Below are 144,179 nucleotides of genomic sequence, written 5' to 3' on the forward strand. Positions count from 1 at the left end.
CAGTATGCTTGAAGTCTCATTATGGAATGGTTTATTTTTTTTGTAAAGAGATCTGTTTTCCGAACCTGCAGTCTTGCTTTTCTTCCTTGTTTTGGAATCCTTCTCTCGACATTTTTGTTTTTCTTTCCTTATCTGATTGTCTTTAGTGGTTGGATTCCTTCTTCCCCTGCCTGGCCTTTTGGTGTTTTTTGTTCACCTCACAATGTAACCTCTCCCTCTTTCGAATCACCCCTTCGTTATGTTCCTTTCTTTACTTTGTCACATTTTTTATTTACTCTTATAATTCCCTCCACTTGTCTACTCAAATAAATGAATGCCACACCGCAAATAGACACCTTACCACCATGTGTGGGGGTTGGCGTTATTACCGCTGCACACAGCAGACATGGCGTCTTACATATACTGTTTGGTGCATCTTAAAGAGACACTACTGCTATAAAAAAAGAGCTGCTGAACCCTTCAGGATTTACCATCAAAAAGAAGGGAACAATCTGCTGATAACATTCTTCACTGAAGTGAAGAGACAAAAAGGCTAGGTTAATTGGCGACTCCAAATTGTCCATAGGTATGAATGTGATTGGCTGGCCACCAGTCCAGTCTCTTGCCTGAAGACAGCTGGGATAGGCTCCAGCACCCCCGCAACCCTCATGAGGATAAGCGGTAGAAAATGAATGAATGAATGAATGGAACAAATGCCAGTACTTATTTTAATTACAGTACCATGGACAGCAATGATCGTATCTGTGTTTTGTGTTTAAACGTTTAGAAAGAATTTTGTTTTCAGACGGTATGCTGGAGCCTATCCCAGCTGGCTTCTGGCAAGAGGCAGGGTATACCCTGGACTGGTCGCCAGCCAATCACAGGGCACATATAGACAAACAACCATTCACACTCACATTCATACCTATGGACAATTTGGAGTCGCCAATTAACCTAGCATGTTTTTGGAATGTGGGAGGAAACCGGAGTACCTGTAGGAAACCCATACACGCACGGAAAGAACATGCAAACTTCACACAGAGATGCCAGAGGGTGGAATCGCACACTAACCACTAGGTCACCGTGCAGCCAACTAATAAATTTATATTGAAAATTCCTTAACATAGCCCGAAAGGTGGGAACATTGCTAGTTAGAAACATATGGCTGGCCCTCGTCCACCTCGGGAGCTTGAGCAAAATTCTGAATGAGTCATTGAAAATTGCAGGAGGTCATTACTCAATATAACAGTCTGACTCACGGTGTCATTTTACAAAGAACGCAAAACACATCACACAGCAACTTAACTATAAGACATATGTATTCCCTTGGAAATACAGTATAAAATAAAAAAACAACTATTTTAATGGGCTGCACAGATACGAGTGGTTAGCGTGCAGGCCTCACAGCTAGAAGACCGGAGTTCAATTCCACTTTCAGCCATCTGTGTGGAGTTTGCATGTTCTCCCCGTGCATGTGTGGGTTTTCTCCGGGTACTCCGGTTTCCTCCCACATTCCAAAAACATGCTAGGTTAATTGGCGACTCCAAATTGTCCATAGGTATGAATGTGAGTGTGAATGGTTGTTTGTCTATATGTGCCCTGTGATTGGCTGGCGACCAAGGATAAGCGGTAGAAAATGAACGAATGAACTATTTTAATGTTATCCCATAATAAATTTCAGCCATGATGACTGAAGTAAAGTGGGGATGGTAAATGTAGAAAAAATGGAAAATGTTTGGTCATGACCGCATACAGTACATTTTACTTGTATTAACACATACTTAGTGAATGAGAAGTGTTTTGCCTATTTTTAAAGCAAAAAAACAATGAAAAAACATTTTTTGCAAGGCTGTGAATGGTGAATTGTGAGTTTTTTTGGGATCCGTTCTATTTTGTCGAAAATTTAAGTGGTTGATCTTTACTAACTAGCTTGCTGTTGGAGGGTTAACAATGTGTTTCCATGTTCCTTCTCCTCCAGAGAATCAGACCCGCAGCCGTTTGACACAAGCTGTTTTTCCAGCACATGGCTAATTTTGTCCTTGACACATTGAAAAGCCAAGACAAATATTCTCTTTTTCTCTCCTGTGTGAGTTTGGATTTGTGATCAAACATTTGACGGAACACTATGGAAAGAGCTGACTGGAACGTTTTGCCTCTGTGGAGCAGTGCTGAAACTCTAAAAGGAAAAAAAAATCATTATATTGGACAAAAAGTTTACTTTTCTTGGCAACAAAGACAAATGTGTCCAAGAATCAATGCAAAGACACTTGCTAACATGTTGGGAATCATTATTACTATCCATCTAAACTTGAAGGGTACATTTCTTCCTACTTTAATTCATGTATGCAAGAATCCTGAAACTGCAGCGTACTGTGATCCTCATCTTGTTAAGTCATTTTCTGCCTTGCATGTTTTTATATGGAGGGACAGAGAGCAGTCATTTTTGCTGTATATTATGTTTTATGCTCTATAAACTTTCCCAAGTATCCGAGTCAATTCCACCCCTTGTGAAGGAGACCTAGACAAAAGCACATTTTGGGTTTCAGACCTGGAGTATCAGCTGTATAAACTAACATCAATTTCTACCATGAAGCTGCAGTAAAGGCAGTGCTCAGTCAATGTCTGTTTGGTAATAATAATGGTAATGGTAATGGTAATGGTAATGGTAATGGTTTTCTTTCATTTGAACATGCATCAGATTACAATTGAGTGCATCCCATAATCAGTTCACAGTTCCACATGTCCAAAAGGAGTAGGAAGAAGCAAAGCTTATTAAATCCTACCCCTCCATCTGGTACTTTTACAATCAGTAACTGTTACATTTGTTCACTTCCTGCTTTCCTAATATAGCTTAAGGGTTTTTTTTGTAATTTTTAATTTGTTACGAGGTGATATGAGCATCCAATGTAATAATGTGTACCATAGTAAGTGTCAACATAGTGATATATATAGCACATCATGACTGGTTCAAGACTCTTCATCCTTGTATTTAGCAAACATCAACTGCTTGTATTGTTTCTTGAATTGGCTCATCGTTGTGCATTGTTTGAGGTCCTTACTCAATCCATTCCATAGTTTGATTCCACATACTGAAATGCTATGGCTAGCATAACGTAGTCCTAGCATAGAAGTGTTTCAAATGTACTTCTTCCCTGAGATCATATTTCTCCTCTCTTGTAGAGAAGTATTGGATGACATTTTTAGCTAATTGGTTGTTTTTAGCCTTATGCATTATTTTAGCTGTTTGAAGATGAACTATGTCAGCAAGTTGAAGTATTTGTGATTTTAGAAATAAGGAGTTAGTATGTTCTCTGTAGGCGACATTATGAATTATCCTTACTGACCTTTTTTGCAGTACATTTAGCGAGTGAAGATTGCTTTTATAGTTATTAGCCCATATTTCCACACAATAAGTAAGATATGGTAGAACCACAGAGCAATAAAGAGTGTGGAGTGATTTCTGATTGAGAACAAATTTTGCTTTGTTCAATACTGAAATATTTCTGGCCACCTTATGTTGTATATTTGTAATATGAGGTTTCCAGCTCATATTTTCATCTATTGTGATCCCCAGAAATGTATTTTCGTTCACCCTTTCAATGTCCACACCGTCTATTTGTATTTGCTGGTGAGTGTACTTTCTGCTGTTACCAAACAGCACGATTTTAGTTTTACTTAAGTTCAAGGACAACCTTTCCCAGGACAACCGACAAGTCATAACCAAACTGTTATTTATTATATTATATCATATTATTATATATGCCGTTTGGGAGTGGAACCCATTGTGAACCCACTTTTAATGCAAGTCATGCATTAATGGTGGAAAATAATTTCTTTCACTAATTACGTTAAAATTTGTAACCTCATGCGCATCATGAGAAGCCATGCCTGTCTGACAGCTTTTATAACTTTATTCTCACCTGAACACGTAACATGTTTCTAGTCTGTTCGCCCTGGGAAAAACACATCCTCATTCTCAAGGTGCATTCACGGACACCCCGAATTCCAAAAATAACAACATCTTATGTGTGTATGTGTGGCCTAAATAAACGGCACACACCAATCCACAATTCGACCCTGGCCATCATGTGACTGTGGAATGTCCTGGTTGCCAGGTTGTTGTTGCTTCTCACCTTATTGACATGCTCCCCACGCCTCTGGTTTCATGTTGTGTTTCTGTCTGGTCTATTATCTGCTTTTTGCCCCGAGTGTGGAGGCTTTGGTTAATCTAATGAACAAACCCTGTATAGGTGTCCACATGCAGGGAAATTGTCCTGTCCTGTAGTGTGGGAAACACACAGGTGTCGTATCACTTGGAGCTATGCTAATTGGCCAGGCAATAAAGACGTTTGACAAAGAAAGGCTTCAAAAAAGGAAAGAATGTCAAACACAGAGGATGAGGGTAATTCAAACTGCTGCTCACAAAGAAAGGAATGTAAAAGACCAAACACCCGCTAGTGTGTGTCGGTTGGCGTGTGTGTGTATGTGCGGTTGCATTGTCCTGTTCAGGCATAGTTACATGAATAATTGTTTAGGGGTAGCCTGACGGAAGCTATCAATCTCTGACCACCACCAAACATACACCATGAATCGCCATGAACGAAAAAACTGATGTCTACTGTATCTAACCAGCAATAATCCTAACACGTGCCCATGAAGCATTATGCACACTATAAACCTTGCAAATAAATAATTCCAACGTTGCCAGTGTCATTCGGTCATTTAGCTCTGATGAAGAAACGGGATTTTTTTTTCTCAACATCTGCCAAGCAGTTCAAACAGAAGCCATAATAATTATACACTTGATCAAACTTACTTAAGGTTTTTCAGATGAAAACACGATTGCTGTGTAAGATTACAAAGCTTACAATTCACTGCAGAAGTGTAGTTCTTTTAACCACAAATCCCTGAATAAACCGCAGGGTTCAAAGCATGAGAAAAAAGTGGTTGCGGAACATAACCCGACGGAAAAACTGATGTCTACAGTATCTAACCAGCAATAATCCTAACACATGCCCATGAAGCATTAGATTGATGAAACACCTCAAAGGGTGCGGCTTGGACACATCCTCAGTGAAGGACCTACGGTCATTGGGTGTTTCGGGTCTTTGATCTTCAGACACCCTCACCTAGGCGACCCAACCGGGGGTGATCAGGCCCCGGTTTGTGTCCAAGCAGCGTGCTACTCCATGCGTCTCCCCTCTTGATCCACAGCCACCTCGAGGCTTTTTCGGCTGCCTCGCTGATGTTTTTGGTGGCCCTTCTTTCTTGCAGCCCTCTGATGCCAAGGAGCTTGAGTGCTCGATGTAACGACTGCCCTGGAAAGCCTCTGCAGCCCACTTCTACGGGCTCACAGCGGGCCCTCCAGCCTCTCTCTCTACACAACTCCACCAGCTCCAGGTATTTGGCCTTCTTCCGCTCGTGGGCCTCCTCCATCCGGTCTTCCCAGGGGACTGTAAGTTCCAGCAGCACCGCTTGTTTCGTTGCGTCCGATGTTAAGACCAGGTCTGGCCTCAGTGACGTCCTGGCTATGTGCTCTGGAAACTTCAGTTGCCTCCCGAGGTCCACGAGCAACCTCCAGTCACGGGCTGTGGCTAGCAGCCCGGTCGGTACTTTATGTCCTGCCGGGTGTTTCTCCCCAGCCCTGACGAAGGTGATCTTCTGCCTACTCTGGGGCTGGTGCTTGCTCTGCTGGATCCCGGTGCAGATGGTGTCTGCTACTGCCTTCAGCACCTGGTCATGGCGCCATGTGTATCTCCCCTCTCCCAGGGCTTTCGGGCAGCAGCTCAGGATATGCTCCAGGGAACCCCGTGCCGAGCACAGTGGGCATGCTGGGGTTTCTGCTAGCCCCCAGCTATGAAGGTTTGATGGACTTGGGAGCACATCGTACACTGCCTGAATCAGGAACTTGAGTCTGGCTGGTTCTGACTTCCAAAGTTCTGACCAGGTGATCTTCCGTGCCGATGCCTGGTCCCAATTAGTCCATGCTCCTTGCTGGCGCATGGCCACTGTCCTGGTTCGGCGTTCCTCTTCCACCTCTGCACGGATCTCTCCCTGCACCATCTGACGTCTCTCTCGTCCCTGGGCCTCGTCGTAGCGTGGTCTTATGTGGCAACCAAGACCAGCTCGTCCAACTGCCACTGAGCCTACTAAGACGCCATGCCTTAGTCTTGCTTCAGCCTGGTCGACTGCCTCTTGCGCCCGCCACTTCCTCCCCGTTCTGACCGTGATGCCTGCGGAGGAGACTCTGGTGTCGGCTGAGTCCCTGTACAGCAGCACCTCTCTGGCTCTGGTGACTTTGAACTCCTCGGTCAGGCCAGTAAAGGGGAGTTGCAGCTTGTTGGTATTCCCATACAGAGCGATGCTGCTTAGACTCTTTGGCAAGCCTAGCCACCTGCGCAGGTACTGGCTGATGTTGCGTTCGAAGCCCTCCACCGTGGATACTGGGACTTCATAGATCAGTAGTGGCCACAGGAGTCTCGGCAGGATACCATGCTGGTATATCCATGCTTTGAACTTCCCCGGGAGGCCCGACCTGTCCACTACTGATAGCCAGGTCTTCAACTCTGCGTTGGCTGACTGCACCGCTGCCTTGTCTTTCAGCGTGCTGTCGAAGATCTTCCCCAGGCTCTTCACAGGCTTCTCCGACACTGATGGAATGGGGACTCCATTCAAGTTGAAGCGGTGTTTATCCTCAACTTTCCCCTTCCTCAGGACCAGGGACCTGGACTTGGCTGGTTTGAACATCATCCTCGCCCAAGTGATGCTCCTTTCCAGTCCACGGAGAAGCCACCTGCACCCTGTCACTGATGTTGCTGTGACCGTCAGATCGTCCATGAAGGCTCGGATCGGAGGTTGGCGAACGCCAGATTTGGACAGGGGGCCCCTACACTCCACTTCTGCTGCCTTGACAAGCATATTCATCGCCAGTGAAAAGAGCGTCACTGATATGGTGCAACCAGTGATGATGCCCTTCTCAAGGCGGTGCCATGCCGATGTTGCTGTCCCAGAGGTGAACCTCAGACTGAAGCTGCTGTAGTAGTCCTGTATGAGTTCAGTGATCTTCGCTGGAACGTGATGTGTTGTCAAAGCTGTTGTTACCAGTTTGTGTGGAATGGATCCGTAGGCATTGGCAAGGTCAAGCCAAAGGACTGCCAGATTTCCTCTGCTTTCTCTTGCCTCCCGGATCAGCTGGGTGACCACCCCTGTATGTTCCAAACAGCCTGGCATGCCTGGAACTCCTCCCTTCTGCACCGTGGTGTCTATGTAAGAATTCCTCAGGAGGTACTCAGTTAGCCGGTTGGCGAGAATCTTGAAAAAGACTTTGCCCTCCACGCTGAGCAGGGAGATGGTGCGGAACTGCGTGATGTTGCTTGCATTTTCCTCCTTTGGTATCCAGACGCCCTCTGCATGTCGCCACTGCTTGGCGACCTTCCCTCTCCGCCATACCACCTTGATGAGTCTCCACAACCTCTCCAGGAGTCTTGGGCAGTGCTTGTACACTTTATACGGCACTCCACTTGGGCCTGGGGCTGCGCTTGTCCGTGCTGCTCGGACGGTGTTCCTGACTTCTACCAAGGAGGGCTCTTTGATGTTGAACTGGAAGGAGGGTTCTGGTGGTGTGGTTATTTCTCTGCAGGGGGGCAGATCCTCCTCTCTCCTGTTGTCACTGTATGTGTCACTGAGGTGTTGGTTTATCTCCTTTTCTGGGCAAGTAAGGGTCCCACTCCGTTTTTGCCCCAGCAGCTGCTTGGTAAATCCGAAGGGATTAGCTATGAAGGCAGTGCGCTTGCGCGCCCTCTCTCTGCCCCTTCTCCTGTGCCACTCAGCTCGTCGGAGGGAGATGAGCTTCTGCCTCAGGATGTCCCTGAGTTCTGCCAGGGCTGGTCTTCTCTCCTCACTTGCCCTCTTGTACTGATGTCTTAGGGCCTTCAGTTCTTTCCTGAGCTGTGACATCTTAGTCTCGCGCCGGTTTGGCCTGGCGATGTTCTGAGCCTTTGGTTGTTTGGTACCAAATCTCTCAGCACCAATGCTGATGATCACTGTGCTCATTAACTGCAGTCGTTGGTCTACTTCCCCTCTGCATGATGACTCGAGAGTAGCATCCACATCCTCGTCAAACTGGCGCCACTCTGTCTCCTTGTTTGCGGATGGCCATAAGACCCGGCGATGTTCAGATGGTTTGCTTGGTGCAGCATGTTGAGCTTGGAGGTTCTGGACACTGTGGGGTGACTCCGGTTCCTGCTCCTCCTCCGTCTCACCAGAGTCAGTACTGGGTGCTGGCTCTGTGCGTTGCTCGACTTGCTTCCTCCTCGTGCAGCCCATCCTGGCCTGGTGGATCCTCAGGCCTCTCAGGTTCTTACAGACCTTGCCGCAAAAACAGGTTGCTGTCGTAGTCGATAATCCGTCGCGTATGTCTGCTGCCGGGAGATCCATCCGTTTGGGGTGCTCATCCTCCCCCCCTCTCGGGCACCCCTGGGGGTATCTTTCTTTAGGGCTTTCCGTAGCAAAGTGTGGGTGCTCCCTCACGGGGGCTGCAGCTCAGGATGCTAGCCTTCACTGCCCCGGTAGCCGTCTCTCCGTGCTGTCCACTGGCTCTCCAGTTGTCACCATGCTTTCACGGTTGTCATCCAGTCTTTCCTGGAAGTCACTGGCTAGGCCAGTCAGGTTAGATTGATGAAACACCTCAAAGGGTGCGGCTTGGACACATCCTCAGTGAAGGACCTACGGTCATTGGGTGTTTCGGGTCTTTGATCTTCAGACACCCTCACCTAGGCGACCCAACCGGGGGTGATCAGGCCCCGGTTTGTGTCCAAGCAGCGTGCTACTCCATGCGTCTCCCCTCTTGATCCACAGCCACCTCGAGGCTTTTTCGGCTGCCTCGCTGATGTTTTTGGTGGCCCTTCTTTCTTGCAGCCCTCTGATGCCAAGGAGCTTGAGTGCTCGATGTAACGACTGCCCTGGAAAGCCTCTGCAGCCCACTTCTACGGGCTCACAGCGGGCCCTCCAGCCTCTCTCTCTACACAACTCCACCAGCTCCAGGTATTTGGCCTTCTTCCGCTCGTGGGCCTCCTCCATCCGGTCTTCCCAGGGGACTGTAAGTTCCAGCAGCACCGCTTGTTTCGTTGCGTCCGATGTTAAGACCAGGTCTGGCCTCAGTGACGTCCTGGCTATGTGCTCTGGAAACTTCAGTTGCCTCCCGAGGTCCACGAGCAACCTCCAGTCACGGGCTGTGGCTAGCAGCCCGGTCGGTACTTTATGTCCTGCCGGGTGTTTCTCCCCAGCCCTGACGAAGGTGATCTTCTGCCTACTCTGGGGCTGGTGCTTGCTCTGCTGGATCCCGGTGCAGATGGTGTCTGCTACTGCCTTCAGCACCTGGTCATGGCGCCATGTGTATCTCCCCTCTCCCAGGGCTTTCGGGCAGCAGCTCAGGATATGCTCCAGGGAACCCCGTGCCGAGCACAGTGGGCATGCTGGGGTTTCTGCTAGCCCCCAGCTATGAAGGTTTGATGGACTTGGGAGCACATCGTACACTGCCTGAATCAGGAACTTGAGTCTGGCTGGTTCTGACTTCCAAAGTTCTGACCAGGTGATCTTCCGTGCCGATGCCTGGTCCCAATTAGTCCATGCTCCTTGCTGGCGCATGGCCACTGTCCTGGTTCGGCGTTCCTCTTCCACCTCTGCACGGATCTCTCCCTGCACCATCTGACGTCTCTCTCGTCCCTGGGCCTCGTCGTAGCGTGGTCTTATGTGGCAACCAAGACCAGCTCGTCCAACTGCCACTGAGCCTACTAAGACGCCATGCCTTAGTCTTGCTTCAGCCTGGTCGACTGCCTCTTGCGCCCGCCACTTCCTCCCCGTTCTGACCGTGATGCCTGCGGAGGAGACTCTGGTGTCGGCTGAGTCCCTGTACAGCAGCACCTCTCTGGCTCTATAAACCTGCACACCTGCACACTATAAACCTTGCAAATAAATAATTCCAACGTTGCCAGTGTCATTCAGTCATTTAGCTCTGATGATGAGATGGGAATTTTTTTTCTCAACATCTGCCAAGCAGTTCAAACAGAAGCCATAATAATTATACACTTGATCAAACTTACTTAAGTTTTTTCAGATGAAAACTCGATTGCTGTGTAAGATTACAAAGCTTACAATTCACTGCAGAAGTGTAGTTCTTTTAACCACAAATCCCTGAATAAACCGCAGGGTTCAAAGCGTGAGAAAAAAGTGGTTGCGGAACATAACCCGACGGAAAAACTGATGTCTACAGTATCTAACCAGCAATAATCCTAACACGTGCCCATGAAGCATTATGCACACTATAAACCTTGCAAATAAATAAATCCAATGTTGCCAGTGTCATTCGGTCATTTAGCTGTGATGAAGAAACTGTTTTTTTTTTCTCAACATCTGCCAAGCAGTTCAAACAGAAACCATAATAATTATACACTTGATCAAACTTACTTAAGGTTTTTCAGATGAAAACACGATTGCTGTATAAGTTTACAAAGCTTACAATTCACTGCAGAAGTGTAGTTCTTTTAACCACAAATCACTGAATAAACCGCAGGGTTCAAAGTGTGAGAAAAAAGTGGTTGCAGAACATAACCTGACATAAAAACTGATGTCTACTGTATCAAACCAGCAATAATCCTAACACGTGCCCATGAAGCACACAAATTAGTCCCATCAGCAAGAAGCTTGGTGACCACTGTTTGCATGATAATTACAAAATGGAACAAACACAAGACAAAAGTCAATCCTCACTCTGGAGCTCTGGAACCGCATACTTACTACTACATACTTCCATGCCCATACTATCCACACTCCATACTGCATACCCAATCCATCAGACAGTATGCAAAGCATTTACACTACAGCGTATTACATGATAACCCACAATGCATTGTGCTCCTACCCGAGCCGAAATTGACAAGCTGAAGCTGATTTCACTTTAGCTCGAAATTCTTTAAATACATTTTCTTCATTGAGATTTTTTAAAAATCAGGCAAGAAAGTGGCCGTTTAGATTGCGAGTGTACCATTTATTTGTCCAACCAATTTTGTTTGTACAAACTCGGCAAAATTTAAGCTAGCCAAAGTGAGCAACGTACTTCTGGTTATTTTCACAAAATAAAAACAACCCCTTACTTTTCTCATACAAAAAACCGTAGTGATAAATCACTGCTTTTACTTTGAAAACAAGAAGCGAACCAACTCGCAATATATCCTGCTTGACGCCGCCGTTTGGTCGATCCTGCTGCTAAGTGTTCAGCCAACGTTTATTTTTTTTGTGGTGACATCACGTCGCGTTGCATAAGCTAATGATACATACTCAACATTTCTAGCGAATGCATACTCGCATACTCAAAAATCGCATACTGCCAGTGTAGACACACTGCATACTCAAAGCGTTAATATGAGGAGTAGGTAAGTATGCGGTTTCGAACACAGCCCCAGTCTTCCAGCATGACAATGACCTAAAACATGCAAAAAAAAAATGCACATATAGCGTCACGACTGGTGCCATTTATATTGCAATAATAACCAACAGTTGCATTTACCAGCACTCCCGTGACACTTCATTTGTTTTACTTTGTTATAATTCCACTGAGGCAGAAGTTGACAGGTTGTGTATATGCATGTTTACGTGTGTTGAGTCGCTCTGTCAGTGAGTTGGCTCCAAGGATCTCATGAGGTTACGTGTGTGTGTGTGTGTGTGTAACAATGTGTGTGTACTTGTGTACCAGGTGGCCTCCTGAGGGCCTGGGTGGAGAGAACACCTGCAACTCCCCGAAATCCCTTGTGTTTTGCTTTTATGTTGTTGTTGTGTTACAGTTACTGTAACATGTTGTCGGAGTGATGATGCTATGACGCTGACATGACAGTATTGATTAATTTCCCCCCAAAAAAACAATATAGATGATTTTACCTGCCTTGAGGGTGGTTGTCCGTTTCTTTGGCTCACCCTTTCACAGATCACATCATCATCGACAGTGAGAGGAAAGAAAAAATGAAAATATTCTCCTTTATATTTAGTCTTGAGTGGAATTACAGATGGCCTACATAAAAGTGAATAGAGCTTCATTATAGCAATGGGGCAGAACTGCTCAGCAAGCCATTGTGTGGTCTCCATTATGTGAATACGTGGGAGGCGGCTAATACTTCTGCTCCTGACGACAGCCGGCTTCATTTTTTATGATGATTTCTAAAATGGGTTTACATCTACGTTGCCACAGGGTCAAAAGTCACTGCTACTAAAGGTACAATTGCTAGGGTGCTGATATTACCCCTCATTCTCCCCCCAAAATGCTTCATTTAGAAAAGGCCCTAACTGAATTCCATGTGTTTGAGCATTCAACTAAATTGAAGCAGACAAGGAAAAAAAAAGTGTAGTCGAAGCATTGAGAATTGAAGTGGCGACATTACAGGGAGGGCTGGGGAGGTTCACCCGGTGAGATCAAATTAACACAAGCCACAGGAGATTTTCTTGGAAACAACATGACAGGAAAATGAATCGTGTAAAATGAAGGATTATAAATGAGAAAGTGTCAAATTGGGAACATACCAGTCTGTAAAATGCATTCCAGCACAGTGCCACATCACATTTTCATCCCACTGACCGACCAGCCAATGTGTGTTTTTCTAATCTCATTTAACTTTAAAGAACATTATTACCTGCTAAACAAATGCACAGCTACAAATACTTTTCACGTTTTTTTTTCTTTTTGTTTCTCCTTCATCGATGAGCATGTTGTAGAAATGATCAATAATATAAATATGCTTGGTGGTGAACCTTTTTACGGTGCTACTGAGGAAAAGACAGGAAGCAGAACTGGAGGTAGCAGAGATGAGGATGCTGAGGTCCACATTGGGAGTGACCAGGATAGATAGGATCAGGAACGAGTACATCAGAGGGACACTACATGTTAGAGGCCTTGGAGATAAAGTCAGAGAGGCCAGACTGAGATAGTGAATATATTGGTAGAAGGATGTTGCCAGGTAGGAGGCGTAGATGAAGACCAAAGAGGAGGTTTATGGATGTAGTGAAGGAGGACATGAGGGTAGTTGGTGTCAGAGAGACAGAAGACAGGGTTGGATGGAGGAGATTAATTTGCTGTGGCGACCCCTGAAAGGAAAAGCCCAAAGACAAAGAAGAAGAAGAAGTTGCCACTTCTCCTTGTTATGTTTCCTTAAGGTGACGTGGCCATTGACACGGGCCGCAACAATGAGGCACGACGGGAAAATGCGTGGCATCCAAGCCAGGCTTTAGATTTTTCATTTGTGCTCCATTTTTTCCTGTACTGTTGTTAGCCTGATGGCAAGATTGTGACGTGTCGCACAAGGACTTGAACCCCAGATTCGGAGATAATGCATCTAATAGTTCATTCAGGTACCAAAAGGTGGTAGTGCGTGGAGAACAAGTAGAAACAATCACCACAGGAACAATCCAAAAATAAATAAATATATAAAACACAGGCAAGAAGAGAAGAGCAAGGAAAAGCAAACAAAAGGGGAACAAGGCAGGACATGGTAAAGATATCAGATATGTTTTTTTGAATTAAGGTAACTATTATTGTTTTGTTTGCTACTTTGTATTGTTGGTGTCTTTCTGGTTTGCCGCATTGCTCTTTTGTTCGTGGTGTGTCCACCATGCCAAATGCTGTTTTTGAATTGCTTTAGTTTTTATTATGCTGTTTATTACGCTTTTTTGTCATAACACAATGATAATAATAATAATAATAATAATAATAATAATAATAATAATAATAATAATAATAATAATAATAATAATAATAATAATAATAATAATAATAATAATAATTATTATTATTATTATTATACATTGCCATGTATAAACCAATAATTATTCTACATAATACATATAGTATTTCTATATCTAATAATACAGAATTTTGTTTATTATAATAATAATGCAACAATTATAATAATGTACTTATATTAATATACAGTATGTGTATTATAATAAGATGATGATAATAATAATAATAATAATAATTATTATTATTATTATTATTATTATTATTATTATTAATAATAGTAATAATTGCTACTGATAATAATTATTATTACTAATTATAATAATTATTATTATTGCTGACCTTCCTTGGCATCCCCCTGTGAAGTGGTTACTGTTTTTTATTAATATAATTACCACTAATAATAATAATTATAGTAATTATTACTAATTATAATAATTATTGCTAGTATTATTTTTTATTATACACAGTACTATGTTATTAATACACATACTGCATATTAATATAAGTACATTATTATAATTGTTGCATTATTATTATAATAAACATAATTCTGTATTATTAGATATATAAATACTATATGTATTATGTAGAATAATGATTGTTTTATGCATGGCCAAGTATAATATAATAATTACTATACATAAGATAACTTTGTCTGCCCTTAATCTTAATCCTTCAGTTTATCAAAACATTCTTGGCAGTCTACCCTTCAAGCTGACATACATGTAAATATTAAGTTTCCCATGCTACCCAACTGTGTCGGCTTGAGGAGGCTTTTTTTCATTTTTACTTTCATAACGTGATCTGTTTTGCATTCCGTTGCAGTTTGAACGAGCGTTCCTTTGCGGTTGCTTTGCCAGTCTACCCTCCATCGACTCTCTCAGCCCTTGAGACTGCTGACCTTCCGTGGCATCCCCCCTGTGAAGTGGTTGCTGACAAGGGAGCTCAGTTCCTCATTGTCAGGCCCTGGGAGACTGACTCGACTAATCAAGACTTGGAGGTGAGAGAACAGAGTTTTAAACCCTTTATCACTTTAATGTGAGGCAGAAATGTTCATGTCTATTCCATCGCACAGCCCCTACATTTTTCCCAAAGTCATCTTCAATAGTAACATTTTTTGGAGAAAACTTGAGTGCCTGCAGAGAACCCACAAAAAACACAGTGAGAACCTGCAAACTCACGCAGAAAGGCCTCATCTGTGATTTGAACCGAGAGCATCCATGCTGGGCAAAACATCCCTCCACTGTGCCATAGGACAAATGTTTTTCATTTTGACTTTCATAATCCAACGTATGTTACACGGTATTGCAGTTTTGCAGGGGTGTTTCTTTGTCAGTCGACACTTGGTGTCCTCTCTCAGACCAAACAACAGCAGACACACTTCTTGCTGTTGACATTCTCTCAAGGTTTCATCGCAGCTGACTTAATGAAAGTGACGTGCCTTCAACATCGTCTACTGCCTGGGGTCCATTGCACTGACAGAAAACAGTTTCTTGGCGTTTACTTTTAGTCTTCCATCCCATTGCAGTGAGATCATTGCAGAATTCCATCCAGGTTGAAGCAAACTGAGGATATCCTTGAGAGCTACTACTGATTCATTCATTCATTTTCAACCCTTGTCCTCACGAGGGTCGCAGGGAGGCGGGGTACACCCTGGACTGGTCGCCAGCCAATCACAGGGCACATATAGACAAACAACCATTCACACTCACATTCATACCTATGGACAATTTGGAGTCGCTAATTAACCTAGCATGTTTTTGGAATGTGGGAGGAAACCGGAGTACCCGGAGAAAACCCACGCATGCACGGGGAGAACATGTAAACTCCACACAGAGATGGCCGAAGGGTGGAATTGAACTTGGGTCTCCTAGTTGTGAGTTGCAGTTTAGTAGTATAGAGTTGAAATATTAAAGTCGTAATATTCTGAGATATGATGGAGTATTACTGCCATATTGATTGTACACATTGAAGATTTCGGAGAATACTGTTGTAAAGTTACGAGAATTTTTTTTAATAATAAAATTTACAAGACAAAAGTTGTATATTTCTGAGAATAATAACAATATCAGTAGCCACGTATACATGGACCCAAATATTCCAGTTGCATTCGGTATATTTTCTCAAACGGAAATCACAGGGCACATATAGACAAACAACCATTCACACTCACATTCATACCTATGGACAATTTGGAGTCGCTAATTAACCTAGCATGTTTTTGGAATGTGGGAGGAAACCGGAGTACCTGGAGAAAACCCACGCATGCATGGGGAGAACATGCAAACTCCACACAGAGATGACTGAGGGTGAAAATGAACCCTGGTCTGCACGCTAACCACTCGACCTCCGTGCAGCCCGCTACTACTGATATAATGTTTAATTCCTGACACTTTATGACATCAAATTCTGAGAATCACACACTCATAACCCCCCCATAGGGATTCAATCCAGTCCATTTCATATCCAGGTACAAAAAAAAAAAAATCACTCATTCAGTGATTGTAGAGCAGTGAGCAGGAAGTGTCTGCCTAATATGTTTCTTTCAGACCCAATACTCAGATAACAGGGGAACGGTTATCAGTGGGAAGTCCAGGTCAAGACATTCCCACAATCCACCATGTGTCAACATGAAACTCATACAGGATGTAGCCAAAATAATTGAAACAATTCAGGTTGAGTGAGCTTCCACTTTAAGGTGTTATAATTAAGGACTACTTGATCTCAGGGAAGAAGTACATTTGAAACACTTCTATGCTAGGACTACGTTAAAAAGCCATAGCATTTCAGTATGTGGAATCAAACTATGGAATGGATTGAGTAAGGACCTCAAACAATGCACAACGATGAGCCAATTCAAGAAACAATACAAGCAGTTGATGTTTGCTAAATACAAGGGTGGCGGGGAGGCGGGGTACACCCTGGACTGGTCGCCAGCCAATCACAGGGCACATTTAGACAAACAACCATTCACACTCACATTCATACCTATGGACAATTTGGAGTCGCCAATTAACCTAGCATGTTTTTGGAATGTGGGAGGAAACCGGAGTACCCGGAGAAAACCCACGCATGCACAGGGAGAACATGCAAACTCCACACAGAGATGGCCGAGGGTGGAATTGAACCCTGGTCTCCTCGCTGTGAGGTCTGCGCGCTAACCACTCGATCACCGTGCCGCCCTATGAAGGACATGATTGCAATTGTGCACGCAGGTTCAAAACCAGCGATGCACTGCAATAAATAGACAGATAGGTGGCAGCAGAGTCGCTCCAGCAGAACATGACAGAGTTCATCCAAGAAGTCCAAGCGGTCAAAGCGGAAAACTGTACTACTTCTACACTTCATCAAACTTACTGAAGATTTGTCAGATCGCTGCATAAGACTTCAAAACGTGATGTTCGCATCCACTTCACAACTTTCTGAATCTGCACCATAAGCATCATGAAAACTGCGGTTATGTTAGCCGTAAATTAGCCACATAATTTTTTTCAACTGGAGGGTTCAAAGCGTGGGAAAAGAGTAAGAGTGTGTGTGTGTGTTTTATTTGTTCATAGAATGAATTCTAATAAGGAACAGTGCACCCTGCACTGTTAGATGTTCAAGCGCACTACGTATTCCTAACGTGTACAGCGTTTTGGTTTTGGTTTGTGGCGGATTAATGAGGAAAATCAAACTTTCATTGTTTTTACAGTTTTGTTGGAAAGAAAAAGCCGAAAACTGAACTGTACTTGGTGAAAATGCGGAATCGGTGACAGGAGTTGCATGTTAAAAATGACAAATAGCTAAAGTCTTTCAATAAAGTTGACATATTTGGCCTTGGGATGATTGGCATTCCCACTCAAGCCAGAAAAGTCTGCTTAATATTGTTTTCCCCACGTCTTTTACAAGGACAAAACAGTCATTTAAACAGTCGTCTCGCATTTGATGATCACCGAAGTACCGTTTGAGAGCAACCTTCAGACAAGATGTGCAAACAGACGGAGGGCGATGGAGGGCTTATGTGTCATAAAATGGATTTGGACTACTATCGGAGAAAACGTTCACTAAATATTGGAAAGAAACTCCATAATGTTTCTCTTAGGGACCGGGTAGGTGGATCTCAAAATACTTGTGATTCTGAAGTTGCTATAAAGGATGCATGTTGTCAATCATCAATATTACTCACAGCTGTATTTCATTATGATATGACATATAATTATACTGGTTCACGGTGACTGGGAATTGAAGTCTGTAATTAGGAATTCATTGTATAATGCACACCAACATATCAATACTATATTTATAAGTCATTTAGCACCTGGTGTCATAATTTGCACATTTTTATGTTAATTCCAGGTGGCTTGGTGCAGCTTTGGTGCGGCGCAATGAGGCACACGTGGATGTAATTAGTTATCAAAAGCATTAATAAGCGCTGCGTCCATGGCAGGAAGAGACCTTTGGCCTGCTTTCTTTGCTGCTTGTGAGTATTTTTTTTTTACTTTTTGGTCATCTGTGTCTTCTCACTTTTGACGTCTTTCTGGTAGCAACTGGTCTTTCTCGGCAATATGTGCTGAGCAACCAGAGTACTTTGTATTAGTAACTTCTCCCTTTCTAGCGTTCCGTTTCCTTTTGCTCGGCTGACAATAGCCACTCATGGACATAATGGATGTTGTCATTTTAATAACTCAGCTTCAGGAAATATCACTGTGATACATGCTGTTTTTAATATGACGGCACAGAGAGAAGGACAACTCATTTTTTTGGATATCCTCGATTGAATCTCTGATGGTGTACGGAAACGAATAATTACAGTAATACTTGTTTATCATGGTTAATTGGTTGCAGACCCAACTGTGATAAGTGGATTTCCGCCAAGAAAGATTCCTTATTATCAATTGAATATTTACATGGGCTGCACGGTGGTTGAGTGGTTAGCGTGCAGACCTCACAACTAGGAGACCAGGGTTCAATCCCACCCTCGGCCATCTCTGTGTGGAGTTTGCATGTTCTACCCGTGCATGCTAGGTTAATTGGCCACTCCAAATTGTCCATAGGTATGAATGTGAGTGTGAATGGTTGTTTGTCTATATGTGTGCTGTGATTGGCTGGCGACCAGTCCAGGGTGTACCCCGCCTCTAGCCCCAAGACAGCTGGGATAGGCTCCAGCACCCCCGCGACCCTTGTGAGGATAAGCGCTAGAAAATGAATGAATGAATGAATATTTACATGACTATAACATAGAAAACTAAGAGAAAATAAGTTTTAGAGCTCTCAACACATAAAATAGCACCCCTATAGTCCTGTTCACAGTTATGTTAAGCTATATAGTAGACATAAAAACATAAACTGAGACATATAAGACATAATATACACTCATGCAGTCAGCTCTCCCCCACAATACTAGTATATATTATATTCATTCATTTTCTACCGCTTATCCTCACGAGGGTCGCGGGGATGCTGGAGCCTATCCCAATCGTCTTCGGGTGAGAGGCGGGGTACACCCTGGACTGGTCGCCAGCCAATCACAGGGCACATATAGACAAACAACCATTCACACTCACATTCATACCTATGGACAATTTGGAGTCGCCAATTAACCTAGCATGTTTTTGGAATGTGGGAGGAAACCGGAGTACCCGGAGAAAACCCACGCATGCACGGGGAGAACATGCAAACTCCACACAGAGATGGCCGAGAGTGGAATTGAACCTGGGTCTCCTAACTGTGAGGCATGCACACTAACCACTCGCCCACCATGCAGTCCCGAGTGTATATTCATTTAACATTGAATGCATGTCTGAAATAAATGAACAAAAAAAGGAAGCAAGCATCCCTACTCCAAACAATTATCTCAGGCATCACATGACATCAAGTATGCATCGTTATTAGAAATCACACACCATCGTGACAATGACCAAGAAATATTTATTATTTTTTCTCCATGATTGTTTTCATTAGTTATAGCTGCTCCAACACGTGTATTTACAAACAAATGTATTTTCTATAGAAAAAAAATCTAGTGATGAATTCAGCAGGGAATCAGAGACTTTACTAGAAATCAGGAGATGTACAAGGTACACTCACTACAATGTTACAACAAATGTGCAGTTTGGGGAATACAGTTTTTGCAAAGTAACATAAATCTTTCCACAGACACAGTGGCCTTTGTAGATATACAAAGGATGGGAAACTGATTCTGCAAACCAGGAACACAAATGGCATTGAGTTGCAGGCTGGATGGAGAATCCAGGTAAAAATGAAACAAAAACTATCCTAGTGGTAACATTACTTCAAAGGGCTACCGGGATGTAGTACATGAAACACCTGCATCGACAGGGGTGTAGATTTTGTAGCTTTTAACCCTCCTCTTGTGTTAGGGTTGGGGCCGACCCGTTTTATATTTTAATGCATAAAAAGAATCATATAACATTTGTTTATTGCATCAAGACTTTGTCAGGAAACTCTATTTCAACAAAATATAACCAAAAAAATTATTTGTACTAAATTTTAAAATGGTCTGGTTGAAATTATGACAACTGTATTGTTAGGGTCGGTTATAATGATATGACTATAAAGCAATATTTTGAGCCAAAACTGAAATAATAAGTGTACAATTAGCCAACACAATGACAACCAGCTCCTCTTCTCATCATGTAAGCTTCAGGGGATTCTCATTTTGACCGCTTTTCCAATATTTTTTTTCCATAAAATAAATAAAATTGATTTAAGAGATATGTTCTATATCCCTCAGTAATAGCCAGGTAACAAAAGAACCTTCAATTTATTAATATGATTCTTTTGAGGTTCATTTTACCATTTTTGGAAATTAAAATGGAGGGGTATAGTGACAAAAAAAGGCCTACAAGCCCACACCAAAAGTATTAAAATTAACGTTTTCATGTATGAGGAAACCTAAGAAGGTAACCAAGACATGAGAAGCAAATTTGATGGTAACTTATTGTTTTTTATAGCAGATTTAATACATGGGTCAAAACCGATGATACCAGAAAGCTAACACAAGAGGAAGGTTAAAGATCCATCTGGTCTTCATTTTAGGTTCCATTCCATGATTCATGAGTGTAAGACGATCGCTCTGCGTGTCAAATGCTCCACATTTATACAAAATCCACGTGTCAAGAGTGTTGACGATTTCTATGTGTCATATAAAATACATATAAAATAAAACAGATTTCTAATATCAAACGTTATTACTAAGCGCCCTTCAAGAGGGCTGTGGACAAAATATCTAACACTGTATGTTACATCAGACTCATTGTTGGATACACAGTATCCAGGAAACTGGTTGTTTTGTTTTGTGGTGGCGTGGCTGAGGGTGAAGCAGGACATTTCAGGTGGTCCTCAGGTTATGAACACACTTGCAAAATTCATTAGAAACGACACTTTGGTCCTTAAGAACTCAAATCCGTCGAGAACTAGCCTTGTCTTGGACCATATACAATACTGTAATCCCTCGTTTATTGCTGTCAATCACTTCCGAACCTGATCATGATAACCTGATCATTTCTTAGCTAGCTTCGAAATACAATTTTTACGCTTGTATCATGCAATATATTAGACATAATAAGCTTGGGGTCGACCTCACAGCTATGATACCAGGGTTCAATTCCGCCCTTGGGCATCTCTGTGTGGAGTTTGCATGTTCTCCCCGGGTTTTCTCCGGGTACTCCGGTTTTCCTCCCACATTCCAAAAACATGCTAGGTTAATTAGCGACTCCAAATTGTCCATAGGTATGAATGTGAGTGTGAATGGTTGTTTGTCTATATGTGCCCTGTGATTGGCTGGCGACCAATCCAGGGTGCACCCCGCCTCTCGCCCAAAGACAGCTGAGATAGGCTCCAGCACCCCCGCGACCCTCGTGAGAAAAAAGCGGTAGAAAATGAATGAATTAATGAATAATAAGCTTTGTTCTGAGTTGGGGGGGCTGACAGGAAGTGACATCAGGGCTTTAAAGTTACGTTGTAGTTGGGTTACGGCCACAACAGTAGCTCATGTAAGGGATTATTGTATCAGACATAAATAAGACTTGTGCTAGAAACTGACGTCAGGGTTCAGAGTTGAGTTTTAGCATTCCGAGCGCAGAAGTAGCTTTTGTTTTTATTAGGGATTATTGTGATTTTATTGTGTATTTTATTAGGCTTATTGTGAGACAATTCAAGTTTGTTGCTTGTCGGTCTCACCAAACATTACTGACACCTAGTGACCAGTATAGATACTACATAACATAATGTCTTTGAATGCGTATTCTGAATGCCTTATATATTTTTCCGGTGGAAGTGCGCCAAGGAAAAGACAAGCCATAAAAAAAAAACCTCCCATACTGGCACCAATTTTTCATGACCATTATGAATGATAAAAAAAAACACATCCTTAAACATGTTAAAGGATGCAAGCTTATTAAAAAGTGACCGCGATAACCAAGTATTATTATTAAGATGGAAAGATTCCTTAGTGCTCTGGCTGGAAGAGCAGAATCAATATCCCATTACATCACGGTCTCGGAACACAACTCGTTCGTAACCCGAGGACCACCGGCATTGTTAGCTGAAGTCAGATGTACAGAGGCTGGTGGTAGATGAGAGAGAGAGAGAGAGAGAAAATGAATCAGGTAAATCCTTCTTTTGTTACAGTTTGCCGAGATGCAGAGATACAAGCACCACCAAAAAAAAAAAAAAAAAAAAAAAAAAAAAAAACCTCCACAAAAGACGAGGATGGGGGAGTTAAGTGAGGTCATGCAATGCAAATGCAAGGTAGTTAATGAATGCGGTGTTGCGACACATCAAATCTGCACGTGCGTGTAACTTGTGAACATTTTTAGCACCCACACTGATAGCACATATGCTCCTGAGAGGGGAAAAAAAGTTAAACTATAAAATTAGAATTTTATTGTAATAGTGTTCTTTTTTTTTTAAGTAGTTACACACTCCAATATATTTTTCTTGTAAAAATCTTGTGACTCTGATATATTTGAAATTACTGCCATGGCTATTTTAAAGTAGTTTTCATTTACTTACTTTCAAAGCTGACATCTAGGTACTACATATGTTTACTTTCTATTCTGCAAGAAAAATGAGCTTGGCAGTGAGTGGATGTGAGGGCCTCGGTGCTGAAAGCATATGTTTGCCCTTTTTTTTTTTTTTTTCGTTAGGCACAAAGTCGAAAAAAGAAAGAGAACAGAAGGCATTGATCCTAGCTCGTCTTGTTCTCCTTCTCAGGCCGTCAGGTTACAGTTTACCCCCAAGAGAACACAACGCTGCCTCTTTCTTGTCGATTTTTCATACTATGTACTACTCTACTGTATGGACAAAAGTATCCGGACATGCACAAAATTAATAACACATGGCCAAAGATGCAATTACTTTATATGGACATAAAAGTGAGGTGTTCGTAAAAGTTGGATTTTGGATCAAAATTTTGCAAGGTATCGCTTGCGTCTTGCCATGATAAAGTATTTAGATCCTGGAGAAGCTAAGGTCTCTAGACCTGGGGTCGGGAACCTATGGCTCGCAAGACAGAAGTAGCTCATCAGGGTCTCACACATTTCTTAACGTCAAACTTAAAGTCAAACTTACAGAGATCAATGTCAAAATTTACAATTTTCTGATTCATTTTAATACAATTTCAATGGTAACGTGGTTGGCCAGAAGCAATGCCAGCCGTCCTTGCCTGGTCAGACACCAAAACTCGATAATCGTCATTTGTCATTTACGATTGTTGTTGTTGACATTTGGGAAAAACTGGTCAGGATACCCTTTGGGCGCCCATTGGGGAGGTATTCAGGGCAGGTTTAACTGGTAGGGGAAGACCGAGGACAAGTTGGAGAGACTATGTCTCTCAATTGGACTCAATTGGCTTTGGTGTCCGCTGGAAGGGCTGCTACCCCTTTGACCCCCACCGATCCCCTTCTAAAGGACAGAAAAATGGATGGGCATTTTACATTGTAAAATGGATTAAATGCACGTTTTTAAGTTGTATTACATGGCTCTCGTGGAAATACATTTAAAAATATGTGGCTTTCATGGGTCTCATAGACCAGGGGTCGGCAACCTTTACGATAAAAACAGCCATACGTTTAAAACGCCTTCTAAACTCTAAGAAAGGCAAATAGAAGTGTAGTGGGTGTGCATGTGGAAGGGATGCCAACTAGTAGGGTCATCATGGTATCATTTTGGTTAAACCTCACTACCTGTCTCCCACGGTTTTGGCCGTCAAATTCCGAGGGAATTTTGGGGTGTCAAAGTAGTTCAGATAATTAAAAAAAAAAAATGATTTCTAATTTATTACCGACTGACTGGACGAGTGTTTAGGGCGCAGGTCTTACAGCTAGGAGACTCGGATTCAATTCCACCACGTATAGAAAATGAATGAATGATGTCTAATTTATGACCTCCATGTTTAACCGTGGGCAGCACGGCGATTGAGTGGTTAGCGCGCAGACCTCACAGCTAGGAGACCAGGGTTCAATTCCACCCTTGGCCATCTCTGTGTGGAGTTTGCATGTTCTCACCATGGTTTTCTCCGGGTACTCCGGTTTCCTCCCACATTCCAAAAACATGCTAGGTTAATTAGCGACTCCAAATTGTCCATAGGTATGAATGTGAGTGTGAATGGTTGTTTGTCTATATGTGATCTATATGTGATTGGCTGGCGACCAGTCCAGGATGTACCCCGCCTCTCGCCCGATGACAGCTGGGATAGGCTCCAGCACTACTGCGACCCTTGTGAGGATTAGCGGTATAGAAAATAAATGGATGAATGAATGTTTACAAGTGTGAGAAAGAACTGAATAGCATCCTGTCTGCTCATCCTCGTCCAATCACCAATCAGAACTCGAGTATTGCAAAGGGAGCCACAACAAAGAGGTTGAAGAGCCACATACGGGTTTCTGACCCCTGGTCTAGATCAATACCTGACTATTACTTCATCAATTTAACGCTGTCTCTCAATACAATTGTCCATACAAGGCCGTTTTTTTTATATTAGAGGAAGACTAAACTCACCATTTCTATATTTGTGTACCCTCATTTAAAGTTACGGAAACATCCCTGAACTCCCGCGGACATGTGTCGCTATTTACAATAATTGTGTCATGACAGTGATACACAAAAGGAATAATGGATAGAGGAAAATTACATTAGTGACAATAACACATTAGAAATACATGTTCCACTATGTCTATACCCTGATAGCACATCAGACTTTTTTTTCTTCATTCCTGGACTTTTTTCTTTTCAAGCAATAAAAAAAACCATATAAATCTATACTTAGGATTTTTGTATGATTGATGTTGGATGCGTTAGATTTAACCTGATGAGTTACTGTGCATGTGTGTTTATTGCCTTATTACCAAAGCTACAGACTGAAAAGAGCAGACATAAAAGCACAAGAATTCACAATAAATAAAATTTAAAAAAAAATGTTGCCAGGACCCCCCTACCCCACCCCCCAAAAAAGAAACATATCACCGTGTCATTGAAATATCTTACTGTACACCCGTGTTGGCTGCTACACTTGAAGTATGTGATCCGTTTAAAAACAAAAGAATAAAACACCATTAAATCGTTTCAATCCACACACTACAAATGAGTGCTTCTTTAAATGTTACAATATATTTTTTAACAAAGATCTTCATAGTCCTTTCTTCACCTGAGAGGCTCGCTCAAGCCCGAACAGCCGCGTCCGAGTGTTGCGCTTCGATCTTCAGACGTGAGATGTAATCATGTTTCATGTCGGGGCTCTTATGTGATTACTGCAAGACTCAAAAACAATGTTTGTAAACTTTGAGGACTCCGGCGCCGCTTCTCAAAAGAATGTGCACACTGATGTTTTATGTGTGTGTTTGTGTGTGTGTGTGTTTTCTGCAACACAAATCATTGTCTAATATTTGTGAGTAGTATCGAGACTCTCCAACCGGTCCTGTAGGCCATCAGTACCCGCCAATCACATGATCTGGCAAAATGAGTACTTTCAAGGTCCTTTCTTTTTTCACTGAGAAAGATTGTCAGTGTTTATTTTGTTTCTTTTTTTGTGTGTGTGTTTTTTTTTTTTCATTTCATTAAAAAAAAGTGCTCCTTTTGCGGGAAGAGGTTGCAGCCTCTGGTCCGATGAGGACAGTCCATTCCTCAGAATGAGCGCTATAAGGACAAGATAGCAGCCAGGAATATGAGGGCGGAGCTAAGCAGGAGAAGAGAATTGCGGCAACGAGGAGTGGAGTTCACGTCCGTTCGAGAAGGCTCGGGCGACTCGTGACTGATGTCATCTAAGAAGAAAAAAAAAACATTAATATACATTTAAGACAGTAAATATGAATAAAGCAGTTGCAGTTCATTCATTCATTCATTCATTCATTTTCTACCGCTTATCCTCACAAGGGTCGCGGGGGTGCTGGAGCCTATCCCAGCTGTCTTTGTGCGAGAGGCGGGGTACACCCTGGACTGGTCCCCAGCCAATCACAGGGCACATATAGACAAACAACCATTCACACTCACATTCATACCTATGGACAATTTGGAGTCGCCAATTAACCTAGCATGTTTTTGGAATGTGGGAGGAAACCGGAGTACCCGGAGAAAACCCACGCATGCACGGGGAGAACATGCAAACTCCACACAGAGATGGTAGAGGGTGGAATTGAACTCGGGGTGATTGAATTTGATCTTTTCCTGTTTAAATTTATCCCGGGTGCGTTCTTTCAGCGCATGCTCAGATATGACGTAACACGCGGATCAAGACGTTCTTCGGTTTTAAAAATGGAGGCGAGTAATCGGCACTGGACTGCTGCTGAAAGTATGTTTTTGATCCAAACTAAATTTCAAGACTGGACCAATGAAAAACTTACAAAGCTATTCTAACAAGTAAAGAAAAACTCGGGGAAGCCGGTATCACGTGATGTTGATGTTTACGTTTTATTGGGTATGCCCTATTGACTATTCTGTTTGATTATAGCGGCACATGTAGACCGGAGATTGGAATATTCCTTTCCATGTGTTCTCGGAAAAGTCATTTGGAAAGAGGAAAAACTCCTCATGTAAACGTGGTTATTGAGTCAGAGCGGAAAATAGAACATTTTCAGGCAAGCTTTTATTGATAACGTGGCAGCAAAACAGAGCAGTCGAACACAGATTAGCATTAGCAATGATTCAAGAATAAATGATTTTCTATCCTAAATCCAAGCTAATGTGTGAATACTTTGTGTTAGCTAAAACACCAAAGATAATAAGTCGGCTTCCATGGATGACTAAAGAAATACTCACATTTCAGAGGCTGAAATCAAAGCATCTTAACATCTTTCAATCAAAAAACGATTAATCGTTGACCAAAATATTGTTGATTAATTGGGCAGCTGGTTAACCATGGATTAATCGCTATTTTGTGAAAAGTTTGTCCCTGCAAAGGGGAAAGTTTGTTCTGAGGAGGATATGTTGCCCTAACCTAACTAACCCCGGCTCCTACTAGCTCTATTTGTACGCTAACTTCCTGTCTAACTCAACATCTTTAGGAGCGCTTCACTGCAGGGTTTTGAAGTGAATGATTTCCTTCCAAATTCTCATGAGAACACATTGAAAACACACACACACACACACATTTCTGTATAATCTCACCAACCTCTGGGTTCTAGACTGTTGTGACTATTTTCGTCAAAGTCGACCCCTTCCTGTACGCTCCCGGAGTTTCGCGCACAATTGTCTTTAAAAACAAAGAGGAGACAAGCAGATGTGTGATTAGCCAAATCCCACGTCACTCATCTAAAGCCAGTGTACGGTAAAATGGAAAAACAGGCAGAACGGCAGCAACAATGTGTGACTTACTTTGTGGTCGGACAAAGACTTTGAGGCGAAGGCAGCTCCTTCTTCCTTTGGCGTCAGTGAGGGAAGCTGTGAAGAAATAAACCACAATTAAGCCTTGTTTTGTTTTGTAAATATAAATTCCATTGCAAAGCTTTGCGTCAAAATCCAATTCATTTTGCACCACAGTCACATTTCAATTGTCATATTATTGTCATACAGTAAAAAAAAAACAGTATTCTGACACACATGAGAGGTTAAAATAGTCATTATTTTAACGCTGTTCCAAAAACATTGATTCATTTATTCATTCATTTTCTACCACTTATTCTCACGAGGGTCGTGGGGGTGCTGGAACCTATCCCAGCTGTCTTTGGGTGAGAGGCGGGGTACACCCTGGACTGGTCGCCAGCCAATCACAGGGCACATATAGACAAACAACCATTCACACTCACATTCATACCTATGGACAATTTGGAGTCGCTAATTAACCTAGCATGTTTTTGGAATGTGGGGGAAACCCACATAGAAGACCCATGCAAAACATGCAAACTCCACACAGAGTGGAATTGAACTCGGGTCTCCAAGCTGTGAGGCCTGCGGCTAACCACTTACCGCCGTGCAGCTAAATAATTAATGACATTGAACAAAATAACAATGAAACAGCAGGGTAGAGTTATAGAGACATGGTTTTATCATATCAATATTACATTGATGAGACATAGAAAAATGTTCTCCCATGTCGTGTGGAAGTGGTACGGTTTTGGGCTTCTTAGTTTTTATTCCCCACTCTATTTGAAATGGTTCACTAAGTCTAGAACAAATAAATAGGCTAACTAGTTAGCTGGGTAGAAATTCTACTTAGTGGAAAGTGCTGGAGCCTATCCCGTTCGGGTTGTTCGGGTGAGAGGCGGGGTACACCCTGGACTGGTTGCCAGCCAATCACAGGGCACATATAGACAAACGCTCATACCTATTTGGAGTCGCTAATTAACCTAGCATGTTTTCGGAATGTGGGAGGAAACCGGAGTACCCAGAGAAGACCCACGCAGAACATGCAAACTCCACACAGAGATCGCCGAGGGTGGAATTGAACTCTGGTCTCCAAGCTGTGAGGCTTGCGCGCTAACCACTTTTCGCCATGCAGCTAAATAATTAACAATGACATCGAAAAAAAAAAAAAACAATGAAACAGCAGGGTAGAGTTATAGAGACATGGTTTTATCATATCAATATTACATTGATGAGACATAGAAAAATGTTCTCCCATGTCGTGTGGAAGTGGTACGGTTTTGGGCTTCTTAGTTTGTATTTATTCCCCGTGCATGCGTGGGTTTTCTCCGGGTATTCTGGTTTCCTCCCACATTCCAAAAACATGCTAGGTTAATTGGCGACTCCAAATTGTCCATAGGTATGAATGTGAGTGTGAATGGTTGTTTGTCTATATGTGCCCTGTGATTGGCTGGCGACCAGTCCAGGGTGTACCCCGCCTTTCGCCCGAAGACAGCTGGGATAGGCTCCAGCACCCCCCGCGACCCTCGTGAGGAAAAAGCGGTAGAAAATGAATGAATGTAAAGCTGGTATCTCCGCATTTGTGGTGAAAGGTCGACGACGTGGTTACAATTCCGCAGGCTTGAAGCTATAATGAGGCCGTGCAAATGTCCAACCTTGCGAAATGCCACTTAGCTCAGCAGCTGTGTTTGTGCCTTAGCCGGTGATAACTGCATCAACAGTAACCGAATCTGCACTCGTGTTTTTTGAATGCTGAAAAGGCCAAAGCACCTAAGAAATGAGGACAAACTTCAACAGAAACACAGCTGCTCTTGTTCTTTTCAACAAGTATGACTATGTGTACAATTATCCACCCTGAGGTGTCATATGTCGCGGACCTTGACCTCAACATGCAGAAGTTCTTTCGGCACATGAAGCCAATTATTGTTCTGCGACTACATTTACATTTGTCATGCAACTTTTCTCAGTCGTTTGCTCATTCGGAGTTTTGCCACTCAGTGGATCAGGATTGTCACTCCCGTTTTATTCCTATCTTCTCGGACTCATCGTCTTTCTCAGCCAGTACCAACAATTACACTCGTGTCTTTCTTGCTTTGCTTCATGTCTGCCACTGAGGTCAGAGTCTGGCTTTTTCTATCCCCCAGCGAGCTACGCGGCCCAGCGGGAACGCCGCTCAGTGAAACGCAGACACTACCTACGACTTCACCTCCGCTTCCCACTCAGATGTAGTGTACATGTTCAGTCATGCGTTTGAAATGATTTCAACACATACAACTTTTTTTCAGTATGTCTCTCATTCACGCACAATATAATACAAAATAATATCATACATGCTATTCACCTATTCTGCCTGTTGTTAGTAAAAAAAAAATCTAAATTGAGCATTTCCCCAGCATAAAAATGCCAAAAATAGCACTGACTGGCTGACGACCAGTCCAGGGTGTACCCCGCCTCTCGCCTGAAGACAGCTGGGATAGGCTCCAGCACCCCCATGACCCTCATGAGGAAAAAGCGGTAGAAAATGAATGAATTAATGAATCATAGTCGTTGCACACTGTAAGGGACGTTACAAAGGAGAGGGAAAAAGGTTCAATAATGACACTGCTATGATGCTTAATTGTCACTGTCCATTTCATAGGAGCAGATCAACTGCAACTGCACTGCGGACAAGTGGTTAGCATGCAGGCCTCACAGCTTGGAGACCCAAGTTCAATTCCACCCTCGGCCAGTTTTCGTGTTCTCCCCGTCCATGCGTGGGTTTTCTCCGGGTACTCCGCTTTCCTCCCACATTGGCGACTCCAAATTGTCCATAGGTATGAATGTGAGTGTGAATGGTTGTTTGTCTATATGTGCCCTGTGATTGGCTGGCGACCAGTCCAGGGTGTACCCAGGGTCGCCCGAAGACAGCTGGCATAGGCTCCGGCACCCCCGCGACCCATGAATTAATGAATGTAAGTATTATTCTGCCACATTGTAGTTTTCTGCAGCACACATGGAAATAGCTCTTGTTTTGTATCGTATTAATAATTTCTGGGGGTTTGTATATCGCCATAGTAACATACATTTGCAGACCCCAAACACGCAAAAACAGAATTTCAGTGAAAAAAAAACATTTGTTTTGATGTCATGACACAATTACCCGACCAGTCCAGGGTGTACTGCGCCTCTCACCCGAAGACAGCTGGGATAGGCTCCAGCATACCCGCGAGCCTCGAGAGTATAAACAGTGCAGAAAATTCCTTCATTCATTTTCTACCGGTTTTCCTCACGAGGGTCGCGGGGGTGCTGAAGCCTATCCCAACTGTCTTCGGGCGAGAGGCGGGGTACACCCTGGACTGGTCGCCAGCCAATCACAGGGCACATATAGACAAACAACCATTCACACTCACATTCATACCTTTGGACAATTTGGAGTTGTTTTTGGAATGTGGGAGGAAACCGGAGTACCCGGAGAAAACCCACGCATGCACGGGGAGAACATGCAAACGCCACACAGAGATGGCCAAGGGTGGAATTGAGCCCTGGTCTCCTCGCTGTGAGGTCTTTGCGCTAACCACTAGACCACTGTGCAGCCGGTGCAGAAAATGGATGGATATAATTACCAGCAATAATGGGAATAACTGGAATATTATATTTCGGTTAACACAGGGATAGCAGCCACTGCATCAAACAAAATAAATGGTGATGGCGGCATCAAACATCAGACAAACAAGACTAAGTACATGACAAAAGAAATAATTGTGTGTCTACATGCAAACCCTGGAAAATTCATCCCCTGCTGGGAGTTTCATTTTGCAAAATGTCCTCAGCCTCACGTTGGCTGGTATTTCAGGTTGGGTCCAACAAGGCCTAGCAGTAATAAGGCTTAGAACCCATGTAAGTCCCTTCAGTCATGTGAATTATCTAGAACCTGATATAAATACTGTGGGATCAGACATGCAAGGATTGGTTTATCTTGGGGCACAGAGCCTTTTGTCCTGGTTTTGCTGTGAGAAGCTAAAGGGAAAGATGCAGGGGCCTTGCGCTGTCTAAGCCCACGTCATTATCAATGTAGATCTGTGCTGGGTGTACACAAGCGCGAGCCCGGGTGTTTGAAGCATTGGGGGGCTTTACAAGGAGTCAGTCATCTCTCTCACACGGGGAGAGCCAGACTCTCAACTGTCTCCTCTGAAAATTGGATTTCTATCCCGAGATTAGGATCAGGCTTCCCCTGCTCTACTACAGCTCCAGAAGAAAAACATGCCGCCCTCTGAGGCCTTGAGAAGCCAACAGGCTGACTTCATAGTCATAGTTGGTGAACTTTGACCTCACTGGGCCAGCCGGCAATACCGCTCTGCTTTTATTCGGGTGTCTGCCAGACGGCTTGGCCAGTAGCCAACTGCAGGTGTCATCTATTTGACGTGGTTCCGCCTCCACTTCCCCCCCGCCTGAGGGTAGTGACAATCACCGTGGAGTAGGATAAAGGGGTATCTGTCTCACTGAGGCAGGCCGACATGACCCCCCCCCTCCTTCAGTATGTCACTTTCAGAATCCCAAACCGAACCTGATGTACAATGCGTCAATGGGCTACCATCTATTGTTACAATAACACAGTTTGGAATGGGACACTAAGACATAATAATACCAGCGACTGCTAAAATATTGTTTACTGTGAACACAATCAGCATTAAGGAAAGGAGAAAATCCATTTTAAATAAAACAACATGCCAAAAACATTAATTATAAGTGACCACTAACCAAATAAATAAATAATGATGTATTTCTCAAAAAAAAATCCTACCACAAGTGAATGCCGCACACAATCATTCATTCATTCATTCATTCATTTTCTACTGCTTTTCCTCCCGAGGGTCGTGGGGGTGCTGGAGCCTATCCCAGCTGTCTTCGGGCGAGAGGCGGGGTACACCCTGGACTGGTCGCCAGCCAATCACAGGGCACATATAGACAAACAACCATTCACACTCACATTCATACCTATGGACAATTTGGAGTCGCCAATTAACCTAGCATGTTTTTGGAATGTGGGAGGAAACCGGAGTACCTGGAGAAAAACTCCATGCAAACTCCACACAGAGATGGCCGAGGGTGGAATTGAACCCTGGTCTCCTAGCTGTGAGGTCTGCGCACTAACCACTAGACCGCCGTGCCGCCCCGCACACAATCATCATGAGTAATAATTTATAAATGTCTGATAATACAGGTAAATTGTACCCGTCCATCCATTTTCTATGCCGCTTATACTCACGACGATCGTGGGCATGCTGGATCCACTTCGGGAGTCTTCGGGGTACACCCTGGACTGGCCGCCAGCCAATCACAGGACACATATAGACAAACAACCATTCACACTCACATTCATACCTATGGACAATATGGAGTGGCCAATTAACCTAGCATGTTTTTGGAATGTGGGAGGAAACCGGAGTACCCGGAGAAAACCCACGCATGCACAGGGAGAACATGCAAACATCAAGATGCCTGAGTGGGGAATCGAAGTTTTTAAGTCATAATTTGGACATGTTTCTGTCCCTTATTTTGTCAAGTATTGAAATCCTGAACTTTGTTCAGAGGTCCTTGAATGGACCATAACTGTGTGCTGTGACTAACTGGTAAATTTTGCGATACATTTCATCCTGCACGTGCAAGGTCGTGATGTCATTTAGTAATTTAGACGCATTATCAGTGAGTACCTTTTCACTTTTATTGCAAATGTTGATCAGAAATCTAAGGATGACGTCAAACAAGTAAGAGGGTTTGGATTGTCAATCATTAATCAATACAACCACACTGTTCCATATATAGGACAGTCGATTTCATTCATATTATAGGCTATAAGGGAGCCAAATTTAACCGATTTGCTGCAAATTAAATAAAAAATAAAAATATCATCACACAAAAGCATGTGTTTTGTTCCTTGTACCTGTCTTTGACAAGAAGTGTTAGCAAAATACCTAACCGGGAGCCACTGTATCTGGTTTAGTCCTTCTTCTCTACCCCCCCCCCCCCCCCCCCCCCACGGCAATGACATCACCTATGAAAACATGAGTTCCCAGCTGCTTATTTTGGTGAGGAAAAAACTGAGCTCAGCCAGTCAGCAACTCCAAACAATTCCAGACAAAACCTACAAAGTGAAGGTAATTTGCTCCTTGTGATTTGTGTTTTGGGTTGTTTGTCACTGAACCGGAACAAAATAGTTACATTTGGAAGATCTTGTTCCAGGCTTGTTGATACTTACAGTGTATGCACTTCGCTAAAAGCTAACAGTTTCCCATTACGGAGGAAACCCTGAAGTCCAACACCTTTCAGGTTGTGCCGGATGGAATGTGAAAAAGGTTTTTTGGGGGGGGAACACAAAATGTAGGTTCTGACACTTTGGCCCAAATTATTTTCCAGGATGTTTCCAGACACCACAGAAAGAAGTTGTAACGTAAATACTAGTGACATTTTCCAACTTGGTCTCTGTTTTGTTTCTAGGTTCTAAGTCCTTAACGGGGTCAAAAAATGTAGTGACAAAGTAAAGCAGAAATGCAAATGTTCAGGAAATGTGTTCAGAAATGTTCAAATGTCCAGTTCAGGAAACAGAACAGGAGGTAGCAGAGATGAGGATGCTGAGGTTCTCATTGGGAGTGACTAGGATAGATAGGATCAGGAACGAGTACATCAGAGGGACATTACATGTTAGAGGCCTTGGAGATAAAGTCAGAGAGGCCAGACTGAGATGGATGGGACATGTCCAGAGGAGAGATAGTGAATATATTGGTAGAAGGATGAAATTTGTGTAAATATCAATTTTTTGGAATAATCAACAAGACGTCCTGGCACGGAGTCGCAAAATCTAGTGACAAAGTAAAGCGGAAATGCAAATGTTCAGGAAATTTGTTCAGAAATGTTCAAATGTCCAGTTCAGGAAACAGAACTGGATGTAGCAAAGATGAGGATTCTGAGGTTCTCATTGGGAGTGACCAGGATAGATAGGATCAGGAGCGAGTACATGAGAGGGACATTACATGTTAGAGGCCTTGGAGATAAAGTCAGAGAGGCCAGACTGAGATGGTTCGAGATAGTGAATATATTGGTAGAAGGATGCTGCCAGGTAGGAGGCGTAGAAGAAGACCAAAGAAGAGGTTTATGGATGTAGTGGAGGAGGACATGAGGGTAGTTGGTGTGAAGACAGGGTTGGATGGAGGAGATTGATTTGCTGTGGCGACCCCTGATGGGAAAAGCCCAAAGAGAAAGAAGAAGAACCATAGACACAAAATAATACCATTTCACTCTTGGCCAATATAGTAGATATAGTCAGACAAAATAAAGACATAAATAAGACTTGTAATAATGATAAAATAATAAAAGCCTGTTGTTGGTATTCAAGTCTGGTGCATGCTACATGTGACACCATGCAGCCAGTGAAGACTACAAATCAACGTCTTGTATTTTTACATTTTTGTGCTTGAAAATGCTTAATTTAGGTCAATTATACATGAAATTTGCGTAAATATCAATTTTTTGAACTAATCAACGGAGTCGCAAATCTAGTGACAAAGTAAAGTGGAAATGCAAATGTATTTTGTCTGGTGGCGTGACATGGGGCGAGAAGCGCTGTGCCTTAGTGTTGCCCAGAAGACATTGTGACAACAGACATGAATGGGCATAACTTTTAACTCATTTGCATTCACAAAGAGTGGGAGGATACATCATTTCCAAGACAAATTCGCCGTTTTCTTTTATTGTCCATATGTTTTCCATGACTAGAAAATTGGTCAATCATTTTCCAGGTTTTCCAGGACATGTAAAAACCCTCAAAGGAATGGTTTTGCTAAGACACCATCATAATCGGTCTTTTATCTAAGTGACAAAGGACGTACTAAGTTTATTGTTGGTATGTCTAGCTGTTAATCTGGGTTGTGTCTGTGTTTCCGTGGTAATTGCTGAATATCACTGATTTGAAGACAACACAAGACTGTTGAAATCGCAATCCATTGAATAGGGAAATGTGGAAAAACAGTCTGAGACCAGCAAATGAAACCATATGAACGGTAAAAGTATCATATGTCTAGCCCTGAAATTCACTGAGCAAGCAGCTTTTATGCTTCATATATTTGTTTCCCTTTGGCTTTGATGCCAAGATCATCCATGTAGACCTTGTAGATGCAGAGAAATACTGTACTGTATATCAGAGTGTTCAATGGATCACAACTGGACTGTTCAGGTTGTCTTAGAAGACGTTTCGCCGCTCATCTGAGCAAAAAAAATCTCTGGTTAGTTTCCGGGCCTTTCATATTTCTGCACCGTTGTGAGGGTATCAAACCCAAATGTGAATATTCTCAATCATCATTATAACAAAAAAGCATTCCTTTTGCAGATTTCGTCAACACAAATACCAAGGTACAATAACGGTTATACTCACAGATGTAGTAGTACTCTCTGCCAGGACGAAACTCAAAGCCTAACGAAAACGGTGTGAACAGCTGGAACTTTTCCGAAAACTTCAGTGGCCCGTTTGAGGACAAAGGCCTGTTGCACTCCCAGCGTTTGAAGCCCTTGGCGGTGTGGTCACATGAGCTGTAGCCATCGTAGTTCACCATGTAAAGGACGTAGCGCTCGGCCCGCTCATCCGACACCGGGCTGATGTAATGCGGACAGTAGACATCAAGGTAATCGTTTATGCAGACATCAATGTGGTAATCCCCACGGTAAAACCTGAAGAAAAAAAACAAAAAAAAAGAAATGTTAGTATACTTAGAAAGAACAGTACACTAAAGTAAAGCTGATTGAAACATATTAAGTCTCTGTATCAAATCGGCATTAAACCAAAACAGTTCAAAGTGAACCGAGACATTATGCATGCCGGAAGAGCTTACACTATTTTGATAAGACTTCACATCATCACGTTTATCGGGTTCCAGACACGACCGTGAGTTGGATTTCTTATTCATAAATTGAATATTTTCCTAGTTAGATCATACAAAACCTGTTTATGACTTTCGAAATTACTGTGGTGAGACCAGCGATGTTGTTTGGCCTAGAGACACCGCCACTGAGGAATAAACAGGAAACAGAACTGGAGGTAGCAGAGATGAGGATGCTGAGGTTCTCATTGGGAGTGACCAGGATAGATAGGATCAGGAACGAGTACATCAGAGGGACATTACAAAAATTTTTTTTTATTGTCACTGGCCCTGCGGCCAGTAAAGTCTACAAATCAAGGTCTTGTATTTTTACATTTTTGTGCTTTAAAATGCTTAATTTAGGTCAATTATAAATGAAATTTGCGTAAATATCAATTTAGTTGCAAAATCTAGTGACAAAGTAAAGCGGAAATGCAAATGTTCAAGAAATGTGTTCAGAAATGTTCAAATGTCCAGTTCAGGAAACAGAACTGGGGGTAGCAGAGATGAGGATGCTGAGGTTCTCATTGGGAGTGACCAGGATAGATAGGATCAGGATCGAGTACATCAGAGGGACATTACATGTTAGAGGCCTTGGAGATAAAGTCAGAGAGGCCAGACTGAGATGGTTCGAGATAGTGAAAATGTTGGTAGAAGGATGCTGCCAGGTAGGAGGCGTAGAGGAAGACCAAAGAAGAGGTTTATGGATGTAGTGGAGGAGGACGGAGGTTGGATGGAGGAGATTGATTTGCTGAGACCCCTGAACGGAAAAGCCCAAAGAACAAATAACTTTGTACCATTAGAGCCCTCTAGACACACAATAATACCATTTCACTCATATTGGCCAATATAGTAGATATAGTCAGAAAAAATAAAGACATAAATAAGACTTGTAATAATGATAAAATAATAAAAGCCTGTCGTTGGTATTCAAGTCTGGTGCATGCTACATGTGACACCATGCGGCCAGTGAAGACTACAATTCAACGCCTTGTATTTTTACATTTTTGGGCTTGAAAATACTTAATTTAAGTCAATTATACATAAAATTTGCGTTGACTAATCAACAATATGTCCTGGCACGGAGATTTTCATTTTCGATGATGACTTTCTGTGCAAGCCATAACACTAAATGCAACACAATATTGCATGCCATTTATTGTGGGATTTATTTTGCAGAAATTTGGCATCATAAAGCCATCATAAAGCCTGAAGAATTCCAGTCTACGCACTAGCTATTTTGTCTCCAGAATTTCATGATGCCACGCTTAATCAACCTAAACCACTGAGTTGTATCCGTGCATATCAGTCCAAACATATACAGTATATCACTGTCTGAGTAGTGATGACTGATGCTTGTGGAGAAATTAGGGTCCCATAGTGATTACAGGGCTAATTGTCCAGTTCGCATGAGCCTTTAAGAGGATCCCTTTTTAGAATGTGATTTTCCCTAACCTAATATGACAGCTTGAATCGGGCGTTTGTGAAACAGACTCCACACCTATACTGTAAATTGTGTGGAAAAAGAGACGTGAAGAAAAAGCTGAGCAAGGTATTCATTCCGGAGGAAAACGCTTGTAAACATATATTCCCAGAGGTGCCGTATAAGGTTGCATATGCAAGGCTTTTAGCGTATGCGATTAAAGCCATAACGGCAGGCTGGTTGTGTCACTATAGCTGCTAATGGGCTTTGGATCAGTATCAATGACATGCTACGGATGTCTTGAATACTCCACCTCTGTTCATTGACACAAAAGTCATGACGCGGGGTGGTGACCGTGTTCAAGGAGCAGCCGACCAGCTTGCCAAACAACACAATCGGTTTATTTATTTAAATAGTAATTGTCTGGGATAATGAGTGAAATACTGATTCATGTTCTCGGTAGCAGAAGAATCAGTCAGCTGATCTGTAACCGAGTGAAAACTGAACAAAAAAGTTTGATGCACAGCTGTTGCAGTTGACCTGTTGGGGCTAAGGGAGACGTGAGTAGCATAAAGGGAGGTGCTGGGGGGTATCAGGTTGTAAATGTGCTGCAGGATTAGTCCATCTTCGAGTTCTTTGCAGAGGACCACAGATGAGCGGATGTGTGTCTTGTGGCAACATCTTCACTCTAATCTTTTTCTCTCTATAATTACAAACAAGTCAAATGTGAAACCAAAGACCTTGTTTTCTTCACCACACCCCCACCCCTTCGAGGGTTAGAGTTCCAGGGAGGCACAGCATGTCCTCCCATAGCCTTTAGTGTCAGAGCAGGGAGATGATATTATGACAAGGAGGGGTCAAGCAGCTTCACGGCATCACAACCTCAACCAACAGCAGTGGATGGTCTGGGTTTGTCCGGCCATGACTTCAATGAACCGTCTTTGTCGCTGTCCATCAAACCCTGACCCATATTGGTAAGAACTTTCAATGAGGAAGGTGGAAACACGTTGTCATTGTGTTTGGAATGGGGCCAGTGTTTACTGACTGATTTTAACGGGCTTCACAAATCAGTCTCCAGTGAACAATTCGGCCTTCCCCGATGAATACAAATGCATTCGGCACCGCCTAATGAGAAGTCAAATAGTCAGAGGCCATCTTTGCCTCTAGCAGTCAAGCATGGAATTAAGTTGTTCTGACTCAAATGTCCAGAGCTTTTATATTATTGTTTTTTTTTTTGCCATTGGGAATACTTCGGTAAGCAGACATTTGACAACTTAAGTCAAATTCCATTGCGAGGCAGAAAATATCTCACAACCACAACAAAGAGTCGGATGCCTCAGAGGAAACAGAGACAATGGAAAGATATGACAAGGAAATGGCTGAACAGGGAAGTAACATGTTGGATCATTCTAGTTATTACTTTCTTATTCACTCAGGGCAGAGTGATGCATGATGGACAGTCTTTAAAAAAAATCCAAAAGGGTTGCAGAGACTTGTATGTCCATTCAGATCAAGGTCTGAATGATCAACAAAGATCTTTTACCGCAAATTTCCTTCACTTCACTTTTCTAAGGATCATAGGTAACAATCTGGTCCAGTTATGATCCATTTTAGCTTACTGTCCCCTAAGTCTGTGCTCCAAGTTTGGTATAAGTTTAAAGTCAAAATTTATTATAAACGTGTCTTCTGGTTTTGATTGAAGAGGAAGCTAATCACAGTTTTTTCTTCTGGTGGATCTACTTTGATCCGGGCTATCTTTGCCCAAAGAACATCCGCTACCCCCAACCCCCGCTGTGTCCAGTTTTCCTCCCGGGTCATCAAATACAGATGTAAAAGTGAATCACTGCCAGTTCCACAGACACACCAGACGTTCAATGGGTTCTAATGTAAAACCATAAGCGACAAAGGGAGACCCTGTCTACACAGAAACTAAATGTATCAGCAATATATGGATTAGATCTCAGCTCTCCACAAAAAAAAAACAACAACACACAAAACAATTAAAAACTGTGTAGTTCAGTCTGGTTTATCACAGTTACCTGGTTTGAGCCCCGGCCTCAATAGTAGGATTCAATAATAATATATTGAATATTTTCATAGTTATAGTAAAGAAAACCTGTTTATGAGCTTCTAAAAACATTCATTCATTTTCTACTGCTTTTTCCTCATAAGGGTCGCTGGAGCCTATCCCAGCTGTCTTGGGGCGAGAGGCGGGGTACACCCTGGACTGATCGCCAGCCAATCACAGGGCACATATAGACAAACAACCATTCACACTCACATTCATACCTATGGACAATTTGGAGTGGCCAATTAACCTAGCATGTTTTTGGAATGTGGGAGGAAACCGGAGTACCCGGAGAAAACGAGGAGAACATGCAAACTCCACACAGAGATGGCCAAGGGTGGAATTGAACCCTGGTCTCCTAGCTGTGAGGTCTGCGCGCTAACAACTCGACCGCCGTGCCGCCCTTCTAAAAACATGAAAAAGTTCAAAACATCATTATGATATAACCCCCGATATAGTCATCCTTATACACAATCATGTGGGTCGATCGCATGATGTTAAGAGAAAAAAAAATTGTCCATAATCTCACTCGACAGTACTCCCAAATTTGTTTACACTGCATTGCACACCGCTTATCCGCAAGCTCCGGGATCTCTGAAGCGACACTTTTACAATCGCAAGCTACAGAGCTAACTAGCCAACCTAGTTATAAATAATAATAATAATCAATTTTATTTATATTGCACTTTACATTACAGAAATCTCAAAGTGCTACAAAGAAAGCATAAAACCTACAGTGAAGCGATAAAACAACACAACAAAAGGTACATATACTGCATATATATATATATATATATATATATATATATATATTTATATATAAAAAAAATAGAGAATATGCTGAATAGGTGTAAAAATAATCAAAAAATAAACAAAACAGAAAAGGTGTCCAGTGTTTATGTAACATAAACAGTTTTTTCATTTATAAGTCGCTCTGGAGTATAAGTCACAGGAACAGCCAACCTATGAAAAAAAGTGTGACTTATATTCCGGAAAATACGGTAATAGGTCGGTAATAATAGGACATAGTCAACGGCAACCATCACCAAAGTTGAGCACTTTAGCACTGCTTTATATGATAATAAGCCTTTGGTAAATAAAAAATAACCTATAATCCTAAATCCATTTGTTGCAGGGATTAATGATCCATACTTGGTTGAATGACCCTCAGCTAGTAAGAGGGGCTTATCAATAAATCTGTAACCGGAGCTTTTAGCAAAGCACATATCTATGGGTAATCCCTCTTTTCAGTCACCCCCCCGCCCCCCTTGTTTGCTTTCTTTATCCCCTTCTGCTGTGTTGGCCTGGCACCTTTAAGGTATGGCGGAGCCAGTAAGGAGAGACGCGAACAGTCTTTGGTTTGTGTGCATTCGGGGAGGGAGATGCTGTAGGAAGTGATAAAAAAAAAAAAGAGCAGGAAAAGAGAGACGGAGTGAGAAAAAGAAAATACAAGGAACTGGAAAGTTATGGAAAAAGTAAACAATAAAGTGAATTGGAGGAAAGGCAATATTTAGCTGTTATTTACCATGCATTAAATGCGCCCTGCTGGGAAGCATTCTGGTGTAAAAGGCTGATTTGATCCAGAGATAGGGGACAAAGGGAAAAGGAGAAAAACGATAACTCTCATGCTTTTTTTCTCATCCAAGAAATAAAGGAAGAGATACTAAACTCCGTCTAAAAAGACACACAAAGAAAGTGCTCATAGATGATTTACTCCAGGGCTCTACATTAAAAACAAAAATTACTTGCCCATGGGGAATCCTTAAGGTAAGAACTACTTGCCCCATGTAAAATGAAAAGACTGCCATAATGATATCATATATCAATATATACTGATAATTTTGGAGATGTATGTTAACATGGCATGCCATACTACCTTACACATCGTAGTCGTAGTAAGCAGTGATATTTATAAGTTGTGCACCACAATGAAACATTATTGAATAGACACATTTGTGTACTAGTAAAGTGTTTTTAATCCAGAAATATCCGGTTTTCCACACCAAAATATCTGATAAAACATTCCACTGTTCCCAAATATCTTAATTTTTATTTTTCTATACACAAAATAAGATTAAAAAAAATAAACAAATTAAGAATAAAGACAATAAATCAATCAATCAGTAATAAATAAGTAAAATAATAATAAAACAGCAAATAAGAAAAACGTAAGAAACCACATACAGTTGGTAGAGAAAATTTTTTTCAGATTCAAATGCACAGTACTAACAGTTATTTAACCCTTAACATGAACATTAATGAAACTTAATAATTTGACCCAATTAGCAAGTTAGCATCATACTCAGTTCCATCTGGGAGCAGCGTGGTAACTTTAACAACATGTTTGATGAGATGCTTTATCTTGACTTTTTTCCGTTTTATTCCAAATCATTTCCTGCATTTATTTGTACCCAGCGTCATAAGCCTTTAGCTTCATTGCTAATCCAAAGCAAAACAGGGCGGGGTAACAGGGTAGGGTAACAGTATGGGCGGGGGGCAAAATCATGTTAATTGTGTCCGGTGTGCACACAGCTTTAAGCTGTTGTTTCAACATTAAACTTTGGTATCAAGGTGGGGGCCTCGAACTAGCGTCTCGCGGGCCACATTTGGCCCGCGGGCCGCACGTTTGAGACCCCTGTTTTATAAACTATTTATAATGCATAGATTTCACGCATGGGCACTTTATAAACAATACATTGTAGAATAAGTAATTTTAAACAATAATAATTATCCAAGGGATCGTTTGTGATGTGTTGTATATACTTTTGCTATAAGCTGTACCGTCTGTACAGGGAAGAAATATTTGATACAAATTTTGAGTCAATTATTGCCACAATTTCACAAGTGAGCTCCCTGGCTTTCCCACTAAGGGGCACCCTGTACAAAAAGGGAACGGAAGCAAAGGTTGTGACATGAAGTCACTAAATGAGGTCTGGCCATCTGCCCTTAGGGGTCAGGAGCCTCCATCACCCTCCCTCCTCTTCTTGCATGTCCCATCATTCGTAGCATTGCTGCAGGGAATTTAAAGTCATTATTACGGAGTTAGCTAATTACATACACACATCTGTTTGTGGGCTCTCATTTATGCGGGCGCACACACACAGTTTTTAAACACAATGTGCCTGTCAAGGGACTCAGTCCGATGGGGAGCTGACAGCAGAAAGATGGGAAAATTGAGCCGGTTTTGTTTTGTTTTTTTTTTCTCTCGCTCTGCTGGGAACAAAGCCAGAGGAGGTGAATAATTGGTCTCAGATTGAAAGCACATTTCTGCTTATGGGAAGGCACCTAAGGTACTTAAAAAATACAACAGAGTGAAAGGAAACAGACAGGAAGAATGTCAAAGTACTGTCTGTTTATATGGAAGCCGGTGGTCCTCTCTGTGCAAAATCGCTACTCTTTCAATACAGCTGGAGCCACGCTGTGTTATATGCTATGTAAAGCTTTGTATATAGACTAATCTCCATCTGTTTGCACATGCTTCATCCTATTGTCTGTGTATCAAAGTGATTGTATAATTACAGTTTGCAAAATCATTTTCATGTCAATCACCGACTGCATAATCTACATGGCATCGTACAGTGTTCCACGTGAATATGCAACGATGGCGATGAAGTCAGTTGGACATCATTTAATATAATTTTTTTATCTTATCATTTACATAATTGGCCCAAATCTTGATACATGAATGAAATGATTATATGAATTTCCGCTATTTCTGATTTATAAATGGAATGGATTGAGTAAGGACCTCAAACAATGCACAACGATGAGCCAATTCAAGAAACAATACAAGCAGTTGATGTTTGCTAAATACAAGGATGAAGAGTCTTGAACCAGTCATGATGTGCTATATATATCACTATATTGACACTTACTATGGTACACATTATGTCATTGGATGGTCATATCACCCCGTACTTCGGTACGAGGTACATTATTTTAAAAAAAAAACTTAAACTGTATTATAGAAAGCAGGAAGTGAACAAATGTAAGTTACTGATTGTAAAAGTACCAGATGGAGGGGTAGGATTTAATAAGCTTTGCTTCTTCCTACTCCTTTTGGACATGTGGAACTGTGAACTGATTATGTGATGCATTCAATTGTAATCTGATGCATGTTCAAATGAAATAAAACCATTACCATTACCATAAATGGAATATTTTCATAGTCAGAGCGTAGAAAATCTGCTAATGGTATTATTAGAGACCTCTAGCCATGAAATAACACCCCTATAGTAACCTTTACACTCATATTACACAATATAGTAGGCATGATACAGGATGATAAGCCATTTAAGTGTGTTGTTGTAAATGTGTTCTGGTTATGAATTATTGCGCCTGTTGTGAGAGGGAGGGGTCCGACTGAAAGTGACGTCAGTTTTAGTTTGGTGTGGGTTATGGCCGCGACAGTGCCCCATGTTAGGGGTACTGTTGCGAGATAATTCAAACCGGCAATAAAAGCCTGTTGCTTTGGCCATCAAGTCTCATTCTTGTGTGTTTCACAGAACATCGCGGTGACATTACTGACACCTAGTGACCAGTGTAGAATACTACCATGATATCATCACGTCATTGAATGCCTTATATTAGTATTACAGTTTATGTAGCCATTTTTAATGTATGAAAATGCTTAATTGAGCTTGAATATCCATTGTGCTTGTATAAGGTGTGTATGAGGTGTGTTAAGAAACTGAGTTACACGGATTGTTCTATTATAATGTGTTTATGAGGGTGAACAGGCAGCACAGACTCTAATTTATTTGAGGCAGGTCACCACCAGTTTTTGGTGGTGTATGAATGAATGGGAAACCTGATAGCTGGTTACAGATGATAGCGGGTAAAAATCAACTTGCATGTAAAATAAACCAAAAAAAAAAAAGCATTTTCAAACCCAAAATTAAACAAGTGTGTCCCTGTCACGCAGGTTCATTACTGACAACGCTATTCCGGTGTCAGGGAGGTCAAGGCCGCAACAGCAGCATGGGGTTTGTGTCACTCAACACACACACACACACACACACACAGCAGGGTGCCGTCATTCAATTGGTGTAAAACCTCAAGGGGGCTAGAAGCCAGAGTCATAAACTCCCCCACCACTTTCGTACCAAAGATGCTTGCTGTGGTTGCTATAACAGCAGTTTACAGCAATGCAATGTTCAGACCAAAGGGAGCCGCTGCTTTGGACCAGCAGTGTTCATACCAGAAAGTGTTTACATGCAGAAAAGCATGAACTTGGACACACGAGGACGTTTCCTAAGTATCTTTCTACTGCTTTTTCCTCACAGGGGTTGCGGGGGTTGCTGGAGCCTATCCCAGCTGTCTCGGGGCGAGAGGTGGGGTACACCCTGGACTGGTCGCCAGCCAATCACAGGGCACATATAGACAAACAACCATTCACACTCACATTCATACCTATGGACAATTTGGAGTCGCCAATTAACCTAGCATGTTTTTGGAATGTGGGAGGAAACCGGAGTACCTGGAGAAAACCCACGCTTGCACGAGGAGAACATGCAAACTCCACACAGAGATGTCCGAGGGTGGAATCGAACTTGGGTCTACTAGCTGTGAGGCCTGCACGCTAAACACTTGGCGCAGATTAGTAACATTTTATTCATTCATTCATTTTCTACCGCTTATCCTCACGAGGGTCGTGGGGGTGCTGGAGCCTATCCCAGCTGTTTTCGGGCGAGAGGCGGGGTACACCCTGGACTGGTCGCCAGCCAATCACAGGGCACATATAGACAAACAACCATTCACACTCACATTCAAACCTATGGACAATTAACCTAGCATGTTTTTGGAATGTGGGAGGAAACCATGCAATGCACGGGGAGAACATGCAAACTCCACACAGAGATGTCCCAGTGTGGAATTGAACCCTGGTCTCCTAGCTGTGAGGTCTGCGCGCTAACCACTCATCCGCCGTGCCGCCCAGGAAAAAATACATCAATCTTTATTTTAATATTCTTGACCCATTGTCAGGAATAATTTCCCGATACGATCCCGTGAGGACAGATAACTTTTCAAAAATTGTCATAAGACTGAACATCCCATGCTGCCGCTCAGCATGCTGGTATCGATCTGACACCTAAGACTGCGAGCTGAGGTCAAAGGTTAGTGACAGTCCATTATTCAGCTTGAGAGGCAGTCTTTGAATGAAGGTGATGGACTGACCTTAACGTCCTACATCATATCTGAAGGATGGAAGGTGAATTTTAAAAGTCAAAACGCGACTGAAAAATGTAAATATCACATAAAATGAAACCAAACGAGATTAAAACAGTGAGTCAACTGTGGTGAAAACAAGGACTACTTTGAGACACACTAGTTCACACCTGAAGTGTGTTTGACTAGCATGGTCCTGATCACCACGCTGCACACTCAGACCCCTGACCTTCCTCCCCAGGGGCGATCCAAGCTCCCTGGCCTCTGCTATCACTTTACTGCACCCCAGGGAGCACCCGGCCCGGCCTGGCCCGCCCCTCCTGCTGCTGCTGTTCCCTTGCACACTCTGAACCCGCAAACCAGGGGAAGGAGGGGACGGCGGCAATGAGAGGAACCCGCAAGGTCTGGAGTCAATCACCCACCCATGACAAGCCTGCAAAGCTGCCACAGACACACACACACACACACACACACACATATACCACCAGCACTTATCCACGAGTGAGGTCTCATACACTTCAAAGTGTGGTAGTGCTGACTGCTTGAGTAATAGGTGCTCTATGGGGAGATGTGGGAAAAAAAAAAAAAAACTAAAAATTGTTGCGCCTGAGATTTGTACAAAAGATGACAACATCTGAGGTCTGATTCGGAAGAATCGAGAAGCAAAGTGGCAAATGAAGCATTGAGAAGTGAGAGGGATATGCAATAAGAAGCCTAATTGTGTGTAGCGATGCTTGCCATTGACTTTCAACCAAAACGCAAACATAAGTTCTGCAGACGAGCTGTCACTCCTCAGAATTTTCAGTCAATGAACAAGGGTCTCCTGAAAACGTTGCTTGGGGGTGTTTAAACAGGCAAGGAGTTGTGTTGCTTTCCCTACAATATAAGTGCGTTATGTGCGGTACTGAAAATGTCCGTGGGAATGTTTATCCATTCTTTCAGAAGAACCATTGTCATGTTGAACGGAAAAACACAGTCTGGTTCATCCCAAAAGGTGTTTGATTCAGGATTCTGTGCAGGTTCTTCCACACAATAACTCATTTATGTACGTATAAACCTTGGAACAGATTCATTCATTAAAATAAATACCGTACATAAAAGCATGTCCACAGAGTACCACTTAGTAGCCGCAACGTCTTCCCTTTCACCTCCCACAGCAGGCTCAGAAAAACAGCACATGTAACATCGTGTAAGCGCTAAACATAGAAGTGCCCCGCATGCCACTACCCAAGCTCAAACGCCACCTGGTCCCCTCAATCTGCCCCAGCAGGGCCCCCACAACATCACATAGCTCGTTCCCTTGACACAGGGGGGGGCGTCTGTCAAAGTCTTGTCCATCAGTCGGCAAATCAGAGTCTGTCTCTGATCTGCGCATAGTGTTAAAAGTTGAGGCCCCGGCTCAGATTCATACATAAGAGTCTTTAAAAGTCCTCAGCTTGGATACGTAACGGAGTGTATTTAATATTCACACCCGCTGAGGCATTCGAGTTCACCGTTGGTGGAGGTTCCTCATTCACATATTCCCCAATGTGCACAGCAGTCAGTAACAGAGCAAGTCCTTGGCTTTTTTGGGGGGCAAATTTCAATGCATATGAAATGAATTCCCACTGTTACTGAACATAAATGGGCCTGAGAGCCTCGCCATAATATGTGATTATGTAGCTACAAATGTATATACACGCCAACATAAAGGCAGCAGGGGTTCAAGAAGTTTGCGTGCCATGAATCCTTATTTATAGGCGAGGACGAGGCAATTGGTGTTATATTATCACTAGTTTTCATAAACTGATTTTAAAGATAATGTACACGTTATTGCCCATGTAATATCTCACGACAGTAATCCCTTATTTATCATGGTTAATTGGTTCCTGACCCAACTGTTATAAGTGAATTTCCAATAAGTAGGATTCCTTCTTTGTAAAATCAAATATCTTATGGTTCAAGCACAAAGCATACCACAAGTTTATTCATTCATTCATTCATTTTCTACCGCTTATCCTCACAAGGGTCGCGGGGGTGCTGGAGCCTATCCCAGCTGTCTTTGGGCGAGAGGCGGGGTACACCCTGGACTGGTCGCCAGCCAATTACAGGGCACATATAGACAAACAACCATTCACACTCACATTCATATCTATGGACAATTTGGAGTCACCAATTAACGTAGCGAACGTAGATCCCCACAGAGATGAGAGGCTGCAAAGCGGAAGTGAACAGCAAAAAAGACGGTATAAAGGTTGCTGTATAAAGACGGAATCAACCATGTAGCATGTTTTTGGAATGTGGGAGGAAACCGGAGTACCTGGAGAAAACCCACACATGCACGGGGAGAACATGCAAACTCCGCACAGAGATGGCCGAGGGTGGAATTGAACCATGGTCTCTTAGCTGTGAGGTCTGCGCACTAACCACTCGACCGCTGTGCAGCCTTAGCACAAGTTTACAACCTTCTAAATAATTTTTGCAACATTATTAGAGATGTCTAGACATGAAATAATACCCTTTACACGGATATTACCCAATATCGAATAAAACATATGACATAATATACAGTAAGACATCTTAACATTGGGAAAGTTCTTTGTTGTTATTGTTACTGTGTTCATGTTGTGTTGCTGTAAATGTTTTTCAACACAAAGGGGGGCTGAGTGGGAGTCTAACAGAAAGTGACGTCAGTTTTAGTTTGGTGCGGGTTACGGCCCCATGTTAGGGGTAGTGTTGCTGTACTGTACTGTACTGTTGTTTTCTTGAAATATCTTTGTAATCATTTTTTTTAACACTTCATATTCCAGGTATTCCTCAAAAATCATATTTTTGATATCATGCCATTCACATTTTTAACTTATCTTTTATACATTTTAAGAAATTTTTGTTTTTTTGTTACTACCCCAACCTTCCATAAGTGGGTCAAAAATGACCTGGTCAGGTTGTTTTCTTGAAATAACTTTGTAATGAAAAATTGTTATCATTTCATATTTCAGGTATTCCTCAAAAATCATATTTTTGATATCATGCTGTTCACATTTTTAACTTACCTTTTATACATTTTAAGACATTTTTTGTGTTTGTGTTACTACCCCAACCTTCCATAAGTTGGTCAAAAATGACCCGGTCAGGTTGTTTTCTTGAAATATCTTTGTAATGAAAAATTGTTATCATTTCATATTTCAGGTATTCCTTAAAAATCATATTTTTTATATCATGCCATTCACATTTTTAACTTACCTTTTATACATTTTAAGAAATTTTTGTTTTTGTGATACTACCCCAACCTTCCATAAGTTGGTCAAAAATGACCTGGTCAGGTTGTTTTCTTGAAATATCTTTGTAATTAAATTTTTTTATAATTTCATATTCCAGGTATTCCTCAAAAATCATATTTTTGATATCATGCCATTCACATTTTTTACTTACCTTTATGCAACACACAATGGATCCTCACATTTTCTATTGTTGTACGGGGTCATTTTCTTTTTCAAAGATGTAAAAAAGTGAAAAATGAAGATGTTTCTAACATGAAATCATTCTTGTGTGGTCCTAAATATAATACTAAATATCATACAAGTGATTATTCCTAACCAAAATGGCAAAATTGGCATAAAAACGCATTGATTCTAGTATGTGTAATTTTTGACCCATTTATGGAAGAGTGTAGGGTCCAGTCACTCGTGCATTTAAGGGTTAAAAAGAAAAACCAGAAAATCCCTGTCCACCCACAACATTTCATTTTGTATTATTGTGTCCAGGCCCACAGTGAGCAGCCGGGTTCTGGATCACGACAAGCTAAACTGCCCTGACAGGAAAGACGGGTACAAAATAATATCAAAAATGATCACTCAACACCAAGAAACGTCATGTCACGTGTACTCCCAGCCACTCCGTCTCATCCGTGAGGTGAACAAATGACCCCCGCTCGGCCTTTTCCTCACCATGATGAGTGTCACCCTCATGTAGGGTTTGGAAATGTCTAGAAACTAACTATGTCAGCAGATGCATGTCAGTTGGAGGAAGGATTTACAGCTGGATGTGCTGATGGAGAGGGCCATAAAGAAGCGATAGAACCACTGTTGATAGATCGGCCTCACCGCAGGCCAACTTTCCATCTCTTAGAGAACACAGGACATGTGTATCGCTTTTTCTGATGATCTCCAAGTCAGCAAATGTCTGTCTTTGCTTTTCCTTCCGCCTTTTCCCAGCACGCCTGGGTTAAATTAAACTTCGTGGGGGAATAGAATCCTCTACACTGCCCGTTATTATTGAACTTTTTTTTAAGGGAAGCAGACTGTAGCGATTAGCCTCGGCCTGTGAACTGTGTGCCGCCTCGTTTAACACCACTTGATGTAATTGTTATTGGAGAGGAGATACTAGACCTCTCACCTTCCGAGCTCTGACAACCAAACTATGTAGATATGCTACAAAGTAATATATAGCCACTATCTATTCTCTATAACGTTTATCCTCACGAGGGTCACAGGCAAGCTGGAGCCTATCTCAGCTGTCTTTGGGCGAGAGGCTGGTCGCCAGCCAATCACAGGGCACATATAGACAAACAACCATTCACACTCACATTCATACCTATGGACAATTTGGAGTCGCCTATTAACCTAGCATGTTTTTGGAATGTGGGAGGAAACCGGAGTAACCGGAGAAAACCCACGGAAAACATGCAAACTCCACACAGAGATGCCCGAGGAGGGAATCGAACTTGGGTCTCCTAGCTGTATGGCGTGTTTACTAAACATTTGTCGACCATGCAGCCCAGTAATACATATTTCCAGAAACACATATATATATATTGTGACTTTATTCCCGTAATATTCTAACATTTTTCCCAAGCAAATTTTCCAAAAATAATATAAATAAATAAATAAATAAAATAAAATGTTTCTTTAATATTTCAACTCAAATAGTTTTTCCCAGCCATTTCATTTCTATTTTCATATTTATTCCCACATTATTTTGACTTTATTCTCATAAAACTTTTTCTGAAACCTAATTTTTTTTATTTTGTTTGTTTGTTTGTTTTAGAATATTATGATGAAAAATTTTTTCTTCAATATTTCAGCTTTATGCTTATTTTTCCTAATAATATTGTGACGTTAATCTTGTAACTTTACAAAATTTTCTCCTTTTAGACCCACCTTTTTGTCTTATTATTTTGACCTTCTTGTAAAATTACTGTTGATTTTTCCATTTTTGCTTTTTCTTCATCCTGCGATACAATAAAAAAAAAAAAATTCAGTGATGGGTCTCAAATGGCCCCCTGGCTGCACTTTGGACAGTCCTGAACTAGAATGGAAACAAGCTAGCCCACAAGGGTATGCTGTCATGGCAACAACATAGTATACAAACATTCACAAAACAATGACACACAAAAATGAATGCTATACCACTCCGCTACATGCATACATATCATTTTTGAATACCCCAGTCAGTTTAACCATTTTCAAATGTTTGTGTTTGAGCCCCCAAAAAACACATTTATCATGCATAGGCAAGACTAAAAGTAAAACTAAAACAAATAATCCAAATTAAATACATTTAACTTTGAATGTTGTTGCACCACTTTTGCAGGAAATGGAAATGTCAGAGGCTTTAAGTGGACTACTGTACCCATTTCCATGCAAATATGAGGTACACGTTTAAAGAACTTGCCCCCGTAGAGACGCACTACATAAACATAGCGGCCATGCTGGGCTGAAAATGCTGTATTTGACGTTTCTTTCAGTAATCGGAGTTGCAATAACTTCCAAGTGGCTAGGATTAGGATGTTTTTTTGTAAACATTGTGTACTGCAGGAGAGTCCAAAGTGAGGCACAATGTCATTTTCTATACACAGTATATTGAAAATGTGCTTTTTGGAGACTCCACAAGGATTAAATCTGCAAATATGCAAAGACAAAGAAGAAAAACCAATAACTAAATATATTCATTTCAGCGCTATTCATTGAATGAAAAGCTTTCTCATCTCTCCCCTCCCCTACGAGGGAGGCTAAAAGAGAAAAGTGGGGTGGATGGGTCATCTTAACCTTTCATCTATGCTCATTTTATACGATCGCTCAGATTGCTCTCCCACTTTCTATCTTTCATGTCCACATACTCTACCAATACCATCGCTATCTCTGCTCCCTTGTCCTAAATGGCTTTTGACCACCATTATCACCTTTTGGAAAAGAGCAGCGTCATATTGTGTGCGATCTTTTTTCATCTATAATCATTAGAAAGGCTGTAAAAAGAAACGATCACTCTCACGGTCCTCACGTAATGGACTTAAGCGCCGGTTGGATTGTGGCTGCTTGCAATCATCAGCTATCATTATTTTTTATGACTTGAAGTACTTTGGTGCTTAATGTACATCCTTCCTCTCGTGTTGTGTTTGAACCCGAAGAGGTAGGAGTAGAGAAAGCCATCTGGCTATCAAAAGAGCCACAAGTTTGATCTCCGCACCAATTAGAACTAATTAGCCAAGCCATTTGCATTATGGGATGGTTGGGTTTTTATTCTTTATGATGACAGGTTTTCCTGTTGGAAAGTGTCATTGTAGTGTTTTCAACAGGGATGTTGGTGACACCAAGCTAAACCACAAACGAAGACCCTGGAGTTCCACTGCAAAGTTTAATTGTCTTCCTTCACAGATATGTCTGTGTGTCATCAACATCTTGAGCGGCTGCTACATTATCAAATGCCCCAAGCCCAATCAATCACAAAAAACAATATCCAAATATATCAAAATAAACCACAATACAGTCAAACTCACGGCATTCCTGCGTGATAAATCAACGTGGGTGGCATCCACCACGTTCCCCTGCAGTCTCCATGAACAATCTCCTCCCCCGCGACATCCGGAAGTGAACCGGAAGTGCATCTCCGAAAACCGGAAGTGCATCTCCGAAAACCGGAAGTGGACCCAGGCGATAACATTTTTTAATACAAATTTGTATAAACCATGAATTAGTTATCTAAACAACTTTTAATCACTTCTAACAAAATACACACCCTTAGCATCGCTTATTTAAACCCATTCACTTATACATTCAGAAAATTGCCTTAAGGGCAGCACAGTCATAATTGATATATGAACATTTTAGTGTTATTTTTCCTCTGCTGCTAATGTGAGTAGCAATGGTTATACAGTATGAAGCCAGTCTGTCTGCTTACAATGATATGCACATTGTGACACTGGCAGTGAAGTGGGGAGATGTCACGGGTTGCCTATTGTCACCACTGCCCTTGTGAAAGAGGAGCCTCGGAACTATGACCAGAAAGTGGAAATTTCTTTCGATTTATTTAATATATATACAGTGGATCCCTGTAAATTTGCAATTCCCTCTGGAATTTCTCTGATTTTTGGTAAAATAATAATAATAATTTTTTCTCCAAAAATGCATGTAGCCACATGAATCTCCGCTTGACATCTCTGTGTGGAGTTTGCATGCTCCCCCTGTGCGTAGGTGAGTTTTCTCCGGGTACTCCGACATTCCAAAAATTGATTACCGACTCAAAATGTGAGTGTGAATTGTTGTTTGCCTATATGTGCCCTCACGTCAGCTGGGATAGGCTCCAGCACCCACGCAACCCTCGTGAGTATAAGCGGTAGAAAATGAATGAATGATTTCTGACTCAAAATGTGAGTGTGAATGGTTGTTTGTCTATATGTGCCCTGCGCCTGACGTCCGCTGGGATAGACTCCAGCATACCCCCTGTGACCCTAGTGAGGATAAGCGGCATAAAAAATGAATGGATGGATGTGCAAAAGTTGCACCAAGAATGGCTGTAATGTAAAACCCTCCACACAAGTTCTTAATAATAACCACCACATTTCATAATAAAAATATTACAGACTAGTCCAAAAATCCAAACTGCACAGTTGCTCACCTGAGACGACAATGAAGATGTGTCTTTCATTGGAGTGATTGCTCTTCTCGCTAGTAATTAATAATAGTCTTCACCTTGGTTTGATGATAATAGATACAAATACAAATAGACGGTGTGGACATTGAAAGTGTGAACAAAAATACATTTCTGGGGATCACAACAATTGAACCAGTCATGATGTGCTATATATATCACTATATTGACACTTACTATGGTACACATTATGTCATTGGATGCTCATATCACCTTGTACTTTGGTACGAGGTGCATTATTAAAAAAAACAACCTTAAACTATATTATGGAAAGCAGGAAGTGAACAAATGTAACAGTTACTGATTGTAAAAGTACCAAATGGAGGGGTAGGATTTAATAAGCTTTGCTTCTTCCTACTCCTTTTGGACATGTGGAACTGTGAACTGATTATGTGATGCACTTAATTGTAATCTGATGCATGTTCAAATGAAATTAAACCATTACCTTGCACAATACAAATTATACTACAGGTATACTGCTAGTGCCATAGACATGTATCACTCCAATTATAGAGTGACAGCTCTGTGATGATAATTGCAGCCCTCTGAAGTGTAATGGAATTGAATTACTATAAGTCCTGGGTGTGAGTAAGACCTTCACAATTAAGAATATGATTTGCCACAAAGTAGAACTGGATGTGGGATTTGAGTACGACCATTGTGACCAAGGATTCATTGCTGTTCACTGTATTTATTGTTCAATCATTTTCCAGCATTTCTTCAACCAATTGTCATTTGGAGATATTTAGGTATTGGCAAGTGGGGTGGAGCAGCCGGTACAGACCCTCTCTTTTGTTTGCATGACCACAACAATCAAAATCTGGCTGAATGAAATAGAAAAAGGATATAAAGTTGTAGTTTAAAATTACTTGGGACTTGGATCAACACACACATCAACAAATATGCAGTGTGCACGCTTCCCTCGGCTGTCGCTGCGCTAAAACACACACAAAAACACTTCAGAGGCTCAACACTTCTCAGATAGTGTTTACCCTGTGAACAACGGCCAATTACATAGACGGGGATGCTTTCAGCAGCTGATGTGGAGCCGTTCCAATCATGTGGAAACAAACGGACGGATAGATATTGATTGAGTAGGATCACTTCTTGATAAACGTTCTTCCACGGTGGTTTAAGGTCATTCACGTGGAAAACCAGATTTGGCCGCCGAAGACCAGGTCGCCTACGCACCCGCCCTTGACCGCCACCCAACACACAAAGCACCGGACCCTTATGCTTGCCCCCGTAGGTGGTGGGTCTACAAGGGGGAGATCCTGTGTGGTTTCTTCGGGTGAAGGCCCGACCACCAGGCGCTCGCCTGCGAGCCCCTCCCCCGGGCCTGGCTCCAGGGTGAGGCCCCGGTATCCCACATCCGGGCGAGGTATGGTTCCTCCTTTTGTTCTTGTTCATATGGGTCTTTGTGGCGGCAGGCCCCGAACCCGATGGTGGGAGGGGCTCAGAGTAGAGCCGCTTCTCCTTCACATCGAGAGGAGTTAGTTGAGGTGGCTCGGGCATCTAGTCCGGATGCCTCCCGGACGCCTCCCTGGTGAGGTGTTCCGGGTATGCCCAGCCGGGAAAAGGCCCTGGGGCAGACCTAGGACACGCTGAAGGGACTATGTCTAACAGCTGGCCTGGGAACGCCTTGGTGTCCTCCCGGTGGAGCTGGAGGAGGTGGCCGGGGACCGAGGAGTCTGGGCTTCCCTACTAAGACTGCTTCCCCCGCGACCCGGACCCGGATAAGCGGAGGAAAATGGATGGATGGATGGATGGACGTGGAAAACCTGCGTCTTCAAGTGGCTAAGAGTGAAGACATCACACGGCACATAGAACTTGTCTGATTGCGCCGTCGGGTCATCTCAGTTGAGAAGAGGTCTCAGTTTAACACCTACAGGTCAAAGAGTGCTCCGTTTCTCTGTCATTAGGTGCTAGCTGAGCCGAGCCCGCCACGTAACCCGAGTGTGCGGCTGCAGGGGGCTAATCCACCCGAACAAAGCCAATCTGCTGCCCGGACAGTCCCAGTCATCATCAGTCAGGTAGAGCAAACTGCTCAGACGCTACCATACACACAGGTGGCTTTGCGGACCACTCAGTGTGTATGCTGTGGGTGTGGACTTGTGTGTGTATTCAAGTGCTTGGGAGATTGGAGGAAACACATTTGTTAAACATTGTGCTGGCATGCTTGAGTGGATGGATGTGTGAGACATGCCCAGACCTGAGGGTGCATCCATCACCGGTCTCAAGATTGATTGGGGCGCATTTTCTCACGCTCATGCTGATAATCCATTAAATTCAGGTCATACTAAAGTCCAATAAAATGGGTGTTGCACACTTAGGGACTGCACATATAATCAAGTGGAGTGTAGATGGTAAATGCAATTATATTTTAGTTACTATAAAGCTGACACAAAATTATGTACACTTACACAATCACACAGAAAAACACACTATAAACCTTGCAATCCCACCACAGTCCAAGCAAAAATTCTACACTTGATCAAACTTACTGAAGATTTGTTAGATTAAAACATGATGTGCAAGACGTTTATATTAGCAAATCAAGGTACTCAAGGTACTCCGGGTACTCCGGTTTCCTCCCACAATCCAAAAACATGCTAGGTTAATTAGCGACTCCAAAGGTATGAATGTGAGTGTGAATGGTTGTTTGCCTATATGTGCCCTGTGATTGGCTGGTGACCAGTCCAGGGTGTACCCTGCCTCTTGCCCAAAGACAGCTGGGATAGGCTCCAGCACCCCCGTGACCCTTGTGAGAATAAGCGGTAGAAAATGAATGAATGAATGAATATTTACATGACTATAACATAGAAAACTAAGAGAAAATAAGTTTTAGAGCTCTCAACACATAAAATAGCACCCCTATAGTCCTGTTCACAGCGGTATATATAATGTTATAACAAAACACGCTTTTACAGTTTACAAATATAGTTTTAAAGGCAAAAAACGTCACTTTTACCTTGAGTGAAGCTGTGATTGTGGCAGCAAGATCTACTCGTACACCATCTTCATGTTATTTCTTGAATTTTGTAATGTTGGACAAGACACATAAGGCACGTTACTAACAGGAAACTGTAAGCAAACGGAGGCTGAATTGTGCCCGTAAATTTGTGATGTAAACCGAAAAACATGCTAACCGGAGGACACTAAAAGAGGTTCCACTATGTCGATGACAACAAACCACATGCAGCCATAACAATTGTCATTACTTCTAAATTTTGTTAAAGGGGCAGTACATAAATAATGCGTTTATTTAGCTGGCTTATCAAGAATCAGATGACTATGCCAGAGGCACAGAAGACTGAAAAAAGGGAAAACATACAATATTAACCTCAATAAGCTAGGAAGACTAATTCCTACGACCTGCACTCAAAGAGCGCCTGCTGCATTCTTGTGTGCCTTCTGGCTCTCTTCCCTCTCCACTTGTCACCAGGAAGCGCAGGGCCTCGCAATGTGTGTGTTTGTGTGTCCCAGCCTCTTGCAGGCCTGTTAGCATGCAGACGGTGTCAGGTGACAAGAGCCCGCATAGCAGGGTGCAGATGGGAGGCAAGTTGTTCCTGCAGCCGGACTCCAGATCGGTCTAACATTTAAAGAGCAAAAGTAGGTCAGTTATGTTTCAAATTCAACAAACCGGCATTAGAACGCCTGGAAAAAAATTCAGTGAACTTGTGTGGCTTTTGGCATTAACGCCAAAAACTGGCTATCATTTATCATATTAATTGACTTGACTTGAGACTTGAGTCCACTCAAGTCCACTTGAGTAACAGCAGAAAGGACACGCACCAGCAAATACAAATAGACGGTGCGGACATTGAAAGGGTGAACGAAAATACATTTCTGGGGATCACAATAGATGAAAATATGAGCTGTAAACCTCATATTACAAATATACAACATAAGGTGGCCAGAAATATTTCAGTATTGAACAAAGCAAAATTTGTTCTCAATCAGAAATCACTCCACACTCTTTATTGCTCTCTGGTTCTACCATATCTTACTTATTGTGTGGAAATATGGGCTAATAACTATAAAAGCAATCTTCACTCGCTAAATGTACTGCAAAAAAGGTCAGTAAGGATAATTCATAATGCCGCCTACAGAGAACATACTAACTCCTTATTTCTAAAATCACAAATACTTCAACTTGCTGATATAGTTCATCTTCAAACAGCTAAAATAATGCATAAGGCTAAAAACAACCAATTAGCTAAAAATGTCATCCAATACTTCTCTACAAGAGAGGAGAAATATGATCTCAGGGAAGAAGTACATTTGAAACACTTATATGCTAGGACTACGTTAAAAAGCCATAGCATTTCAGTATGTGGAATCAAACTATGGGATGGATTGAGTAAGGACCTCAAACAATGCACAACGATGAGCCAATTCAAGAAACAATACAAGCAGTTGATGTTTGCTAAATACAAGGATGAAGAGTCTTGAACCAGTCATGGTGTGCTATATATATCACTATATTGACACTTACTATGGTACACATTATGTCATTGGATGCTCATATCACCTTGTACTTCGATACGAGGTACATTATTAAAAAAAAAAAATTTAAACTGTATTATGGAAAGCAGGAAGTGAACAAATGTAACAGTTACTGATTGTAAAAGTACCAGATGGAGGGGTAGGATTTAATAAGCTTTGCTTCTTCCTACTCCTTTTGGACATGTGGAACTGTGAACTGATTATGGGATGCACTCAATTGTAATCTGATGCATGTTCAAATGAAATAAAACCATTACCATTACCACTAGAGGCCATAAACAGTGGAGAAGGTGAGCTGCATGTCACTCAAACAAAGCAGACAGAACATGACGGGAAATCACAACTGCAAGGCCTTGTTTGTCGTTCCCCATATGTTTCGTATAAACTGTTTTCAGACAGTCCCTGCAGCAGGACCATTAGGACAAATTATTGCCTATTCAGAGTTTCCTGGTGATTAATTAATTCCTGATGAAAGCCTGGAATTCCTGCATTTCATTATCCTATTCAAGACATGTAACATTGCAGCAGGAAAACAAGTACATCTTAATAACTACAAATGATTTTTTTTAGACAGTTATACTTGGGGAATCCTTCACAGCTCTATCAAAACCTACATTTGTCTTCATGAAGAAGAATTCTGGCACTTTGGAATACATAATCACTTCTCTGCTATCACTTTGCGGCAAAGATATGACACCAGAAGAGCTAGTGCACGTGTATGCGCACATACCGACATACACCTCCAGGCTGTTCTGCTTCTCATTAACACTGCACTGAAGTTCACAGCGCATGCATACAAAAGGTATGCACACACACAAAGTTAAGAAAGCTCACATGTCACAAACTTAACATCTTTCCAATATCAGAGTGCACATCGTTACATATTTGATACATTTCTTTGCCTGTGACGCTCACTACCAAACTTTCTCAAGCACCCATGGCACTGCCAGCTCAGTCTCCAAGTTCTGTCGCTCACAGCCACACCATAAATGGAGCACAGCATCGGGGTGGTCAGGCACTTAGTGGGACGGTTCCGCGAAAACGACAAGTCATAGATTCTGGCCGAGCAGCGGCTGATATGAACATGTGTAGCCACGCTAAGTGGGTGGCGCTGACAGCCAACACAGCACAATTGGATAATAATCCAGTGGATGACTTTTTAAATGGCCCCAAATGGCTTCTAAGCACAGAATGGTTGCTCCAATCCATGAGTAAGGAACGAGCTGAAAGTGTGGCATGTCATCTTTACTGATTCAGAGGTGTGAGATCCAATCACATATCAATTCCGAGTTTGTGTACGGTCGTCCCTCGCCATTTCATGCTTCAAATTTCACAATTTCATTTTAGCACGGTCATGTCGTTTCATTCATTCATTAATTTTCTACCGCTTTTTCCTCACGAGGGTCGCGGGGGTTGCTGGAGCCTATCCCAGCTGTCTTCGGGCGAGAGGCGGGGTACACCCTGGACTGGTTGCCAGCCAATCACAGGGCACATCTACACAAACAACCATTCACACTCACATTCATACCTATGGACAATTTGGAGTCGCCAATTAACCTAGCATGTTTTTGGAATGTGGGAGGAAACCGGAGTACCCGGAGAAAACCCACGCATGCACGGGGAGAACATGCAAACTCCACACAGAGATGGCCGCGGATGGAATTGAACCCTGGTCTCCTAGCTGTGAGGTCTGTGCGCTCACCACTAGACCGCCATGCCGCCCCATTTAAGTAAATGTTATATATTTTTGCCTAAATTAAGCATTGAAGCATAAAAAGTAACTAAAACATCAAAAGATGTTACTGTCATGTTAGGTGAGACACACAAGCACCAAACTTGATCGCTGGAACAACAACCTTTTTTTGCAGGTTTAAATTACGTCACAACAAGCCCAATAATGAGGAGTAAAAACATGGGATACTTCTCTACATGGAATGCTGTACATGTACCCCGCTCTTATTTTGGTAGGCTGTACGTCCTGTTTGGGAGTAAGTGGAGCAAGCTTGATCGCTGGAACAACAACCTTTTATTGCAGGTTTAAATTACGTCACACAAGCCCAATAATCAGTAGTAAAAACATGGGTTACTTCTCTACATGGAATGCTGTACATGTACCCTGCTCTTATTTTGGTAGGCTGTACGTCCTGTTTGGGAGTAAGTGGAGCAAGCTTGATCGCTGGAACAACAACCTTTTATTGCAGGTTTAAATTACGTCACACAAGCCCAATAATCAGTAGTAAAAACATGGGTTACTTCTCTACAGGGAATGTTGTACATGTACTCCGCTCTTATTTTGGTAGGCTGTACTTCCTGCTAGGGAGTAAGTGGAGCAAACTTGATCGCTGGAACAACAACCTTTTATTGCAGGTTTAAATTACGGCACACAAGCCCAATAATCAGTAGTAAAAACATAGGCTACTTCTCTACAGGGAATGCTGTACATGTATTCCGCTGTTATTTTGGTAGGCTGTACTTCCTGCTAGGCAGTAAGTGGAGCAAACTTGATCGCTGGAACAACAACCTTTTATTGCAGGTTTAAGTTAGGTCAAAACAAGCCCAATAATGAGGAGTAAAAGCATGGGTCACTTCTCTACAGGGAATGTTGTACATGTACTCCGCTCTTATTTTGGTTGCCTGTACTTCCTGCTAGGGAGTAAGTGGAGCAAACTTGATCGCTGGAACAACAACCTTTTATTGCAGGTTTAAATTACGGCACACAAGCCCAATAATCAGTAGTTAAAACATGGGCTACTTCTCTACAGGGAATGCTGTACATGTATTCCGCTGTTATTTTGGTAGGCTGTACTTCCTGCTAGGCAGTAAGTGGAGCAAACTTGATCGCTGGAACAACAACCTTTTATTGCAGGTTTAAATTACGTCACAACAAGCCCAATAATGAGGAGTAAAAACATGGGTTACTTCTCTAAACGGGATGCTGTACATGTACTCCGCTCTTATTTTGGTAGGTTGTACTTCCTGCTAGGGAGTAAGTGGAGCATGAAGCATTAGTAGGGTTTTATTAGTCCAGCATTAGCACGTTGATGGCACTGGTACATTGTTGTGATTGCTTCGCTCACTCTTGCTGGCATACACGTTTTGTCTCACTCTCCAGGACTTCCGTGTTTATGCTAGACTAAGAACTAAGACTAAAACCGGCTGCATGCGTAGTAGTGATGTAAACATCGTCGTGAACACGGATAAAGATCTTATGAAATGCAGGGTGATAACTAAGGAACTCTTCTGTAGAGTGATTACCTCATGTATTGTGTAACACCGTATTGACAAGGTTTATACTGGACGACTGCTTAGTACCTTGAGTGTCACAAACATTGCACTTTTTTATGAGAATTTTGGCCATCTTCCACAATTCTGATGTGAGACGTGAACACACGTCCTTCTCCGCATTTTATAATTCTAATTTACGTTTACAGTAGTAAAGTACCAACTCCCTGTCAATATTGCAGAAACACTCGCAGAAATATTTTCTAATATATGTGAGGGACTTTTGGCATTCGGAGAAACTTGCTGAAGCATCCATAATTTAAGCCAGGAAGTGCCAACTTCAGTTTCCATTCAATTGAAAACCACGAAAATGCCAGGCGCATGTTTATTTTTTTTTTCTTCTTTAAGTGTGACAGTTGAGATAAGTTCCACTGCACTCCTACGAGGAACTGTGGCTGGTTCAAGATACAGGCAAGGATGGTGAGGATTGATGGGAGTCGTGGAGGAGGGGTTATAAGAGCCTAAAATTGGGCTCTAATCCGCATGGGCTCAAGTGAAGGTGCCGGGTTGGAGTGCTGGTCTGTCAACATCCTCCAACCTTTCCCCGCCATCCTTGGCCTTCCTTCATTCGCACATTCCTCAGATAAAATGGCAGGTAGGAGAAATCAAGTGGACTTTGCAAGGGGGGGGGGGGACAAGGCCAGAAAGAGGAGTTGTGTCGGGTAAAGACCGCCACCGAGGCCCTGATAAGCGTATCTGCCACTCTTGTGTGTGCCAGACAAAACCCATTTGTTTTTCATCTGTTCCCCTGATTTGGGCCTGACAGGTCAGGGTGTGGAGAAGCAGCGACAAGAATGATGGAGGCAAAGACAGGGTAAGACCTAGAAGAATCCTTTGGTCAGTGAGAAATGTGGATTACAATCAAGTAGACCTCCACCCAAGACTGATGACCATATTTATCGGGACTGCAAAAATCCTTGGTCAATTTTGCCCAGTATTTCAAATTACGCTATTAATCTAATCTATTTTGGTTGCACAAAATTCTTATACTGTGTTGTGTGTGTTGAGAATGTCTGTTGACAGTTACAAATAAAGACTAATCCTGCCGTCTGTCCTTATTTCACTCGGATTTTGCACAATGTCAGCGGGCCTGTGTTGTGATGAGATTCTGTTACGATTGAGGAGTCCACTTCCCCGCACGATGACAGCGTTTTAATCACATTATGTCAATTTAACTATAAGATTCAGCGTTAGCGCTGGGGTCTGACATTCAGTGTTTAAACAGCAAATTCTGTTTTTATTGGCCAATTCCGCGACTCTGAACTGTATTGTATGTTGCAGTATTTCATTCATTCATTCATTTTCTACCGCTTTTTTCCTCACGAGGATCGCGGGGGTGCTGGAACCTATCCCAGCTGTCTTCGGGTGAGAGGCTGGTCTGGTCGCCAGCCAATCACAGGGCACATATAGACAAACAACCATTCACACTCACATTTTTGGAGTCAGCAATTAACCTAGCATGTTTTTGGAATGTGGGAGGAAACCGGAGTACCCGGAGAAAACCCACGCATGCACGGGGAGAACATGCAAACTCCACACAGAGATGGCCGAGAGTGGAATTGAACCCTGGTCTCCTAGCTGTGAGGTCTGTGCGCTAACCACTAGAGCGCCGTGCCGCCGCGTTTTAATCACATTATGTCAATTTAACTATGAGATTCAGCGTTAGCGCTGGGGTCTGACATTCAGTGTTTAAACACTTTTATTGACCAATTCCGCGACTCTGTATACAATTCCACTGTATTACATATTGCAGTATTTGTTTTGGGAAATATCGGATAATGGTAAGAAAACCAATGAGGAAATGTAACTAAATGTAACCTAAGGACAGACCAAGGTGTTAAAACCACAGGTGAATGTTTGGTACATGGATTAAAAGGTAATTGTACAAATCATCAGATTTCGAGGCACACAGCAGTCCTGAAAAGCAGAATAATATTCAAAGAATTTCCACAACTGACTGCCGAGGAGGCGGACAAAGAAGAAGAAATATCAGTACAGTATGTGTGGTCCAGTAATGGCAGTGCCTGGCACCATTACACCACGAGTGTGTTGTAGCAGGTGACGAACGGCTGGGGGCTGGTGGTTGGGGGGGTGCTGATTTTCCCCACTAAGAAAATGCATGCACGTCACAGTATGGAGAAGCACTTAGGATAAAAGCTGGCTGAATGTTTCAGGAGAACAAAAGAAGAAGAAGAAGGGACAGGCGGAGAACACATCTGTTTCATGGAAAATGGACTCTCCTTCTGGGTTCTTCCCTTCATCGTGTTCTGTGTTGGTGTAGGTCTCTCATCCCTCATAATCCTTTCCTCAAACACAGATGAGTAAGTCCTGACACATCGCCACATTGCACGACTTGGCCCTGCCTGTTGGGGATTTACTTCTTAAATAAACCCCCCACCGCCACACACACACACACACACACACACACACACACAAACACAAAGAAATTAAATGCACACTGATACAGTATCTCGTACTAGGCGCCTCATCTGGATGCTTTTCAATGCAACACGCAATAATGCAATTTAGTGTGCTTTATTATTGTAAAATTGTAAATTGTAAAAAAACACAATTCTCTAAAGAGCGACAACATATGCTTTGTTTTTATTCCCCAGGAGGAACTTAAAGAGGAACTGTACTTCTTTGGAATTTTGCCCATCATTCACAATCCTTATGTGAAACATGAACACATATTTCTTTCCCTTTTCTGTGCATTATAACACAAGAAAACGAGTTAATATGAGCTATCTAAAGAGCGACAGCATATGCTTTGTTTTTATTCCCCAGGAGGAACTTAAAGAGGAACTGTACTTCTTTGGAATTTTGCCCATCATTCACAATCCTTATGTGAAACATGAACACATTTATTTCCCTTTTCTGTGCATTATAACACAAGAAAATGAGTTAATATGAGCTAGCTAACAACGAACATCATGTACCTATTTTGATGTTAAATAATCAACAAAAAAAACCCTCCAAAAAACTCAATTTACATGTGCTGGAAGACACAGCCATCCCAAAGAGAGCGGACATTATAAGTGTTTTTGCTGTATCCATGCTGCTGTTGTTGACGGAGCTAGCATCAAAATGGGTATCAATGTCCCTGAGGAAAAACGTTCCGGTAGTGTACTGCAACTATTACATGTCATCATCATTGTTGTTTTGTTTTTTTTAACATGGCTTCATTGTCAAAATAGGTGAGGTGCATTGTTAGCTAGCTCAGTAACTCGTTTTCTCATGTTATAATGCAAGGAAAAGGCAAAGAAATATGTGTTCATGTTTTCACAACAGGATTGTGAATTATGGGCAAAATTCCCAAAAAAGTGCAGTTCCCCTTTAAGAAGTAGTCTTTTCTACTTTGACCAGTCACCTGCTGCAGATTACAGTACTTAAGTTAAATCTGGAGTCACACAAATGAAACGTCCACTGCAAGATCTCAACATTTAACTTTCATTTATGGTAATTTTTTCAGCATCAGGAGCAATTCTGTCAACTGGTTGTTGAACATTTTCATATAATACAAGAAAATGGAGTGCAATGCTTGGCTGCGACCAGCAGAGGTGCTGTTGAATCAATCTCGACTAAACAAGAAGTCAGTTATGGAAACTGGGCATAAAACAAAACCCAACTACTACTGTATTTACCGATATATGAGTTGCACTTTTTTCATAGTTTTAGTTAGTGGCAAGCGCGCAGGCCACACAACTAGGAGACCTGAGTTCAATTCCAACCTCAGCATCTCTGTGTGTGGAGTTTGCATGTTCTCCCCGTGCATGCATGGGTTTTCTCCGGGTACTCCGGTTTCCTCCCACATTCCAAAAACATGCTACATATACAATACATTCTAATAGGCTTGTGTCTGTAATTCTAATTTTTGGTGGTTGTTTGATGCGTTTCTACACACTGTGAGATGTGTCCTGGTGTCATGTCACTTATTAAAAGTGTGTAAAGGTGTAAATGGCAATCAAGTGTACATTCTTGAAGAATAGAGCCTGCTATGGAAATGAGCTTTGTGCAGTCACACGGTGTTTAACAGTGTGAACCTGCGATGTCACACTACCTGACAAATTTAATTAGCGTTCTTCTCTGTGGAAATGACATATCAGCTGAGCGTTTTTTGTTTTTTTTTTTTGTTTTTTTGTTTTATTTCCAGGGCAGAGTGCAAAGTTAAATTCTCATCTTATTCTTCATGTTCTTCCAAATGTCAAACACAGTTCCGAAGACATCAAATGTCTCCCATGAGGTTTAGGTTTCTCTCTTCCTTCCCTCTTTTTTTTTCCTCTGTCGGCTTGCAGCTAATGACCGTGCAGCTTGCTGGCACACGGCCCACGTCCATCCATACACACTTATTTGGCCTGGATGTGATGGCTGTGGTCTGATGAGCCTATGATGAAGGTGCATGATAATGACCCAATGAAGGTTACTCCAAATACATCCCGATGGTGTGAACCGGTAATGTTTGGGGTTAGGAGAACAATGTACACTTGAATGGGAGAGGAATGTGGCACAGATGTCTTTTGGCTCCCGGACCACATGTACTCACTGGCTCAGACAGTGGGGGAAATTCAGTCTACTTGATATATAAACCATATAAAAACAATATTTACTTTGTTTTTAATTTTTCACGGCAGGTATAAAACTACTGAAATCTACAACTGCAGCTGTCTGGGTGAAAATTATGACATCGCAGTCCAGAACTCCAGAATCTTATGGATGTTGTGTGTAGGCTCCAGCACTCAGGAACGAGTCGAAAATTGGTGATAAAAGCGGAATCCAATATCCAAAAGATGTTAAACCAGACCCAATATGGACTAAATAATAACACAGGATTTCACGGTGTGTACGTTCCGCCATCTTGCCCAAGTATAGGTCATTTTCAATTCTTTATTAACACAAACAAGGCTGAAATTATATCAAAATAGGTATAAAATTGGTAGCAATGGGCACCCCCGTGTAGTCAGACTGGTACAGTCCTCATCATATGACAGTTTTGTCCTGATAACAACAACACGAGACATAAATGATCATTATTGCCTTATAAAAAAACAAGGCAATACTGGCTATTACTACTTCAAAAACCTAAACCAGATGCCATCCAATATCAGTCCTACCTCAGCAAAGCTACAACAACAGTGCATTCCGAGAAGAAACACACAAACAACTTCAGCAAGAAGACAATGAGGCCATAATTCTTCCTCCTTAAAAGGACGGGTATTATGACAGCATAGCCATTAGCTAAATGGAGAAAGAGCATGAGCAGCGTTGTAGTATAAATCTGGATCTCTCACCCTGACCTCGTGCAGTCAGGCCCCTAAAGAGTCAAAGTGGTATAATTCCAGACGCCTCGTGGAGGCCTTCCCTCAGTCAGGTCACAGTAAATCTCTTGCTGATCAAGAGCAGGTGACAAAATGGGAACCTCCTTTTTTTTTTTTTTTTTTTTTAAGGGAGACAACTCAAGGACTCGGTTATGAGCAAAACGTGCTCAGCTGGGCGGCTGGTGGTCAAGAGGCCAGTCACATGCTCTGGATTTTGTTGTTTTTGTTTTTTTTTCTGAACACTACATATTTATGTGACAGCACAAAGAGGGAAAGGAAAAGAATGAAGTGTGGCTTAGAGGCATGCTCGGGGAGTCACACGTGTGGGGGGGCTTACATGACTTCCTCTTGATGCTTCTGAAATAACTAATAAAAAAATAAATAAAAATTGCAACTAACTTACATTTTGCACTGTTGGTTTTAAGTAGACCTTCAAAATGCAAAAACAAGAAATAGGAGCAAATTATTGCAAACAATATCAATAGTTTAAAACGAGAGCATTTAAAAGTCAAAATCTTGGAGAAAATGTGGATTTAATGTCATACGGCGTCTACCAGAGAACTGTTTTAAGAGCAAAAAAAAACTTAATCAAAGGCCTTGTGTCCTTCAGCATGCCAACATTACCCGTTTGGACGAAAGCACCAAACATGGGACGTTAAAAGGTGGAAGAAAGTTTTATTCTGTGATGAGAAAAATGCAACCTTGACGGCCCAGATGCCTTTCCAACATTACTGGCATGACAAGCAGATCCCACCTGAGATGTTTCTTCCACACAGCACAGTGGAGGGGGTACTTTCATGATCTGAGCTAGTTTTTCCTTCAATGGCACAATGCTTAATGTTGTGCAGGGGTGTCAAATGGCATAAATTTACACTGAAAACCCCACATATGCGCTAGTGATTAGCGTTGTGCAGGGGTGTCAAACGGCATAAATTTACACTGAAAACCCCACATATGCGCTAGTGATTAGCGTTGTGCAGGGGTGTCAAATGGCATAAATTTACATTGAAAACCCCACATATGCGCTAGTGATTAGCGTTAGTGATTTTGAACGATTTTGAACACCTCAAAATATGGCAAAATCACTTAAACATCTGATATATAATAACAATAAAATGCAGTCAAAAACTCCCTCAGGTTCTACAAATAACAAGGCAGTCTTAATGGCATTCGACTTCTGGCAAACATTGTTTTTTGTCTTTAATGACAGCGGTTTTGAGATTTGTTGTTGCCACCTACAGGAGTATTAATATATGACAGACGATGTATTTAAAGGAAATAAATTTGGGGATCATTCACGGAAAATACAGCAACAAAAATGCGCCAACCCAGATGCCTTTCCAACATTACTGGCATGACAAGCAGATCCCACCTGAGATGTTTCTTCCACACAGCACAGTGGAGGGGGGTACTTTCATGATCTGGAGTAGTTTTTCCTTCAATGGCACAATGCTTCATGTTGTGCAGGGGTGTCAAACGGCATAAATTTACACTGAAAACCCCACATATGCGCTAGTGATTAGTGTTGTGCAGGAGTGTCAAACGGCATAAATTTCCACTGAAAACCCCACATATGCGCTAGTGATTAGCGTTAGTGATTTTGAACGCCTCAAAATATGGCAAAAGCACTAAAACATCTGATATATAATAACAATAAAATGCAGTCAAAAACTCCCTCAGGTTCTACAAATAACAAGGCAGTCTTAATGGCATTCGACTTCTGGCAAACGTTGGTTTTTGTCTTTAATGACAGCGGTTTTGAGATTTGTTGTTGCCACCTACAGGAGTATTAATATATGACAGACGATGTATTTGAAGGAAATAAATTTGGGGATCATTCACGGAAAATACAGCAACAAAAATGCGCCAACCCAGATGCCTTTCCAACATTACTGGCATGACAAGCAGATCCCACCTGAGATGTTTCTTCCACACAGCACAGTGGAGGGGGGTACTTTCATGATCTGGGGTAGTTTTTCCTTCAATGGCACAATGCTTCATGTTGTGCAGGGGTGTCAAACGGCATAAATTTACACTGAAAACCCTACATATGCGCTAGTGATTAGCACTAGTGATTTTGAACGCCTCAAAATATGGCAAAAGCACTAAAACATCTGATATATAATAACAATAAAATGCAGTCAAAAACTCCCTCAGGTTCTACAAATAACAAGGCAGTCTTAATGGCATTCGACTTCTGGCAAACGTTGGTTTTTGTCTTTAATGACAGCGGTTTTGAGATTTGTTGTTGCCACCTACAGGAGTATTAATATACGACACACGATGTATTTAAAGGAAATAAATTTGGGGATCATTCACTGAAACTACAGCAACAAAAATGCGCCAACCTTCTCGGTTACCTCAATATATCACACATAAAGTTAGACCCAGAAAAATGTCAAATTGAGAAATAAATCTTAAATGCGTTAGGAAAAGCCACCAGTGGGTTTTTCCCCACTCTCATCAATCACATCACTTTCCCGGTTCATTCATTCCCGCGTAGTTCCCGCAGCTAAACAGCATTTTATGAGCTTCCATGTAAAAAGGAAATAAAATCTGCATGAATCACCATTCTTGTCTTGGATGTGACAGCATGTATGAATTATATTACCAAATTGGAGTGTAAAACTCCAGCACGGCGGCATTTAAGGCAACCATGAACACATTTCATAACAAGTACAACATTTTAAACTCCTTAAATGTATGTATTAATCCAACACTGTGTTTCGAGAATGCACTGCGAGTGAGACTTTGACCCGTGACCACAGTTGGCTGTTCTGTCCGAGTGACCACATTGAACCAACCCAAACAAATATCTGATATTGACCAGTCTTCCGGTCAGTCGATACCATTCGTCTAGATGGGTCACCACACACAGGACTCCCCAGCTTTCAAACAGTGTCAAAGGCAGATGTATTGAATTGTTGTGGTGCATCTCCTCTCATCCAGACACAGGACAGTACCCCCCCTGTGTGCTGACAAAGCAGGACACCCTCTCACACACAAACACACACACACACAAACTTAGATATCTATAGCAAATCATTAAAAAAAGACTAATAACATGCATTTCTGTGCAATATCTGATCTCTAAATGCAATATATTAAGTTCTATGTGAAGTACTTCTATAATGCCTCATATTAACTGACTAGCAAGATCTCATAGTGTATAGACTGGTCATATATTTCATCTCATTTCATATTATCTGCATACTGTATTTGTATATAACTCTGGGTAAAACTGTTGATTTTGTTAATACTTGTGTTGTTTATATTGTTTATTTTTCTATATTGTGGATTTTTGTACTGCTTAACTGATGCAATGCAAATTTCCCCACTGAGGGACGAATAAAGGCATTATTCATCTTATCTTATCACATACTACAGTATTAATTGGCCCTGTACCCTAGAAACTGCCCATGAATGATACGGGAAAAGGCCGAAATGATACTGTGTCAAAGCCCAGGGCAGTGATACTGATAAAATATAGAGTTTAACCATTTCCAGTATCAGCCCCCGTAGCTGTCCACTCAGAGCGCGCTGCTCTGGTATCGTGTCCGTGAAACAACCAATCAGAGAACAGCACACGAGTGCTTAGTGCCTAGTGCAGGGGTCGGCAACCTTTACTATGAAAAGAGCCATTTTACCCAATGCCCACTGAAGAAAAATAGCCTGGAGCCGCAAAACATATAGTATGTTTAAAACAACATTGGAGGGAATTTGGGGGTATCAAAGTAGTTCAGATAAGAAAAGACGAGTTGGAGTACTCTTGCTAGTTTTGGAGATAAACTTACATAAATGTATGTGTAAACTACTGTAAACGTAAAAACAAGTTCCCATGCCGCTGTTTTTAAATTATCTCGAATTTATTTTTTAGATTTGTAGGTAAGTATTACTTGTTTTTCTTCATGTACTGAACTGGATAGCAGTCAGAACTCACTCAGGATGCATTCATGGTCTCAGACAAAGTTGGATTTTTTAAAACTCATTACAAAAGACGTGCATTTTCCCCACTCGGGTGTTAAAAATATTCAAGCATCGCAAAGGGAGCCACAATAAAGAGGCTGAAGAGCCACATGCGGCTCTGGAGCCGCAGGTTGCTGACCCCTGGCCTAGTGCTTCTCCAGTCACCAAAAAACCCAAACTTGATTAATGGAACTTTAATTGTCAGACATTGATAAGATAAGACTGTTGATAAAATATTATTATTGAAATATTTTTGCAATTATTGTGTTTACACTGCTTAGATATAATACATGTAAAAAAAATTTCTGGAAACAAAATGGTCTGTTGATGAAATAGTAGGTGATAATAAGCTCATGATTAAAAAGTATGTGATAATAAGATCATCACATGGTTTGTCTGGTATCAGGCCAGGTATCATACCTGGCCTGATACCAGACAAACCATTGATAACCTATAATTATCTTCCCATGACATCACATACACTCATGTATTTCCATTCAGCAATTAAAGGGGACCGATTATTCTCATTTTTCATTTCATTTTTAACAGCCCCATATTTCTGCCTGATGCTTGGCAAGTTAGATTCCCTCAAATATGATAAACAATCATTGCTCCATGCTAACTCAGGTGAAAACAGGGGTGGGGCTTGTATCCGGGAATGCCCTGAAACCAAACGTTCAGAGCCATCCCAAACTTCTTTCAGGGCTCACTTCCAAATACGCAAACTTTGTTTAAACAATAATACAACAACATTTATATGCCGGAAAAGTGGAAAAACATAATAGGTTCCCTTTAAAGTCAATCCAAAGTAGTCATTTTGGCTGAAAAATTACATGACTCTGAATTTCTGGAAATTTCCTGGTGCCCATGCTGAAAAAAAAATAACACATATCCGTATTCCTAATCTCATGAGAAATATACTTGAGGAATTGAGATTTTCAGAGATAAGTTAGATTGTGTTGTGTGTGGAAATCCAGGCTCCAGACAATAGTCTTATCCCTCATTTAGCACAAAGCCCATTCAGTCAGCTCTTTCATCTGCGCAAACACTGCAGGGGGAGGCAAAAACATTTGATGTCGTCAAAGTTAATCTTCCAACAGTTGACGGGGTCCTCCCAATAATTTTTAACCTTGTGTAAATAGATCTATTGTCTTGAATTATTGTGACACAAAGACCAATCAATTTGTTGTGGGTTTAAACATACTACATGTGAATATAATCATGGGAAAATAATTAAGCCACCCTTGTTTGTTCAGTTTATTGATTCATTTTAAAAGGTACATCCTTTTTCTATAAGGCTTATCCTCAGTAGGGTGGCAGGGGTATGCTGGAGCCTATCCCAGCTGACTTTGGGCAAGAGGCGTGGTACATATTCCATATTCCATTCATTAATATTGAATTCTACTTTGTGGAAATTCAGTTATCATTTAGAATCTCGAACCATTAATTCATTCATTTTCTACCGCTTTTTCCTCACGAGTGTCGCGGGGGTGCTGGAGCCTATCCCAGCTGTCTTCGTGCGAGAGGCAGGGTACATCCTGGACTGGTCGCCAGCCAATCACAGGGCACATATAGACAAACAACCATTCACACTCACATTCATACATTCAATGGAAATTTGGAGTGGCCAATTAACCTAGCATGTTTTTGGAATGTGGGAGGAAACCGGAGTACCCGGAGAAAACCCACGCATGCACGGGGAGAACATGCAAACTCCACACAGAGATGGCCGAGGGTGGAATTATACCCTGGTCTCCCAGCTGTGAGGTCTGCTCGCTAACCACTCGACCGATCTGGAACCAATTAACCACAATAAATGAGGGATGAGTTTAATGTTCAATTTTGAGTTATTTGACTTTGACTTTTGTAAAAGTAACAACGCAAAACTGTAAGAGGAGTATTTGGAGCAAATTGCTTTTTTTCCGACCAAAAACTTTAACAACACAACAACCAGCTAGCATACGCTACCAATCGGGTACTCCATTGACTCGAATTGCACCAGTGAGTCTGTGAAACTTGGATGAGTACTACCCAGAGTCGGTAAGTGAATCGTTCATTTTGTCAAGCCTGCGATACAACTTGGGTAGGAAGGGGAAAGGAAAGTTTCTTTGAGGTAAGGACCAGATCTGTTGCTATTTTCCACGCTTCCAGGCAGTTAGAGTAACAGTTGTACAATTAGCTAGCTAGCTAGCTAGCTTGGAAAGTTGCATACTGACTTTATGTCTGTAGGATACTGTACATGTTTTCCACCTACATACATGGTGGTATAGATGAAATTGATGGGGGAAAAACTATTGTACAATTAGCTAACTAGCTAGCTAGCTTGGAAAGTTGCATACTGACTTTATGTCTGTAGGATACTGTACGTGTTTTCCGCTTACATGGTGGTATAGATGAAATTGATGGGGGAAAAAAAACTATTTCCTAGCTAGCTAGCTAGGAAATTTGCATACTGACATTATGTATGTAGGATACTGTACGTGTTTTCCACCTACATGGTGGTATAGATGAAATTGAGGGAGGGGGGAAACTACTTCAATCATAACAATCTTATGGATATTCCAACTGATATCCCAGAAACAGACGCACATTGTCGACTTTAAATGAGGCGACACATTCATGTACCTCGGAGAAACCCGACACCTGCATTGCATGGCCTGACAAACTGTTGATAAGGGCATACGTGTAAGTTATTAAAGGGCATGAAGTCAACGGACATGCAGAACTCGACTCCTGCAGCCGTGGGATCGCACAGGGAGCAGCGGTGCCACCCGATCCCCATGCCGTGGAGCCTCACTGCTGTAAATCAAGAGGCATCCGAGATGTTAACATTTGTGAGACGATGCCACAACAGACAGGAACGATGATGTGTGTCTCTGATAACACATGCATTCATAAAGGTCTCACACACACACACTTTTGGCGCAGTGTTCCCACTCGTCTCACAATAGAGCCCCACAAACAATTGAACAAGGAGAGATCACAGAAGGACTGACATAGCTGTGTAGACACTAATTAGGCACACTGGCCATACCACAATGGGCCTTTTCTTGGCCTCTATGCACAAACCACACAGCATAACACACGCTCATAGGATGGCTATCATGTTCGGGATCGCTGCCATGTTTTCAAAGATACCCTCTTTGATCAGGGGTGAGAAGTTCCCGGCCCCCGATGTTAAAAAAGAAATGAGACAAGCAGGTTTTCTTTTCTTTTTTTTTTTCCAGGAGGTTGCCCTGTTTGTTCGAGTGTGTGACAGTCGCAGTGTGAATGGAGGATGCTGTGTTTTGTTCCGTCTCTGTATGATCGGGTGTTTTGTTTGCTGGGTGACATTTAGACAATGGTGACAGGGCGGGTTGGAAAGGGGGTGAGGGGGGGGCATGTCGGTGGCGATCATATGAGCAACGTCTGAAGCTTTTGTGAGCGGATGAAGAGGGTCGGGAGGTCAAGACCGGTCAACACGGACAAGAAAACATAGTGAGGAGGAAACGGTAATTCCTGGCTGTTGGTTTTCCAATTATTGTAGGAATGCTCCAATTACATATGATATGCTAGCGTTATGGATTTCTTTTTTTGGCACGAAAACAGCATTGCTGCAATAAAAAAAAAAAGTTCAAGAATTGGAAAAAAAAGGCAAGCATCAAATTTATCTGTGGCAGTCCGAATGCATTTGTGGTGGCTCATCATTAAATGTGTGGGAAACATTTCTGGAATTGTTCTTACAGAAGGAACAACCCGGATACCAGCTCAAATTGACCATCAAGAACACACACACACACACACAGATCAACAAAACGGCAGCAGGCATCAGATTATAACTTAGTACCCCAGTCAAAATAGATCCACTAGACATACACAATAGATCAGACGTGCACAATAACTAGTTCCAGCATGAGCGGCGGATGGATATACACTGTGCAGTGTATGCCTCATCTCTATGAATATAGTGTGATCCTATTCCGGAGCGGACCCTCCCCTATTAATTCCATTTTTGCATTATGACTCTAAAATGTAAAACGAGGCTAAGGCTATTCTGGTGATATTTTTTTTTCTCCCAAATTCCCATGTAACTCCACAATTGATCATTCTATGCTGAATATCCTTTATCCCTGGCCGCCCATTTTCTCTCAGTGATGAGAAATTAACCCCAGTTGATCACTAAGAGCATCCCTGAGCCCTAAGCTTGGCCTTTATCCACCCAATTTGAGCACCTCATTAAACAGGCCTTACACCTTTCCCAAAATAGACAGTTTCCATAGATAGTCAATAAAATGAACTCCCTCCCCTGCTGCTTTGGGCCAGACGGGACACTGGTTTCAGTTTCAGTTGCCTTGAAGGAGCATTTCTGACCTCCAGCGCTGTAGGCACCGTTTAGCAAAATGAGCTGAATAGAAGCGCATTTCCAAAAGGGGGTGTTTTACCGCATGTAAAATATGAGGTGTTGATGTTGTGTGGTTGAGAGAAACGGAAATGAAAGGCAGCGAGTCTTTCTTTCGCATTTTGGGGGGGTTCGTTTTCCCATCAATTTCACTTGAGTCGCCCTAAAAGGTCCATTAAAGGGAGTCCGGTAGAAAAGACACAGAGGGCGAGGTGACATCCATCACCTTCGCAGCTTCGAAACCAGGCAATGCAAAGCCCAAAGAAAAGTAGTGAAAGAAAGGTGGTCAAGTTGAGTGTGCCCACAGGAAAATCACTGTCTTTTGAGTAAAATCCTATCAATGTCACAAAGGTTACGCTCCCTCAAGATAACCCGCAGCGTTGCTGTGAGCTCGGTCGCATTTTTCTACTCCTCTCTCTCTTTTTTGTGATTAGATGTCAGCAGAATTTTCTTTGGTGCACAGACGACGGCTTTCATGTCAGAGCTTTCTCATGGTCTCCCCGCACTATCGAGTTGCTCATTCAAACGCCACACAAAGTACGAAGCAAAGTACACAATGTCTGTTTGTAGTTTAGTCTGGTAAAATGTGCATCCGTAATGCATGTGAACACAAAGCTGTACGTCTGGAACTCGAACAAATACAGTAGACGAAGATGCCTTAAAGTCAAAAACTGTAAAATATGTCACATTTAAATGATGAAGTAGAACTTTGGAAGCTTTAACAAACTGGGGAACATCTCTGAAACCAAAATCCTCTGGTACTGAGGTGGAGATTCTCCATTCCTGACAGAGATGGGACTGTGGTATAGTGGGTCGGACCTACATTATCATGTACTGTGTACATTTCTTTTTCGCTGTAAAAACCCCCACATGGTTAGCGTTAGTGTTTTTCACTAAATAAACATGTCTGTGAGTGAATACCTCTGCCAAGACTTACAACCAAGGATATTTTTGTGTTCTAAAACATGCATGCAGATTTACTATACGTAGTTCATAAACACTCCTTTGTCTTGCTATTTTTATAGTATCATTCTGCAACATACCATTTTAAAACATCTGTCCATGCAAACATTCACTAGTAGTCGACAGACATGATATTACTTTAAGGTACTTAGAATGCTAATTTGCAGAAAACACCCCATGGTAGAGTATGTAAATGAACAATGTTACTATGTTTACCAACTGACGACGCAGCATCAGGAGCAACTGGAGGGCCAGTATCTTGCTCAATTATACTTCTACATGGTTACGGGAGGAAAGAGGATCGAACCAGCGACCTTCAGAATGAAATGCCAAACAGAAAGGACACCGGGTATGTCAATGAACTTTGACATTTTGAACACATTTACCTACTGATGACATGGCATCAGGAGCAACTGGGCATCCTGCATTTTCCTCAAAGATACTTCTCCATGGCCATTAGAGGACAGAGGATTGAACCAGCAACCTTCAGATGGAATGCCAAACAGCCGCAAGGACACCATGGTAGGGTATGTCAATGAATTTTTACATTTAGAACACATTTATCTACTGATGACACGGCATCAGGAGCAACTGGGCATCCTGCATTTTCCTCAAAGATACTTCTCCATGGCCATTAGAGGACAGAGGATTGAACCAGCAACCTTCAGATGGAATGCCAAACAGCCGCAAGGACACCATGGTAGGGTATGTCAATGAATTTTTACATTTAGAACACATTTATCTACTGATGACACGGCATCAGGAGCAACTGGGCATCCTGCATTTTCCTCAAAGATACTTCTCCATGGCCATTAGAGGACAGAGAATCGAACCAGCAACCTTCAGGATGCAATGGCAATCAGCCGAAAGGACGGCAAGGTAGGGTATGTCAATGAACTTTGACATTTACAACACATTTGTGGATGACTCGGCATCAGGAGCAACTGGACATTCTGCATTTTCCTGAAAGATACTTCTACATGGACAGAGGATTGAACCAGCAACCTTCAGGATGGAATGCCAAACAGCCGCAAGGACACCATGGTAGGGTATGTTAATGAATTTTTACATTTATAACACATTTATCTACTGATGACAGGGCATCAGGAGCAACTGGGCATCCTGCATTTTCCTCAAGTACACTTCTCCAAAGCCATTCGAGGATAGATGATTGAACCAGCAACCTTCAGGATGGAATACCAGAAACTTCCTGTGTTTGTCCCACAGGGGGGGTATTTCCCTTACACTTCATCACTATACTTTTTAGAAATGTTTTCATGAGGCTTGCATCATTCTGTCCCAGCACTCAGCTACTACATTGTGATAAATAAGGCACAGATGTTGCTTTATTTATTAAAAGAGTACTTAGAGAAGAGAGGAAAGGGAGATAGAAGGGCTTAACGATTTGAATATGTGGATATAGACATTTTAAGTATGTGACTGACCCACATTGTTATTAATGGAATAGGATTTTCTTCCTATTTACAGTACATTGTTGTTGTTGGGGTTTTTTTTGCCTCTGCCGAATCTCTGAACTGATTGACTGGACTCTTTGGTGCTCCTTCACCGATGACGACATTTGTGGCCGTCCTAAAGACTTTTTAATGCAGTGTTGTTGTGGGTTTGCATTCAAAGCGGTGCTTGAAATGTAAATGGGAATGTGATTTACCATGGGAACTTCATGGCATTCTTCTTCTTTTAAAAGCACCGTGAAAGGAACCGGACTTGGGCCAGATGAAACTAACAGTGCAGTCTCGCGGCCAAGAAGCGGCAGCGGGGAAGCTAAACGGAGAGCCACCATATAAATCTTGGCTTTAAAAGGGCGCGGCGGCAATGCGGCTATCGCACACACACGCATGCAGATGCATGCACATGTAGCTGTTTACTGCTGATATGTTCATGCTTGATTGGAGTACACTGCGGTGCCAGAATTCCCACACCAGGCCCAGTTATCCTGAAGAGGACATCATAAAACTTGTCTAAATATGGAGGCCGGAGCAAAAACACCAGGGGAGGTGTGTAACTAAACATGAGTCTTTCTGCCGGTCAGCATGTGTATGTGTAAGCATGCGTGAAATGTGTGTGTGTGTGTGTGAGAGACAGAGAGCAAGAAGAGGGAGAGAGAGCAAACAGCGCAAGTGTCAAATCCAAACAGCCATCCCAGCACTAATGTGCGCCCAAGGCAGGGATGTCAATGGCCAATGGGGGAGGAGAGTGAGAGTAGACTCAGGTGAGTAGACTAAACTAGCAATGGAGGGGCCGGCAGAAGCGGAGGTCATCTGACGACTGGAGGAGTGTCGAGCAGCGGGTGATGAAGAGGTGAGGAAGAACAAGTCAGTAATGTGATGTTGGAGAAAGCCAAGGGACGAAAGGTGTCACGGAAGGGGGGGGGGCTCTTACTACAAAGCTAAAGCAGGTCTGCCTCAGTCTTCCAAGTGTATTTCTGTACTGACAAAATAAACATTTGACAATATGTCTTTGAATGCAGTAGGAAGTGGTTAGCGCCCAGGCCACACAGCGAGGAAACACAAGTTCGATTCCACCCTCGGGTTTGCATGTTCTCCCCGTGCATGTTCCCGGCCCCCATTTCTCAAAATGGTTGTGTCATTTGTGCTATATAAAATACTGTGACCAATATGAAGCTTTTAAGTGTGAAAGAGAACTACAATTAATTGGTAGTAAGGTATAGTAAATGTAATAGTGGTTAGCATTGCATGTTTGTTCCAGGATTTTGGATCAACATTTGCAATAAAATGTCATTATTAGGGTTTTCTCCGAGTACTCCAAAAACATGCTAGGTTAATCAGCGACTCCAAATTGTCCACAGGTGTGAATGGTTGTTTGTCTATATGTGCCCTGTGATTGGCTGGCCACCAGTCCAGGGTGTACCTCGCCTCTCCCCCGAAGACAGCTGGGATAGGCTCAAGCACCCCCCGCAACCCTCGTAGGGAAAAGCAGTAGAAAATGAATGAATGAATAAATTATATTTCGGCTGCATGGTGGACAAGTGGTTAGCACCAGACCCGAGTTAAATTCCACCCTCAGCCATCTCTGTGTGGATTTTGAATGTTCTCCCCGTGCATGCGTGGGTTTTCTCCGGGTACTCCGGTTTCCTCCCACATTCCAAAAACATGCTAGGTTAATTGGCGACTCCAAATTGTCCATAGGAATGAATGTGAGTGTGAATGGTTGTTTGTCTACGTATATGTGCCCTGTGATTGGCTGGTGACCAGTCCAGGGTGTACCCCGCCTCTCCCCCGAAGACAGCTTGGATAGGCTCCAGCACAGGATATTACACTAACAGTCTTTTTCTAAGTGTTGCACTGAAATAAGCATAAAACTGACATGTTTTTTTATATACGTATATATCATGTTTGTGTGGTGCACTTTAGGGTTTTTGTCACCCCATGTTTGTGGATTGTGTTGCATTTGTGCAAAGATGTCATGCAATGATGATGTACAAACATCCGTGTTATCATGTTGACTGCACAATGCCGCCTACGTATACTGTGTATAATGGATCCCCCACCCTGCAAACTAACATTTTTAGTTAAATAAACGTTTATTTTTTAATCACAGAAATCAATTATTATATTTATAAATATGTAATAACACAGGTAGATGTACCACAAAAATGTTTATGTCTGTAATGAATGATAATGTACTTACATTATCATTCATTACTGCTGAGTTTTAATGCATTTAATAAGCATCTGAGGTATGTTTGGGGCTTAAGGGCTGCAAGTGAACCATGACAATTTAAGAAAGAAGGTGCCAACAGTCACTTTTATTGCAAATGTTGCTCAGTGGAGACTGTTAACGTCGGGCTAGCAGGTTGGTTTGGAGGAGTGGGAGCGAACCGTGTGTTAAAAATATGGCCGTCTCGTGGATTTTAGCTATTTGCTGGTAGGCGTAGAACGTAACGTATGATTCCATTTCCTCCTTCGGGCGCTGCCCTCATTCCCCAGCCCAGTCAGCACACGCTATCTGCAGGCCACAGCCAAACACCCGCAGGGAGCGAGGTCATCCTTCCCCACACATTGTACAGTTTGATTCCCGCCTCCCACTTAACCCTGCCCACAATCACAAATATGCCTCCCGCTGCCCGGAGACTCAAACAAACACGGTGAGGAAATGCAAATAAATGTTGAGATGCAAAGCAAAAAAAAAAAAAATTGAACGGATGCTGAAGCCGGCAGCTGAAGGGATGCTGGTGATGCACCACAACACATAATTCCACACACACACACACACACTTAGGTCTGCGGCACAACGAGGTGTCACAGCCTGTTAGAGGCCTTTGGCTGGACGCAACCAAAGAACAAGCTGGACAAAAGCATTGCCTGTCTCCCCTCATTAAGTGATTTAGGATCCTGTGTTCCCCCTACTCCTTTCATCACCATCCAAAGTGAACACACTTAAAAAGCTCAAGAAGAATGCCAGGGCTCGCTGACATGAATGGGGTGAAGAGGGGCAGGAAAGCCAAGTTTATGGTGGAGGACCATGGTATAAATCAGAGGTACGCCGGCCATGCCTATTAGCCAGCATTCAGATTAAGGAGGGAAATACCGGGGTACGCTAGATGCTTGGCTCTCGGGTGGGAAACAGCAGCCACTTAATCCATTAACATTTCTTCCTCCACAGAAGAAGCGACCCTTTCCCATGAACGTTTGCTTCAGCTGAGCTGTGCCATTTTGATGTTACAGTCGAACTGGGACATGATGGAAGGCTGAAGTGGGGGGGGGGGGGGGTATGTGATGGAATATCAGCGTTACATCCAGAAAGCATGGGTTTGCTCGGACTGTCGCCAAGCAGAACTACAGGGGGGGGTGAAAGCGGGCTATCGTATATCACACACTTTGGAGGATTTGCAATGAAAACTCTGTTACTGCATGTGTTGGCTTAGTAAGTGGAGGGTGCAACCACAAAATTCTGCAGCTGTTGCACACACAACTCAATCTCCGCCATTAAAACCTATTAGCTTGGAACAAAACCATCCATTATAAATGTTCTTTTTTGCAACATGACTCCGGGTTCATGCCAGTCAGGACACAGGAATCGACTCCATCGTCCCGAGTCTGAAGGAATTGCAGCATCTCAAGCAGAATATTCAATTTCCATACTGTTTGGCCAGTAGGGGGTGCTCACTGAGTTGATGCATACACACAGCCAATGACTGGAGGGCAACTTCATTCATTCATTCTCTACCACTGAGGTGCTGGAGCCTATCCCAGCTGTCTTCAGGCTAGAGGCGGGGTACACCCTGGACTGGTGGCCCCCTTACTGGGGGCTCATTGTGGGGACACTCACTTCGAAATGTGAAAAACTTTATGCGAGAAATTGTGTTTTTTCACCAAAACCCTTTTCTAGTCGGGAACTAATATTTTCCTGAAACTTACCTATGTTCTACTGCTGATTACTAAAGAACGGAAAAAGGTAGAAACAAGATTTTTTTCTGATGAAAGACTGATGTTTATATAGCCATTGAACATTAAAAAAATTTAAATGTTGCCTAAATTAATCATTCATTCATTCTACCACAGGGGTGCTGGGGCCTATCCCAGCTATCATCGGGCAATAGGCGGGGTACACCCTGGCCTAGTCGTCAGCCAATCACAGGGCACATATAGACAAACAACCATTCACACTCACATTCATACTACCTATGGACAATTTGGAGTCGCTAATTAACCTAGCATGTTTTTGGAATGTGGGAGGAAACCGGAGTACCCGGAGAAAACCCACGCATGCACGGGGAGAACATGCAAACTCCACACAGGGTGGAATTGAACTCGGGTCTCCTACTGTGAGGCCTGCGCGTTAATCACTTGTCCGCCGTGCAGCCGGAGAGCGACTTAACCTACCATAAAAAAAAAAATTGGGATGATGGGAGTCAATGATGGAGTCAAGGTGTCCTGTTCTATGCCGCAACGCACCACAAATATTTGCACATCAGCACTCATTCATAAGTATTCATAACGTGGATAAATATTGTGTAGCGGCTCACTATCAAATAGTGAAATAGATCCCTACCTTCCCAGATTACCAGCAAATAAACACATAAAAATGTCGATTTTAGCTTAGCTTCTCTCCTCAATTACCATTGTTTACTCACAACACAAATCACACCATAGCCTTTAGCCTGGTTGTCAGGCTAGCGCTTAGACCCTAGGTCCCCAAAGTGCGGGGTAGACTAATTTTCAGAGCGCAATTAACTCTCACAATCACGAGTGCACTTAAACGCCTCACAGCACAATAAGAACAGAGCAGAAAAGGAGACAGAGCATGAAGTCGTTTATTGCTGTGTGTGCATCATATGAAAAAAGATAAAGTCATTGGAATGATTATTTGGTGCACTGAGAGTGTTTCATCTTGACGATTTCATTTATATCCGCGGTGAAAATTTGATTCCCCTGAAAATGAGTCATCATCATTAGTTGTATGTATTTTTGTCCTACAGATACTGCTTCATCGTGATCCCCCTTCAATGTGCAAAAAAAAGTTGAAATTTAACCCATTCATACGGAAGGATGCCAACATCAAATTGGAATAAAATACAATTTTCTGTTGGTAGATGCATGTTGTACATTTTTCATGCAATTTTTTTTTTTTTTTTTTATAAATTATGGCTAATTTAAGATTTTTTTTTTAACCAAAAGCCCACAATTTTTCAAAAAAAAAAACAACAACCACACTAAGGTTACATCGAGTCATTATACTAAGTCTTAGCTTTTACATCATTGCTGCTTCTCAAATGCTAACATGTTTGATGAGGGATGTGACAGGACGAGCAGTGGATTAAACTCTCATTTGGACCGCATTTGAATGCATCATAGCTTTCACTGTATGGCAGCGCCATTAAAAGAAGGCCTAATTGGAGAGTATGTGTGGTCTGAGGTGTACAGAACTTGCATAATCTCAATGTGGAGAAAAGAAGAGATCCTCTCAGCAGCTCCGGGTCCAATTAGTACACTATAAAATGTGGAAGCCAAAAAATGTGTTTGGAGGAGTTTTTTTTTTTTTTTCTCCATCTCTCAGCTCCATCTCACAGTGACGGAGAGACAACAGAGTGGGTGTGGCTACGCCCTGCAAACCTCAGGGCCTTTGACATTACACTGCACAAACCATGAGGTCAGAGGAAGGCTGCTTCTTCCCAGACACAAAGGAGTGATTTTTCCACTCACCCTGTGAGATCAGCGACAAATAATGAACTCCGGGGCCTTCTGCTGTCACATTTGGATTCACGCGCGTCAACTCCATTCTGAAGCGGAACAAAAGGGCGGTCGGCCAATGGTGGGCAGGGTCCAGGGTGAGTTTGCTTCATTCTCAGATTTAACATGAAATGCGATTGTATGATATTTTCCACTTCAATATGCAAAATAGCGTTAAAATGAAGACTAGGGAACGGACGTGGCGCATGTGCATACTGTATCTTGCTTGACTCATCACTTGGGGGGCGGGGGGTTGCTCATGAACAACAAAATGGAGGCAGACAGCTCATGCGTGTGAGTATAATCTGGCGACATTTTGATATTTACAGATAAATTTTACCTCAGACTTTTGTTTTTTTAAAAAACAGACTCCTTACTCACTTAAAAATTCTATTTGACTTGCATTTACAAACATGCCTTCTGCCTCAGTGCATACCTGTCAACCCCCCCCAGTTTTCCCTTGGCAACTCCTTCTTTCCTGGCGCCCTCCCATTTGAATTCTATTTAAATTAACCTACAGAAGAAAAAAAACATAATTTCCCTTATTTTGCCTCATTTTCTGTCAAATTTTCCCTTATCGCAATGCAAATTCTGACAGGCCTCGGCGCCATGTCTGCTTTTAAATATAGTTTTAAAGGTCAAACTGATAACTACGCCTGAAATAATACATTGATGAATGTTTAATCAATTATCCAATTAATCAATTAATTAATTTTTTTAGTTAAAAATGTAAATATCCTCAGATTTGAGCCTTTGTGAATAGTTTTCAGACTTATTATCTGTGTTTGCTGGACTAAACAAGATAGCTTTGGATAAGAGTGATTGACATCTTGCCTCTTTACTGATATGCTGCGGACCAAACCACTAACGGTTTGTAGGGGCCTAGGATTTTTTTTTCCCGTTTCATTATTTTATAATTTTTTTTTTTACACTTATTTTTTACTAGTTGTAGTGTTTGCGCTGTTTGGTTGAATACATAAAATGTCTGTTAATTTAATGCAAAAATCCTTGCATTGATTGATGCATATTATTTTTTGTTAAAAATATAAATATCCTCAGATTTGAGCCTCTGTGAATAGTTTTCAGACTTATTATCTGTGTTTGCTGGACTAAACAAGATAGCTTTGGATAAGAGTGATTGACATCTTGCCTCTTTACTGATATGCTGCGGACCAAACCACTAACGGTTTGTAGGGACCTAGGATTTTTTTTTCCCTGTTTCATTATTTTTCAATTTTTTTTTTTTACACTTATTTTACTAGTGTAGTGTTTGCACTTTTTGGTTGAATACATAAAATGTCTGTTAATTTAATGTAAAAATCCTTGCATTGATTGATGCAATACATTCATAGACAATTTTGCCTAGTAATTGAGAAATTGATGTAGCCTAGCTAACTTTTGGCCCCCATGCTCGTGATTAAGAAAGATGTAATAATCGATGCAATTCCAGCAGCATATGTAAGATATTTTGATGAAAAAAATCCATTCACATTATGTAAACTTCCATGTGATTCCGTGATGTAAATTCCATTATTTTTATCGGCCAATTCAGCAGATTACGTCCACGAATCAGTTAACATGGTTATTACTTGATTAATCAAAACAACAAGCGACTGAGTTGCCGCCTTACCAATAACAAAAGTTAAAAAAGTTAAAGTTAAAAAAGTTTACTTCATTATGGTGTATTGTATTTGGTGTAATAATTGAGCATCCTGCAACTGTACTGGCCGGACAGGTCATTTGGTTCTAACCTTGTATAAAATAAACACTAACCCACTCAAGAAAAAAAACCCTCCACTTCTTCTATGTACTTTTTTTGTGAAAAAATTCTGATTTCATCAGAAAAATATATTGTTCTCAAGACTTAGTTCTCAGACTAACCCTGGTTGCTTTCCAGGTACGGACTGCCACCACACTCCCTGTCATCATCTGCTCGGCTAAACCAGAAAGCATTCAGGAACGGCCAGACGGATCAGGCTGCACGAACTGTGACATGAAAAGCCGCACTTCATTCAAAGCATCTCACGGCTGATTAATCACCATTTATGATCAAACAGCTGACTTACAGGATCAGCGTATGTGTCCATGTGTGTTTACCTCCAGTAGTGTGCGTGTATGCGTACAGATATGCACATTAGAGTTGTGTCTTAGATATGCAAGCTTAAACACTTTTTTTTTTTTTTTTTTTTTTTACAGACAGAAAATTAATTATAAGGAGCTTAAGCTTAGGCACTCCACTGACCAAACCCGTTAATTTCAAAAGGAGAAAACATCCCATTGTCACAGAATGGTCCAAATTCAGTGGTGGAACTGATCCCTTTGTGTCATCGGATGGTGGTGGTTTAACCTTATAAATAATGGTTTGGTGCTTGTGTGTCACACGCACGGACAACCGAGGCCTGGCAGCTACACAGTCATGTTTGTTTTTTTTGTTTTTACTTCATCAAGCCACTAAATTGTCACACTGAGCAGCCTTAATCACAACGCCTGGTCCCGTATGATGGCAGCAGGAGTCAGCAGCAGGATGACAAACCACGAAAGGACACTATTCTATATGCATCTATATATATTCTACATGCATCTTTTTCTCTTTTTCACATTAAAACGGTGCTTGCTTTATTTTGCTTGTGTGATTACATAATATTTTCTTTTTTTTTCTTAATTATTTTAAAATTTTACAGTTTGTCCTTACAGACAGTAGGCAGTAATATTCATAGAAAATGTTTAATTTAATTCATAATTAATTGATAAATAAAAATTAAATAATGAATCAGAAGTCATTGTGTGTTACTTCATTACTTAGTATATTTGTAATTAAATAATTAGAATACCTGAAAATATAAATACATTAATACATCAAAATATACTACAAATAAGACAAAATATATTCAATATAAAAAATAACCTACTTATGTAATATTCATAGAAAATGTTTAATTTAATTCATAATTAATTGATAAATAAAAATTAAATAATAATTCAGAAGTCATTGTGTGTTACTTCATTATTTAGTATATTTGTAATTAAATAATTAGAATACCTTAAAATATAAATACATCAAAATATACTATAAATAAGACAAATAAAATATATTCAATAAAAAATAACCTACTTACACATGATATTACAAATGCATATTTCAATAAATTTAATATAATAATGATATACATTAATTTGTGCCTATTTTCTGTTGATAAACTGTACAGTTGGAGACCGCTAATCAGGACCAATTGGGTTTTATTGTCATTCATCTGTCATTAAATTGACTTTTATAGTGTAAAACCTGGCCTACTATCATCATTTCAAATAATAAAGCATAGCTTGTTTGAAAACGGAGGCCTTTTTGATGGCTTACTGTACTCCCTTAATGGAACTGATGGAATTAAAAATGACTGACTTGATGATGAAACAACGTCATGTGAGTTAAGATGACAAAAAAAAACATCCCAATGTGATTGCATCATTATCAGCTGCATAGTCGAAGAGGCGGAGGCTCCCACGGTGATACATGTTATTTATTTATTTTTTTTTTTTTTTGAGTGTGTGAGGCCCGATTCATCTCCTTGTAACCTTCTACTGTCCTTGCCAGGGTTGCACACAGACATCATAGAGTTTTGCAAATGACTGAAATATTTGCAGCCTTTTCAAACTTCTCCAAGAATTGAGCACGCTGCATTAAGAGCTTTGCTCCCTTCAGGCAAAACGCAGTGGTGGGTTATTTCTACACCGGCGTGTCTGGCACAGTTTTGGTGAGCCGCGCTCGACGAGCCAATGAGAGAACAGCTGCTCTCATCGTCTCATTGGCGCTCTTAAAGTTGCAAGCTGAAGCCTGATTGGTGAGAGGACGCATCCCTGATGTCCCTCCTCCTTTTGTGAGGGGAACTTATTTGCATATCAATTCAAGTCTCCAGAACAGAGTTGAGGGTTTGTAACCTCTTTTTTTTTTTTTTTTTAACATTTTGAGGCGTAAAACTGTAGTAAAGTCACTCACAGATACATTTGCAACTCATTAAGAAATCCCAGCTAGTAAACGAAAGAAAGAAATTAATTCCAAATAGCTTTGCAACTTGGAAAAATATATTTAAAAATATTTTCTTGCAGCACCTTTGCACCACATCTCCCACTCCTCTGCTGGGTTGCTGGGCAAACCTTCGATGGGTTTGCCTCCACACGGGAGCGGATTGGCGGATGGAAAACGTGCGTGACGTCCTCGCTGCCGTGTTCCTTGAAGCCCCCCCCCCCCAGTGTATCGCGTGTCTAGACCACGCTAGCACTATACTTCTGCACCATGTGACCCAGAGGAGCGCCCATACGACTTTACAGTGTGTCCACTTCGTTGCAGCCCATAAGCAAACCAACGGAAATGATCAAACTAAGGGAGAGTGACAGAAATGGAACACACGGTCATGAGTCCTAAAATCTGATTAATTTAATTTCTGATATGTTTTCCCCGTGATATTGCAAAGGCAATTACAAATAATAACATTATATTTCAATAACATTTAAATATACAATCAATATGTACATGCATTTGTGACTTATTTTAAATAAATCTGCAAATAAATAAATATGCATACTTATAATAAAACATAAAATCATAAAAGAAAATTATTTTTATATTCTTTATTATAATATATATGATATTCTGTGTTAATATCCATAATAATAGCATTACAATATGCTCACTATTATTATTATAAAAAATCTGTGAACTTTTGGTGACCATGAGCTCGAAAATGACTAAAGTCCACTAAAATCTAACAGTACCCCCCCCCCCCCCTCCCAGAAATATGAGCAGCCAACCATAAAGACTACTGCTGGAAACCGAAGCAGTCGGCACACTCAGGAAACAAATAAAACATCTTTACGAGTTTGCTTTTATGACCTTAATAGTCCAGTCAGGGGCCGGTGACCTCTAAGTGCTCTCCTGAACGGGTCAACATCTCGGAGCCAACTTCAGATCACAGCTACCGTCTGCACAAATCCACTTTCGACTGCACAGCATCACTTTTTTTATGACACTGATAAGTGCAGGAGCACTTCCTCCCGCCCGTGAAATGACAATAAATTCCCATTAGCTGTGTCTGATGTACATTTTCAACCTAAGTGAATATTAAACGAATGTACAACAAACGTGAATAATAGCCGATAATAGCGTTTACCCTAATATTAATTATTTTATCCACTTTCTTGCTATATTTTTATTTTATCTTTAATCTAACCATGATAATGCATTAAAATATTGTTTTTGTTTTTCTATTTTTATTTTAACAATTTACCACAAAAAAAATTTTTCTAATTAACTCCTAAACTTTCTAAATGTATATATTTTTTTGGCTTCAAAATTCACTATTTCTCATGTATCTTTTTTAATTTAAATTAATTAGATACTTTTTTCCACTACATTTCAGCATCAGTACTTACAGTTCCATTGTTAGTGATTCATACAAACTGAATTATTATTGTTGTTTATTTGGTAAATGCTTTTCTTTTCAATAAACATGACAAAAAATCCAAAATAAAACAACCACAGGGTCAATTTCACCATTACAACCTATAAACGTGAAATTATCTTGAAGCAATTGAAGCCTGTGAGGAAATTGTCCGAGGCCGTAGTACTCTCCTGTAGTGGAGGCCTTTCATTGGTGGAGAAACGGGCCGCTGTGGTTGGCTAGCGGGATGACATTCTGTGTCGACTCAGTGCTGGGACCTGTTCCGCCAGATGCCCTCCTCTCGTCCCCTGCAATGTTTGCAGCCCCACGCACGCGATCCCTCGCTCCGCTTGGCTGCACCCTCTCATCACATTACTTCTGCTATTCTAACTCCTCCATCAATTATGCACTAGAATAACTCTGGGCCCTGATGGAGCCAAGACATAAAAGGGGATCATGAATGCGAGCGCCAGCAGCGTCTGCCCGCGTGCGCTGCTGCCCTGACCACTGATACCAACTTAAAAAGGTGCACCAGGTAGGCACACGGAACACAGCTTTGTGCCTTCAACTATGCCATCATAACTTCATAAACTTCATTCCATAACATATAACAACATAATTTTACTCGGGTTGAACAAAAAAATCAAACAACATCCAGGGCGAGTTGGACCCACCGCCCGGCCAGCGATGTTATCATTCATCCATTCGAGGAAAAGCGATTGCATAAATTGACTTTTGTCGTTATTATGTGCATGAATGCCAACTGATGGATCCATTTTTGACTAAGACAATAACAATAATATAGCAATCCCGCGATATATATTCATTCTTTCGTTATCCAAGGACAGTTAGAGGGAAGGGGGGGCGCATTGTCCGCACGTCCGCACACATGGCTCATTCTAAATGTGAAAAACTTTATGCGAAAAATTTGTCTTTTCACCAAAACCCTTTTCTAGTCGGGAACTGATATTTTCCTGAAACTTACCTATGTTCTACTGCTGATTACTAAAGAACGGAAAAAGGTAGAAACATTTTTTTATGATGAAAGACAGGAGTCTCATCTTTCATTTGGGAGTTTATATGTTTATATAGACACGATACTCTGTGAAAATCAGCGTTTTTTTTTTTAAATGTTGCCTAAATGAATCATTATTTAATTCATTCTACCACAGGAGTGCTGGAGCCTATCCCAGCTATCATCGAGCAAGAGACAGGGTATACCCTGGACTGGTCGCCAACCAATCACAGGGCACATATAGACAAACAACCATTCACACTCACATTCATACCTATGGACAATTTGGAGTCACCAATTAACCTAGCATGTTTTTGGAATGTGGGAGGAAACCGGAGTACCCGGAGAAAACCCACACATGCACGGGGAGAACATGCAAACTCCACACAGAGATGGCCGAGGGTGGAATTGAACTCGGGTCTCCTAGCTGTGAGGCATGCGCGCTAACCACTCGGCTGCCGTGCTGCCCTAAATGACTCATTTTAAAACATGAAAATGGATAAATAAACTAAAATACTAATATAAAGCATTCAGAAAACGCATTCAAACACATTGTGATTATGTAGTAATCCCCAATGGTCACTAGGTGTCAGTAATATCACTGCAATGTTCGGTTTCGAATCCTGCAGACTTTATTTTCCGACTTCAACATTCCAAGCTAATTTAAAGAACTAATATATCGTTTGAAAAAGTTTTCTGAAGGGTTTCGACGCTGGTAACATAACTCGTACATAATTGTAACATTTACAATTAAACATAAAAGACACTTTTCAGACTATAATAAATAAGAGTGTTGGCAAATTCAAAACTGGAGAAAAATATGTGAAAAGATCAGTAATGATGCAAAATATTTACATGACACTATGGTTATTATTCTTTTTTTTTTTGAGGATTTAAGCAGACGTCCTTGACTTCCTGTGGAACTTAAAAAAAAAAAAAGCTTTCTCTTTGAAGCTCAGCTGATTCCCTAAGAATCGTAACCTACTTTTTTATTCTTTGAGACAAAATGGAGTCGATTGTGGAAAATGGCTGCCTCAGCTCGCCGCACAGCCACGCAGCGTGGAGAAAAAAGGTGAAAAGAAGAAGTCAGACGTGTCGTCATGGAAAGTGTGGAGCTCTGAGCAGATGGAAAGTATAGATAGACCCTGACCTCAAGTTGGGTGATATAAAAAAAAAAAAAAAAAGAATAAATGATTCCTGGTAATTAGTATGTAAAAGGACGGAAAAGTCAACAAAATGTTGATCCATCCATGAATGTCATGGTGCTCCTGACCTGGATTTCTCCTGGTTGCGTGTGAAGGTTTGTCCGAGCTCTATCGTGAGATCACAAACGGCGTCTTCAATATTTAATTAATCCCACAGCAGTGTGCAGAAATCCTACAGGAGGAAACACTCAATGGACCCTGGAGTCACACGGAAGATCCGACAAAGTCAGTCGAAGTTCATGAAACCAACGTCGTGCTGACAAATCACATTTGTACCATCGGCAATAAAATAACCTCCATTTTGCTCCATCCGTGATGCATGTGCTGTGTCCGCTTTGCTTACAAACTGGCCATCAGATGTGCGGCTTTACACCGCCTCCATGTTATGTGATTAACATGATTCACTCAAGCTCGGCATCGCATTATCCGAGAGCGACACGTAAGCCTTAAAAGAATGTCGCCACATTTTTTTCCTGGCCAAAACCCATGGCTGCGGAAATGTACAAATTATTGATTTGAATGATTCCTTACATTATTTTCTTCTTTCTTAATTTATTTCAGACATGCATACTATGTTCTCACATATACACTTACAATACAATACACTTACAATATCTATTTATATATATATATACATATACATACACACATATATATATACACATACATGCATACACACAACACCTCATTACTACACATGTCTGAAAAGGAGCAGGAAGAAGCAAAGCTTATTAAATCCTACCCCTTCTCCACGCCATAGCAGTTACCAATTCAATAAGTGTTTTTTTCCACACATATAATCACAGAATCTTACATAAGACAAACAACAAAAGAAGAGTGGGAACATCGGACAACCCAGCAAAACCCCAGGACACACCACCAACCCCACCAGTCAACCCACCTGGACCCGACCCCTCTAGCCCCTGAGTGCACCCACCGAGTGCCCAGCACCCCAGCAGCCCCCGCTGCCCTCCATTAAGATGCAATTAATTCCTTATTAGCACTAGAGAAATTCTCCATTACTCCAAACCATAAAAATACAGTATTGTTTTTTTTACAGGCAGATTGTTGAAAAATTAACTCCCTGCAGGAAGTAGTGTGTTTTTTTTTAGGTTCCTCGATACTCTGTATGTCTGCTAGGGATGTCCGGGGGTCATTTTTAAATAAACTGATGGGGGAATATAAACTGATGAATAATGAGGCTGCACGGTGGACAAGTGGTTAGCACTCAGGCCTCACAGCTAGGAGACCCGAGTTAAATTCCTCAATACTCTGTATGTCTGCCAGGGATGTCCGGGGGTCATTTTTATATATATACAATATTCTAAAAATGAAATAAACTGATGAATAATGAGGCTGCACGGTGTACGAGTGGTTAGCACTCAGGTCTCACAGCAAGGAGACCCGAGTTAAATTCTTCGATACCCTGTATGTCTGCCAGGGATGTCCGGGGGTCATTTTTATATATATACAATATTCTAAAAATGAAATAAACTGATGAATAATGAGGCTGCACGGTGGACAAGTGGTTAGCACTCAGGCCTCACAGCTAGGAGACCCGAGTTAAATTCCTCGATACTCTGTATGTCTGCCAGGGATGTCCGGGGGTCATTTTTATATATATACAATATTCTAAAAATTAAATAAACTGATGAATAATGAGGCTGCACGGTGGACAAGTGGTTAGCACTCAGGCCTCACAGCTAGGAGACCCGAGTTAAATTCCTCGATACTCTGTATGTCTGCCAGGGATGTCCGGGGGTCATTTTTATATATATACAATATTCTAAAAATGAAATAAACTGATGAATAATGAGGCTGCACGGTGGACAAGTGGTTAGCACTCAGGCCTCACAGCTAGGAGACCCGAGTTAAATTCCTCGATACTCTGTATGTCTGCCAGGGATGTCCGGGGGTCATTTTTATATATATACAATATTCTAAAAATTAAATAAACTGATGAATAATGAGGCTGCACGGTGGATGAGTGGTTAGCACTCAGACCTCACAGCAAGGAGACCCGAGTTAAATTCTTCGATATACTGTATGTCTGCCAGGGATGTCCGGGGGTCATTTTATATATATATATATATACAATATTCTAAAAATTAAATAAACTGATGAATAATGAGGCTGCACGGTGGGCGAGTGGTTAGCACTCAGGCCTCACAGCTAGGAGACCCGAGTTAAATTCCTCGATACTCTGTATGTCTGCCAGGGATGTCCGGGGGTCATTTATATAAATATACAATATTCAAAAAATGAAATAAAATGAAATAAACTAATGAATAATAAGGCTGCACGGTGATCGAGTGGTTAGCACCCGAGTTCAATTCCACCCCCGGCAATTTCTGTGTGGAGTTTGCATATTTCAGCATTTTTTTTATACATTAAATGTCTTTGCGTCCAAAATTTTTCATGACGTTGCCGTTCTCCTCCGACTATATTCATATCGTACTATTTTTACGGGATATTGAGTGGAATACACCTTAAAAAGTATGTCTGAATATAAGAAATTGAACAAAAATAAACCTAATGGAGTTAAAAAGTTGGGGGATTCTCCTAAAAAAAAAAGTGGTGCCGTCACTTGTCGAGGCATGACATCACAGACAGTGATTTGAAGTTGTAACTATATGAATTATACTACAAAACAGGGGACACAGTAATGAATACAATACTGTTGTGTATTTAAACACGACCTGATTGTGCATCGCCAGATTAACATCTTATTGTGCGCCACACGCTGCATCCAAAACACAAACTACATGACCAAACTCTGACAAAACATTACACGTCGTTAACGTAAACAATGTAGTCCGCACACAATGTCAACTAAATGTCAACTAAAGCCGTCCGTCAACATTAAGGTTATAACAATTGTGACACTGATTTAAAATGATGATGATGTGATTTTTCTAATCGATACACTATGCGGAACTAATGTTTTACACCATGTTTCTGCAGGTGAAGTGTGTTACCTTGTGCTAATTAACGATACTTTGAAAAACGCAGTGTTTAAGGAAGGGGTCCATCCGTTAGCTCTGTGTTACGTCAACTATGTATACATTGCCATTACATCACATGGTCAGCCCAACAACATCAAAAATGGTTTAAAAAAAAATTACAAAAAAGTATTTTTTTTTTTTTTTGAGTAATTTTCCCATGACTGTTTATGATGTGTATAAACAAAACAGTAAAAAAAAAAAAAAACTCTAAACCTTTTGATTTTTAAGCATCTATGTCAATGTCAGTTGCACAATTGCATCTCACAGCTACTATGGAGCGTTCAAGGACCAGCGAATCCAGTGAAGCATAAAGACACAAGCATGTAAAAAAAATTGGTCAGGACAAAAAACTAAAACATCGCTGCGACGATCCTATGTTCAAATCCAGGCTGGAAAAGCTTTTATTCAGTTTTAATGGATGATTTTATAATGGGGCCACACGGTGGTTAGTGCGTAGGCACGGGTTCAATTCCCTGCATCTCTGTGTGGATTTATTGTTACTTTTGGTCTGAATCTGGCACCCCGAGTAAGAATGGTTGTGTCATTTGTGCTACATAAAATACTGTGACCAATATCAAGCTTCTAAGTACAAAAGACAATTGGTTCATTTTGAACTACAATTAATTGTTGGTAAGGTATAATAAATGTAATAGTGGTTAGTGGTTAGCATTGCATGTACGTTCTAGGATTTTTGATCAACATTTGCAATAAAATGTCATTATTAGGGTTTTCTCCGGGTACTCCGGTTTCCTCCCACATTCCAAAAACATGCTAGGTTAATTAGCGACTCCAAATTGTCCATAGGTATGAATGTGAGTGTGAATGGTTGTTTGTCTATATGTGCCCTATGATTGGCTGGCGACCAGTCCAGGGTGTACTCCGCCTTTCGCCCAAACCCAAAGAGGATAAGCGGGAAATGGATGGGATATTATAGATAAAAATGTATTTCTATCTGTGATTAAATGTGATTAATTCCAAGTTAACCATAGATACATGTGATTAATCAAGATTAAGTATTTTAATTAAATGACAGCCCAGGCTTCATATCACATATTAAACATCTTATTTGAGAATTTTCTGACATTTATTAAACTGAAAAGTTTTAAAGTGCAAATGCTGCTATAATGCTGTGAAAAACAGCTGGGATAGACTCCAGCATGCCCACAAACCTCGTGAGGATAAGCGATACAGAAAATGGATGGATTTTATGACGGAGAGAATGGTATGTATCTTGCTACTGAGTGGTGACCAGTCCAGGGTGTACCCCACCTCTCGTCCAAAGTCAGCTGGGATAGGCTCCAGCATGCCTGCAACCCTCGTGAGGATAAGTGGTACAGAAAATGGATGGATGGATTTACTGTAAATGCCTTTGAATTACATTGTGTATGAATTATGCTCGGCGGCACGGTGGTCGAGTGGTTAGCACGCAGACCTCACAGCTAGTAGACCAGGGTTCAATTCCACCCTCGGCCATCTCTGTGTGGAGTTTGCATGTTCTCCCCGTGCATGCGTGGTTTCCTCCCACATTCCAAAAACATGCTAGGTTAATTGGTGACTCCAAATTGTCCATAGGTATGAATGTGAGTGTGAATGGTTGTTTGTCTATATGTGCCCTGTGATTGGCTGGCAACCAGTCCGCCTCTCGCCCGAAGACAGCACCCCCGCGACCTTCGTGAGGAAAAAGCGGTAGAAAATGAATGAATGAATGAATTATGCTCTATAAAAAAACTTGTGTCGTTACATTCCTCCTATAACTCTTGATATCTGAGAATCTGGAGTCTGTGCATGTTTTAGCACGTATGCACTTGAAAAGAAGTCAAATAAAACAGAAGAAGTAGAAAAGTAAAACAAAACGTTACTTTGGCAGAAGCGTTGCTCATCTTTGACATTGTTTGACTTTGGCGTTCCTCCCACCGCAACAACCGAGCTCACGGTTTCCAGCCTCGTCGAGGGGTACAAGCAGACGCCTTGATATGAACCTTACTTGTGCCGCCTGTTATCAGCTTAATGGCTCTTAGGAGCTTCTTGGAAGCAGTTTTAGGAGCTTTACTGCAGTCATTAGGAGGTAAGACTGATTAATGTGAATGGTCAGGCAGGAGCTGGCATTCTGAAGGAGGAACACAGAGGGGTGAAGGGTCCCACAGGAAGTGTTTTGTGTCTCCGCACAAAAGGAGGGCTGACCTCTTAAGCCCCTTAGAGGCTCTTTGCTAATACCCTCACCGGTGCCTACAAAGACACAGGGGATGCCATTTCACCACTCACATTTAAACAGCGTACACACAAAAAAAAGCCTCACCGAGATTCTAACAGCAGAAGAGTGAACCTCTGTGCAGCGGAGTGAGACTGAGATTAGGGCCTGAAGAGTCTCCCGCTAATCCATTGACTGGCCCGCATATCAAACAGAAGAAAGCTAAAGTCACACAATATCTGATCCGGACACAGAGGGGGACTTAGCGGGCCTTTTTGCTACACTGATCATCTTGGTTTGATTTTTGCCAGCTTAAGAAATGTACCAATAAACAACCACAGCTCCTATTTTTTTAGGAGCTTGAACAATTCCCATTCAAGTTGCTGTAAGAGTTTTTCTTTGTGACAAGATGTTTGTGTATTTTCCTACATTTCTCAGGACAAAAAAAATATTCCCGCTGCTGATCCTGGTCTTGGCAGAGAACTCGAATTTGCCGATAATCTGCTTTTCAAGATTAGAAGAATGCAACAAAAGTCTGCAGAAATTGGAATTATTATTTTAATCCCAATCAGAGTGTGTGCAGATAAACTCACTGTCATAAAAAAACACACTATAATGGGACTGTGAATGTAGCTTGTCATTACAATGCCATACAGTAGATGGCATCGTATGTGCTTCTAATACACTCACAATTAAGTTTTCAGTAATATTGTGAGATATTAGATATGTAATGATGTGTACATTATATGATTTTATTTCATATCGGTGGATTGATTGCTTTTTATATTTTTGGTCCACGTTTTTTGACTTCCAATCCCATCCAATTTTTTGCCTGTGCTTGAGATTAAGAAAGATATATTTTTTTAATGGCACCTTTATTTTGTTCACGCAATTAGACAAAGGCCAGAAATGTGACGTTGATGTTGATACAACCCAAACCTGTACGTCGTCAGCGGCAACCAGCTTTGAGGCGCATTACTGCACCTACCATGTTGGAATGTGCCGTATCTCTGAACCTAATACGGCTCGATCTTATCCGATCTTCAAAATACAGAGGCTCGGAATCCGATCATCATCCTGAAAGTACCTATTTGCACTATTGTGGGACACCCAGAATGGAGCGGAAGACCCGAGACAAGGTAAATTTAACATAGCGCAAAATCATTGTAATGAACGTTAATGTACCTGACTAACATAACATTAACATGATTCATCAACTTTGCTTAAATATGTTATATAATGCTTGTAATTCGATTGTTTTAAAGCAAACGCAAAAATTACATAGTTTGTGGCGCCACCCGTGACGAGCTAGCTCTCACTCAGTCTCATTTTCGGAAGTGACGTCATCAAAGTAGCAAACGAAGTAGCTTGTCGATTTGGTTCAATATATTTTTCATCAAAATAGTAGTCATGCCAAAATGTCGTGTTGCTGCTGGATGTTTACGTTCCAAAAGAGGCAGGTTTAAGACCAAAATGGTCAAAGCAAGCGCACAGAACAAGAGACAGATGGACACCCACCTCGATTTGTGTTCTTTGTAGTGATAATTTCACTGATGGTAGGAAGGTAATTTTACTATTTCATGTTTTGAAGGCATGTCCCACCCGTGCAAGCGTGGGTTTTCTCCGGGTACTCCGGTTTCCTCCCACATTCTAAAAACATGCTAGGTTAACTGGCGACTCCAAATTTTCCATATGTATGATTGTGAGTGTGAATGGTTGTTTGTCTATATGTGCCCTGTGATTGGCTGGCGACCAGTCCAGGGTGTACCCCGCCTCTCGCACAAAGACAGCTGGGATAGGCTCCAGCACCCCCGCAACCTTCGTGAGGATAAGCGGTAGAAAATGAATGAATGAATGAGTAGTCATGCCAAAATGTTGTGTTGCTGCTGGATGTTTACGTTCCAAAAGAGGCAGGTTTAAAACCAAAATGGTCAAAGCAAGTGCACAGAACAAGAGACAGATGAATGTGAGTGTGAATGGTTGTTTGTTTATATGTGCCCTGTGATTGGCTGGCCACCAGTCCAGGGTGTACCCCGCCTCTCGGCCAAAGACAGCCGGGATAGGCTCCTTAAGCTAGGGTTGATAAATCAACAGCCATCAGCATAATGTAATATTTCATTTAATCTTAGTAAGGCCAATTGACAAACTCTAAGAAATAAGACAATAGCACAGTTTTAGGAATAAATATGAGTCATAAAAATCAGGTGGGATATATGAATGAATGCATGAAGATTTTGCCGTCCAGTAAAAAGTGGATGCTGGTTAGGTGTCGCCAAAGTGCATCTGACCTTAACTGGAGCATTCACACATCACAGATTCACACATTTGCCTCTGCCTACTGTGATGTCACCTTTCATACGCAGTATGAGTAAATATAAACGGCATAAATAAAGATTGCGATCTACTTATTTGAAGACTTATTTGTTGAAATAGTCAAAATTACTGCCTTGGGCTGATTTTAAAAGTATAATGCTTGAAAAAAAAAAAAAGTCAAGATAGCCCCATTCAGTGCCGCGAGTCATCCCGCCAATCCCGCCACACTTAGTAACCTCTCGTCACTAGCTCCTGTCAATCAAAGCCCAGCCGCCCCCAGGCCCTTGTCTTATTAGTCAGAGCGTAAAAAGAGAGGGTTGGGGTCGCTCCTCTCTGCAGGCGGGGTCATCGGGAGCATGAGGAATGACGGGCGTCACCACAGGGCCACTGAGCTCCCAATATAAAACCCAAGACCTAATGGATCTAAAGTTTCACTGTCTTCAAGCAAATATATGAAGGATGGGGAGCCCACAATGAAGCACTATTACCCCTCGCTCGGAGGCCGGCGGCTGTTAGATACATCGCATGTCCAAATATTATCATATAATATCGAAAAAGTCAGCTGGCTGAAGTCTTATGACATCTGCAAAGTGACGTTTACGCAGTTTGGACACTTTAAGTTGTGTTGGATAATGACTCAAAAGCTCATCTGCTAGCGTTGTTCGGCTTAACTCTCAACCGGTGGGGATTTGAACCCAGGCTGGACGCAGGGCTTGACCATATCACATACCAATGGGAGAACCAAACTGGTAGCATTAGTCCTAGAAATATTCATTCATTCATTCATTCATTTTCTACCGCTTTTTCCTCACGAGGGTCGCGGGGGGTGCCGGAGCCCATCCCAGCTGTCCTTGGGCAAGAGGCGGGGTACACCCCGGACTGGTCGCCAGCCAATCACAGGGCACATACAGCAAAGTTTCGTTATATCGATATTCTCGGGAGTCGGAAAAAATACCGATATAACCGGACTATCCATATATCCGATCCTGCGCCAAACTGCATTAAAAGTGGGCGGATCTTTGATATGGCATGTAATTTTCTCCTTGAGTTCATGGATTGCGTATCTAGCATGCTTTTGTACTACAATACATTTTGTACTACAGTAAATAAAAATAAACTTACGCTGTAGTGATTACCGGTTACCGGGACATAATTCACCCCGGAACTATCGATAGGGAAGGTGTTGCCACCCGGAGGGGTAGGCGCGAGGGACGGGTGTTTTCCGCTGTGTGTGCTGCACTCTGGTGGTGGAAGTGTGAAAAATAAAGTTGACTGGAAGCAGCCGTTCGCTGTGTTCTTTTTTGGTATTGAAATCCTTAAGCAAAGATTGATTTAAGCTGCTTTTGTATCGATATAAGCAGACCAAATTGGCTGGCGGGAGATGAAAAGGGCATCGTAGTAACCGGATTATCATAATAACCGGGTATCGTACTAACGGAGCTAATTATGTCATAAAAGACTAGAAATTTGCTGGAAAATGAAAATAGTATCGTAATAAGTAGTAATTCGTTTTAACCGATATCGATATAACGAGACTTTACTGTATAGACAAACAACCATTCACACTCACATTCATACCTATGGACAATTTGGAGTGGCCAATTAACCTAGCATGTTTTTGGAATGTGGGAGGAAACCGGAGTACCCGGAGAAAACCCACGCATGCACGGGCAGAACATGCAAACTCCACACAGAGATGGCCGAGGGTGGAATTGAACCTTGGTCTCCTAGCTGTGAGGTCTGCGCGCTAACCGCTCGACCGCCGAGAAATATATCACTTCCAAACCAATTGAAATATCGATTTTGTCTATATTCATGGTTACATTTGTGCTGTCGCCAATATGAGTCGAAGTCTTTTTCATTTTTAATTTTGAGCTGAGGCCCAGTAATCGTTGTTAATGGCGTAGCACCCATGATTTAATAACAAAAAAAAAAAAAAAGAAACATTATCCTTTAACCTGTACTTATTGATACTTCCTAAGGCTCCCGGGCAGGAAATCACATTCATTCAGCTCTGTTTGATCCTCTTTGTAAGACTGACACTTCCTCAGTGGACACGCTGGTTCCGACCACACCATGTGACGTATAGCCTCTGGCCTCTTCCAAAGAAGATCCTTTCACCTCCATGACACTTGTTATAATTCCCCGTTCCCACTTCGGATAACATATGGCTGCTCCGTCTCCCGGAACAGTGAAATGCTGGCTATGGGCTGCTAGGACAACAATAGCGGCCTTTCAGGCACAGTGTTCTGGCACTGGGAGAAAACCTCAGTCCTGAGACCCAGTCAATATTTGGACGTGGTTACCTTTTTGTATCCGTTTTTAATCCGAGTGGAACCAAGCGGCGGGGAGCCGGGAAAAGACTGGCGGGGGGGCGGGGGAGTGAGGGTAAACACTTGAAACAATGCAAACGGTCAACTCACAATATCACCCCGTCACCCAGGGAAAAATGGACTATTGTTCCTTTAAGTGAAGATTAAAAAGATGGCAGTGAAAGGAAAGCAAACAGAAGTGGTCATTCCGTAATGGAGGAAACATTGACGAGTGTCAAGTTGAGGTGCTCACATTGTCAAAGTAGAAACATGCATCACTTCCTGTGGAATGGAACCAGACCCTAACGTCACACTGCTATCTGAATTTTAGACTATTTTACCCGATCACAGATATTGACCACGATTCTTGCTTGGATAATCAATTCATTGGGGAAAAAACGAGCAAGAACTTCCGCTAGAAAGTCAACTGAAATCATCTCAACAAGAGATGGGAACCGGTGGGGGGGTTCCAGGACAAAGAGGAGTCCCAGGAACCAGGGAGAACATTCCATCGGACATTAATAAAGAAAATATACAAGGGTGGGGCAATATGGAGCTTAATATTTTTGGGATGCACCATGATATAAAAATGATTTGGTTTACATAGACATGAAAAAACGGTGCTCTTATTATGACAGACGGTTATGGAAGTGTGTTCCGTTTGTGTATTTACAGTTAAAAGTGTTATTTAAGTGTTCAAAAAAAAAAAAAGAAAGACAAATTTTTTTTCCAGATCCTGAACATCATCATTGGACAAACGTTCCTGATATCAAAGCCGTAAAACACAACGTGATAAAAAATCTACTCATCGAGACCGATTCGTACACACACAACCACATGAGTGTGCTAAACTATATTAAACTAGCTTCGATTCATGGTCTGGGAAAGAAGATTCAGACAACGTTCGCCGGCATTTCAACCTGAGGGGATTGTTCACAGCGACCAGTCCAGGGTGTAGCCAGACTTTTGCCCGAAGTCAGCTGGGATAGGCTCCAGCATACTCCCACGACCCTAGTAAGGCTAAGCGGCATAGAAAAACACGGACGGACGGGATTGTTCAGTGTTTACAATGATCTTCTAACAATCTCGTCACGATGAAAACATTTGATTCATCTTATATATCCATAACTTCATTTATCTATACTGGTATATAAAAAATATCACCCAACCCTAAAATCTACAGAATATGACGGGGGTTCAGCAATGGCAGGAGAATAAAAACGTCTACAGGACGGACTTTAGCGTGGGGCACTAAGATGTTTTGACACAAACGCAGGGTTTTTGACGACTTACAAAAAAAATTATTTTGAGCTGGAATGATATGAACTGGGGCAGCACGGCGGTCAAGTAGTTAGCACGCAGACCTCACAGCTAGGAGACCAGGGTTCAATTCCACCTCTGTGTGGAGTTTGCATGTTCTCCCCGTGCATGCGTGGGTTTTCTCCGGGTACTCCGGTTTCCTCCCACATTCCAAAAACATGCTAGGTTAAATGGCCACTCCAAATTGTCCATAGGTATGAATGTGAGTGTGAATGGTTGTTTGTCTATATGTGCCCTGTGATTGGCTGGCGACCAGTCCAGGGTGTACCCCGCCTCTCGCCCGAAGACAGCTGGGATAGGCTCCAGCATCCCCGCGACCCTCATGAGGAAAAAGCGGTAGAAAATGAATGAATGAATGATATGAACTGAACTGTATTAACAGAAAAAATAAATTTGGACTTACTGTGGAACAGACTGAGTGGAAAACTCAAATATGATTAATATTTAATAATAGTAATATTCATTCATTCATTCATTTTCTACCGCTTTTCCTCACGAGGGTCGCGGGGGGTGCTGGAGCCTATCCCAGCTGTCTTCAGGCGAGAGGCGGGGTACACCCTGGACTGGTGGCCAGTCAATCACAGGGCACATATAGACAAACAACCATTCACACTCACATTCATACCTATGGACAATTTGGAGTCACCAATTAACCTAGCATGTTTTTGGAATGTGGGAGGAAACCGGAGTACCCGGAGAAAACCCACGCATGCACGGGGAGAACATGCAAACTCCACACAGAGATGGCCGAGGGTGGAACTCACATTCACATGGACAACAGTCTACAAATGAACCGAACTTGCATATTTTGGGAATGTGGGAGGACGCCGGAGGACGCCGGAGTACCCGGAGAAAACCCACCCGCGTACGGGAAGAACAGAGAGATGTTCCAATGTACGTGGATACCAAGTACTACCAACCAAGCATAGCATGTTTCAAATACACTCCACCATAACCATAATAACAACAACACAAACACACAAAGTGTGCCCTGAAACAGCCCGGATGATCCAAGGTCTATTAGGTCGGGAACGCTACTCGTCAAACATGAGAAGTGGCCACTGAAAAGATTCCTTGATTACAGGACGATAAACTGGCTTGCATCTGCTGCGGAAAGCTTTGGATGACTATTGTCAGGGATTAAGAGAAACCCCTAGGGTGACAGCGCTCTGGCAGAATGCTGGGATACCTTCTTCCCCAGCTGTCCGCTTGTTAGTCCCACCCAATGAGCTTCTTTGATGGGGAAGGGTATCAGTTTCCATGGCGTTGGAGACACAAACAGCTTGAGAGATTAGAAACGGAACCCTGCCCCAAATTCTCATGCTGATCCCACCTATCAGCAACAAATAAACACCTTAGGTCACATCAGCGCCTACGTGCGGACCATATGGACCCGGGTGGCTTTTAATGAAGCGGCTAAATAGCGGCTGAGCGGGGGAATTCACTAATAGCTCCTTGTCAGAGTGGCAGTAAATGCCCCACTCACACAATTTATTTCACTGGTGGCTTACGGAAACAGACGGTGAAGCTGACGAAGAACATGTGCGGCTCATTTTTCTTACAGTGGTCCCCGCCACAAAATGCAATGCTTTTTAGGTCACGTATCAAAGACTAGTGTTTTGATTCTTCCACCGGATCTGATCTATAACAGCCTACAAAATGTTTTATGTGTCGTGGCAAATGGGTTCTGGCAGTCTGTCATTTATGTGCTCATGTTTTGTGGATTTTTAGGAGGAAATTGTGCTAGTTGAAACAAAAAAAGACTTAGTTTAGGTTCTATCTATCCATTTTTTTATGCCGCTTATCCTCACTAGGATCGCAAGTATGCTGGAACCTTAAGTTTATAATGTACATTTTTATTACTTAACACACCTGGCAACCCTACTGTTTTCACACGCTTTCTGGTATTGTAACTTTTATGAAAAAAAAAATCGACGCTACTCCCGCCAGAGCAGCACAGCTGGCAGAGGGCTGCCTTATTTTCACTCATTTGCCCTTAATTTCCCCCAAAAAATTCATTCATTCATTCATTTTCTACCGCTTTTCCTCACTAGGGTCGCAAGTATGCTGGAACCTTAAGTTTATAATGTACATTTTTATTACTTAACACACCTGGCAACCCTACTGTTTTCACACGCTTTCTGGTCTTGTAACTTTTATGAAAAAAAAAAAATTCTCTACGCTACTCCCGCCAGAGCAGCACAGCTAGCGGAGGGTTGCCTTATTTTCACTCATTTCCCCTTAATTCCCCCCCAAAAATTCATTCATTCATTCATTTTCTACCGCTTTTCCTCACTAGGGTCGCAAGTATGCTGGAACCTTAAGTTTATAATGTACATATTTATTACTTAACACACCTGGCAACCCTACTGTTTTCACACAATTTCTGGTATTGTAACTTTTATGAAAAAAAATATTCCCTATGCTACTCCCGCCAGAGCAGCACAGCTGGCGGAGGGTTGCCTTATTTTCACTCATTTCCCCTTAATTCCTTCCCAAAAAATGATTGTTTCTTATTTTCACATGCAAATGTTGACAGGTAGGTTAAATTTATTTAAGTATTACAGCAATTACTATAAGTGTGACACACATTTTATAGATGTAAAACTATGCTTCCACTCACAAATTCCTAATAACTGGCCAAACATTTTCCACCAAGGGACGCACAGAATTATTCCCAATTCGATACAGGTCACTATAAACACCAAACATCTTAGCTTTGAAAAGCGAATTAGTGTAATATTTAATAATATATCTCATTAATGATAAATAGCATGTTGCCAGGTTGAACCCCCGCCACTCTCCTTGCAGCACACCTGCGACCCTCGTAAGAATATAGAATATAGAAAATGAATGGAGTAATGATGAATTAGTATTACTTTTCAAATAGGTCAAAGGCTAATAATAAATAAATGGCTGAAAATACCACCTTTGATTTAAAATACTAACTGCGAGAATGCCAAATTACTGCTTAGTACCAACATCTCGCAAAACATTGTCCTAGTTTTGTATAGAGCTGTAAGAATTAATCATTGAAGAAATGATTAATCAATTACAAATTGGCATTTTTGATTTAAAATGTAAATATTCTCAGGTTTCAGCATCTGAAATATGTTAATTTTCTTATTCATCCAAGAAAGAGCTAATATCTTTGTTTTTTAGGTAAACTAAGATATTTACCAACCGTTTTGACTTTGGATTAATTACTTGATTAACCGAAATAACAACTTGGCCACCTTAAGCCCAACAAAAAAACACAGTTCCAGTAGGGACTCGAACAAGGGCAGGTAATCGCGACTCCATACGACAGAAATGTGCATGTTTAGCACGTCTTTACAGAGACCGCATCCCGAGTATTCCCACGCAAGCACCGTTTCCAGACTTGAAATCTGCATAGCAACGACACAACGGCACCCGTCAAGAGGTAAACTGACTCTGAGGGGAGTAAACAACGCTAAACAATTCCAAACATTGTTGGGCTGCTGCATTTGCACTAAAACTGTTCAACTGATACATTGTGATTTATTATGAGGAATCTGGATTCCCAGATACTTGGTTTTCTCTTTCATCTTATGAAATGATCATCCTAAGTGAGCAGGGAAAAATGGAAGCTGTGCAGGGAAGCATGGCAGGTTTGTAGCCCCACATCCCAAAAAAAAAGCCTAATTGAAGATGTTAAATTGCCCATAGGTGTGAATGTGGGTGTGGATGTTTGCCCAAAGATAGGTGGGATTGGGTCCAGCTCCTTCTTATTGTTTGCTCCGAACCCAATTTCTCTTTGCTTTGGTCAAAGATGCAGAAGAAGAAGAAGAAGGTAAAAAAAAGGTCATCTCGAAGTTGGGAGTCTATCGCAGCAGGTTACCAAGCTTCCTACAGAGGATGTGGTTGCATTATGGAATACCGTCGGTCAGTAGCTAGCGGGCTTTCAGGGCGGCCATCACTTACATTATGCAGCCCGGGTTTGGTTTAGATTGACGTCATGAATGAGAAAAGGGGGCACGCTCATTTAGAGTTACTCATTTATTTAGCTGCCTTTTCGACCAAAACAAAGCCGAGGCGGGGTTCCGTGCCGAAACCATGACCGGGTCCCCATTGCTGGCGGTGCTGCCCCGGTTTTGACCCTGACAACGGGTCCCCTAACCTGCATCTCGCCTGGTTACTACCAAGTGTGTGACCTCAGCATGTGTGGATCTCTCACACGATCCAGCATCACGCTGTGTCTTGGGCCGCTGCTAAAATACCCATGTGCCCCCTTATTGTCTACCCCAGCGTGGGCTGCTTGGAGGGGGGGGCAAGATCGGATAAAGGGGGACACTTGGGCATGAAGGGAAGCGGGGGTGGGTGGCTGCCAAGTAACCAGACTTGGGAACAGTTTGAAGGCCAAAAAGCGACAGCCAGTGACTGAGACCAGAAGCTGTTGTGTTACGGGTGAGACTTCAACACAGGAAGTGAACAAAATTGTAAGCAAATACTGCGTTCTGAATGCTTTATCGGTATGCAGAAGGGGATTCAAAAAGAACCCCGGCAAGAACCATGTCAGCTACCTTTGATGTCACCTCTCCATTTGCATTTGTATCATTAACATCCTGTCAAAGCTCTGCCTTGGGGGTCTTTGGTGACAAACAGCAGCCGCCTTGTTGACTATTTATTATACTTAGAATCTCAGCAAACCGGTATTATATCCTCCAGCAAGTATCGATACAAGGCGCATAATAAAAGAAATACAAGTCTGACCAACTGGAAATAAAGTGACAGGTTCATATTAGTTACAAGAATGACCCATATTTCCATAATGCCTCATATTAACTCTCTAACAAGATCTCAGTGTATAGACTGGTCATATATCTCATCCAGTTTCATATTATCTACATACTGTATTGTATATAACTCTTTTTGTTAATACTTGGGTTGTTTATATTGTTTATTTTTCTATATTGTGTATTTTGTACTGCTTAACTGATTCTGTACTCTTGCTGCTGTGCAATGCAAATTTCCCCACTGAAGGACGAATAAAGGCATATCTTTTAATCTTAATCTTAATCTAAATGCATTAAAAATATAACTTAGCACTAGTTTTATTGAGTATAAAACAACTTGAAAGTATGATTTCCAAGCCAAGGAGCTACAGCATTGCTACGTTTCCACACTTGTTTTAATTGTAATTCAAAGTGGAGCAAAACCAGGAGTATTAAAAATGCGTAATGGCGCGTAAAAACGCACAGAATGATGGAACTGTTAATAACAAGCAGTGTCAAGTCAAAAGCGGTTGTAAAATCACAATGACCTTCAAAAATGACAGCAGGTTTGAACCGATGTACTGGAATATATGTTTTAATTGCTAACATGCATCAAGTCAGCGGAGGGGGCACTTACTTGGGGTTGGTGCGGTTCCAGAAGACGGCGTAACGGTCGGACACCAACTTGGAAGCCGGGTCCTGGCCGTACACACACATCCCAAAGACGAGGACCAGGAAGAAGATCATGTCCACTTGGGGCATGTTTTGCAATGACGCCAAACTGATGGAAAGTCAGCTTTGAAGGTTGAAATGTTTCTGGAAGTTAAGTCCGTTCACTTCAAAAGTTCTGTTAAAAATCGGTTTCTTGTGTCAAAGTTAAAAAAAAAGAAGAAAAGTTGTGGAGGTAAATACTCCGAAGAGGCGCGCTTTTTCAGCGTAAACGTAAAAAGACAAACAAACACAACAAATGTTCCACGGCGTGGAGATAAAGCGTGGAAATATTGTCCTTATGCTATCATTGTCGTGGAAAATCCTCTCAGCTGTGGATCTCCTGCGGGTGAGACTCGCAAAGAAACCGAAAGAAAGCAACGCCAGCAGCGGCGGATCCGCTTGAAAGAAATACAACAACAACAACAAAAATACTGACAGAAAATCAAAGTCGCGATCTCTCAGTGGGATGTCCACGGATGATGCCGCACGATCGATACCCAGCGATGGAGATGGCGGTGTTATCTACCTGGAAGAAGCAGACCAAGTGTGCGCTTCGGATCTTGCAGCCATGCTTCCCTGGACCCTCCCCCGCCTCCTTCACCCCCCACCCTCCTTCCCTCTCTCTCCCTATCTTTACTCACCATTGAGGTGGGCGATACTGCACATTCATGGTATCGATACAATATCATTACGAAACAAGGGCTTTATTGCCGATACTGATTTTTTTTGTAAGAGAGTCAGCTGACATAAGCTACTGCAAATGTTGGTATCGGTTTAATATTAAGTCAGTATAGAGCCGATACTACCAATATCGATATATCGATACTGTTTTCTTGATATTTTTCTACATAATTGATCGTGATTGTGCAAAACAAAATATATATAGGCAATATTACTGTCAACAACATTATAAATACAACATAGCACACCAAAATAATATCATTATGCCTGTATTTAATTTAGGGCGGCACAGAGGATGAGTGGTTAGCGCGCAGACCTCACAGCTAGGAGACCCGAGTTCAATTCCACCCTCGGCCATCTCTGTGTGGAGTTTGCATGTTCTCCCCGTGCATGAGTGAGTTTTCTCCGGGTACTCCGGTTTCCTCCCACATTCCAAAAACATGCTAGGTTAATTGGCGACTCCAAATTGTCCATAGGTATGAATGTGAGTGTGAATGGTTGTTTGTCTATATGTGTGAATAATGTCAACAAATGTATACTGTATTCGGCTTTTTGGCCCCCAAGTCCTCCAGTGTGTAAATCATATTAATATATGAACAACAAGCCACATTAGTATCGATGGGATACTGCTACAATCGACATTTGGATCGTACCAACTCGAAAAAAAAATAGTCCCCATTTTAGTGGTTGTGGTTGTTTGTGGTTTGTGTTTCAATTAGGGGCTCCAAATGAAACTTTTTCTCCAATAAAAGGTTTTCATGAGAATACTGCAGTTTAAATGCAGTAAAACTACCAGTGCAGAAAATGCATCCCCATCAAGCTCGGCATGAACTTTTCTTTTAACATTCCCAGTGTTTTTTTGTTGTTGTTTTGTGTCTGATTGTAGTGATTTTGCATACAAATTGACTGTATGTGACTCAACACACAGCAGCTGTTGCGGTCCGTGACTCACTACGCCACCCAGTGGTGATCATGGTAACAGCACTACAGATTCCACAAGTTGCTCTTTGCATGATTTCAGTTTGTTTATTTAATTATATTTAACCAAACATGAACACGTGCTGGGCGGAAATAGGTCATAAAAGAAAAAGAAAGAAGAAGAAAAAGAAATGTCTTCCAAACCAACAATGAAAAGTTAAACCTCTGATGTCCGTCTTTTTGACCTCCAGGGTGTTCATTTTCACAATTATATGTGTACTGATCAAATATATTGAATATATTTAAATAGTTTTTGGACACAGGAGGGAACAGGAAAAAAGAACTATATACAGATATAAATTATATTCCACAACATTGGAAAAAAATAGAGATTTTGAGAATAAAGTCATAAATTTACAAGAAAAAGCCATTATTGAGGAAAAAATATGAAATTAAATAACATATGTGTTAGAGGGAAAAGAAACTTCTCAAAATCTCACATTATTTTTATGCTCCGTCATAACAGGCATTACCTGAGACGGCTATGTAACTTACTATGTGACCTTTGGCTTTGGGCAAAGTGACTTTTTCTTTATTCTCAAAATACAATTTTTTTTAAACTGTGGCCCTAATACTCCCTCTGGTATGGATCCTGGTTGAATTATTATCATCTCAACCTTCACCAAACAGCATGGGAATGGTGGAACCGAAATGGGGTACCTGAAGGTTGAGGTTAGGTTTGGGGTTAGGGTTGGGTTTGGGGTTAGGGTTAAGGGTTAGGGATAGGGCTAGGCTTTGGGTTGGGGTAGGAGTTAGGGTTGGGGTTAGGGAAAATTGAGGTTGGAGTTAGGGTTGAGATTAGGATTAGGGGTTAGGGTTAGGGTTAGGGCTAGGCTTTGGGGTGGGGTTAGGGTTGGGGTTAGGGTTGGGGTTAGGGTTAGGGTTAGGGTTAGGGTTAGGGTTAGGGTTAGGGTAAGGGTTAGGGCAAGGCTTTGGGTTGGGGTAGGAGTTACCGACCTGGACCCCGACCCGGACCCCGACCCCGACCCTGACCACGACCCCCTAACCCAAACCTAACCCAAACCTAACCCTAACCCTAACCCTAACCCTTACCCAAACCCTAACCCCTAACCCTAACCCTAACCCTAACCCTAACCCTAACCCTAAACCTAAACCTAACCTAACCCAAACCCTTATCCCTAACCCTTAACCCTAACCTAACCCTAACCCTAGCCCCTAGCCCCTAACCCCTAACCCCTAACCCCTAACCCCTAACCCCTAACCCCTAATCCCTAACCCCTAACCCCCTAACCCCCTAACCTCTAACCCCTAACCCTACCCAAACCCAAACCTTAAACCCTAACCCTACCCTAACCCAAACCCCTAACCCAAACCCCTAACCCAAACCCCTAACCCAAGCCCTAGCCCTAGCCCTAACCTAACCTAACCCTAACCCTAAGCCCTAACCCTAACCCCCCTAACCTAACCCCTAAACCTAACCCTAACCCCCCAACTTTTACCTTAACCCTTAACCCCTATCCATAACACTAACCCTAACCCTGCCTAACCCTAACCCCTAAACCTAACCCCAACCCTAACCATAACCATAACCATAACCATAACCATAACCATAACCATAACCATAACCATAACCATAACCATAACCATAATCCTAACCCCTAACCCTACCCCTAACCCTAACCCTAACCCTAACCCCTACCCTACCCTAATTCTAACCTTAACCCCTAACCCTGACCCCTAACCCTAACCCTAACCCCAACCCCTAACCCCTAACCCCTAACCCCTAACCCCTAACCCCTAACCCCTAACCCCTAACCCTAGCCCTAGCCCTAGCCCTAGCCCTAACCCCTAACCTAACCCTAACTAACCCAAACCCCCTAACCCTAACCCCCTAAACCTAACCCCAAGCCCTAACATAACCCCAAGCCCTAACCCCTAACCCTAATCCTAAACCTACCCTAACCCAAACCCTAACCCTAACCCTAACCCTAACCCTAACCCTAACCTTAAACCCTAACCCTACCCTAACCCTAACCCTAACCCTAACCCTACCCTAACCCTAACCCAAACCCCTAACCCAAACCCCTAACCCTAACCCTAACCCTAACCCTAACCCAAGCCCTAGCCCTAGCCCTAGCCCTAGCCCTAGCCCTAGCCCTAGCCCTAGCCCTAACCTTAACCTAACCCTAACCCTAACCCTAACCCTAACCCTAACCTTAGCCTAACCCTGACCCAAAACCTAACACTAACCCCGACCCTAATCCTAACCCTAACCCAAGCCCTAGCCCTAGCCCTAGCCCTAGCCCTAGCCCTAGCCCTAGCCCTAGCCCTAGCCCTAGCCCTAGCCCTAGCCCTAGCCCTAGCCCTAGCCCTAGCCCTAGCCCTAACCTTAACCTAACCCTAACCTTAGCCTAACCCTGACCCGAAACCTAACACTAACCCCAACCCTAACCCTAACCCTAACCCCTAACCCTAACCCCCCTAACCTAACCCCTAAACCTAACCCTAACCCCCCAACTCTTACCTTAACCCCTAACCCCTATCCATAACACTAACCCTAACCCTGCCTAACCCTAACCCCTAAACCTAACCCCTAAACCTAACCACAACCCTAACCCCAACCCTAACCATAACCCTAACCCCTAACCCCTAACCCCTAACCCCTAACCCCTAACCCCTAACCCCTAACCCCTAACCCTTAACCCCTAACCCCTAACTCCTAACCCCTAACCCTACCCCTAACCCTAACCCCTAACCCTACCCTAAATCTAACCTTAACCCCTAACCCTGACCCCTAACCCTAACCCCTAACCCCTAACCTCTAACCGCTAACCTCTAACCGCTAACCCCTAACCCCTAACCCCTAACCCTAGCCCTAGCCCTAACCCTAACCCCTAACCTAACCCCTAACTCTAACCCTAACTAACCCTAACCCCCTAACCCCCTAACCCCCTAAACCTAACCCCAAGCCCTAACCATAACCCCGAGCCCTAACCCCTAGCCCCTAACCCCTAACCCCTAACCTAACCCCAACCCTAACCAACCCCAACCCTAACCCTAACCCCTAACCCTACCCTAATTCTAACCTTAACCCCTAACCCTGACCCCTAACCCTAACCCCTAACCCCTTAACACTAGCCCTAGCCATAACCATAACCCCTAACCCCTAACCTAACCCCTAACCCTAACCCCCTAACCCTAACCCCTAAACCTAACCCCAAGCCCTAACCATAACCCCAAGCCCTACCCCTAACCCCTAACCCTAATTCCTACCCCAACCCAAAGCCTAGCCCTAACCCTAACCTAACCCCTAACACTAACCCCAACCCAAAGCCTAGCCCTAACCCTAACTATAACCCTAACACTAACACCAACCCAAAGCCTAGCCCTAACCCTAACTATAACCCTATCCCTAACCTTAACTAACCCTGACCCTAACCCCTAACCCCTAACCGATTCCAACCCCAACCCTAACTCCTACCGCAACCCAAAGCCTAGACCTAACCCAAACCCCAACCCAAAGCCTTTCCCTAATCTTAACCCTAACCTAACCTCTAACCCTAACCCCTAACCAAACCCAACCCTAACTCCTACCCCAACCCAAAGCCTCGCCCTAACCCTACTCCTACCCCTAACCCTAACCCTAACCCTAACCCTAACCCCTAACCCTGACCCCTAACCCTAACCCTAACCCCTAACCCTACCCTAATTCTAACCTTAACCCCTAACCCTGACCCCTAACCCCTAACTCCTAACTCCTAACCCCAACCCCTAACCCTAGCCCTAACCCCTAACCCCTAACCCTAGCCCTAACCCCTAACCTAATCCCTAACTCTAACCCTAACTAACCCTAACCCCCTAACCCTAACCCCCTAAACCTAACCCCAAGCCCTAAACCTAACCCCAAGCCCTAACCATAACCCCAAGCCCTAACCCCTAACCCCTAACCCTAATTCCTACCCCAACCCAAAGCCTAGCCCTAACCCCTAACACTAACCCCAACCCAAAGCCTAGCCCTAACCCTAACTATAACCCTAACACTAACCCCAACCCAAAGCCTAGCCCTAACCCTAACTATAACCCTAACCCTAACCTTAACTAACCCTGACCCTAACCCCTAACCCCTAACCCCTAACCCCTAACCGACTCCAATCCCAACCCCAACCCCAACCCTAACCAACCCCAACCCAAAGCCTAGACCTAACCCAAACCCCAACCCAAAGACTAACCCTAACCATAACCCCTAACCCTAACTCCTAACCCCCTAACCCCCTAACCCCTAACCCCTAACCCCTAACCCCCTAACACTAACGAACCCTAACCCCTAACCCCCCTACCCCCAACCCAAAGCCTAACCCTAACCCTAACCCCAACCCTAACCCTAACCCTAACCCCAACCCTAGTTTCGGGTTGAGTTTCGGGTTGAGTTTCGGGTTTTGGTTTGGGTTGAGCTTGGGGTTAGGGTTGAGGTTGGGATTGGGGTTGGAGTTAGGGTTGGGACTAAGTTTATGGCAAGGCTTTGGGTTGGGGTTAGGTTTGGGGTTGGGTTTAGGGTTGGGATTGGGGTTTGGGTTGGGGTTGGGGTTAAGGGTTGGGGTTGGTGATGGGGTTGGGGCTAGGTTTGGGGCTAAGCTTTGGGTTGGGGTTAGCTTTGGGTTTGGGTTGTGGTTAGGTTTGGGTTAGGTTTGGGGTTGGGCTTAGGGTGGGGGTTGGGATTGTGGTTGGGGTTGGGGTTAGGGCTAGGGCTAGGGCTAGAGCTAGGGTTAAAGTTGGGGTCAGGGTTGGGGTTAGGGTTGAGGTGACACATTATGGATTTGGTTACACAAGGAGTCCAATAATTTCCAAATGTACATTTTTAATGGTGAATCAGTAGAAAGATACAAGGAGCCAATTGATAGGATCACAAATGAAAATATAGCACAGTCAATCAGTTCATTGTTTGGGTGTCACCCAGCATGTGTCTGCATGTGTCACGAAAATGCATACACACAAGCGTGCGCTTCTGTAGATTGATGAATCAGCACGCACAATTCTTTTGTGTGAGCGTGTGAGTTGTGTGTGAACACGGTGTTGATCATCCAGTCCAGCTTGGCAAACTATTGCATGAGTAATAATCACCTCATCTCTCCCCGCTTAAGTGGGTGTCCTACTTCATTTATGCCTGATGTACGTCTGTGTTCTCCGAGACAATGGAGTCGTTATAAATTAGGGTCAGTGTGGCTGCCAGCACAAGCCACAGCAGCATGTGCCTTTGTTTCTCATGGACTTATGATCAGGACACACTCGCAAGGAAGACTGGATCTCCACATGAAGCACATATGACCTAAGATTAATATGAAGGTTTTTTTCTTCATAAAAAATATCTCATTCACCGTAAGGCGGTGATTATTTGTAAGTATGTGATAATACAGGTCTAATGTGCAGCATGCATAATTATTTCTGCTTTGCAGGGTAACAGCGAGACAAAAACAACATGTAAACAAATAGTGAGCTATGAAAAAAAGTATAAGTAAAAGGTATACACTGAAATTTTGACTTTTAACGAGTAGGGGGTGGCACGGCGGTCTAGTAGCGCAGACCTCACAACTAGGAGACCAGGGTTCAATTCCACCCTCGGCCATCTCTGTGTGGAGTTAGCATGCGTGAGTTTTCCCCGGGTACTCCGGTTTCCTCCCACATTCCAAAAGGATGCTTGGCGACTCCAAATTGTTCATAGGTATGAATGTGAGTGTGAATGGTTGTTTGTCTATATGTGCCCTGTGATTGGCTGGCAACCAGCTGGGATAGGCTCCAGCACCCCCTGACACAGTCAATTGTGCCAGTGCAGACTAAGGTTAAAATTCGGTTTGTTTTTCCCGCACCATGACGCATTAGTCCGGGCACAGTGAGGGGTAACTACCACTGTAGCGACAGAGCCGAATATCGAACATCCAAAGTGAAGCGGCAACCAGCTTATACCTAGCATATTGGTGTGTGGCCCATAGTTCCGTTATCATCCGATCTTCAAAATACAGCGGATCAACAGCTGAATCTAATCCTGAAGACCTCACTAGTTTAAATATATGGATATACGTATATACACTCCTTATTACAGATGGTGAAGATACGTAGCTTCACAGAGCTTCTGTCTGCCAACCGTGTGTGGTAGACACTGGATGCTGTCTGGAACTGAAGTCCATAAAGTTCCCTTACCATCCATCCTCAAATGATGTCAATTGGATTTATGGAATGGAATGGCCTTTATTGTCATTATACGATGTGCTTCTCCTTTCAGTGCAGTAGTCAAGTTAAAAAAAAAAGTATATAAAAGTAGAGTAAAAAAGACAATTTAACAAGATATACGTATACAAGATATATACAAGATATCCAAAATATACACATAGTATTGCACAGGAGCATATGCAGGAGCAGATATATTAATTTTAGTGCAATGATCAATGGGTCATAGTGCAAATAATGATGGTGTATACATATGAGTAAAGTTACGTACATATGTATATTGAGTGTATTCTATTGGGTTGTTACATAAATAAATATGATTGAGGTAGTAACAGAGGCAGTGATGGAAATATGCACGTTGCATGTCTGTTTTTTTTTATTTATTTTTATTTTTATTTTTATTTTTATTTTTATTTTTATTTTTATTTTTATTTTTATTTTTATTTTTATTTTTATTTTTATTTTTATTTTTATTTTTATTTATTTTTTTTTTTATTTTTATTTTTTTTTTTATTTTTTTTTTGGAATGGAATGGCCTTTATTGTCATTATACAAGCTGTACAATGATCAGGGGAGCACGCAGCATGGTCCAAAAGAGTCAGGTTATTCCTCAGGAAGAAGCCCTTTGTGAACCGCAGGCGGTCATTACCACACAGACCAGAGCCTTCAGTCATGAGGGATGCACCCTGCAACATCTCCACATCGCCACTGCCATTTGACACCCCTGCGCAACATAAAAGCTCCATTGTTCCAATACTGCTGCAGTAAAAATACAGACAAAAATTGCACAAATCATAACACTAGATATAGATTATGAAGTAATGCAGTGATTTAGAGGCGCTCTTTAATAAGAAAAACATGAATGAATCCCACACGGCATCTGATTTGCCGATATAAGCGGAGAAGTGAACTTTGGAGCACACAGATGACAAAGACATCTGTTGTGGTTACCAGCCTGAAGTGAAGATCAGCTGATGTTTTGTTGACTGGAAGGTTTGAAACGGTTTCCAGGGAGAAATGAATCAAACACTTCTGTTGGGATGTGTGTTCGATACAGTCGATGAGTTATGCATTTCCTTCTCTATCTTTGACTCCGAGTGCTTTTGACTCCGTTATATTTCCTTCTCTGTGATAGTTTTCCCATTTTCCCATTGCCGTTGATCTCACTCGCATGGCATCTGTTATCCTCCACACTGAAACTGCGGTGTGAACCTTCCTGTTCCAAAAACGTCAAATGTAAGGAGCAACAAAAACAAGTGATACATATAAAGATTAATGAGGAATGGTGAGTCGGGGGGTCAAAATGAAGAATGACAGGAAGACGTGGGAGGTCTAAGATATTTCTGTCCAATCTGCACTTGTGGGTTTGTGTGTGGCACCTGGCTGAACCCTTTTTGTATACATGACCTCCTTGCAAACACAAATACACAAACTCACACAAAAACCTTGGAGTGTATGTACGCTCAAACATCACACACACACACACACCTCATGTGACTTGACTTTGCTCCATCCATGTTTTCACAGTGATGTTGGCTTGATGCGTCCATGACCCGTGCGGTTTGGCATGGTTAGAGCCATTACCACCGAAGGCTACTGACACGGGAATGTTAATGATGCAGTTCTTAAGGGTGTGTATGTATATGTACGTGTGTGTGTGTGTTTCAAAGGGATTTTTGCATTTTGATCATTTTTTGTAATTGTGTCCAATTGGAGCAACTTCTGTATACTCTGTTGTCACATCACAACCTGGTACAGAAAAACTACCAGAAAAAAAAAATTCTACCGCTTGTCCTCACAAGGGTCACGGGGGTGCCGAAGCCTATCCCAGCTGTCCTTGGGCAAAAGGCGGGGTACACCCTGGACTGGTCGCCAGCCAATCACAGGGCACATATAGACAAACAACCATTCACACTCACATTCATACTTATGGACAATTTGGAGTCGACAATTAACCTAGCATGTTTTTAGAATATGGGAGGAAACCAGAGTCCCCGGAGTAAAACATGGAAATTCCACACAGAGATGCAGGGAATTGAACCCGTGCCTACGTACTAACCACCGTGCAGCCCCATCATAAAATCATTAATTCATTCATTTTCTACCGCTTATCCTCATGAGGGTCGCAGGGCATGCTGGAGCCTATCCCAGCTGTCTTCAGGCGAGGGTACACCCTGGACTGGTCGCCAGCCAATCACAGGGCACATATAGACAAACAACCATTCACACTCACATTCATACCTATGGACAATTTGGAGTCGACAATTAAGCTAGCATGTTTTTAGAATATGGGAGGAAACCGGAGTACCCGGAGAAAAACATGGAAATTCCACACAGAGATGCAGGGAATTGAACCCGTGCCTACGTACTAACCACCGTGCAGCCCCATCATAAAATCATCCCATAAAACTGAATAGAAGATTTTCCAGCCTTGATTTGAACATAGGATAGTCACACATCTTCTGGCCTCCTAGCTTTGAGGCCTCGTGCTAACCACTAGACCACCGTGCAGCCACAGGAAAACACTGACAGCAAAAAAACGGGTTCTGTAAAAGTGAACACTGATTAGTGAATTCCCGTGAAGTAGGATTTCTTATTTGTAAATGGAATATTTTTGTACTTAGCACATAGAAAATCCGTTTGTTATTAAATTATTAATTTTTATTTTATTATTAAAATTATAAAAAAATTATTAGAGCCCTCTCTAAATTAATTAACACCCTATATGTTATCACTTTTATATTTCTACTACCCAATAAAGTCAACATGATCAAACAAAATAAGACATATTAGACAAATAAGACACTGCTCTGGACTTCCTGTGGTGGCTATTATCTCATCAGTGTAATACTACAAACACCCAGCGACCAGTGTAGAATTATTACAATGTCTTTGAATGCATCTTCAGAATGCCTTATATTGCTATGTTACTTAATGTAGCTACTTTTTAGGCTTAAAATGCATAATTCAGGCAAAACATGTAAAAAATTTTAAATATGCATTTTTTCCTTATTTTTGTGATGCTGTAATATTTGATTATTGACGCCCAACCTGAGCGTTCATTTGATGGTTCCATAATTGCTATTCTGCTGCATGACTACAATGTCCCCTGACTCTTCCATTCATGCATTTTCTATACAACTTATCTTCATTTATGGTATGCTGGAGACTATCCCAGCTGGCTTTAGGTGGGGTACACCCTGGATTGGTTGCCAGCCAACAACCATTCACACTCACATTCATACCTATGGACAATTTAGAGCCACCAATTAACCGACACATGAAAACATTCTAACCACTAATCCACTGCGCGGTCCTATTTGCAGTCTTATGTTATGGGTTTAGCTTTAGAGTTAATGTCAGTCTTTGTATTTGTTCAATTTTATTGCGTCCAATCACACATCATCATTTCAACTTTAGCTTGGCCGCTAGTTTGCACTGACAACAAGTCAGTGTTCCCTTGTTTCCTGTTGTATTGATGTGCTGTATTGTTGATGAAGTGCTAAATGATCAGAACTAAAACCCTCTGTGTATCTCTTTTCCGTGAGACATTATAGGGGAAAAACTCCCTCGCCAGTCTCGGCTGTGCTTCACCGCTGCGTCGGCAGAGACAACTGTGATCCATCATTACCATCCACTAATGCACACTCACTTCAGTCTTACGCTTATCTGCAGCTGCCTGCTAATTAGGAGAAGCACAGAATTGTCATATCATAGTGGCCTAAAAGGCCTAAAAGTTATTCAGAAATTACTAGCCTGGCCACCAGGAACACCGCGAGTTTCAGTCAATAATGGGCAAATTGACGAACGTTTATTAAATTTTTTAATTGCTGCCGCCTGAGGCTGTGTACCCAATTAGAGAATAAAATGTCCAAGCCCAGCACAGGATTTAAAACAAAATGAGGTAATTCATTATTGGTTATGCATCATATAAATCCTCCAGGCTGCCATAGAGCTTGGTTTCCTGCAAAACGTCCTTTCTCCAGATCTGGTTTGAAGAGAACCTGTCTGGAGGAGATTTTGTGACATCATGGGATACTGGTTGGTTTGACTAGTGTTGATTCATCTTTGTGAAATGCTGATCCTTCCGCTTGAGGTGAGTTCTTAGCCTGAATATGGTGGCCTGTCCTGACGTTGTAAAAAAAAAAAATTGTGGCCAGTAGCAATTGTCCTCAAACTCAGGGACCTGGCTGCACGTTCTGAGATGTGGAGCCTTGAAGGGTGGACCTACATGAAGCATAGGGGCGAGCCGGAGATGCATATTTGTATATAACTCTGGGTAAAATTGTTGATTTGTTAATACTTGGGTTGTTTATATTGTTTATTTTTTTATTTTGTACTTCTTAACTGATTCTGTACTCTTGCTGCTGTGCAATGCTAATTTCCCCACTGAGGGACGAATAAAGGCATATCTTATCTTATCTTATATCCTGCAATGGTTGTCCTCCCCGGGGGAAAACTGGTGCCACCAATCAACTTACACCAGCCATGGTAAGAATGCAGCTGATTGGGCCGGGACTGCTTATTTGTACAAGCAAGCTTGTCTTATTTCACAGCTAACCACCTTATCTGATGGTACTGTATGTCTCTCAGTCGCCACTTGGGGACCGCGCACTATCGAATTGGAGATAGTGAAGACATCAAACTTATTGTATCCCTTAAAGGGGATCTATTATGCTCATTTTTTGACCATTTTGTGGACTCCTATAGAGCAACTACACATGAAACCAGCACATAAAGCTTTCTAGTTCTTCCAGAATCTTCACCTATTCAGCTGTATTTCTTTGGATTTTGTGCTTCCTATGAAAATGGTCTGTTTTTATCCAGGCATGCCCACTCCGCTGTGGTTGGTCACACTCATACCGAGTGCTTATGTAGGACTTGATGTGCTGGTAGCTACGAACCCAACTTTATAGGAGTTGATAAGATGTGTTTTAACACTTGGATCCCTTGGATCCCGAATACGATCCGGAGGTATTAGCAACCCTGCTCCCTGTATGCACACTCTATAATGCTACACAGACAAACGCTTTTGTTCACAAAGTAAACACAGTTACGACACAGATAAATTGTTACTTACTGTTTGCTCTTTTGACTCCTCCACACGACTAAGTAACGTTGGAAAGGCATCAGACTTCAGCAAGTCAGCTAGTCCAGCTGCATACTGGTCCATATTCACAAAACAGTCCAGTGTAAAATGAATGCCTTTCTTTTGCTGGTAGTGCTGGTCTTTATGGAGGACCAAAACTGCCAAAATAATAAATAAATAAATAAATAAAAGTGGAAATAAAAACAAAAATGAAAAAAAAGAAAAAAATTAAATACAAAAAAATAAATATAAATGGAAATAAAAACAAAAATAATTTTGTTTTTATTGTTTTTATTTTTCTATTTATTTTTGCTTTTATTTATTTATTTATTTATTTATATATTTTTTATTTTAGTTTTTATTTCCATTTATATTTATTTTTTGTATTTAATTTTTTGATTTTTTTTTCATTTTTGTTTTTATTTTCACTTTTATTTATTTATTATTTTGGCAGTTTGGGTCCTCAGAAATGCAGAAGGAAAAACTATTCAAATGAGGGGGCGGTCCTAAGTGTGTCTTGGGTTGAACTGTTCGCCTATTGGTTGATCGACATGTGAGTGCGAAAATCGACTAGGTATGCCTGCAAACAGCCACAGCAAGAGGAAGTCACCACACCACTCTCGTCCGATTCGTCCGAAGTTGAAGCTTGTGAAAGCAGAAAGTAAAGAAAGAGTCAACACACCTGAACTGGAATTAAGTAAAAGCGTAACACATCAGCTGTTTCATACTTACCACGTTCCAAATCATCCAAACGATTGGCAGCGTCCCTGAGAAGCTCTGACACCGACTTCCTGGTGGACCCCGCCATTATTGTCCCGGTAAATGTATACTTTTCTCCCTGTATACTTCCTCTTGCTGTGGCCGTTTGCAGGCATACCTAGTTTCCTAGATTTTTTCCTAGATACCTAGATTTTCGCACTCACATGTCGATCAACCAATAGGCGAACAGTTCAACCCAAGACACACTTAGGACCGCCCCCTCATTTGCATAGTTTTTCCTTCTGCATTTCTATGAGGACCAAAACTGCCAAAATAATAAATAAATAAATAAATAAAAGTGAAAATAAAAACAAAAATGAAAAAAAAATCAAAAAATTAAATACAAAAAAATAAATATAAATGGAAATAAAAACAAAAATAAAAATATATATACATAAATAAATAAATAAATAAAAGCAAAAATAAATACAAAAACAAAAAACAAGATTCAAAAATTAAAAAAACATTTATTTTTGTTTTATTTCCATTTATATTTATTTTTTGTATTTAATTTTTTGATTTTTTTTTTTATTTTTGTTTTTATTTCCACTTTTATTTATTTATTTATTTATTATTTTGGCAGTTTTGGTCCTCCGTAGGTCTTTCAGAATTGTAAACAAATATGGCTTTTCCCTTACGAGCCATTGCTAGCAAAGTAAACTTGGGGGAGGGCAGAGAGTGTGTCTGGCTTACAGCCACGCCCACTCCTCTGTGACATCACAAAGGAACAGTTTTGCAACGCCCCCTGGAACCGAGCGTTTTGACCAATCCCAAACGTCTTTCAGGACTCACTTCCAAATGTGAAAACCTCATTATCTGAAACTTTGGCATCGTTTAACATGAGAATACAACATTCTAACTACATTTTCAGGTATAAATGTATATCAATATATGTCAAACTTGATTCGAGAAACAGAAACATACTGTAGCTGTAGCCTACGCCAGTGAGATAACACTGCTTCTAAATGCTTTGTCCGGTTATATCAAAAAAAATCACACCCTTACATCAACACTATGTAATCTAATAGTTTATTTGTTTTTGATTAGTGTGTGTTTCCATGTGGAGTTAGAGGCTCTTCCTTAAGGTGGCTGTTAAACAAGTCATTTCTTTTAAGGCACCATCCTTATTGAAAAGTGTCCATTTTATTTTCACTCATATCTTCACAGAAGGGGATCAGATATCTGTTGGAAATAGAGCCAGACTGCCCTGACATGCCCCCCCACCCCCACCCCACCCCCACCCCCATGCCCCTTCAGCTCAGGTCAGTCAGGTCGAGATCTTGACCTGCCCGAGACATATGATCAGATGAGTGTTTCGATCTTTGCGTTTGAATCTATTCTACCTCACTACAAGTGTCTGTGTTTGTTATGAGAAAGTTCCCCATTTAGCTTGAAATACTGTCAGATTTAATTCAATGACGTAGAGGATGTTTGTTTGATTATTTGTTTGTTTGCTGCAGAAGACTTTGGATAACAGTTTTTTTTTTGTGCATCAGTTTTCTGCCTCAAACTCATCTCAAGTAAACTACTTTCAGGTGTTTTTCCAAAAGAAGACCAAACGGATTGATTGGTAACAAAGCCAATCAATGGGAAGTCTGGACAGTCATTGCCCAAATAGCAGACTACGCTAGGTTGATGTGGCTTCTATTCAACTGACACCATGTCATTTTGTCTCTAGAGAGGTCATCCACAGCTGTGAATGTGAGCTGTGGGTCAATCTGGATCAGTTATGCAGGAATTCTGGGCCACACATACTGGGGGGTTGAGTCAGGTCATGGATTCCTCCCTATGCTTGTTTAAAGTTTATTTTGGGCTAAAAGAAACACAAAGTATCAACTTGAGGCGGGTTTGTCACCCAAAAGGGCACTTGGGACTGATCACAAAAACAAATTTACAGACACTTCCTGGTGGATGTCGGGGTCACCTAAATTAAACAGGGAATGATTTGGAGGAATGTTGGTCAACCGTAGGGTCATGGTATCAACCAGCATCATTGACTGAATGATTGGTGGGTATCATAATAATAACATTTGGAGGGTGGACATGTCCGAACCATCTCAGTCTGGCCTCTCTGACTTTATCTCCAAGGCCTCTAACATGTAATGTCCCTCTGATGGACTCGTTCCTGATCCTATCCATCCTGGTCACTCCCAATGAGAACCTCAGCATCCTCATCTCTGCTACCTCGTAGTCCTCGTTTTCCATGATATGACATTTAATGGTGATGTTAAGTATTAATTCATAGTAGGGCTGTCAAATTTTAATCAAATGAATCACTGTTTACAAAACAATTAATCATGATTAATCATTTGCAACTATACATTTTTGTTACTGTACTTTTTAACACAACAATTAATGATCAGTCTGGCCTCTCTGACTTCATCTCCAAGGCCTCTAACATATATAATGTCCCTCTGATGTACTCGTTCCTGATCCTATCCATCCTAGTCACTCCCAATGAGAACCTCAGCACCCAAAACAACCTTCCTTTACTACATTGTAGAACCTCCTCTTTGGTCTTCCACTACGCCTCCTACCTGACAGCATGCTTCTACCAATATATTCACTATCTCTCCTCTGGACATGTCCCAACCATCTCAGTCTGGCCTCTCTGACTTTATCTCCAAGGCCTCTAACATGTAATGTACCTCTGATGGACTCGTTCTTGATCCTATCCATCGTGGTCACTCCCAATGAGAACCTCAGCATCCTCATCTCTGCTACCTCGTAGTCCTCATTTTCGTTATGACATTTAATGGTTATATTAATTATTAATTCATAGTAGGGCTGTCAAATTTTAATCAAATTAATCACTGTTTATACAAAACAATTAATCTTGATTAATCATCATTTGAAAATATACTTTTTTTACTGTATTTTTTAACACAACGATTAATGACACAGGGCACAATTTTACATATTTGCATCTATTAACAGTTCCAAATGAAGTGAACATTGAAATCATGCTAAAAGATACAAATACATGACTGAAAAACAAAAACACCAGTCTTTTTACACTTTTACTGTAGAATCATGAGCTGCATTCAAAGACATCACAGTATGAATTTTCAATCATACCTATGGACAATTAGGAGTCGCCAATTAACCTAGCATGTTTTTGGAATGTGGTAGGAAACCAGAGTCCCCGGTGAAAACCCTAATTATGACATTTTATTGGAAATGTTGATCCAAAAGCCTAGAACTTTTTTACTGTATTTTTTAACACAACGATTAATGACACGGGGCACCATTTTACATATTTGCATCTATTAACAGTTACTAATGAACTGAACATTGAAATCATGGTAAAAGATACAAATACATGACTGAAAAGCGAAAACACCAGTCTTTTTGGCAGAACATTTAAATCACACTTTTACTGTGTTTACTGTGTTTTACTGTGATGGGCTGCGTTCAAAGACATCACAGAGTTTTCAAGTTGAATTCAGTGTTTTGAATGTTGGATGTATTTTCCGAGCAGAAAAGTGTACTTCCGCAGTAATAGGAATATCCACTTCCTGTCTTTCTTTTAACGTAATTAAATAAATTAGTCACCGCCATTGACTCAGTATTTATGACAGCACTAATTCATAGTAATAAATATAAATTGCATAGTACATATACTATGTGAAACATGTCAAAGGCTCTGCTCCTATGAAATGGACAGTGATAACTCAGCAGCATAGACTTCCTTTTCCAATAGGTCTGTTTCTCCTTCCCTTGCAACAAACCTTCATTCATTTTTTTCGAGTCTGATATGTAGATAAAATGAAGATGATTAAAATATGATTCATATCAAATGGCCTCTCTGTGCCCGCTCAGGAATCAGTTTCAAGCAGTCGATATTGCCTGTGTGTTAAAAATGAAAATTATTGATCTTTTTCACCTCAAGCTGCTCAATGGATTGAACCTGAGAAAAACTGCTTTCTGCTGCCCAACCTCTCAAAATGATCCAAATGATAAAACTGCCTGGAACAGCCAGGTTCATCTAAGGGGAGCATAGTTCCTGTCCGTATCATTTCAAGGAGGGGAACCAAGTCGCCATTTACGCCATACAGTCGTCAAAGCCACATTGATAACAGCTTTATCTCTGAAACGCTTCTGTCCTCCATCACACTTCAGGTGTCAAATAAACCTGTATATTTTTTTTTTTTCATGAGAGAAATGCTGCACGACGTGTCCTCTGAGGGCTATCAGAGTCGGGCCAGACACAGCTTGTCATTGAGCAAACGGTTACGGTCTATCACCAATAGTCTGGGAACTCCTCGGCCACAGTCCATTTCATAAATGCCTTCTCACTGAGCTGACAGCTTGACGATTGGATTAGTGTGACCTGTACTCACCTGGAATGGCGAGTACTTATACATTGTTATGCTTTAAAATGCGTTTATTAAGTGTAGGAGTCATAGTGAAGAAAGGAGTTGAATCTAATATAATAATGACATTCATTCATTCACTTATCCTCTCTAGGGTCGCGGCTTAGCTTGAGCCTGTCCCAGCTTTCTTCGGGCGGGGTACACCCTGGACTAGTCGCCAGCCAATCACAGAGCACATATAGACAAACAACCATTCAACCATCGGTGGGTATCATAATAATAACATTTGGAGGGTGCAAAAGCACTGTAATATTTACGCAGCATCCTTCTACCAATATATTCACTATCTCTCCTCTGGACATGTCCGAACCATCTCAGTCTGGCCTCTCTGACTTTATCTCCAAGGCCTCTAACATGTAATGTCCCTGTGATGGACTCGTCCTTGATCCTATCCATCCTGGTCACTCCCAATGAGAGCCTCAGCATTCTCATCTCTGCATCATGACATTTAATGGTTATATTAATTATTAATTCATAGAAGGGCTGTCAAATTTTAATCAAATTAATCACTGTCCCATCCCATCCCATCAGCAGTCTCTGGAGAAACGAACGGATACGAAGACGGATATTTTAATAAATGCAATTTTCCTCCACAAAAAATAGCCTGTCCACATAAAAATGACCAGATGTTGTGTGCGTACTGATGATGCATACCGATGTGCTGCATTCACCGCTTATGTTGGTTCAAATCCATTCTGCAGCTTTTGGAAGGTTTAGTACTGCTGGTGCACAAACCTGCTTATACAACAGTGTCAAGGCAAAATTTTAATATTGAATATTTTTAACCAAATCAACTTTTAATTACATTTTGAACTGTAATAAAGAAAAAAATATTTTAAAAAAATATGTCATAATTGTTTTTTATTATTGCCAAATTTCTCCAGGGCAACACTGCCTGAGAAAAAAGATATGTGATGAAATGAGAACTGAAGGAATATGATCTTGAAGAGCGAGAGATAGATGACTAGGCGAGGAATGACAGAGTGGGAGGAAGAGGATTCAACAGGCAGCCCTGCCTGCAGGTCACGGAGGCCACAGCTGAATCCACAGATGTTCCTCAGAATGGAGGATCCAATGGTGGCCTCCTCCCCAAAATAGGAGGTGATTTATCACACGGGCCATAAATCAGCGTGTCTGACCTCTCCTGCACACAACTCACACCCTAAACACATTATTCTAGTGCTCCGACTATCTATTATCAGGCAATGGCAGCAGATACACACAATACTAGCAAGGAGCATCAAGATGAACTATTTTATAGCCCTTAGTGAGGATAAGCGGCATAGAAAACGGATTGGATTTTTTTTTCCAAATCTTTTGTCACAAAAGTGTGTAATTATTATTGCATGAATAAAAAAAATCATTTTCTATCCTGCTGGAGCCTATCCCAGCTGTCTTTGGGCGAGAGGCTGGGTACACCCTGGACTGGATTGGTTGCCAGCCAATCACAGGGCACATATAGACAAACAACCATTCACACTCACATTCATACCTATATGGACAATTTGGAGCCAATAAAAGATCAAATTGGAAAAAAATGGGTGAAAATGCAAAATACTTTTACATGGTTATAGATTTACAATATATGACTTTTTTTCACAAATTCTCATCACTGCATTAATAATTTATTGACGGTGTCTAATATGAAAAAGAGTGATTAGAGCAGCACTTCATGTGCAAGAAGTTGAGACCATTAATCATGTAGGGGTGGCAATAAGCTGTTACCTGAAATGTCTAGACGGCTAATGGGGTGGCCGGGGTGTGACCAAGGGTGGCTGTGGTCTTTTTTTTGGAATGATAAATGAACACACCTTGTTGTAGCTTGTCCAAATTGCTTTTAATAACTATAAAAGTAATCTTCACTCGCTAAATGTACTGCAAAAAAGGTCAGTAAGGATAATTCATAATGCCGCCTACAGAGAACATACTAACTCCTTATTTTTAAAATCACAAATACTTAAATTTCTGATATAGTTCATCTTCAAACAGCTAAAATAATGCATAAGGCTAAATACAAGCAGTTGATGTTTGCTAAATACAAGGATGAAGAGTCTTGAACCAGTCATGATGTGCTATATATATCACTATATTGACACTTACTATGGTACACATTATGGCATTGGATGCCCATATCACCCCGTACTTCGGTACGAGGTACATTATTAAAAAAACAAACAAAAAAAATCTTAAAGTGTATTATGGAAAGCAGGAAGTGAACAAATGTAACAGTTACTGATTGTAAAAGTACCAGATGGAGGGGTAGGATTTAATAAGCTTTGCTTCTTCCTACTCCTTTTGGACATGTGGAACTGTGAACTGATTATGTGATGCACTCAATTGTAATTTGATGCATAATCAAATGAAATAAAACCATTACCATTACCATTACCATTACCATTACCATTACCATTACCATTACCATTACCATTACCATTACCATTACCATTACCATTACCATTACCATTACCATTACCATTACCATTACCAAATGCACCTCACTGGATGGACCCCTCTTTGTTCCATGCTGGTGAGATCCTAAAGATGTCGTGCAGGATGTAATACTGTCACCTTATCTCGCGTCACGAGAGCAAAGCGGGGCTCGCTTCCCCCCGGTGCACACGAGGAGTCCACATTCCACCAGGCCATGTTCTTCCACAGACCTCCAAACAGGGGTCCTCATTAGCAGAGACTTGCCTCTTAATAAGTCTTAATTTCACATGAGCGCGGTGACCTTTTACACTCAGGGATCAAAGGTCGTGGCCTGCCTCTCGTTAGCTCCATGAGAGGACGCTGGTTACATTTTATATCCTGGCGATTGAAGCTAAAGCTGAGGTTCAGCCTCATTTCAAAAGAGTCTATTAGTTTACTCAACCTTAACACTCAGTCCTGTTTAGAGCTGAGGAGGAGGACATGACCTTAGACATAAGCCAAGAGCTGTAGGGGGAGGCCGACTCACCCCCCTCCCTTTCTAACTTATTTAGTCTTTAGTCATTTGGATGTGTGTGCATTTTGAGTATACATTGTGTTTCTAACTTTTTGGATTGGAAACATGTTTGCGTTATTAACAAGCAATTTGAACGACTCTTAGATTCTTACCGTGATATTAATCCATTTGGAGTCAGTTTGCAGTTTGTGCCCTCAGGGTAAATAAATAGGTAAGTCTTAGAAATAACTCCAGCCCTGAAGCGGTGATTTGCATATCTTCTCTGCCTCCCTCGGCGCTAAGGTGGAGGTGTGAAGCCTGAAAAGAGGCCGTTTTCTACGTTTTCTGTGTAATTCTTTGTCACGCCGTCAAGTCTAACACGCTACATGTAATGTGTGAAGGTATGAATATGTACTGTATTATTACTTATGCATCCACGGTTTACATTCCAACTCAGACGGCAGAGAGGAACCTCATCTCAGCTTTCTGCCTTGAGTTTGATCAAGAAATGTGCAAATTCAGCAATTTTTACTTAAGAAAATGTAAAAAAAAAATTATTGAAATAAGACAGAAAAAATATTAACAACACACTTTAATGGACAAATGTTATTTATTTTATTTTTTTGTTGCCTTCCCTTGCCTAGGTTTTTTTTTGCCTAATTTTTTTTGCCTAAATACAAGGATGAAGAGTCTTGAACCAGTCATGATGTGCTATATATATCACTATATTGACACTTACTATGGTACACATTATGTCATTGGATGCTCATATCACCTCGTACTTCAGTACGAGGTGCATTATTAAAAAAAAAAAAAAACTTAAACTGTATTATGGAAAACAGGAAGTGAACAAATGTAACAGCTACTGATTGTAAAAGTACCAGATGGAGGGGTAGGATTTAATAAGCTTTGCTTCTTCCTACTCCTTTTGGACATGTGGAACTGTGAACTGATGCATTCAATTGTAATCTGATGCATGTTCAAATGAAAGAAAACCATTACCATTACCATAGTTTGCAGAAAAAGCGGATTTGGAAGATGTGGGTATGAATCTCTGTGTGGAGTTTGCATGTTTTCTTTCCTCCAACTTTCCAAAAACATGCATGTTAGGTGTATTTGTCGAAATGTGCCCTGCAGTTGGCGGGCGTCAAGTCTGGAGTGTATCCTGTCTGTTGACCAAAGTCAGCTGGGATAGGCTGCAGCGTACTCCCACTACCCTAAAGAGGATTAAGTAGCACGGAAAATGGATGGATGGATGGGAAAAGAATGAATGGTTTGCTGTAAGAAAATAAAGTCAAAATATTATTGCAATCACATCATAATAATGGGAAGATAATTTAGAAAGTAGAAATAGTTGGAAAATTGCTGTAACGTTACAAGAATAAAGTCAAAACATGAAGAAGAAAAAAAGTCTTATTCTAACTAGAAAAAAGTCAAAATATAAAAAAAGAATATCATAATCTAACAAGAAAAAATGCTGTTTAAAAAACTGGAAAAATTCTGTTATTTTAGTAGTATAGAATTTCTTTAACAATAACACAATTTTAAAATCATCATATGATGAGACAACAAAATCATATAATTTTTGGAAGTTGAGGTTGGAAAAAGCAACTATATGACGGGACTAATGTCATAACAAGAGAAAAATGAAAAAAAAACAATTTAAGAGGAAAGTTTAAATATTTGGAAATTAAAAAAAACAACAATTCAACAATTAAGTCAAAACATGAAGAGAAAAAAAAGTCTCATTCTGATTAGAAAAAAGGTAATTTTACTAGAACAAACTGGAAATATTATGTGGACAATCTATGTTGTTTTAGTAGCAAATAATTTATTAAACAAAAATCATTTTGTAAATATTAAATGGGGAAAAAGTGCAAAGTTAATACTGTACTAATAATACAATTTTTTTTCTACTCATGACTCTGGTAGATGTGTGCACCTGTATTATCATGTTTTTATAAAATATGACCATAGTAATCATTCTGGCTTGAATGACTTAATAATGATATTAAGAAGGCGGCGCGGTGGTCTAGTGGTTAGCGCGCAGACCTCACATCTAGGAGACCAGGGTTCAGTTCCACCCTTGGCCATCTCTGTGTGGAGTTTGCATGTTCTCCCCGTGCATGCGTGGGTTTACTCCGGTTTCCTCCCACATTCCAATTAACTCCAAATTGTCCATAGGTATGAATGTGAGTGTGAATGGTTGTTTGTCTATATGTGCCCTGTGATTGGCTGGCCACCAGTCCAGGGTGTACCCCGCCTCTCACCCGAAGACAACTGGGATAGGCTGTTTTCCAGCACACCCCGCGTGAGGAAAAGCAGTAGAAAATGAATGAATAATATTAAGAATTACATCTGTTTTTTAATTACATCAAATTATGAATTCATTTTCTGAACTACATCAACATGTACAGTTAATTACCTCATAATTAACCTGAAGCATCTGTCCACCCAGCTCACTTCTCTGAGTCTTGAGTCTCATCACATGGCCTTGATGGCCTTGACTTGATGATCAAATGAGGTCTAAGCAGTAATAAATATGATTATGAAAAGAAAAATATGAAAGAACATCTTGATGGTCGTCAGAATCTGTTTGGGTGAAAAGTTGGGATTTTCCAAATGATGTCATCACATGACTTTTGGGTGTAACTGCAGAAGCTGCAAAGGTGGAGGCCAGACTAAGCAGAGATCTCATCTGGAGAGAAGAAAGAATGGAAAAACCAAGATGAAGTTAGCCATGAAAAAAAAACAAATGATCAAAAACAAATGAAGTTGAATGGGAAGGAGAAGCTTTAAGAGAGCATTTGAGTCATCATTATTCATAAAGCATACGATGGTGGTCATAAATGGAAAGATGACTTTTAATCACTTGTCACCACAGTATTATATTTTTATTACGTTTGTGCATACTTGTATCCTCTTGTAGCGCTTCTCGCTTTCGTCTTTATTGCTACTGTTGTAAAAATTCAGCTTGCAGCAAGGAAAATAGATGCATTAAAAGTCAAGTCGTGAAGCAGAATAAAACCAGTAATTATACTATGGAGCACAATAACAATAAAAAATATATTAAAACATATTAAAGCAATGAAAAATGAATACAACAATAAAAGAGAAGACCGCCTATCAAGGGTGCGAATGAATGGCTGGATTTCAAATAAAGTGTTTTTATTGCATATACTCACATAAAGATTTTATGTGTTTGTTGTGTTCTTTTTAGCCTTAAAAAAACTTAACTGGGAAGCATTTGATATTTATGTCATCTCAACATATCTTCATAAACACAAAGCAAGTTTCCCCTACTGACAAATTACAGTAGAGATGGGTGGAGTCATCCAAATATTGATATTGTCAATATCAGGGTAATCTGATACATTTCTTTTTGTGCTGTGTTGTTCAAATATATTGAATACATTTATGCACTATAGTGTGAAATTTGCTAATTCAGGGAATTCAGCAGGTTTCTTGAGTCCAAGGATCAGCTCTGGAGTTATGGTCTGGGCGAGACTGGGCCGCATCAGGTTTTCCAAAAAAAACAACAAAAAAAACGCATTTATTAACAACAGAAAAATGAATAAACTTTGCTTTAGTTTCGATTTTCTACAAGAAAAGCTCTGATAAAACATTCCACTGTTCTCAAATATCTTACTTTTTATTTTTCACATAATAAGATGAAAAATAAATAAACAAACCAAGAATAAAGAAAATCAATCAGTAATAAAAAAATATAATAATAATAATAATAATAATAAAACGGCAAATAATAAAAACTTAAGAAACCACATATATTTGGTGGGTAGACAAATTATTTTTAAAATGATTAAAATGAACAAAGCATTATTAGAGCCTTGTAGACATGACAAAACACGACTATAGTCACATTTATACTCTTTTTATTTACAACATATTGCGCAACTGCAGGGTCTTGAGACACATGCTAACTCGCAAACTAGAGCGCTAGCGACCTAAACGGTAGCCTTCAAGTTATTTCCTTTCAACTTAAATAGCCAAAAACTTACCACTTCCACACAGATAGGGAGGTTAACTCTTAACAGTTATTTAACCTTTAACATGAACATTAATCATTCATTCATTCATTCATTTTCTACCGCTTTTCCTCAAACGTAATAATTTTTTCTGGGTACATGATACCATTCAGCATCCATATCAACTTTCATATCAAGGCGGGGGCCTCAAACTAGTGTCCTGCGGGCCACATTTGGCCCGTGGGCCGCGTGTTTGAGACCCCTGGTCTAGAGACAGTGCCAGTGAGGAAAAGACAGGAAGCAGAACTGGAGGTAGCAGAGATGAGGATGCTGAGGTTCTCATTGGGAGTGACCAGGATGGATAGGATCAGGAATGAGTACATCAGAGGGACATTAGATGTTAGAGGCCATGGAGATAAGGCCAGACTGAGATGGTTCGACATAGTGAATATATTGGTAGAAGGATGCTGCCAGCTGGGGGGGGGGTTGGGAGGGTAGAGGAAGACCAAAGATTAGGTTTATGGATATTGTGAAGGAGGACATGCTGATTCTCCTGGAATCGTTAATTTTTTTTAAATTCCATCTTTCAAAATTGGCATGATGATCATGACAATGTGATTCCCTATGAGTCCCTTAAATAAACAACTCCTGATGATGAACTAACACACACACACTAAGAATCCAATAAAACTGTGAATTAATCCCGGCTGCGGATGTGTTTCTCCGTTAGTGGCGTGGCGGGAGACAAAAAACATTGTTTGAGAACATGCTTATGCATACTCACCCCTAATATTTGATGAAGTCTTCTATCTCCTCAGAATCATGAGTAAAGGATACCACTAATGACTTGCAAATGCAAGTGGTACAATCATTAAACACTGTCACACTTATAAGGTTTCATTACTTATTTTTCTAATTTGCTGTTTTTTTTTCAATGCTAACGATAATAGGTTGACAGTGCTGTGACTGAAAAATATTCTCCACCACTTCAGCTTGTAAGTACAAAATACAGTGGATTCTACTCCTTGTGTTTGTCTGCTGTATGCTGGTGATCCCAGCATACGTAATTGTGTGTTTCTTTGTGTGGCATCCCACCCATTTGGGTGTTAATTACCTTGCCATTATCTTTGATTGGTGTAAATCAATTCCAACTCTTATAAGGTAAGACCTAGTTAATTAATGTCTTATAATGAACATGTGGGAGTCACTGTACTAAGCAATGTGAGTATTATGCAGTATTAAAAAAAGACGGACGACAGCTCTGGTAATTAACATACAATGAGGACATGAGGGTAGTTGGTGTGAGAGAGACAGATGTGTGGACGTTGTGAACGAAAATAAATTTCTGGGGATCACAATAGATGAAAATATGAGCTGGAAACCTCATATTACAAATATACAACATAAGGTGGCCAGAAATATTTCAGTATTGAACAAAGCAAAATTTGTTCTCAATCAGAAATCACTCCACACTCTTTATTGCTCTCTGGTTCTACCATATCTTACTTATTGTGTGGAAATATGGGCTAATAACTATAAAAGCAATCTTCACTCGCTAAATGTACTGCAAAAAAGGTCAGTAAGGATAATTCATAATGCCGCCTACAGAGAACATACTAACTCCTTATTTCTAAAATCACAAATACTTCAACTTGCTGATATAGTTCATCTTCAAACAGCTAAAATAATGCATAAGGCTAAAAACAACCAATTAGCTAAAAATGTCATCCAATACTTCTCTACAAGAGAGGAGAAATATGATCTCAGGGAAGAAGTACATTTGAAACACTTCTATGCTAGGACTACGTTAAAAAGCCATAGCATTTCAGTATGTGGAATCAAACTATGGAATGGATTGAGTAAGGACCTCAAACAATGCACAACGATGAGCCAATTCAAGAAACAATACAAGCAGTTGATGTTTGCTAAATACAAGGATGAAGAGTCTTGAACCAGTCATGATGTGCTATATATATCACTATATTGACACTTACTATGGTACACATTATGTCATTGGATGCTCATATCACCTCGTACTTTGGATTTGCATTATTAAAAAAAAAACCTATTATGGAAAGCAGGAAGTGAACAAATGTAACAGTTACTGATTGTAAAAGTACCAGATGGAGGGGTAGGATTTAATAAGCTTTGCTTCTTCCTACTCCTTTTGGACATGCAGACCTAATACTTGTATCGGATATAATAAAAGCATCCATATTTATGGTCATTTACCCATGTGCTTCCTTATTCTGCATTTCTTGTTGCTTTTCTACTGAATACTTTTGCAAATACATATGTCTTCACAAATGAATTATAATAGTCATACATGTGTTTTGTTAGTAAATGGCCCGAAGCAGTTAGAGTTTCCTTTCAAAAATACTAAATTTCTCTATTCAGTTTATGTTGTAGTTGCACATGACTTACAGACACAATCTCCTCAATCCAACCCTGTCTTCTGCATCTGTCTCTCTCACACCAACTACCCTCATGTCCTCCTTCACTACATCCATAAACCTCCTCTTTGGTCTTCCTCTACATCGCCTATCTGGCAGCATCCTTATACCACTATCACTATTCACTATCTCGAACCATCTCAGTCTGGCCTCTCTGACTTTATCTCCAAGGCCTCTAACATGTAATGTCCCTCTGATGTACTCGTTCCTGATCCTATCCATCCTGGTCACTCCCAATGAGAACCTCAGCATCCAAAACAACATTCCTTCACTACATTCTAGAACCTCCTATTTGGTCTTCCTGTCACGCCCTGTGTGGGTTCCCTCGTGACAGTTTGTTTGGTTTCCGTTCTGGACTCTTATTTTGTATTTAGCTTCCTGTTTTGCCCTGTCTTCCTTGGTTGCCCCACTCATCCACACCTGTCCCTAATTTGTATTGGTCTATTTAGTTCAGGTGTGCGCTTCTCCCTTTGTGGGATTATTATTGTTTGTCCGTCAGCTAGTTGAGTTGCGTTTTCTTCTGCTGCTATTATAGCTAAAATAAATATTATTTTACCTGCATTTGGTCCTGCTCTCTGCATCCTGGGGTCGCACCGCAACACAGACATGCCGTACCGTGACACTTCCGCTACGTTTCCTGCCTGGCAGCATCTTTCTACCAATATATTCACTATCTCTCCTCTGGACATGTCCCAACCATCTGAGTCTGGCCTCTCTGACTTTATCTCCAAGGCCTCTAACATGTAATGTCCCTCTGATGTACTCGTTGCTGATCCTATCCATCCTGGTCACTCTCAGTGAGAACCTCAGCATCCTCATCTCTGCTACCTCCAGTTCTGCTTCCTGTCTTTTCCTCAGTGGCACTGTCTGTAGACCAAAACAACATGGCTGGTCTCACCACAGTTTTGTATATCTTTCCTTTCATTTGAGCTGAAACTCTTCTATCCACCCATTCCATCCTGCCTGCAAACGTGTTACAAGCTCAACTAAAAAAATATTTTGGCCACTAGATGTAACCCAAAAGCCAAACTATGAGAAAATATGTTGTTTTTGATGCTAGTCTGATTCCTAAGACCATAAATGTGTGTTATTATAGTAATTATGAAGATGTTCAGCAATAAAAAAAAATACCACAACCATTACAGATATGTAAATAATTTACATTCGAGAACATTCATTTAGCCACGATTCTATTATAATGATTACAATTACCCTGCATCTGCTGGCAGCACAATATGAATATGTTTGTCACATTTCTTTGCAACCATTATGCAAAATTATGTCACGGTGGTCTCTAAATGAACTCCAAAGATCATATGACTGATCACAGCTGCGCTGCGGGGAATGATGCAAGCAAAGAAAATGGGGTGAAAAAGGAACATGAGATCGTGAATTCATTTGGAAGTACAACAAAGGCTTTGGGGCAAACTGTGGGGACAAAAATATAGTACCATGGCAAATATAGACCTCTTTGTGGGTGTTTTGGATAGTTTGAGGTCAGACTAGTTTTTAAAAACTATTTTTGAATGAACAACCAAGCTGTGTGTTCCTTGAGGTCTCGACTGCTGCAGTGGAATGGATAGAGATGTTCATGTATTATGTGTGTCCACGATGCAACAAACTCTAGTCTGACACAAATCAGGAGGCATTTTTGTACTAATGGGAAGAGAATATCCTGCAGTGGACTCAACCTGCACACATTACTAACAGTATTTCATACTCGTTTATCGCGGTTAATTAGTTCTAGACCTGGCTGTGATAAGTGAAGTTAGGCCAAGTAGGATTCCTAATTTATGAATGCAATATTTTTATAGTTAGAGCACATATATAACCTGTTTCCAACCTTCTAAATATGGGTTTTAATATGATTAGAGCTCTCCAGACATGGAATAACACCCCTATAGGCACCTCTATACTCCTATTATCGAATATAGTAGACATAATAAGGTTAAATAACATTACTAACAGTATTTCATACTCGTTTATCGCGGTTAATTAGTTCTAGACCTGGCTGTGATAAGTGAAGTTAGGCCAAGTAGGATTCCTAATTTATGAATGTAATATTTTTATAGTTAGAGCACATATATAACCTGTTTCCAACCTTCTAAATATGGGTTTTAATATGATTAGAGCTCTCCAGACATGGAATAACACCCCTATAGGCACCTCTATACTCCTATTATTGAATATAGTAGACATAATAAGGTTAAATAACATTACTAACAGTATTTCATACTCGTTTATCGCGGTTAATTAGTTCGAGACCTGGCCGTTATAAGTGAAGTTAGGCCAAGTAGGATTCCTAATTTATGAATGTAATATTTTTCTAGTTAGAGCACATATATAACCTGTTTCCAACCTTCTAAATATGGGTTTTAACATGATTAGAGCTCTCCAGACATGGATTAACACCCCTATAGGCACCTCTATACTCCTATTATCGAATATAGTAGACATAATAAGGTTAAATAACATTACTAACAGTATTTCATACTCATTTATCGTGGTTAATTAGTTCTAGACCTGGCCGTGATAAGTGAAGTTAGGCCAAGTAGGATTCCTAATTTATGAATGCAATATTTTTATAGTTAGAGCACATATATAACCTGTTTCCAACCTTCTAAATATGGGTCTTAACATGATTAGAGCTCTCCAGACATGGAATAACACCCCTATAGGCACCTCTATACTCATATTATCAAATATAGTAGACATAATAAGGTTAAATAAGCCATTTAAGACATAAATAGGGCTCATGCTTGTGTGTGTGTTGCTGATATGTAGATTACTGACACCTAGTGACCAGTGTAGAATACTGCATATCATCTGAGGTCTTTCAATGAATCTTCTGAATCCCTTATTTGCATTTTAGATCCAAACGTTTAATTAAAAATACAAAAAATTAGAGGCCATATGTAACCATGAAAATGGAAATTATTGTTTCTAAATTCATTAATTTTTGAAAAACTTCAAAGTAAAGCCCCGAAATATGAAGTGTGACGTGACTGTAATATGTAATTCCTTATTTGCATTTTAGATCCAAATGTTTAATTAAAAATACAAAAAAATAGAGGCCATATATAACCATGAAAATGGAAATAATTGTTTATAAATTCATTAATTTTTGAAAAAACTTCAGTAGTAAAGCCCCAAAATATGAAGCGTGATATGTAATGTGATATCCAACCCTATTCACCACAAAAGTTTATTTAAAAATATCTCCCCACAAAGAACACACCTCATTTCCCCTAAGTCAAAAATAAACATTTCAATGAATTTTTCAAATACTTGTTGGTGGTCCTACAACATACCCCATATGTCTTAAGGGGACCTTTAATGCTCATTTTTTTGATCCTTTGTATTGAGTTGTGGTCTCCTATAGAGTAGCTACACACAATAATCCATACAGAAAACTTGTTAGATCTTCCAGAATCTGCACCTATTCCAGCTGTTTCCTTTTGATTTGTGCTTCCTCCCAAAATGGTCTGTTTTAATTTATTCCATCCACGGCCCATGTGATTGGTCACATGCCCAAAATGCTTCTTAACTATTACCCATATGAAGAAGTGCTCCCCTCTGTGACATCACAAAGGGACAGTTTTACCACGCCTTTTAAAACAGACCATTTTGAGCCATTCCAAACTTCTTTCAGGGTTCACTTCCAAATGTGAAAACCTCATTATCTGAAACTTTGGTATCGTTTATCATGAGAATACAACATTCTAACTACATTTATAGGTCAGAAAAGTGGAAAAACATAACAGGTCCCCTTTAAATGCATTTTTTTTTTGGCACCAGAAGTTGTAGTGCTCCTTATATTAAGCACTCAATGTGGACATCTCCACAGGAGTCAGTGACAGCATCGAACAAATGTGTACAGCCTACGGTCCAAGGTTTCCCACGGACCATGATATGATGCTGACCTTGCACTTTGTCTGTTTTTACTGTATTCTGTTAAGTCTGATTGGGTTTCAGGCCTGCGCCAATAAAAGAAATCCTTTAACAGCTATTGGTGGCTCAAGGGATTGTGATCTTTTGAATATCAAGTTCCTCATGGAGAAACAAAAGCCAAACTGATCTATTTTTAGCGTTAAATCAACTGACTCTATTAAGTTTAAGATGTGTTTACTTTCAAAATATATTACGCCCTGTGAACTGAGTCTGGGAAATCATATTTTTTTGTTTAATGTTAACTTGATGACTTTTATGAGGATTTTGACATATTTTTCAAGGCACACAGAATATTGTGTTCTAGGGCTATATAGACATGGAACATGACAAAATAAAGATAAGACCCTTGTTTTTCATTAGGAAAAAAAGTGTGTTTCTACCTTTTTCCGTTCTTTAGTAATCAGCAGTACAACGCGGCACGGTGGTCAAGTGGTTAGCGCGCAGACCTCACAGCTAGGAGACCAGGGTTCAATCCCACCCTCGGCCATCTCTGTGTGGAGTTTGCATGTTCTCCCCGTGCATGCGTCCGGTTTTCCTCCCACATTCCAAAAACATGCTAGGTTAATTGGCGACTCCAAATTGTCCATAGGTATGAATGTGAGTGTGAATGGTTGTTTGCATATATGTGCTCTGTGATTGGCCGGCCACCAGTCCAGGGTGTACCCCGCCTTTCGCCCAAAGACAGCTGGGATAGGCTTCAGCACCCCCCGCGGCCCTTGTGAGGAAAAGCAGTAGAAAATGAAGGAATGAATAACACCTTTTCACATTTCCCTTCAATGCATAAACTCTTGAACGCTACACGGCTTCAAGCCTTTTCACTTCCTGGTTGTTGCAGAGCACTCTTTTACAAGGTAAAAGAGTGCTTTACAAGGCTTTACAAGGTAAAGATGCATGCCGAGCTCTTATAAAAAGCGCTTCTGCCAACTTGTGGCCATTTTTATCACTTAAAAACACACCAAACATGATCTCTTCTATTGTACGGTTGCATCATCACCTCTTTTTGCCTCTCATGCAAACGTATAAATATGTTGAATTGAACAAATGCGTTAACTATACATACTGTATTGTCTATCTGACACCATAAAAAAGACAAGGCCGTCATTGAAGTCATCAGTCAACAATTGCTTTATTGAACATTTATTGAATTAAACAGAACATCGCTTATAACTTCCGAGTCGCTACAATACATAACAAGTGAAGTAACTTTCATTTGTGGAGTGACTATTTACAACCGGGAAGAAGACACTGGTTGTCGCGTACATGCGGTCACATCACCATGACAACACACACGCTCAAAAGCTGCAGGCAAGGAGACTACACAATGCAGTACAATGTAGCCAAACACTCTTGGCATATTTTCATTCATTCATTCATTTTCTACCACTTTTTCCTCACAAGGGTCGCGGAGGGTGCTGGAGCCTATCCCAGCTGTCTTCAGGCGAGAGGCGGGGTACACCCTGGACTGGTCACCAGCCAATCACAGGGCACATATAGACAAACAACCATTCACACTCACATTCATACCTATGGACAATTTGGAGTCGCCAATTAGCCTAGCATGTTTTTGGAATGTGGGAGGAAACCGGAGTACCCGGAGAAAACCCACGCATGCACGGGGAGAACATGCAAACTCCACACAGAGATGGCAGAGGGTGGGATTGAACCATGGTCTCCTAGCTGTGAGGTCTGTGCGCTAACCACTCGACCGCCGTGCAGCCACCCCTAAGAATTTTAAAAACTATTAAGAGAACCTTAAAATCAACATGTAAATAAACAGATGATATAAGGTCAAGGTGACAGCCTATAAACTGATGAGCTATGCAGGTCAACTGCCTCATGACTAGATACACTTTCAAAATATGTTTGCTGTCAGAGGGAAGTTTTTAACCCAGCCAAAATCCAAGGTAAATGAGAAAAGGGACAAAAGTTGCATCATCTGTAGACTCCCAGACTCATACTGCCAAATGAATTGAGTCTGTCACATCAGTGAGTGAAGGCCAACATGCAGAGTAGGATGCACTTAATCCTACTGGGCGGACAAATTGGCTCTCATCTTTACTCAGAGAAATCAGCTTGTCAGATCATGCAGATGTCCTTGTGCACTGAAATGCTGACATATACTGTAAATATGTTAGACCAGGGGTCTACAACACGCGGCCTAGTTTGAGGCCCCCGCCTTGATATGAAAGTTTAATGTTAGTGAAAAAATTATTACGTTTGATTAATGTTCATGTTAAAGGTTAAATAACTGTTAATAGTTATCCTCCCTATCCGTGTGGAAGTGGTAAGTTTTTGGCTATTTAAGTTTAAAGGAAATAACTTGAAGGCTACCGTTTAGGTCGCTAGCTCTCTAGTTTGTGAGTTAGCATGTGTCTCAAGACCCTGCAGTTGCGCAATATGTTGTAAATAAAAAGTATAAATGTGACTATAGTCGTGTTTTGTCATGTCTACAGGGCTCTAATAATGCTTTGTTAATTTTATCTGAAAAAAATAATTTTAATATATATATATATTTATTTTATTACTATATGTGGTTTCTTAAGTTTTTATTATTTGCTGTTTTGTTATTATTATTATTATTATTAAATTTATTTATTTATTTATTTATTTATTTATTTATTTATTTATTTATTTATTTATTTTTCATCTTATTTTGTGAAGAAAAATAAAAAGTAAGATATTTGAGAACAGTGGAATGTTTTATTAGCGCTTTTCTTGTAAAAAAATTGGAACCAAAGCGAAGTTTTTTAATTTTTTTGTTTTTAATAAATGCGTTTTTTTTTGTTTTTTTGATGCGGCCCAGTCTCACCCAGACCCGAGCTCCAGTGGCCCCCAAGTAAATTGAGTTTGAGACCCCTATGTTAGACTATCATGTTGGAATTTTGCAAGTATGAGGGTCCTGGAAAAGCCCAACTTGAATCGGGTGAACATGTCAGCAACCCGACATGGATGCTGGCTCCCGCTACTATGTCAGGCATGTCTGGTTTTGCTAGCAGGCAGAATAATAGGATATTCCCACGTTTTTAAGAGAGTTTTTGCCTTTACATCACAGGTGTCATGAGGAATATCAGGTGCCATGTTGACTTACACCAGGCCGCACATGCCCATAAAAACGCCACATGCTTTCAAGTGGATTTCCACGAGGCAGAGCCCGGTCCTTGAGTGGATGCTGTTGGCCAGATGCTGGCATTGAGCGCAGTCCTTATTCCGGCTACTCCCTTTCTGCTAATACTTTCTGGAGCACACAGTGCAGGTACAAGTTGAGAGCAAAAGCTGATTAATACCAAAGCCAACTTTGTCCTCATTTGCTCCTGCTTCACCAACGAGGTTGTTTTCATTACTGTTTTTTGTTGTGGTTAGTTAGCAGGATTATGCAAAACTCTTTTTGCCAATTTCTACAAAACATGGTGCACCAAAGGGTACAAATGAAACAGAGAACCCTTAAAATTTTGGTGCAAATCCAGTGTATGCTGTGCATCTGGAGGTTGGTGAAGTGGAGGTTGTTAGTCTTTGAAATAGGCTGACATGACAATTTACAATAAGTCCCACCATTTACTAATTTAATACAGAACTGAGTAAAGTTACTTGTTAAACCGACTTTTTAATTGCTTGTTTACGTTTAATGGGGTTTTGGGGGTATTTGGTTAAAGGGAATCAGTTCATTTGGAAAATTAAATTACAAAGGCAAGTCAAGTTGAGGAAACCAAAACAATGAAATAAATGTAACAAAACAAAACATGGGTACCTTTAATTCTACAATGATGATATTCAATCAACTCCTAACTAATAAAAGTGGAGTTTAAGGTTTGCAAGTGTCCAACTTCGTTTTTTTGTCGCTAGATCTGGTGACATTCCAACCCCAAAAGCGACGAGCAACAAATGTAGCCACTTTTTTGACATTGCTGCGGAGTTTTTGATTATTTTGAAAGCATGTATTGCAAACACAGTACTTTGGAATACACTTTTAAATGACACACTGTGGGTCTGTAAGTCATGTGCAACTATAATTTCACTTTCTAAATGTACTGCAAAAAAGGTCAGTAAGGATAATTCATAATGCCGCCTACAAAAAACATACTAACTCCTTATTTCTAAAATCACAAATACTTCAACTTGCTGATATAGTTCATCTTCAAACAGCTAAAATAATGATAAGGCTAAAAACAACCAATTAGCTAAAAATGTCATCCAATACTTCTCTACAAGAGAGAAGAAATATGATCTCAGGGAAGAAGTACATTTGAAACACTTCTATGCTAGGACTACATTAAAAAGCCATAGCATTTCAGTATGTGGAATCAAACTATGGAATGGATTGAGTAAGGACCTCAAACAATGCACAACGATGAGCCAATTCAAGAAACAATACAAGCAGTTGATGTTTGCTAAATACAAGGATGAAGAGTCTTGAACCAGTCATGATGTGCTATATATATCACTATATTGACACTTACTATGGTACACATTATGTCATTGGATGCTCATATCACCTCGTACTTTGGTACGAGGTACATTACTGTAACAGTTACTGATTGTAAAAGTACCAGATGGAGGGGTAGGATTTAATAAGCTTTGCTTCTTCCTACTCCTTTTGGACATGTGGAACTGTGAACTGATTATGTGATGCATTCAATTGTAATCTGATGCATGTTCAAATGAAATTAAACCATTACCATTACCATAACTACTATATGATGCATGTGTTGATTGAGAAATGTGAGATTTTAGTGTTGTTTTCAGTGTTTAATTATGTGTACTTATGTGTGATTCTGTGTGTGTGTGTCTAGTATGGAGGGGCTTTCTTTGTAATTGTTTTTCTTTTTAATTGTGGTAATTGTTTTTAATTCTGTAAAGCACTTTGTGTTGCATGTCCGTGCAGGAAAAGTGCTCTACAAATAAAGTTGATTTTGATTTGATTTGTATCTATGTCT

At 41.3% G+C, this 144,179-nt stretch overlaps 2 protein-coding genes and 1 long non-coding RNA gene across 3 annotated transcripts; 1 reads left to right on the plus strand and 2 right to left on the minus strand.

Annotated features, from left to right (window-relative positions):
* Positions 1-5,007: 5,007 nt before the first annotated feature.
* LOC144901189 (uncharacterized) lies at positions 5,008-8,031 on the minus strand. The gene has a single exon (XM_078794387.1). The coding sequence runs from the start codon at positions 8,029-8,031 to the stop codon at positions 5,095-5,097; it is 2,937 nt and encodes a 978-aa protein (XP_078650513.1). The 3' UTR covers positions 5,008-5,094.
* A 15,995-nt stretch (positions 8,032-24,026) lies between these two features.
* LOC131104879 (ephrin-A5b-like) lies at positions 24,027-108,449 on the minus strand. Its single transcript, XM_058052537.2, has 5 exons — positions 107,799-108,449; positions 35,967-36,259; positions 27,575-27,640; positions 27,372-27,452; positions 24,027-26,025 (listed from the first exon to the last, which is right to left on the minus strand). The coding sequence occupies exons 1-5, from the start codon at positions 107,921-107,923 to the stop codon at positions 25,901-25,903; spliced, it is 690 nt and encodes a 229-aa protein (XP_057908520.1). The 5' UTR covers positions 107,924-108,449; the 3' UTR covers positions 24,027-25,900.
* Positions 83,443-85,827, plus strand: LOC144901126 (uncharacterized). Its single transcript, XR_013629287.1, has 2 exons — positions 83,443-83,733; positions 85,533-85,827. It is a non-coding gene; the product is annotated as an uncharacterized LOC144901126 (long non-coding RNA).
* Positions 108,450-144,179: the final 35,730 nt, after the last annotated feature.

Source organism: Doryrhamphus excisus, linkage group LG10, assembly GCF_037039965.1.
Source record: "Doryrhamphus excisus strain RoL-2023G ecotype Guam linkage group LG10, RoL_Dexc_Guam_v1.1, whole genome shotgun sequence".
Lineage (NCBI taxonomy): Eukaryota > Metazoa > Chordata > Actinopteri > Syngnathiformes > Syngnathidae > Doryrhamphus > Doryrhamphus excisus.

Excerpts from the sequence above, each read along its gene's own strand:
- LOC144901189 (XM_078794387.1), bottom strand. The coding sequence starts at position 8,031 with ATGAGCACAGTGATCATCAGCATTGGTGCTGAGAGATTTGGTACCAAA.
- LOC131104879 (XM_058052537.2), bottom strand. The coding sequence starts at position 107,923 with ATGCCCCAAGTGGACATGATCTTCTTCCTGGTCCTCGTCTTTGGGATG. Across the intron at positions 27,641-35,966 it reads CAGAGAGTACTACTACATCT|CTTCCCTCACTGACGCCAAA; the intron begins GTGAGTATAACC and ends ATTTCTTCACAG. Across the intron at positions 27,453-27,574 it reads AGTCTTTGTCCGACCACAAA|ACAATTGTGCGCGAAACTCC; the intron begins GTAAGTCACACA and ends TTGTTTTTAAAG.